Below are 119,696 nucleotides of genomic sequence, written 5' to 3'. Positions count from 1 at the left end.
GGAGAGGGGGATATTTCTAAGCCAATTTCATGTGTGAAACATTTAATAATCGAAAAGGTGGGGGGGTGGGGAAAAGGAAAGAAAAACAAAGATTATCTCATCTAGCTCAGTTCTCAACTCATTCTGAAACAAACAGACCTCCCTCGTGTTTCTCTTGAGTTTCTTATTTACCATTTGAGAGGCAGCTGTGGTGGATGGAAAGAACATCGGACCAAGAGAGTTCAGAACACCTAGCTAAGTCCTGGTTTTGATTCAGTAGGTATTATGGGGCCTGGCACACAGTAGGTGCACCTAATAAACATTTGCTGAAATGAACTGAGAATTGAATTTTCTCACTCTTCATGCTAGTTCAGAGATATATTTCCTGGCTCCCTTCCCTCCTCCAGGAGGAAGAGAGAAAGCCTTGATCAACTTTGAAGCTTTTCAGTCCCTTTATTATTTTTTCCTTCTTTTATTCATATTGAGAGGCCTTTGAACCAAAGGGAGATTTATAAGCAGGGACCTCGATGAGATCTTTCAGATCTAGGACTGAAAGTAAAACACACAACTGGAAACCATCCAAAACTCTCATGTCCAATTAAGGAAATATACACATTCTCTCTCTCTCTCTCTCTCTCTCTCTCTCTCTCTCTCTCTCTCTCTCTCTCTCTCTCTCTCTTTCTCTGTCTCTCTCTGTCTCTCTCTCTGTCTCTCTCTTTCTCTCTCTCTCTCTTTCTCTCTCTCTCTCTCTCTCTCTCTCCTTTTTCAACACACACACACACACACACACACACACACACACACACAAACTTTGACAGAAAGAGAATTGCATAGCCTCTAGATTCACATTATATAATAAGATGCTCTGGAGAGTGGGAGCCAGCAAGCTGTTCCCTTTTTTCTTGGATTAGTATGAGAGAGGCTTCAGAATACTGATCAATCCACATAAGATCCCTACATCCCCAAGCTTTCATTCCCTTTACTCACAGCCCTGACTAGCCAAACTCTGTGGTCCCAGCCAGTTATAAAAATGGGAAGATACTTACACAAGTTTCTCCTAGGCAGCCAAAGCACTTTTGGTTTTCCTTTCAAGGATGCAGGATGCTGGGTAGCTCTCTCTAAGGGCAGCTGTCTCCTTGATGGCTGATTTCACACCCACTGCTCCTCTAAGGCATTAAAAAGTAAGGTATGCATCGCGGACTGATTCCACCTGTACACTTCTGCCAGCTTGGTAACCCTAGCTAACAGAGGCTCACTTTCATCTCCAGTGTATTTTCACACCCACATCGGTGCCTGGTCTCAGGATCTGATAGCTGAGTCCATATTATACCACACTACATTTTGGGGCTCCTGAAGGCATTTATCTGCTTCTATTGCCTGTGTGCTAAAAGTAGAAATACATTAATAAATAGGAATAAATGCTCAAGCAAAACTACTGGATTCTGCATGCATTTATTGCAGAAGTAGATTCTTTATAGAATTTACAAGAAACTAATTAGTATTATTAAAAGTGCTAGAATAATTCAGGTGATGGTTGGACAGTTAATTTTCTTCTCTAAGTTATATGAGGTTATTATTGGTATTTCTCTTCCATTAAGGTAGTCCTAGCTATAGTGGTTAGGTAGGATCATAGAGTTAGATCTAGAAGGGACCCGGAAGGATGCCTAGTTCCTTATACAGAGGATGAAACTGAGGCCAGAAAGGTTAGATGACTGGGCCAACGTGATACAGGAAAGGAGAGGCAAGAGTAAAGCCCAGGTCCTCTGATTCCCAGTCTAACCTTCTTGCCCCTTAAACCATTCTTTATAGGTCAAGTTTATTCTAGATGAAGTGCTATTTGTGAGACCTCCCCTTATAGTAGGTTACAGAATAACAAACACCATACCAGGAGAGAGGAACCCTGGGTTCTAATTCTGACTCTGATAGTCACTAGATATGACCTGGAATAAATGCCTTCCCCTGCCTAAATCTTAGTTTCCTCACCTATCAAATAAAAGTCTAAATAATCACTAAGATCTCTTCTGGCTCTAAACTTCTAGTATTCTGTCCCGGGTCTGTCCCCGGGACCTTCGAGTGAGAATCTCCCTTCGGTGGGCACCGCTTCGGACGTCTCCGGACCTACCCCGGGGGACACGGCGGCAGGCAATAATCAGGCAATGCGCAGGAGGTTCATAGCTTTATTGCATGGAGGAGTCCCCCGAGCAGTTCAGGGCGTTGTCTTATATAGGGAGGTTCTTCCGGGCTGCCATCCTAACCCGCCCCGAGGGCGAGGCCTACCACCCGATTGGATCCAGCCCACCCGACCAATCCCGTGGGCTCACAACTCCTCTATGGGAGCCGTGTCTCCCTCGGATTGGTGGGCTGCCACTCCCGGGGAGGCCCCTATCCACCCAGGCGCCTAGGACCGACCCCCGTCAGTATTCTGTGGCCCCTTTTGTACATCTTGACATTATGCATATTTCTGGATAGTGACACACAATAGAGAGATGGTTTTCTTGAGTCAACAAGACTTAGATTCAAGTTCAGCTTCTGACACTTAATGGCTACGTGACCATGGAAAAGTCACTTAACATCTCTGAGATTCTCTTTCCTTATCTGAAAAATGGGGATAATGATGCAGTCAATACTTTTCTCACAGGGCTGATATAAAAAAGTCACATAAGATTACAGACAAAATGCTTTGTGAACCTTAACACACTCTACGATCAACAACTTTCATAAGGTGGCATCAATCTACAAGCATTACTGCATGTCAGGCTCTGTGCTAGGCACTGGGGAAATAAAGACAAAGCAAAAGCAGTTCCTTGCCTCAAAGAACTTATTACGCTGACCGTAAGTGTCCTCTTGATTCTCACTTACATCCGGGACCTAAATTTTTCCAAGGTCCTGGACTACTTCATTTTCTGCAACAAAATCCTTTGGACCAAGGCCGGATGACTGATATGCTTTATTCCTTCACCCCAATCTCCTGGCATCTTTTAAGACTCAGCTAAAATCCAATCTTATTCTACAAAAGGCCTTTCTGGGTCTCATCCCCCATCTTTACTCCCCTCCTCTCATTTATCCCATATGTATTTTGCATGTGCACAGTTGTTTGAATGTTGTCTCCCTGCTCCCTTTCCATGAGGATGGGAGCTTCCTGAGGGCAGGGACCATGTTTTTTGCCTTTCCCGGTATCCCCAATGTGTATTACAGTGTCTGGCTCATAGTAGGCACTTAATGAACTCTTGTTGAGAGACTATCTAGAAAGATAATCTTTCTGGAAATAATAATATGATATAATATCATAATATGATATAACAAAAGTATCATACTATATTGTATTGCATTATATTGTTTTATTGTGTTGTGTTATATTATGTTATATATAATAAAAATAACAATCTGATCAATTAATTCAAACTTAGATGTGAATAGCTCCTTCATTTAATATGTCCACTTGCATTTCCAATGTAGATATTTGCAGGTTCTTAAATCAAAGGAATCCATTACTAATGATGGAATTCCCCCAAGCTGCAGTTTGGTGGGGGTGGCTCTGGGGGGAAAAGGGACCATCAAATCATACCACATAGATGAAATGTCCAAGAGGTTACTCTATGTATATTCTACAAGACACAAGTGAAAATAATGTGAGGTGATTGAGACTTAGATTTGGAAGGAACCTCAGAGATGACCTACACATTTTTCGCATGAAGAAACCGACCCCTAGGGAAGTTAAGTGACTTGACCAAGGTCACAGAAAACGAAGGTACATTTTAAAGAAGATGTGTTCATAAGATTTAGAACTGGAAGAAACCTTACAAATGAGAAAGCTGTGGCCCAGAGAGGTTTAAGGGACTGATTTTCAAAGTCATTTATCTTGGGATAAGTTTGTCTTTAGAGACCTCTGAAGCTTTCCTGACTCTAAATCTTGCAAGCAAAGTGTTTTTCTTCATTTGTTCAATATGTTCTTCATTATCCTTTCAGAGGCAGTATCTGATTGACGTCTTATATCCTAGATCAGACTTACTGACAGCATTTTAGGGAACCAATCACAACAAATGGTCGTGGAAGGAAGGAAAAAGGTGAGCATTTTCATCCATTATTTCTCTTCTGGAAGAAAGAGATACATAAGTCCTAGAGCTATTTTCTATACCCCAACTCTGCAACCGGCCCCAGCTCAAGCGCTGGGGCAGAGCAGCTCAGGTGAGTATCAGTCACCTATACAAAGAATGTGTTGACATCATTGAGAAAGGAGAGCTATGAAACCCCAGAAGTCATTTGAGAGACTGGATGAAAACTGGTGAAAAGTGATAAAAGAGAAAAAGGTCAAGTGTCTTTTATGATTCTCAATGAGGCTAACCCTACAGGGAAGGAACAGGATAGTGTATAGATTTTAAAAACCTAATGAGTAGAGCCTAATTCTGGGATATGCACAGAGCCTTCTGAAGTCTTGCTGTCTGATGCTAGGGAAATGAGGATGAGACAGGCCCACTTTGTCAAGCCCCTCTTTCTGAGCTTTACTCCTCATTCTAGGAATGCTGGGGGTCAGGGGTCAAGAAGGTGAGGGCAGTGTCACTGAAAATTGAGCCCTGGACCTATCCTGGATATTTCTTCTGTCTTGCTAGGTTTGTGTCCTGATTTTCTTGTTCTTTTTCCCCAACACCTCTGCTCAGGTTCACAATATATCCTTCCAGAAAAATGAAAAAAACAAAAATGATAACTACAGTCTGCATTTCCTTTAGTCTAGCCCTGAATTTTGTCATTGACATTACAAGTAGAATATAAGTTCTTTGAGGGTGTGGATTGTTTGCCTTTGTCTTTGTATCCCCAGCTTTTGGCGCAAAGGAGGCACTTAGTATATGCTTATTTCAATTCAATATGAATTGAATTCAGTTAGCTATCCCTCAAAAAAAGTTAAAAATATGATCTTTATATGGGAGGGATGTCCCTTCACTTGCTTGCCTGTTGATTGGTAAGATTTGCCAAGGAATCCCAAGTTAGACCCTGGTTCACTTGTTTCTCATAGAGTCATAAAGAGGCAGGATAATGTATTGAACAGTGAACTGGACTCAAAACTGTGAAGATCTGGACTCAAATTCTGCTTAAAGAACACATCTGAGATTCTGATTCTTCTTCAGTAAAATGAGGGACTTGGGTTTCCTAGCTTTAAATCTACGATTCTATGACTTTAGAGCTAGAAGTTCATCAAGTCCCAAACTTTTCACTTTACAAGAGAGACAGTCCCATAGCTAACTAGTGACAGAGTCTGCATAGAGAACGCTGCTTTGTTTGACTCCCTAACAGGGAGAGAGCACTGGACCTGGAATCAGGAAGACCTGGATGTAAATGTGATCTGGGATACTTTTCAGTTAGGTGATCCTGAGCAAGTCACTTAACCTCGGACTGCCTCAGTTTCATCTACAAAATGGGGATAATAATAGCGCCTACCTCCCAGGGCTATTGTGAACTTAGAAGGAGATAATAGTTGCAAACCTTAAAGCAGTATACAAAGAGTAACTATTATTAGAGAATCTATTCTATATTTTTTTTAATCACAAACATGAACCTCCTTGAATTCCTTATTTCTTTTATCTCCAGAGCCAAAATCTCCTAGCTGTTTGCTTTTTTTCCTTAAGAACAGACAGAGACAGTGAAGTCAAATAGGAAATTCCCGACTTTTGCCTCTTAGTCACCACGTAAAACAGCAAACAACACTTCTGTCCTCAGTGTCGGAGCTTATTCACCTGTAAAATGTGGGTGTGGCTTGCTTTGTGAAAAGGACAGTGGGCTAGAGCTGGGGGAGCACACTGGATCTAGAATCCAAAAATGTGGGGTTGAAGCTCAGTTCTGTTTTTTATTACCTGGGTGGCCTTGGGTTAATTGTTTGATGTCTTTGGGCCCTACTTGCCTCACCTATAAAGTGAGGGAGTTGTACTGGATGATTTCTAAACTTCCTTCCAAATTTAAATCCAGTGATTGATAAGGTGTTATGATAAATGGTGACATCATGAGAGCCTGTATTGTGGATGAACTGGGAGAAGAAAAGAAGGTGAAACTCACATGATGAAACCACTTCTGTTCCTTATTAGTAGAAAAACATAGTAGAGGAAACAATCCTTCCTTTATCCAGAGAAAATCAAGTCAAGGCTGTCTATGAGAAAGGAAAAAGTATGGTTAAAATAAATTAACTTCTACTTTCAGCAATCCAGACTGGTTTAACCTTCTTTAGGATTGTTATCTGAACCTTTTTTACCCTTGGCTACATTTTTGTCAATGTAGTAGGACTAAATAGCGATGTAGCCCTGCTTAGGAATGAGTAATTGGACCACGTAGACAGGTATTGTAGTGGTAGCACCTTCTTGTTCCATCCTCTTACCCACTAGGGCCATAGTCATTTTCTTCAGTACATTAAAGCCATTGCTCTAGCAACTACATTGAGAACAATTTCTTTTTTTAAAAAAATTTATTTATTTAACTTTTAACATTCATTTTCACAAAATTTTGGGTTCCAAATTTTCTCCCCATTTGTCCCCTCCCCCCACCCCCAAACACCAAGCATTCTAATTGCACCTATCACGAATCTTCCCTCTCTTCTATCATCTCTCCCTTCCCTTGTCCCCATCTTCTCTTTTGTCCTGTAGGGCCAGATAACTTTCTATACCCCTTTACCTGTATTTCTTATTTCCTAGTAGCAAGAACAGTACTAGATAGTTGTTCCTAAAACTTTGAGTTCCAACTTCTCTTCATCCTTCCCTCCCCACCCTTCCCTTTGGAAGGCAAGCAATTCAATGTAGGCCATATCTGTATAGTTTTGCAAATGACTTCCATAATAGTCGTGTTCTGTAAGACTAACTATATTTCCCTCCATCCTAACCTGCCCCCCATTGCTTCTATTCTCTCTTTTGATCCTGTCCCTCCCCAAGAGTGTTGACTTCAAATTGCTCCCTCTTCCCACTGCCCTCCCTTCCATCATCCCCCTGCTTATCCCCTTCTCCTCCACTTTCCTGTATTGTAAGATAGGTTTTCATACCAAAATGAGTGTGCATTTTATTCCTTCCTTTAGTCGAATGTGATGAGTAAACTTCACGTTTTTCTCTCACCTTTCCTCTTTTTCCCTCCCCTAAAAAGTCTTTTGCTTACCTCTTTTATGAGAGATGATTTTCCCCATTCCATTTCTCCCTTCCTCCTCCCAATATATTTCTCTCTCTCTACTTAATTTCATATTTTTAAGGTATGATCCCATCCTATTCAATTCACTCTATGCTCTGTGTGTGTGTGTGTGTGTGTGTGTGTGTGTGTGTAATCCCACCCACTACCCAGATACTGAAAACTTTCAAGAGTTACAAATATTTTCTTTCCATGTAGGAATGTAAACAGTTCAACTTTAGTAAGTCTCTTATGACTTCTCTTTGCTGTTTACCTTTTCTTGCTTCTCTTCATTCTTGTGTTTGAAAGTCAAATTTTCTTTTCAGCTCTGGTCTTTTCATCAAGAATGCTTGGAAGTCCTCTATTTCATTGAAAGACCATTTTTTCCCCTGAAGTATTATACTCAGTTTTGCTGGGTAGGTGATTCTTGGTTTTAGTCCTAGTTCCTTTGACTTCTGGAATATCCTATTCCATTCCCTTTGATCCCTTAATGTAGAAGCTGCTAGATCTTGTGTTATCCTGATATCCTGTATTTCCACAATACTTGAATTGTTTCTTTCTAGCTGCTTGCAATATTTTCTCCTTGACCAGGGAACTCTGGAATTTGGGCACAACATTCCTAGGAGTTTCTCTTTTTGGATCTCTTTCAGGCAGTGTTCTGTGGATTCCTTGAATACTTATTTTGCCCTCTGGTTCTAGAATCTCAGGGCAGTTTTCCTTGATAATTTCATGAAAGATGATGTCTAGGCTCTTTTTTTGATCATGGCTTTCAGGTAGTCCCATAATTTTAAAATTATCTCTCCTGGATCTATTTTCCAGGTCAGTTGTTTTTCCAATGAGATATTTCACATTATGTTCCATTTTTTCATTCTTTTGGTTTTGTTTGTGATTTCTTGGTTTCTCATAAAGTCATTGGCCTCCATCTGTTCCATTCTAATTTTGAAAGAACTATTTTCTTCAGTGAGCTTTTGAACCTCCTTTTCCATTTGGCTAATTCTGTTTTTGAAAGCATTCTTCTCCTCATTGGTATTTTGAACCTCTTTTGCCAATTGAGTTAGCCTATTTTTCAGGGTGTTATTTTCTTCAGCATTTTTTGTGGTCTCCTTTAGCAAGGTGTTGACCTGCTTTTCATGCTTTTCTTGCACGTCTCTCATTTCTCTTCCCAGTTTTTCCTCCACCTCTCTAACTTGATTTTCAAAATTCTTTTTGAGCTCTTCCATGGCCTAAGCCCATTGGATGGGCTGGGATACAGAAGCCTTGATTTCTATGTCTTTCCCTGATGGTAAACATTGTTCTTCCTCATCAGAAAGGAAGGGAGGAAATATCTGTTCACCAAGAAAGTAACCTTCTATGGTCTTATTTTTTTTTCCCTTTTCTGGGCATTTTCCCAGCCAGTGACTTGACTTCTGAGTGTCCTCTCCACACCCACTTTGCCTCCAGATCCTCCCAGCCAGTGCTTGGGGCCTGAGATTCAAATGCTGCTTCCCAGCCTCAGGGCTTTCAGCGGGGGCAGGGCTGCTATTCAGTGTGAGATTAAGTTCAGGTGCTCAGGTGGGGGCAGGGTGGACACACAAGGCTCAGTTCCCTCAGGGGGTTTATGCAGAGACCTTCAACAATGGATCCAGGCTCCTTCCTGCTTTGGGAGCCTCTGTATGCTGCTGCTGCCTCCTGAGGGGGCCTGAGTTATGGAGACACCCCACTCCCCTCTTGGCGAGCCAAAAAGACTCTCTCACTGACCGTTGCCACCTGTGGGTGGAGGGACCTGTACGACCTGCTGGAGATTCTGTCCCTGAAGCCTGCTTAGATCTGCTCCTCTTGGTGCCGCATGGCCAAGGCAGGGCTGGGCTCTGCTCTGGGTCTGGTGCACGACGGATCTTTCGTGTCAATTTTTCAGGTCTCTCTGGAACAGAAATCTCCTCCACTCTGTTGTTCTGTGGCTTCTGCTGCTCCAGAATTTGTTGGGAGTTCTTATTTACAGGTAATTTATGAGCTATGAGTTCGGAGCTAGTGTATGTGTATCTTTCTACTCTGCCATCTTGAGAACAATTTCTTTCAAGTGCTTGTAAGTCACAAGACTCATCAATTGCCCTTTAGACAACACGTGTTGACACAGGCACATATTTTTACGCACCAGTGGAATCTCACAGGGAGGACCAAGTTGAGGAACCCCCCCCCCACACACACACCTCCTTCTCCCCACCTGGGTCTGGACTAGGGAAATAACACTGGCCTTAATCCAAGAAACTGAAGTGGCTCCTTTCCCTTGCAGTTCTCATTTTTTTTAGCACCCATGGTTGGTGTTATTTGTATGTTTCTCACATTTGCCAACTCCCTTTGACTTCAGGGGAACAGGTGTGAATGGTTGCCCTGGTGAACTGTATATCCCTACTTCTGCCACTGATAATGACAAGTCTTGTGTATCTGCAGGTGTGCCCAAGCTGGGGTGTGTGATGGAAAAATCCACCATTCAACCAAGAATTCTTATCATGCCACGCCCAGGTCAAGATTGTCCATCAGTTTTCAGAGACTGTGGTCAGTCTTGACTTTGACATCTTGGGCTTAAGGTAGCTCAAAGTTTTTTTGTTTTGACACACCAGGTCAGCAGACATGGTCATTGCCACCATGTCCCAGCTAAGGGCATCAAGATCCTATTCTCTATAGCCCTGTTTCCTCACCCTCTCCAAAGGTGTAGATAAATTGAAAAAAGATATATTTCAGTTTAAAGTAAGGGAATGGGGGTGGGGTTGGGAGGAAGCTTTCTATCATTTAGAACTCTCCAAAAATAAGATAGGTTACCTTGAATTACTGATGGCTTCCCTATAGCTAGGTATATTCTGGCAGAATCTAGATAGGAAAGTTTATTAACACATTCACTTATTGGGTACGTTAATAATAATAATAATTGTACTTTTCAAACATTATCTCATTTGATCCTCACAACTACCCTGAGAGGTAGGTGCTCTTATGATCCCCATTTTAGGAAACTGAAGCAGACAGGGGCTAGGTGACTTGCCCAGGGTCACACAGCTAGTTTCTGAAGCCAGATTTGAGTGAAGGTCATCCTGACTCGGGGACCACCTCTGTAGTCACTGTTCTACCTTACTGTTTTATGCTGTTGAGAGGATTCTTATTCCTTTACAATTTGGACTAGATGAGCTCTGAGATGTCTTCCAGTTCTAAGATGCTTGGATTGTCTGAGAAGTAGCCTGGTAAAAAGTATGCAGGACCAGACCTAGGATCAGGAAGATCTCTGGGTTCAGTTGCCAACTCTAACAACCTACCAGCTGTGTGACCATAGGCAAGCCTTTTAACCTTCTCTGAGCTTTAGATTCCTAATCTGTAAGACAGAAACGATGATACCTGCTGTACCTGCCTCAAAAAGCTGTCATGAGATTTAATTAAGACAAGATAGTCATAGCACTTTTTAATCTCTAAAATGTTATGTAAATGCAAGCTATTATTATCATGTGGCATGACTAAACTGGCTAAGTAGCCATCAGGGCCCACTTCTGCCAAGGGCATCCAAAACTCAAATCAGATGAGTTAATGGGATAGAGGTCCCACTGTTCCCTGAATTTTCCAGTATTTCTTTAGTAGCCAAGATCAGCCTCAACATAAAGCCAGGTGGGTAACTCCTTTACCCATGATGCTGACAGGCATATAATGTGCCTGGAAGTCGCCTCATATTACAAAGTTGGCTTTGCAAAGACACATTTCAAATTACTCCAGTATCATAGGATTGACTCATTCTGGTTCTAAGTGTCTCCAAACTGATTCTTCCCCCTAGACTGGGCTGGTTTTTCCCTGCAGCCCTGAGAAGTATTCCAGAGATACTTATTCTAACCTGCTATATTAAAGGGGGCCTTTGCAATGGATCTTGAAAGCAAGTGTGTCCCATTTTTTTTTCTGTAACCATCTCTACTTGGGTCAAAAATTTATTTAATAGATATCCAAAGTGCCTTATTTGGCACTACTATCTATCCAGAGAGACTTATTTTTTTCCGCAAGTGGTAATTGTAACAAAAATTGTCTTGGTCTATCAGAAGGGTTCTCAACCTGGGATTCATGAACTCCCTGCACTGAGTCCATGGATTTCAGGGACATCCATGAACTTAGATGGTTAAAAAAAAAAATTACATCTTTTTTTTCAATTACCTCTAACTATAATTTGGCATTTCCTTCAATTACTCAAAACATTATTTTGAGAAAGGGGTCACCAGATTGCTAAAAGAGTTCATGACATAGGAAAGGTCAAAGACCCTTGGCCTACCTATACTCTTCCCATTCATTTGTAGTCTCAAATCAATCCAGATTTTTAGAAGTAGTGGTAGTAGAGATAGTAATACAAATGACTTGTATTAATACCCAAATAATTTCCTAAATAAGTCTTTCTTCTTTCTTCTCTACTTTAATACTCCACCTCTTTCTCTCTGCTCTTTAGGTATGATATTTGGAGGTGTTTCCAGAATACTCTTGGAGGTCAGGTAGGAACCAAGAGATGTATGAAATTCAGTTCAATTCAGTAAGCATGCATTAGACACTTACTTTGTTCAAGGTGCTGGAAACTATGCTAAAATTGGGATTTTTCCCCCTCTGTCTGAACTTAACATTTCACTGGTGTAGGGAACTCCCAGTATTAAAAACTACTGACACTGCAGTTCAGCAACTACAGTGGGAAAAGTATTATTTCTGGAGTCAGGTGACCTGAGTTCAAATCCCTCCCCAAATGTTTACTCCCTATATAACTTTAGACAAGTCATGCAACTTCCCCGGGTGTGTCTTCATCTGTAAAAATGAGAGGGTTGGATTAGAAGGCCTCTAAGATCCCTTCTGTCTCTAGATCTAATTACCTTAGAATCATAGATTTAGAATTGGAGAAATCTTAAAAGTAATCTACTCCAGTTCCAAGCTGGAGAGGCCGTAAAAGTAATCTATTCCAGTTCCCAATTTTATGAAGGAAAGTGAGACTGAAAGAGGTTAAATAAGACTTGTCCAATATAGTGAATGTTAAGTAGCAGACCCAGATTTCGAACCCAGTTCTTCTGATTCCAAATCTCCTACTCTTTCTATTATTCTTCATTATATGTATAGTAAATCCCCTTTAAGTTGCATGGAACACTGGGAAAATACATGGCCTGCCCACAGACCCAGAGCCAGGGTATGCTATGTCAGACACAGGACTTGAACTCAAGCATTCCTAACTCCTACACTGGCTATCCCTGAATGTTGCCTCTTTATGTATTGGGGATATAAAGACAAAAACAAAACAGCCCCGGAAAAGCTTGCTCTCCACATGAAAGGAGCCAGAGAAAGGGGCCCAAAGCAAATGAGTGAATCTTATTTGGAGGTCTTTGAGAAAGGCATAGATAAGAGTTATGCTGGATGAGAAGGTATGGGCATAGAACAAGGCTTCTTAACTTGGGCTTCGTGAACTAGATAGCTAGATGGAAGGAAAGATAGACAGATAGACAGATAGATAGATAGACAGATAGATAGATAGATAGATAGATAGATAGATAGATAGATAGATAGATAGATAGATAGATAGATGGATAAATAGATTGATTGATGGAAGATAGACAAATAGTTGGATAGAGATGATTGAGATATAGATCTGATAGACAGCTAGAGAGATAATTTCAGTATAATTGATTTCCTTTGTAATCTTATATATTTTGTTTTTTTCTTTTAAAACATGATTCTGAAAAGGAAACATAAGCTTCACCAGACCAACAAGGGGCTCTATAACACAAGAAAGGGTAAGGACCTGTGGCTTAGTAGGAATATCTTCATCAGTCAGAACACAGTTCTCACCAAGAATTGAAATATCCATTGTCCTCCCATTCTAGACTCTAAGGGTTTGTTGGAGTTTTTTAACCTTTGATCTGTTAAAAACTTTGCCAGCCACAATCTTGGTCAGCCAGTCAGTCACATACAGGTGACATGCATCCATCTCCCAATGGGCATCAATCCAGATTGATTTTGCCTTCTGCCAATGCACAGCCCACTATTATCAACTGCCGTCCTGGTGTTAACCTGTTCAGTGATGGAGACAACTAGAAGAATGAGTGTTTCTTGTTTACTCAGCCAGGGCAGATAAGGTTTCTCATCACTCCACCTGGAGGCCTGTGCCAAGGTAAACTTTCTCCCTAGAATCACTCCCTGACTGGAAAATGTGTCAGTCTATTTATTTCTCACTCCCACTGGAAAAAAAAAGAGGAGGGGGGCACTCTAGGGACTGGCCATGATGTCATTCTTTCCACGGAATTTCTTAGAACGTGTTGCATTTCACAGTGACTTCCAGACCCTACTTGAGTTACATAGCTGTACCCGGAAAAGAACAAGTCCTTGGCTAGAGTGGGAAGGAGACAGCTTCTCTTCCTTCTTCCATCATCTCCACTCCCCATACTCAGTCCCTCCTCCCTTCCCTAGGAACTATAGCTCTTTCTTAGGTTCTGACACACTGAGGTCTTTGCAGGCTGCCCTTGGGAAGACCCTGGAAACCAAGAAGTGTGGGAAAGGCTTCTTTTCATGCCTAAAGGATGCAGACTACAGCTGGGAAAACAGGAGTTTATTGATGGGAATGGCTGCCAGGTGCTAGGTTTATCTCTGAATCTGTCTCAAGTATTGGAGAGTTCTTTACCACTGCTGAGTTCAGACTCCATAGCCTAGGAAAACTGCCTGGGATTTTTAGAGATTTTCCCCCCACCCCTGCTTGACATAGAGAACAAAAGCCCTACAAAAGGTCAGTCATGGAAGGGAGAGGGATTACTTTAACTCCCATTCATTTCCTATTTCTTCCTCTGATGTTAGTGCCTTCTTCCATCATTCCAAATTTCCTACTATCATTCTTTGAAGATTCTGTGGATTCTACCCTCTGATGCTAGAAGAGATTTACCCCAGGCATAAAGAGTAAGAGGGTAGTGAGTTGGGGAGAGATAAGCCTGAAACAGTGATTCTGGGAGATTCTAGGAGCTGGGAACATCCTGAAAACATAGCTACCATTTGTCTTCGCAAACTCTCTGGTTAAAATCTGTAATGGCTGCATAATCTTGTTAAATCTCTCAAGGAACAAATAAAAGTCTTGCTTATTAAAGTAGGCTGGGAGAAGCTGTCCATCAGAGTCCAGCCAAGTGTCAGGACTTGTTGGGGTGACCTCTTTAATTACCGGGAGGGGCAGGACCAGAAGTGTTGTGACTCAGCTGTGGTGGCAGCCTAGGCAGAGTTAGCCTTAATTGCTCCTTATGGTGCCTTATAGCCTTTGTTCTGACTTGCTCTGTAATTATTTACCCCTGACCTGCTAACCAAGACCTTCTCTTCTCTTGGTTACCAATTCAGATAGGCCCGCCCCTCCCAATTCCCCAACCTTACAAAGTTCCCCAACCCAGTTGCAAAAAACAATTCAACTCTTAACTCAAGTAATTCTCTGACCTGAGCAGGTGTCTAGTAATTAACCAGTTGCCCTGCAGAACACAATGTAGGTGAAACATGCGACCATCTTCTTGAAGGAAAAAAGCTCACCTTTTGTCAGGCTACTTAGCCCATTAACAGACTATCTTGTTCTCCCACTTAATTCCTTATTCCCTTGTCTCCTTAGAGGCATGACATGGCCACCCATACACTCAAAGGACTAATCATTCATGGGCTTGAGGAGAGCTCACCACTGCCAATTTCCATTTGATTTCATGGGAGCAGGCTTAACATGGAGTCTGAACTTTAACCTTAAGATGCCCCTCAAAGAAGCTAAAGGGGAATTACAGAACTCTGAGCCCTAGGAGATCTAGCTGTATGCACAGGTAGGCTTGCCAATTTCTTTTAGTGGAATTTGAAATGCATAAAAGAAGGCCTCTGGCTTCAAGGATCCTCCATCCTTCTTCCCCACCCACCCCCCTTCCAGTTTTCCAGGGATGCCAAAAAAAAAAAAAAGTCCGCAATTAGTCTCTGCTGCATGTTCAGGCATGAAGGACCCCTATTAAAATGCAAACGCTTTTTCTGGGACTGAGTCATTTAGGAAGTCATCAGCTTTCAGAGTCTACAGATAAATTCCTTTTATCAGATTAGTTTCAGACCCCTAGCAAAGGGTCGCTTTGAGGGAAGGGGACTTTGGACCTGGGAGTTCTGATCTGAAGAAGTGCAGTGGAGAGGAGCACAAGGTCCCATCAGGAAAAACACAGGGTGATAGTGTGAAAGCCAGATGAAAGGGAAAAGTCACATTTATACAATGTTTTAAACTATGAGAAGGAAAATGGTACAGGGATAGAACTCTAGACTCAGAGACAGAAAAATGTGTTCAGATTTCATCTCAGACACTTATTTGTTATGTAACTATGAGAAAGGCAGTCAGTAAATAAGCACTGATTAAGCACCTACTATGTGCCAGGTGCTGTGCTAGGTGCTAACGACACAGACCAAACTGAAACAAACAGTCCCTGCCCTAAAGGAACTTATCCTTCTTTTGGAGAAAAACAATATGAATGTATAAGCAAAATAAATACATAGTAAAAAGATGATTAAAGTCACTGAAGGTCTCAGAAGCTGTTTCCTCATCTATAAAAAGGGGATAAAATCTGTCATAACATCTATAACATCTAACTCATAAGATTGTTGGGAGGTTCAAGTGAGGTAATATTTACAGAGCTAAGATGACATATAGATGTCAGTTATTACTACCTATGTCACGATATTTGATCTTCATAATAGTCTTAAGAGATAGATTGTGTGATCATAAATATGAGGAAATGGAGGCTCAGAGAGGAAAATGACTACCCAAGAGCAAATAATATTTGCTGGAGCAAGGACTCGAACCCAGGCCTTCTGACTCCAAATCTCCTGTTCTTGCTCCTCTATAGATACCATCTAGTAAAATCCCCTCATTTTACAATGAAAGAAATTATGCCCCAGGAGGAATACACTTAGTGTCCAACACTCTGTACTAAGGGACCAGAATCCAGAGGCAGCTAGGTGGTACAGGAGCATAAAACCCTGGTCAGGGAGCCAAGAAGAGCAGAGTTCAGATCCTACCTCAGACACTAGCAATGTGATCTCAGGCAAGTCACTTGACATCTCTGTGCCTCAGTTTCCTCTTCTGTTAAATAGTGATAATAATCAAGTAGAGGGTTAAGATTAGAAGTCCAAAAGGGAAAGGGAGAAGATGTCAAATGTGGCACATAGGAGAGTGAGGAACAAACCTTATCTATTTGACAAATTCTCTAAATTCCCATTTCTTGACCTGGCTCCAGAATTCTTGATGACCCATCTTACCAACCCTTTGGTGCCCTAGATCCACATGGAGAAAAGTTTCCACCCAGGATCTGAGTATCAGAAATGAGATTCTTCTCTTTCATGTGAGGATGTCCCTTTAGCTTGTCTGAGTCTTTGGTAGAAAATGAGTTGTGTATCCAAGATGGCCCTTCTTCCTGCCCCAGTGCTGCAGCAGAAGAACAATTAACAGACTTAGAAGGAGAGGAGCAGCTAGCTTCAGAGGAGTTGGGGGAAGGTGGGGAGTGGTCATGTTCCCAGACAGAAAATAGCAAGGAATGGGGGGCATGGTCTTTTTGATAGTGAATAACCTTTCATCTCATGCAATATCTCTGTCTGAAACTGGTAAGATGTATGGACTATGTTACCTCCTTTTTCACTTGTGCCAGTGCTTCTGTAGATTCAGATTCCTACAGTTATTTGCAGATGGGGACAGTTGAGGAACTAATAAAAATGTATTAGTCCCATATCCTCAGGTCCTTACCTCAAGCCTGGGTGTGTGCCAATCCAGTCTCAGAACATGTAACATAGGCAGCTGCCCCATAGCAACACCTGGCATTATAACCCTTTCACACATGAGTCAAGTAAGATCTCTTTACAAGTATAGCAGTGTGGCACTATGGGTCTGGAGCTCCTGGGTGACTTTACCTGTATATCTGTGTTCCTCTGTGTTATGGTTTCCTAGGGATGTCTTGTTTGCTGAGCTGGAGCGTGCCTGAAGTCCTGAACACCAAAAACACTGAAGAGTATGAGAGATAAAGACTGTTAAACCAAGGCAGCTACAGATACAGAGTGGATGCCCACCACCTTCTGGGCCCTTCCAGAGACTCTCTGACTTCTTGAAAATTCTAAGTCCCAAGACTCCATCAGAGTCGGAGATTGAGGGGAACCAAACATTTTGTGTCTTGCCTTGACTAGAGGCTGTTAACCAATTGTGACCCAAAGCATGACAGAAGATCATTGACAATGCACTTTCAGAGAGTTTTCTACTTGGTTATGTCAGCTCAAATATCAATTAATTAACTCTCTGAAGCCCAAGGTGCTTTGATGCCATATTATATAATAATAATGATGATGATGATAATAATAATTATTATTCACTCATTTTCAGTCATGCTTGACTCTTCATGATCTTATTTGGGGTTTTCTTGACAAAGATACCGGAGTGGTTTGCATTTCCTTCTCTAGGTCTGATGAAGAAACTGAGGCAAACAGGGTTAAGTGACTTGGCCAGGGCCACACAGCTAGTGTCTGAAGCCAGATTTGAATTCACTCTATGCACTGTATCACCTCACTGCAAAATAACAGCTTATGTCCGTATTTTGCTTCACAGTTATGAAGAACTCAAGATTCATTTTAACAGTATAACATAGTAGAAGGAGCATTAATTGAACTGGAATTCAGGAGTACTGAGAACCCACCCTGGCTCCACTTAGCTATGCATCAATGGGCTAGGTACTTGACCTCTGTGACTTTCAGTTATTTCATCTGTAAAATGGGAATAATTGCCTAGTTCATAGGATTGCTGTGAGGAAAGAGCCTTGAGAGGCTGTGTGGTATCAGGCATAGAGAGCTAGACTTGGACCTGCCTTTGCATTTCATTTCAGAGACTTCCTGAAGTGTGTGACCCCAGGCAAGATAATTTAATTCTCTGAGACTCAGTCCCCTTATACGTGAAATGGGAATAATAATAGCCTCTACTTCACAGGTTAATGTGACCCTCAAACGTGGTAATACATATCAAGCTCTTTGTAAACCTTAGAACATTTTGTAAACATCAGCTGTTATTCTAGGCTGTTCTTAATTTATGCAAGTGGACCATAGACTTCTACGTAAAGCAGTTTTTACAAAATGTGAATGTCTGCAGGGAAGGGAGAAAAAGAGACAGAAAGCAGGCCAGGCACCTATGGAGGGAGGGGGCCAGCACATAGTTCAAGGACTTATGGGGGCTGGGGACAGGAGGAGGAACATGCTGGGGCCCAGGACAGACACTATTTCGGGCTGGGGGGGGTGAGAGGCCAAAAACCACCTAGCTGAGGCACAGAAGTGGAGTGGAAGGGAAGAGAGAGAGGAAGAGAGAGAGAGAGAGAGAGAGAGAGAGAGAGAGAGAGAGAGAGAGAGAGAGAGAGAGAGAGAGAGAGAGAGAGAGAGAGAGGAGAAGCAGTACCATTCAGTAAAGTTAACACATGTAGGGTTTATTATTTTTGTTTGTTTATTTGTTTTTGTTTTAAGAATGCAGATTTGTTTCAGAATTCTTTGGTAAAATTGAATGTATATGATGTGAATTTACATAAAGTGAGAACTGTCTGTATAGTTATTATATCTTAAAGTAATAGAAAATGAGAGCTATTTTTAAAAGTGTCATTGTCTTGAAGAACTTCCACTGAGGAAACACCTTCTACCAGTACAGACTGGAACCTGCTTTGCAACTTAGTTGTAGAGTTGTCTATGGACGCTAAGATGTTGGGTGACTTCACTAGGGTCACGTAGCCAGGCTGTAGCAAAGGTGGTACACTTGAACCCAGGTCTTCCTCATAATTTAATTGAATGGAAATAAGCAAATAGAAAAAACCCTTTATGTGACTACTACATCCGGCATCGTACTAATAAATAACAAACCTAGTAGGTAGATATGCCTATCCTCAGGTTACGATGGTAATAACTGATCTTTGTATATCACTTTGAGGTTTGCACAGAGATTTACATTTTCATTTGACCTATATAGCAGCCCATAGTCCTATAGGTGTTATTCCAGTTTTGCAGATGAGATAACAGAGAGGACAAGTGGTTTGCTCATGATCCCATAGCCAGTAAGTATTAGAGGCAGGATTTGAACCCATTCTTCCCCTGCCTTCAAGTCCAAGGTGCTTTCTACTATACTAAGGTTATGTAGAAGGAAATAAGATTGGAGAAGTTAAGGGACTTTCCTAAAGTCATACAACAAGTTAGTTGCAGAGTTGGGACTCTAATCGCAGTTTCTGGCTCCAAGTCTCTGGGTCTTATTTTATTCAACTGTAAAATGAGACTATGGCAGTGTGATATAGGGGGGAAAAACACTGAGTCAGAGTCCTTGGGTTCAAATCTTATTTCTCATGCTTACTGCCTTGTAAACCTAAGCAAGTCACTTAACTTCCCTAGGCCACAGTTTCTTCATCTGTAAAATGGGGCCCCCCTTCCACCTCTAGATCCATGATCCCATGACTAGAGGACAACTAAAGTCCTTGTCAACTTTAAAGATCTATGATTTTAGGTCTATGGCAGGTAAAGAATGGTCCAAGGGCCTTATTGCTATTTTGTCTCTCATCATTCTGCAAACATGCCTTCTACAGAAACTACATTTGACTGTTTCTAGCTCAGTTTCTAGCACCTAAGTATTGCTATCCAGCACTAGACAGCTCAGTTACAGTCTCTGGTCACTTATGCTTCACAGCTGTTGCTATGGGAAGTAGAGCATTCCCCTGGGAAACAAGACCCAGGGAGGTAAAACAGCTCATTCAAAGTCTTCTAGCCTGTCTTAAGGATAGAGCTGGCCCTTCGCAACAGTGTGAAGGGGGGGGAGGGGAGGTTGTTTGTTTGTTAACTTCCTTCACTTCCTTGTGGGACCTACGACACCTCACCACGCCAAATTCTAACCTCCCTACCTCATAGCCTAGTCAGTCATAAACTATTATTGCTAGAAGAGTTTGTCTAGCTCAACTGCTTCATTGACCTATGAAGAAATTCAAGCCCAGAGAGGTTATGTGACTTGTTAAAGCTACTTAATAGTACGGCTGAAATTAGAATCCAAATGCCTTGGCTTCTAGTTATGGCACTATGCTGGGCTGAATATTTGCTGATTTCTCATCCCTACCTTGCTCCTCCCTCCAGAGATCCCTGGATTGAAAATGACCTGTCATCCTCTCAAGGTAATTGCTGTATTGTTATCACTGATAAACTGATCCCTATTAAGCTACCAGTATGCTATTAAGAGAGGTCTAAAATAATGCTTCCTGGTAACAGTTGTGCCTTTTAATCAGGGTTTTATGGAGACAACCTTACTAGGAATGGTGAAAGTGTATATCTGATGTGCACCTAACAAGGGTTGATAATCATGTCAGAGTCTTACAAATCTAATCAGAAGCATTTTAAATTGAAAAGGGAAATGATGGCAAGAGGAGGGGTTGAGAGAGGGAGGAAAATGTCTCTCCATAGACCCATAAAGCTAGATACCACAGAGATAAACTACAGTGTAGTAAAGATAGTAGTAGAGATGTCAGGAGATTCACAGAAGACAAAGAAGCTAGCAGTGTCACCTATGGCTTCAGATATATACTCAGATATGCAAAGTTTGGATTAATTAGACAGCTAGGTGGGAACAGCAGACAGGATAGAAGACCTGGAGTCCAAAAGACCTGAAGTTAAATCTTACTTTAAATGCTTATTAATTATATAAAACTCGGCAAGTCACTAAACCTCTTTGAGCCTCAGTTTCTTACCTGGTAAAATGATGGGAGCCAAGAGGACAGTAGGCTCCGCTTCTCTTCTCTCTCCCCTCCCCCTCTCTCCCCGCTTGTACTTCTGCTTCCAATCCCTTAAGATCCTAGCCTCCTTAGGAAATCTCCCCCTCTTCCTCCTAAGGAAGACCCCCCTGCACTTGTAACCGAGACCCTGAAATAAAGCTCAACCCTTGTTCGACTCTGGAACGTCCTTTCTCTCATATGAGCATCCAGTTTTGGCCAACCGAAGACCTCGGAGGTGAAGTAAGAAGACTCGGGTAGCCCACACAGGCCTCTAGGCCTGGCAGATGGGGATGGACTTGACAGCCTCTGAAGTCTCCTCTAGTTTGACATCCATTATCCTAAAATAAGGAGACCCATTTGACATCCTAGTCTCATTACAAGGACTTCATTGGATAGCAAAAGTATAGGATAATCTTGTCAGAATAGTATCTGGTCCAAAGGGCTATAAAAATGTGCATACCCTTTGACCCAGCAATACCACTTCTAGGGCTATATCCCAAAGAGATCATGCAAATGGGAAATGGACCTACATGTACGAAAATATTTATAGCAGTTATTTTTGTGGTGGAAATTGAAGGGATGCCTATCAATTGAGGAATGGCTGAACAAGTTGTGGCATATGCATGTAATGGAATACTATTATGCTATAAGAAATGATGAACAGAAAAACTTGGAAAGACTTGTATGAACTAATGCTGAGTGAAGTTAGCAGAACCAGGAGAACAATGTACACAGTAACAGCCACAGTGTGTTAAAACAGTCACTGATTTTGATAGACTTAGCTCTTCTCAGCAATTCAAGGACCTAAAACAATTCCAAAAGACTCATGATAGAAAGTGTCATCCACATCTAGAAAAAGAAATATGTAATCCGAATGCAGATTGAAGCAGACTCTTTCCTTTTTTTGTTTCGTCTTATGTTTTTCTTTCTCATGGTTACTCCCATTCATTCTAATTCTTCTATACAACATGACTAATGTGAAAATATGTTTATTAGGAATGTACATGTAGAGCCTATATTGGAATGCATGCCGTCTTGGGGAGGGGAAGGAGAGGGAAAGGAGAAAATTTAAAATTTATGGAAGCAAGTGTTGAAAACTAAAAATAAGCAAATTAACTTATTTTTTTTAAAAAAAAGAATAGTGTTTAGGAGGGTAAAACTCAGAATTACTTAGACTGGGGAGGAAAACTATACACACAAAAAATGAATTTTTATGGCTATTCTGGAGACAAGTAAAGAATCTTGTCCCCTGCCAACTTTTTCTTTTCTGTTGGATCATACTCTTACAGATATCAATTCCTCAAGGAGAAAAAAAGGACAGAAATATTACTCCATGGTAGGAATTCTCCACAGTTCCTGATTATGCAGTTTGCTGCTACGCCCTAATCACCTCAGGATTATTTTCCCCCATTTACCATAAAATCCCCTTCCTGGGTCCATGCCCTCCCACTTTTCTGGGCATCAATTGCCCCCAAGAGCTCTGATTTCCTTTCTCCTGACAGGACACTATCCATCGAGGCACAATACTCTCACAGAGATAATGGTGTCTATAAAGCATAATATCCCTGCAAATTAAACTCATTATAAGGTCCCTATCTCCTACTATAGAATATCCTTTGGTTTTTATGGGAGCACTTTTCAGGGAAATCTCCCTCCTATCAGTGAATTGAGATTTCTTCTTTCTTTCTCCCTTGTTTCAGTATTTCTCTTTGCTACTTCATCCATTCTCTTGTAGGTCCTCTACTTCCAAGAGATGAATATGATATTTATAAAACATGTAGCACAATAACTGGCATTTAATAAATACTTGTTCTTTCCCTTCCCCTCCATTGACTTGGTTAGGGTATATCACACTTTCCTGTCTTCTCTTATTTGGGATGTTTGCAAAGGAAACAATCTGATTACTTCTGGTTTTCTCTGGAAAAATGCTTCAATGCCTCTCTTTTATTGAATATCCATCTTTTACTCATGGGTGATTATGCTCAGATCTATAGGGAATGTAACCTTGGATTTAAATTTGAGTTCCATTTCCTCCTGCAGTTTCTTATAGGTACAGAATAGTCTTATGTTATTCAAATGATTTTTCCTATAGATAAGCTTTTATGGGCTTTTGCCTAACTGCTTGTTGTGTTTTATTTAAATCATTGATTTTTTTGCTTCTTATCTTTTATATTGTCTTTTATTTCTGTGTATTTTCATTCCCAAACGATTATTCTCTCTCTAGTTTTTTGGGTGAGATTTGCCATCTTGAATTCAAGCTTTTCAATTCTGCTAATTATTTCTGCTGTGCAGGTCATAAATCCTGCTTTCACAATTCTTATTTCTCCCTTGAACCATTTGGGACTATTTTCCTACAGTTCGATCCTTTTTTGGGAATCCACAGGGAGGGACCTTTTCTTCACCAGTATTGATTTATTTTCCTTTGTCTTACAATATTTATTCATAGATATCTAGATGCATTTTGTGGATCTGGAGGCTATATTCTTTTCTGTTATTAGCATTTTGCCTGTTAATTTGTCTGTTTATGCTCAAGGTCTTTAAGTGATTTTTTTTTATGAGATCTTTGGTAATTTTAGTCTTTTTCTCCTTGTATTTCCTTTATTGCTCCCCTTCTGACTCTTTCCCCTTTAAGACAGTTTCCCAGGAGGGTAGGGGGTAATGAACTTCAAAGCTGTATCACCTGCCTCCCACACTGGGGAACTCATTTTTTACCAATCTCATTCTCTGCTCCAAATGTCTTCTAGGAGAAAAGAACTGGGCTCAGCTTGATGCTAGTCCCCTTTCCTTCAGGTCTGGTAGAGCTGCCTTGAATACTGGAGTCCTGCTCCAATTCTCTCTGTTCCTCAAGTCTCTGGTTGAGTACTGTTACAGTACAGTGTACTGTCATGCTATTGTTCCAGGAAGAATAAGATTTCCCAAATTTTCTACCTTAACATCTATAGTGCAGGGTGTGAGGAGCACAGTTAAGTTCTACTGCAAACCTGTGGGTCAGGTTGTGCCACACTGTCAGAGCCTGGTGACCAGCAGGTCAAGAGATACAAAGTGAGTTCTTATGGATGAGTGATCAGTTTTCTTTGCTGTTAACTAGTTGGATTGTTACTTTTTTTTTTTGTTCTAGACCATGAAGATTGTTGAAATTGCTTTATCTCTTGCTTTGAACATAATTTCTATTTTAAAGAAGTTTGAGAGGTCATGTTGATTGGAAAAAAAAGTCTAGTCCTCCACCTTATTAGCTATATGACCTAACTTTTTTCTTTGTTTTTATTTTTTTGCCAAGTAAAAATTTTAAGAAAGAAGTATATATAAATACTCAGAGGTATACTGGTAAATGTTTAATAGCTGCTTCTCTAGGGAAAAAATGTATACATTGTAAATTTTAAAGTTAAATCTGCATTATTAACATTTTCTCCATCACTTTCTTAAATTTAGATAATCAGCAAAATAATAAAGCCCTGATTTTTAGCATTTGACAATTTCTGAGATGTAAATGCTCTCAATGAAAATTTAACAATAAGCTTTCATAAGCCTGTATGATCAGCTCCATCACATCCCTGGGACCAGAACTGGGGTGGATTGGGTAATGATAACCATTGGAAATAGAGAATTGCTAACTACTACCTCTCTCTCTCTCTCTCTCTCTCTCTCTCTTTCTCTCTCTCTCTCTCTCTCTCTCTCTCTCTCTTTCTCTCTTCCTCTTTCCATTTTCTGACAAGTAAAATGGTCTTTTAGCTGGGAAGGATAATTAGTTGATTAATCATGATGATACCTAAGACAAAGTTTTTTATGAGTTTAAGTTCAAATAAACAATGTTCAATGGTCCTGGAAAGAAAAATACTGGTAGAGATTATAGCAATTTTTGAAAGATTGCAACAAGTAGGAGACATACCACAAGAATGGGGAAGAACAAGTATCCCAATTTTTACCACTGGGGAAAGACTAGAATCTGCAATCTAAAGCCTAGTGAACTTGGCTTAAATGCCTGGCAAAATTCTAGAGTTAATTAAATATATGGTTAAACTAAAATCATTTTGATAGGATTACTGAACTGGTAGATTAGGGGAATATCATAGATATAGTTGATCTGGATTTCAGCTAAACAATCGTCAGATTCTCTTGTGTTATTGTTGTGGATGAGATAAAGAGATGTGGGTTAGATGAAGATTAAGAACTGGTTAAATGGCCAGATATAGAGAACAGTCATTATTTGTTTTATGTCAGCTTGAGAAGATGTCTCTAGTTGAATGTACCAGGAATGTCTGCATGACTGATGCTGTTTAACATTTTTTTATCCATGAATAGACAGACCCAATCTAATAAAATTTAATTTAAAGAGATAATACACAGATTCAAATATGCATCTTTGCAAATACAAAATGGAAAGGCATGGCTAGACGGCAGTTTAAAATTGGATAATTTTTAGTGGACCCCATATGGGAATCATTCAAAATGAATCAACAGGGTGATATGGCAACCAGAAAGCTCATGTAATCTTAGGCTACACTTTGAGAGGCATAGCATCTAAGACAAGGAAGGTGACTGACAGTTCTGTTCCATTCTCTCCTGGTCAGAACTGGAGTAGTGCATTTAGTTCTGGGCAGCTAGGTTTGGAATCAAGAAAACTCATCTGCATGAGTTCAAATCTGGCCTCAGACATGTACTAGTTGTACGTTGTCTGGGCAAGTAATTTAATCCTGTTTGCCTTGGTTTCCTCATCTGCAAAATGAGCTAGAGAAGGAAATGGCAAGCCACTCCAGTATCTTTGCCAAGAAAAGCCCGGATGGGATCATGAAGAGTTGGACACAACTGAAAAACAACTCCACAACAACAATAACCACCACATTATAGGAAGAATATTGGTAAATTAGAAGCATCTAGAAAAGGGTGAGCAGATTTCTAAGGGGTCTGGAGTTCATATCATTTGAGAATCATTTGAAGAATCTGGGGATGTTTTGCCTACAGAAGAGAAAGCTTAGAAGGGTTGTTTTCAAATGTTTGAAGGGTTGTCAAATGGAAATGGGATTAAACTTGTTCCATTTGGCCCAAGAGGGCAGAGTTAAGAGCATTTGGGAAATTGTGTTGTTACAAAGGACTGGATTTAGGCTTTGTGCACATATAAACAATTAGAGATAGAGAAAAGTAGAACAGACTCTTTTACAAGGTAATAAGTTTTTATTTACTAGCAGCGTTCAGAGAAAGATCAGATGAGTCTTCACCATCTATATTGTTGAGAAGATACTTTTTTTTTCAGATGCTGGTTGGCATCTTGAGGTTCTTTTCAGTTCTGAGATCTCGTGATTCTTCCTGTAGTCTCATCTTATACTGGCTCTGATGATGGAAATGTCAAACTACCTAGAAAAAGAAAAAAAGACTTTAGTAGAGGGGAGGAAATATTTTTGGGCGGGTGACTTTGTGCTTATCCACTCAGAATTCACACATTACACCCCTGTTCATATGCCACAAAACACCCATAACACATGATGTGGTCTCTCAAACCACATATTGAAAATTAGAAATTTAGAAAATTAGAAAAATTAGAAAACCAATAGACAGAGACCTAGAGGACCTTAAGATCCTAATCTGAACCCTTCGTTTTATTTTTTTTGATTTAGTAGAATGACACAAATTACCGTTCAAATAAATGAAATTAAAATGATCATATTAATCGATGTCAGATTATAATGTATTAAATTTTGCTTACTCTAGCAGAATAATAACAATGTGTGTTAAGCCTGTGTGTTCCCATGTCCTCTCTTGATCTTTCTTCTGTTTTTTCCCACATTTTGTTGCTTTATTATAATTTTTACATAATACGTACTATGTAATTTTTACATACAAGATTTATATAATCATAATTTTTTTTGTCCAGTTTCTACTTTGTTCACTCTGAAACATATTTCCTTGGAGATATGTATATATATATATATATATATATATATATATATATATATATATATATATATATATATATATATATATATATACACCATTTCTAATAATGCTGCAACCATCCAATCAATTAATAAGCATTTATTAAGTAACTACTTTACACTAGACACTGTGCCAAGCACTAGGTGGGGTTGAGAAGGGGGAGAGAAGGTAGACTATTTCATATATTCATATTCTACAATCTGTTTAGTCAGCCTGAAATTGCTGGATCCAACACATCAAGATGTTTCCAGTTTTTGTGTTACTACGAATAAAGCTACTACAGATATTTTTGTGTGGATACATATTTTTTCCCTTTTTAACACTGTCTTTTAGAGTATAGCCTTATTAGCATAATCACTGAATTAAAACGGTCTGATTTCTTTTATAACTCAATATATATTGACATTTTTGTTTTTCAAAAAGAGAGCACCATTTCCTAGTTTCATCAGTAGTGAATATTTTCGTTTTCAAATATCTGAGCTAATTAGATGGATGCAAAATTGAAACTCAGAACTGTGAAACTTTACATTCTGATTATTATAGAATTTGACTTTCTATGTGTATATGGCAGGGTGGGAGGGGGCATAGATTAGGGATTAATGGTTTTTCCTCTGGTTTCAGTGGATACTGAGTCATACTTGGGTTCTTTTCCTTCTTCAGATATTTACTAGCTGTGTGACCCTGGTCACCATTTCTCAACCAAGGGAGGCAAATGAGCCTCTTATCTGTAAAATGGGTATAATAACAACATCTGTCTTAAAGTGTTATTAACATCTAATGAAATAACATAAGTACTTTGCAAAAGTTAATAAAAGCATTTACTTCTCTATATAAATGCTTATTCCTTCTCCTGAAGTAGAACCCAGATGCCTTTCAGAGTAGCCAAGTTGTTCATTCTTTCTTCTTGCGATGATGTCAAGCATACCGGTAGTTCCAGAGAAGTCACTGTCAGGCAGCATTTGTGGCAGATGATCATGGGTGACTTGGCCCAGGCCCCGCAGTACCCATAAACAGGAGATAACCAGAGGATTTCCATGGCAATGGAAAATAAGAGTTCTTTGGCTTTCCAATTACATTTTCTACTCCTCTGGTATTTTATAAGAACTATTTCTTTTGAGCATGGGCAGGATTAGATGGTTGCTGAGGTCCCTTTCATCTGTAATTCTAGTTCAATGTGTTATCATGAGTATTTTTTGTCTTTTTCTTTCTCAAATTATTTATGTGTCCCTTTTTTCATTAAACTTGGCATATGTTTGTCTTTACATTGGTCTTAATTTTCCTTTTTTCTTTCATTTATTGTGATTTTATTTTCTCTTTTGGTTTTAGTCAGTTGATTTTGTTTTGATTTTTTAAAATTCTATTTTTTAATTTTCAATCAGTTTGGTTGAAACAAAACAATTTCTTCATACTTGCTTCTGGTATATTACTTGTTTTCTAATTTCTTCAGCTGTAAGGTCACTCCTTAATGTCCCCTTCTTCCTCATTTGCTAAAATAAACATTCAGGGATGTAAAGTCTCCTCTGTCCTAGCCTTTCCTTGGCCACAGCATTTCAATACTACCCATGGTACACACTTCACAAGGTGGCTGTGTGAATCAAACACTGATTCATATATATATATATACATATACACACATTTCTAAAATCTCCTCCTTAGAATGTCAGCTCCCTAAGGACAGGAAATGGTTTTGTTTTCTTCCTTGTTTTCACCACACTTGGCACAGTGCCTGGCACACAGCAAATGTTTGCTAAGTGCTTGTTTTAAATGAAATGGTGTAAAGCACTTTGCACATCTTAAATAAAGCACTAAATCAAAGCCGGCTATAATCTCAAATCCTGAGGTAGAATCATAGGTCTAGAGTTGGAAAGGATCTCAGATGTTAGTTTACAGATGAGGAAACTGAGGCCCTGGGAGATCAAGTGAGTTATACAACATTATATAAGTGACTTACCCAACATTATACAAACATCAGAGCCAGGATTCTAACTTGGGTCCTATACCTCCAAGCTCGGTGTTCTTTCCCCTGTGCCATGCTGCCTCTATATAAATAGATATTCTATATTTATATTTGTAGTCGTGTATTTCTGAAGGCCGCTTAGCATCCAGGAAGTGCTGACAGGCAAGGAGACTAATGAAGCATAGGAGAGAGTCTAAGTTAGCAAGCTGAGTGTCTTCTAATGACCTGTGGAGATACTGCATCCTTTTGGATAAGGGAAGGGAGGGAAATAAACATTTATTAAGCACCTACTATGTTCCAGCAACTGTACTAAATCCTTTACAAATATGTCATTTGATTCTCACAGCATGCCCTGGGAGGTAGGTGTTATTATTGTTATCCCCAGTATTTTATAGTTGAGAAAACTGAGGCAGACAGAGGATAAGTGACTTGCTCTAGTAAGCATCTGAAACTGGATTTGAACTCAAGTCTTCTTAACCTAAGGTCCAGTGATCTACTCACTGAGCAACCTAGCTGCTTCATACTAAGTACATGTTCACTGAATACACTCTGGCTAAATCATTGAGCTGGTATATTTAGAGCAGTGCCACCTGTTGGCCAAACCATGCTCCATAGCTTTTTAGTGATTTAATCATATATCTTGTTTCTCTGTAGGTTGGGAAAAGTAGATGAATGAACCAAAGGTGGACTGTTAATGTTCCTGCAGCACCACCAAGTGTAGACCTAGTCTATACCACTTGTCACATAATGAAATTTCTTTAACATCATTGATTCTACAATTTTTCTCTTAATCATTATGCAACAAGCAACTTTTAAATGTCCATTTTGCCTGGTATCTATGAATCACATTTTCAGCATTGATTACTATTATTATTGCTTTATGATACATAAAGGTAACAATTGTAATATCTATCTTTCTAAATTTATCTCTAATTTCTTTGTGGTCCAGAATATGATCAATTTTGGTGAATATTCCATGTGTTCTTGGGGCAAAAATATTCGCTATTTTCTCCATTAATTTTGATCTATATACAATGAATCCCATGAAAAGGCTGCATGTACTCAAGTTTGCAATATTCAAAGTTATAATTATGTAAAATACGATCATTGGTCCCAGATCAATGGAAATATGCAATGCAAATTAGAATAATGTGATCATTTAACAGGATTCATTTTTTGCACTAATAGGGACTTAGCTATACCTATTGCACAAACTTCTCTTAGCACTTTAAATAAATCTTCTTTCTTGCTTATCTTTCTTATGCATCATATTCCATTAGAAGAGTATTAACACACCTACTGTAATGCAATTCAACAGACACTTTTTTGACCCTTTTCTACGTACAATGAACTTCCCTGGACATTGATGAAATAAAGGTTTACAAAATGACAGAATCCCTATTCTCAGGAACTTATATTCTACTAAGGAAACTATATAAAAAATAACTATTACAATACCTGGAGGAATCCACCCATCAATTTCCAAGTGGACCCGCCTGACAAGCAGTCCTAGGTCCAAGGTATTCTGGGTCTGAATCCATTCAAAAGCAACAGTTCGCTAGCCCCTACTGATAATATAGGGGTGTATTAGTGCAATAGGGTATTTTATGTATACAGTGGAAATGCTTCACTGCTACTTTCTTATACAAATCCAACGACTTTCATCCAGTGACTTTCCATTGAACTAACTGTATCCTGCATGGTTTGGGCCCAAGAGAAATTTGGAGATTGGGGGCACAGGAAGGGGTCTGGCATTGGTAAGGAAGAAGTGGAGACATCCAGATCTGAGCCAGAAGGAACAAGCAGACCAAGGACAGGCAGAGAAGGAGAAAAAATTAAGTAGAAAGAAGGACCATTGGCTCCACAGGCATCTCAAAGAAGACATAGACTGATATCACCACTTGTACACACCTGCTCAAGGACAGAAGGATGTTCTTCCAATTTTCTATTCTGTATTCTATTCCATCAACAGACAATATAATGGCATAGTGAGATCAGAAAACCTAAAGTTCACATTTGGCCTCGGACATTGACCAGTTGTGTGACCCTGGATAAAGCAGTGAAATCTCTGTTTGCCTGTTTCCTCATCTGTAGAATGGGGGTGATAACAGAACTTATCCCCCTGGGATTATTGTGAGGATTGAATGAGATAACATTTGTAAAGTGCTTAATACAGTACCTGGCACATAATAAGCACCATATAAATGTTAGCTGCTGTTGATGATGATGACAATATACTTCTTTACCCAAACATTGATGGTAACCCAAATTTGGCTTCAGCCACAGAGAAGTCAGAGGTTAACAAGAGATGGGCATAAATATAAATTAAATCAAGACACCGAATATCTGCCTAAACATTAGACATTTTCTTAACAGGAGTTCAGAGAAATTATGATTGTCCATCTAGATTTTCAAGTAATACAAATCCCTTACAGCAGAAACAGAGGGAACCTATGGGGCTACTCTATTGCCCCAAGGGTTACAATGAGCTAATTCTTGTTGGAGAGCTTAACACAGACAAAATAAGAATGAAGTCATTTGGCTGTGGGGGAAAGAAAGAATAGGAAAAGAAAGGAAAGGAAAAGGAAGGAAGGAAGGAAGGAAGGAAGGAAGGAAGGAAGGAAGGAAGGAAGGAAGGAAGGAAGGAAGGAAGGAAGGAAGGAAGGAAGGAAGAAAGGAAGGAAGGAAGGAAGGAAGAAAGGAAGGAAGGAAGGAAAAAAGGACGGAAGGAAGGAAGGGAGGGAGGGAGGGAGAAAGAATGGCACTTTAAGGTTTTTAAAGTGTTTTCCTCACAAACAAGGGGAAAAAAAAAACACTTGAAAGGTAGAGAGTGAAAGCATTATTACCCTAATTTTACTGAGACTTAGAGGTGATTTCCCCAGTGCCAACTATGTGTCAAGCCATGTGATAAGCACTGGGGACAAAAATACAAAAGTAAAGTTGTCTTTGCCTTCAAAGAGCACATACATGCACACAAACATAGACGTATCTGGGTATGCATGTATATGCATATACATTTCCTGTTATTGTTGTTCGAAACTGGATGTCTCAGTCTGGAAGAGCAGTGGTGGCCAAACCCAGTAATGATCCTACCTACTCTTTTCTAACCAGAGCTAGGTAGTTCCCCTGCTTTAGACAACCTGATAGACCCTAGGTGGGTGGGTAGTCATCATATTGGTGCCAGACTGGATCCATGAGGGGCTCACCATATTGGTACCAAATTTAATGCATGTACGCTGGATTGACTTAGCCAACTATAACTCAGAACTCCAGTGCTCAAGACATCCACCAATCTCAGCCTCCATCTTACTGTTAGCCAGGATTATAGAAATATGCTACATTAGAATGTAAGGAGCTCACATTCTATGGGGAAACAAGTTCATGGTATGGTACTGGTGGCATTATGGAAAGAGCATTGACTCTGAAGACTTCTGACACTTGCAACTTGTGTGACCTTGGACAAGTCTCTTGACATCCCTGGGCTTCAGTTTCCATAATGGGTTGGGGGAGGCTTGGATTAATTGGTTTTTGAGGTCCCTTCCTGCCATAAATTTATGATCCTATGATTCTAAGTAAAAATGGAATTCATACAAAATAAATATAAAGTGATGAGTGAGATGCTAGTAATTGGAGGAATTAGGACACAATTAGTATATACCAGAGTCAAGATTCAAATTGAGACGTCCAAAACTCTTTCCATTTTGATCTGCTGTGTCTAGAAACTAGAGTGACAGAGGAGAGAGAAGAGAATGGTGGCAGTCACTGCCTAAGAGGCCCACAGGGGCAATGGAGGAGATCAAAGGTCAACATCTGTGCTTCTGCAAATAGAAAAATGCAATCTTTCCCAAGCAGGAAGTTCTCAGCTTCTCTAGCTTGTCCTCTGCGGCTGCCATTTGAGGGGATTGTGGCCAGTCATAGAACCTTTAAAGGGAACATGGGTTACACTCAAAGCCAGAGAGGAGGAATGCCCAACAGAAATCTCAGGGGGAAACCTGCATTTAGTCTGGAAAAGTTGAAAGGCCAGCACTTTGGTTCCCTTGAGGTATCAAGGGCTAAAGAAACAAGATGAGCTCTTCCCCCTTGAGCTGGTACATGTACTACAGATTTCAAAATTCCTGAGTTACCTCCCTCTGGAGGGAATGGGCAAATCTTTGCCTTCTCCACCTCAGGAGATGGCTATGCGTGTCTTGTTTATTGGTCAGGAAGGCAAGTGAGTTGCAACATGGAAATAAATCAGGATCACGGAGCCCTTTTTTTGGTGCTATTGTCTGATCATCATTGATTAATGTTTAATTAATTAATCATTAATAATGAAGAGGGAAGAAAGAAAACCTACATGACTAGATTAGCTGCCCGCTGCAAGCAGCCCCAGCACCTTAAATTCCAAGGAGCAACTTCTAGCATGTTGTAAGCAAGAAACCCAATAAGTATGTTAGAACTATGGCTAAATTAAGAGTAAAGAGTTGTTAAATAAATCTTTGCTGCATGGATTTGTGAAATATCTTGACAGGATTCTCTTTCTTTCACTATATTCCAGTAGATTACTTGGTGGTGGATCTTAGAAGTGTAAAGGCTAGTTTAATCTATAGAATATTAGAGTTCAAAGGTACCTCAGAAATCATCTGGTCTAGTGTTTCTCAAACTAATTTGACCACAGGACGCTTTTAGACTTGAATGTTATTGAGGGAATCCATAAACCCTCATTTCAGAGTTCTGTAGACCACAGTTTGGAAATCACTGATGTAACCCAAACCTCTCCTTTAATAGATGAGGAAACAGGTCCAGACATGAGAACGGACTAGTCCAAGAATTGCATAGCAAATTTTGGGGAATAAAAATGACTGCAGAGCCCTGTAGTTTCCAAATCTGTCTGATCCTCTCCTCTCATATTCCTAATACGTAGGAACTGTGACAATTTAGGTCCTACTACTTCTAACCCAGCAGTGTGTGTGTGTGTGTGTGTGTGTGTGTGTGTGTGTGTGTGTGTGTATGTGTGTGTAGTTATTTTCAGGTATGTCCAACTCTTCATGACCCCATCTGGGATTTTCTTGGCAGAGATATTGAAGTGGTTTGCCATATCTTTCTCCAACTCATTTTACAGATGAGGAAACTGAGGCAAATAGGGTCAAGTGACTTGCACAGGGTCACACAACCAGTGTCTGAGGCCATATTTGAACTCAGGAAGATGAGCCTTCCTGACTCTAGGTCCAGTACTCTATCCATTGGGTTCCATTGTGCCACCCAGCTGTTCAACCCAGATACAGCTGAGAGAATGAGAAAAGACTCAGAGGATTTGTGTAAGGACGGAGCTGTTGTAGACTTTGTGACCCAAAGACATCTCTATCCCTCAGTTCTTTGATGTATTTCATGTCTAAGATCTTAGGTACCTTACAGCACAATGCAACACACAAGTTCTTTTCATAGGACACACACACACATACATGCACATACACACATACCATATCACAGACAAAAAGAAAACTCAGGTAACTAGACTCCCTACAGCTATACTATTCTACGTGACTTTTCTTGACTCACCTGGCTCCCTTGCTCTTTTCCCTTCCAAAATACACAGTTTCACTACCACAGCATAATTATCTGGTCTAACAGCAATTCAGAAGGCCAGGCTTTCCCTGACTTTATAGGCTACTTACAGGCAACCACAGAGCTGGAAATAAAAGATATTGCTTCTCTCCCCTCCAGAACACATTCCCCCACCCCTCCCTCCAGGGCTATCAGCCACAGCTGCTGCCTAGAGATGGGCTGCTCTGCTTCCCTGATTTAGGTAACCAGGTGGTACAGTGGATGGAGTGCCAGGCCTGGAGCCAGGAAGACTCATCTTCCTGAGTTCATATCTGGCCTTGCTTTGTGACCCTGGACAAGTCACTTAACCCAGTTTGCCTCAGTTTTCTCATCTGTAAAATGAGTTGGAGAAGAAAATGGCAAACTACTCCAGTATCTCTGCCAAGAAAACCCCAAATGGGGTCACAAAGAGCCAGACATGAGTAAAACAACTGCTGTTTTTATTAAACACTGCTGCATATGCTCTTGTGTTATTCTGGGTTTCCTTTTGACCACTGCATGCTCGTTTGTAATTGGAAAGAACTTCAGGAGTGTCAGCTCAGCTTTATTAGAGAATTTATTCTGAGAAGAAACCACATGATCCCAAAGGCCCAGAAAAAAAAAAGACTCAAAGTAAGCCTTTTTTGTCCTGCTCCCAAGACCAAACTCAGAACATATCAAATTCTTGTCTTGGCTCTGAAAATTACTAGCTATGTAAGCTGGTCATGGGCAAATACATTCTCTGAGCTTCGCTTTCTCCACCTCAAGGTTGACAGGGTTCTCAGGGTGGCAATGGAAAGAATATTGGTCTTGAAATCAGAAGCTCCAGATTCAAATCCTGGCTCTGATAGTGTTTATTATGAAGTCACAACCTCTGAGCTTTAGTTTCCTCACTATCATGGGAGTAATAATGATTGCACAACCTACTTAAATGTTACATACAATAACATACTTCCTTGATGTCATTTGCCCAACCCTGACTCATACCAACAAGTCCAGTCCTCAGACTGGGTTACTCCCTTCAGGGACTCTTAGGGTTAATCATGTAGGTGAATATCTTATAAACCCTAGATCACCTGTCCTAACCATAGTGCTCTCTCATAACAATTAGTGAGTAAACTCAATCCTTTAGCAAAAGTATTTACTCAAATGGCATAGCAAGTACAGTGATTACAAAGTATGTCCCCCACTACCAGAGGTACACTCTCCTACAAATGCATACACGTTCCATGGGAGGAAGAGTGAGCATGATCTTGAAGTACAATGGTAAGGAACATATATAGCCAAGACAACCTACAACTTTCAAACTGCCAGACCTCAATGTCCTTTTTCTCTCTATGAAGGGTCTTCACCAAGTTCAGCTGCAGAGTGTGTTGTGTTTGTCCTTCATTTCCGAAGAGGACCATGACATCAGGAAAATGATGATGACATGACTTGCAGTTCACTTTGATTTGAGTTAGGGAGGGCTGTCCAAGGTCACCAGCCTCACTTTCTCCTCCGGAGCCATCTGAATTCAGAGATGGTTGCAGTGTGGCATAGGTGATGAATGCAATATTCCGATGCTCAGCCAGTTTGGCTCCTCCCAGGGACAAGTGACTTACCTGGGATTGCTCCTTATAGGAATACAAGGGTCTTTCTACCTGTATCTATTGTCTTAGCTGGGTAGTACTGTAGCACTTTTTTCAGCTGGTTTTCAGATACGGGGTGGGGAGAGGAGGGGAGGGAGATACAGAGAGACACAGAAGGGAGGAGGGAGAGAAACAGAAAGAGGGAGGGGAGAGGGAGGAGTGAGGGAGGACTTACTAAATGTTGTATTTTGTGTCCATCATTATGCTCAGACCTAGAGATGCAAACACTAGTAAATAAAAGTCCCTGTCCAAAATGACCTTACATTCTAATGGGGAAAAAATACCTAAAGAGGGGCTAGGAGGGGGAGAAGGGGTTTGATAAGAGACCCAACAAGGAAAATGCAAAAAGTGGCTCAGAGAGTTGGTTCCTGACGAGATTAGGTAAAAGACTCTCCTATCCAGAGGGAGGGAGATGGCTGGAGAGTAGGACTGTGTGTGGTGAATTGTAGGAAGTCTTCTTAACTGAGAAACTGCTTCCTTTTGTCTCCCTCATGAGAGGGAAGATTGCATTTCATCTCCAGGCAAAAAGTGGGAGAGGGTCCGTTCTCTCTTTTTGAACAATATTTCAAGGTCCAAAATCCTATTCCTTGTGTAAAGCACTACACTTAGCCTTAAGGTGTTCAGTTCTGGTTCAGTCACTGCCACCCCCTTACACCTCAGGGAATGTTACGTAGATGAGCACCTGAGGACAAAGTTCTGAATGCAGTCTATGTCCAGGAGGCAAGCTTATTATTTCACTGGTCTCTTCCAAGCTATTCAAGCCTCAGCCTTTTGCTAGCTTGAGGAAGGTTAATTTTTCATCTGAAAGTCTTCCGCTTTACATTTTAATTCCTGTCTTTTTACACCTCCAGACTTTTAGTTTTTGTAGAATTCTCGCAGACGACTAATCCCCCACTTCCTTCATATAAATTTAAGTCCTTGGAGAATAGGTGGACTTTCATCAATGCATAGCAGTTAAATAACACTTAATTCTACCTTAGAACACTCAAGACAGAAAGGCGCTAGACTCTATTCTAAAGATAATCCTACTTAAATTTAATGGTCCCAACCATGCTGGGTTTAAGAGGAAGTGGCTAGTTGAGAAATGGATAGAGTGTCCAGAAGACATGAATTCAAATCCTTCCTCAGACATTTACTTAACTGTATGACCCTGGAGCAGTCACTCAATCTCTCTCAAATTCAGTTTCTTCATATGGAAATTAGGAACAATAATAGAACTTGGGACTCCAAAATTCTACATACCGGATCCTGCTCAAATAAATTCGACTGGAGCCTTCTTTCAGCCACAGAAAAACAAGTTTAATATCTGCCATACTGGCCAGACTCTTAAGGAATCTGAGCATTTGTGATGCTTGTATTAACAAACGGGACAGACTGAATCTGAGCTAGAATGAATTGGAGTGCTTTCATGGAGGAAAGCTGGTCTTAGATTTAGCAAGACCCGGATTCAAGTTCTGCCTTTGATGTATATTGGCTTTGTAATACTGTAAAATGTCTTTATCTCTCAGTGGCCCCAGGCAACTCTCTCTAACCAAGTTAGAGAGAAGGAACTGAGAAGTTTCTAACTAGGAGATCCCTGTAGGAAGGAAAACACAGGTCCAGAAAACACAAACAAAAAGTCCCCTTCCCCTTCAAAAGATTCAAGTCTTCACAATTACTTGCCTTCCAGACAAACTCTTTGTACCAAGTATTCCAAACAATTTGGTCATCGTCCCCAGCCTCTCTCCAGCATTTGCTCAGATACTTGGCACTTGGGTGTGTGGATAAAAGATCATCACTCTTAGGACTTCATAACTAGAAGAGGACTTCTAGTTTTAACGCTAGACCTGTGATTTCATGGATATAGGGAAATCTGAGTAAAGAAATTCCTTCTATTGGATGCAAAACCAGCAACTGGCCTGTCTTAGGAGAATTGTCACCTACAGTTTTAGAAAGTGACCTCGGGCCCTGAGGCATTGAGTGATTTGACCAGGTTCACATAACCAGGAAGTATAAGAGGTAAGAATTGAACCCATATCTTCCTAATTCCAAGACCAGTTCTCTATCCACTGTACCTGTTTGCCTTAGACATCATTTCTCTAATCAAACTCATCCCTTCCCCTACCCATTTTACAGATGAGAAAAACAAGACCCAGAGAGATTAAGAGACTTTGCCCAGGTTCACAAGGCCATTTCATGGTAGCACTGGTACACATTTCTTTCTACTGCCTCATACTGATTCCCACATTTGAATTTGTCTTGTCTTGCTCATTAAATAATAAGCTATTTTGAGGATTAAATGAGCTTATATAGCTTATATATGGAGAGCTATATATAAACATACATATGTGGATAGATATATAGATGTATATATATATATATATATATATATATATATATATATATATATATATCTGTGTGTGTGGACAGAGGTTAATGTTTATATAATATTTTCTGTGTTACAGACTCTGTAGTAAGTACTTTATAAATATCTCATTTGATGCTCACAATAACCCTGGGAGGAAGGTTCCATTACTATCCCCATTTTACAGATGAGGAAACTGAGACAAACAGATTAAGTGACTTGCCCAGGGTCACAGATCTAGTAAGTGTCTGAGGCCAGATGTAAAGTGATTTGAAACCTTTAAAACACTATCTATTTATCTATCTGTCTGTCTGTCTGTCTATCATCTGTCTGTGTCTATGTATCTATGTATTTATCTATCTGTCTGTTTGTCTATTTTAGTGTTTTAAGGGTTTCAATTATATACCTTTATACACATATACAAATACATACATCTGTATATATGCTAGCTATTATTATTTTCATTGGTAGTTCAAAGAGCGCATCACCCCACAGTGCCTGATACAGTATCCTGAACTTGCCATATAGTGGACACTGGGCTGTGGTGTTGACTGTCTGACTGCTTCACTCTCTGACTGCCTTCAAGGATGACAATCTGGTTATATGGTTGTCTGACTACTGGAGTGACTGATAAAGGGAGAAGGAGACCCTGACTCCTGCCTTAAGGAGAAAGAGTCAGTAGCAGGTCCTGCCAAACTGCTGCTGACATCAGCTTAGCTGGGTAGACACTCAAAGTTCATCATAATCCGCTCAGGAACATGTGAGTCTGGATCATGTTGACTTCTGTTTTTGATGTTATCAAAAGGTCCCCATCTGGCTAAGCGTCTTAAGGAAATTTCCAGAGATATCTAGGTTGATCCGGGCTGAGGAAACCACGTCTTTCTTTGGGCTTATGACTGCACCTGTCCACTGTGCTCACATAAGCAACTTGTCATGCAAGATGGGCTTAGGCCCAGTTAGAACAATCAAAGTGGCTCTGATGGACAAGATAAGAGTCACATGAGGCAAGGCACCTGGGGAACAGCATTTGTGGGAGGTTCAGTCTGAAAGGGCAGCAATTCCCCTTTCTGAAAACTTCCATGTGATTTATAATCCCCTGAAATAAACCCACAGTGATAGTGTATGCTGCAGTAGGAAGACTCCTGGATATACATCACTTACTTGTTAATGAACTTTTGTGGGTCTCAGCTTCCTCATCTGCAAAATGAAGGGAGTTAGAGTAGATGACCTCCAAGTCCCTTGTCAGCTAACAATCGAAATCTATGATTCCAGGGAGCTAGGATTCAATGAAAATAATCCCAGTCTTGGAATTGGCAGGGTTATCACAGGCCTTATAATGGAGTAATAGCTAACATTTACATAGCATTTTAAGATTTCCAAAGCACCTTACATATATTATTCTCATTTAATCCTCACAAGGGTCCTGTAATAAGAGCTGAACAAGAATCCCTTGCTAACTGAGTATCTAATCCTTACACAAAAATCTCAAGAGAAGGGGGTGCCATTGCCATTCATTTCTGGATGACTATAATGGTTGTATGGCATGACACAGCAGCTGCAGAGACAATCTTAGAGTTAGGAAAACCTGAGTTCAGTTGTTGACTTTGTCAGGTACTATATGCAATGACTATAGGCAATTCATATAAGTTTTCAGTACACTAGGAAATGTTCTAAGGCTGTAACCTACAGGTGAGTTGCTGATCTATATCAGTGAAAAGAGCTTCCATACTAGGAATTACTCAAACCAGTGAATTCATAATTTGGGTAGAGTGGAAACAATGCTGGACTTAGTCATAAGCCCCAAACTGAAATCTTCTTTCTGCCACTTTCTACCTGTGTGACAAATCACTTCACTTTTTTTGGGCCTCAGTTCCCTCACCTGTAAAAGGAGGATGTTGGATTCATTAGCTCCTAAGGGTTCCTTACAGCTCTAAGTTATGATCCTGTGATACCCACCACAACCACCCCCACCAAAAAAATAACAAGTTTTACTTTACATTAAGCCTAAATCTGCCTCTTTGTGACTCGAGTTATCGTTCCTATTTCTACCCTCTGGGGTTAAAGCAGACTCAGTCAAGCTAGCAAGCATCAAGTATTTATTAAACAATACTAGGTGCAGCAGTGGATAGAGCACTGGGCCTGGAGTCAGGAAGATTCATCTTCCTGAGTTCAACTCTAGTTTCAGACACTTACTAGCTGTGTGACTCTGGGCAGGACACTTAACTCTGTTTGCCTCAGTTTCCTCATCTGTATAATGAGCTGGAGAAGGAAATAGCAAATTACTACAGTATCTTTGTCAAGAAAACCCCAAATAGGGTCATGAAGAGTTATACATGACTGAACAAAAATTCTCATATGTTAACATCAATGGGATTATATTCTTTCTCTCAAACTATATCTTTACATGCACTTATCATTATATATAACTATATATAGTTACATAGAGATTACTATATCTATCTATAGAGATATATACATGTACAATGTGTATGTATGTGTGTGAATCTATATCTATATACACATATACATATATGCACATATACACATATATGCACACATACTCATATATACACATATACATACATATACATACACATGTATATACACATAACCAGAATGCAAAGTGGTTAACTACAAGGCAGTTTGAGAGGAAGGATACTATCCTTTGAGGGGACCAGAAAAGGTGCCATGTAGAAGATTGCATTGGAGCTGTAACTTAAGGAGAAGAGGGATTCTCTGAGGCAGCAGGGAGGAGGACATACTTCCCAGACCCACCGTTGCAAAGGTTGTTGCATCCCCCAATCTGACCTGCTGCTGGCACTGTTGCTCCTCTTTCCCTTAAGGGGCTGGAGGGGGGCCGGGCCAGAGAATAGGTGGTGCTGGTGAAGTCAGGGTCCCCACTCCTCATCCCCTTCCTCCCCTCCCCTGCAGAAGGGGCAATGCTTTGCCTTGCCTGGTGGTGTTGTTGCTCTGGCCTGCTGTGTGCCAGATGGTCTCCTGGTTGGCTGGGGGAACCAAGTCTCATCCCTCTTCCAAATACTTGTAGACGGATATCAGGCTCTACTTATCTTCTTTCCCCTAGGACAAACACTCCAGGATCCCTCAACTAATCCTCAAATGGCATGATTTCAAGACCCCTCCCCATCTTTGTTGCCATCCTTGGAGTTCTTTCCATCTTATCACTTTCTTTACAATGTGGTATTTGAACACAATGATAATAACTAGCATTTACCTACCACTTTACACACTATTCTCATTTGATCCTAAAAACAACCCTGTGAGGTAAATGCTATTATTATTCCCATTTCACAGATGAAAAAAAATGAGGCTGAGAGAAATTGGTGACTTGCCTGGGGTCACACGGCTAGGTAAATGTCTAAAGCAGGATTTGAACTCGTCTTTCCAATTCCAACACTTAGCTCCAGATGTGTTGTGGACAGGGCATGGTAGAGCAATAAATCACTACCGCAGTCCTGCAGACTAAGATTTCATTAACCTTTTTAGCTACCACACTATTGATTCTTATGGAACTTGAAAACCATGAACTAACCCCATCTCAACCTCTTTCAAGTGAACTACTTTTTAGTCATGCCCCTTTCCATTTTGTACTTGTGTAGTTATTTTTTTAAACCAAGCATAACAACTTTATGCTTATTCTTATTATATTTCAACTTATTTAATTTAACCCCATAGTCTAACTACTAAGAAGTTTTGGATGCTGAAATCTATCATTTGATATATGAGCTGTCTATAAATTTAATAAGCACATCATCTAGACAATGTCAGCAAACAATTATTGTTTGGTGTGCCGAGATACAAAGAAAGCCAACAATCTCCTCCCACAGACTAATGGGAAAGACAACATGCAGGCAACTATGTACAAATAAGATATTATAAAGGATAAATTAGAGGTAATTAACAGAGGTAATGAATTAGCATTAAGGAGGATATGGAAAGGCTTCTTGCACAAGGTGGGATTCTAGCTGGGATTTAAAAGAAGCCAGGAAAATAGCGAAGTAGAGAAGGGGACGGAGGGAATTCCTGGCCTAGAAAACAGCCAGCTTGCCTTGAATGTCTTGTCTTTGAATCAGGAAATGAAGTGTCTTATTGGGGAAACAGCAAGTGTCACTGGATCCATGTATTCCGGTACATGGAAAAGAGTAAGATATAAAAAAGACTGGAGATGGGAAGAGCAGTTTATGAAGAGTTTTCAAAGCCAAACAGGTTTGATCTGATTTTATCCTCTAGGATTAATAAGGAGTCACTGAAGTTGATTGAATGGGGAAGGGGAACTTGAGCTTTAGGAAAATCAATTTGACAGCTGCATGGAGGAGGACTGGAGAGGGGAGATACTTTAGGTAGGGAGATCAATAGTCCAGGCATTCGAGCCTGTGTCAGGATGGTTTCAGTGTCAGAGGAGAGAAGGAGCCATATGCAAGACATATTCTGAAGGTGAGATGGACAGGAGTTGGCAACTGATTGGATATGAGGGGTGAGAAAGAGTTGAAGATGGGAGCCTAGGAGACTTGTAGGATGGTATATTCTTCCATGGTAATAGGAAAATTAGGAAGAGGGGAGGGTTTGGGGGAAAAGATAATGAGTTCAGTTTTGGGAATGTTGAGTTTAAGATACCTAGCAGACATCCAATTTGAAATTTCCAGGAGGCAGTTGCATATGTGTGACTAGAGGTTCAATGAGAGGGTAGTGTTAAATAAGTAGGTTTGAGAATTATCAGCATATTGAAAATAAATGAATCCATAGGAATTGATGAAAATAGTATAAAAGAAGAAAAGAAGAGTCCTGGCAGACAACTACTGTTAGCAGGCATGACCTGGATGAAGATACTGCAAAGGAAAATTAGCAGGATCAATTGACAGGAGATCCAAGATAGAGTAGTGACCCAGAAATCTAGAGAGAATCTATCAAGGAGAAGAGGGTTGATTGACAGTGTCAAAGGATTCAGAGAAGTCAGAAAAGATGAGGATGAAGAGCAGACCATTAGACTTAGCAATCAAAAGATTGTTGGTATCTTTGGAGAGAGCAGTTTTAGTTGAATGATGAGTTTGGAAGTAAGGTTGGCAGAAAATTAAGAGAGTGTAGATGGACTTCTCAAGGAGTTTAAGCCTATGTTTTTATCCAAGGAAGAAATAAAAACGTTAAAAACACATGACCTACTAGATTCCTGGGTACTTCTCCCTAGTTGACACCAAGCTATTAATGACTACTCTTTGGGTCCAATCATATAACCAATTCCAAATCCACCTAACTGCACTATTGGCTAACTTCCATCTCTCCATCTTTTCACCTAAAGAACATGTTAGACTTTGTTAAATTCTTTGCTAAGACCTAGGCAAATTATATTAGCTGCAGTGGAAAAAAAAGAAAAGAAAAAAGAATGTGAGTAGTATGCTATAATATGTTTTATATATGGCTTTGTGACTCTTATTGATCACTGCTTCTTTTCTAGGTGTTCTTTAACCTTTCCTTTAATAATAGAATGCCACCAGGAATCAGAGTCAAGCTAACTAGCCTACAGTTTATAAAGTTCATTCTCTTTTTTGAAAATCAGAAAAACAACTGATTTTTTAAAAATACTGCAGTACCTTTCTCTTTCATCATAGTCTTTCAGAGATCATTGAACAATTTAATAATCTCATCTATCAATATTGCAGTATTCTTAGATGTAGCTTTTTTTCTGCTTTCTATTTACTATTCCATTTATACTTTTTCTGGGATGGAACTGGGATGTTAGAGGCTGTGGTGGTGAAAAGAGTTTGTTATAAAAATCTTGTCAGATCTTTTCCATCTTTTATATGTTTGTTGCCTTCCAGTTTCATCCTTAAATAAGATAACTTTATTAAATTCCATTTCTGAAGTTGATTTCCCCTTCCTTCTATTCATTGTTTTGTGAGTTAATAATGTTCATACTCTTCCACTATCCTTTCCCACAAGATTGTAGAACTAAACTTATACTCTAGACCAGCGTGGCCCTTGGTTGTCCTTGCTCTACTTGGCACATAAGCTAAGTGTTCACCAAATAAGGAGTTTAAGCTGTAACAACTGATCCATATTGGTCAAATTTCTACATGAAATTGTCATAATCGATGTCACCTCCACTTTCCATTTTCCTTAGTGTCATAACTTGTTTAAAAGCTTAGTTTGGAGTTTGTTTTTAATTATATGCCATATCCTTTCTTCCTTTTAATTCTTTTTAAAACTTTATATTAGTTTTGATCTTTTCTCTAACAAGTCAGTAGTTCCATTGCACACAGACAATTGATTTAAGAATGATTATCCTGTCAGTAAAAAATCCTCTTCTAATCATTAAAGTAAAATCAATCTTGTTTTTGGTGATGTTATTCAGAGCTCAACATATGCTCTCTGATTTTTTTCTTGAATGAAATATGCTTCATGTATAAGAGTGAAGTTTCTGTGTGTAGTCTTCATTTCTTTGGTCTATCTTATTCCTGAGCCATATTTTCCCAATGTACTTTTGGTTGTCCTTGTCTCCCTCTGCTTTGAAATCACCCAGGATAAAAGATTATGTTGATTGAATTTGGAGGGTCTTCTCTAGCACTTTATAGAATTTTTCTCCTTAATCATCCTTTATAATGCATGGTATATAAGCTACAATTACTTTTGTGATGTACTTTTGATAAACACTTATTATTATGAGCGCTGCAATATGAAATAAGAAATATCCCATGAAATAATGTGCTGTTGCCTTTGGATGCAAAATAAAACCATTTCTGCCAATCCTTTTATTTACCTCTTCAAGGAGAACCTGTGAGTCATGCTTCCATTTAATTGCAACTTCCTTCCCTCTTCTGGTTCCATTTTTATCAAGAATGTCAAGATTATTATGATTAATGTTAATTGATTGTAGCAGGTAATAATAGTATATTCTTTCATTGGTTATTGGAGAAAGATCTCCTATTTATAGTACTAATAGCTAAGCTAATGTTTGTAAATGCTCTAAAAACTGCCAGGATTCCAGTAGGGTCCCTGCTGTTTACTAGTTGGGAAATCTTAGACAAATTCTTTGAGTCTGTTCTTTCATTTGTAAAGTGGATGTAACATTTGTACTACCTCTCATACAAAGTTCTTGTGAGGAAAGTAACTATAAAGTTCCATATGAAGCATAAGCTATTGTTGTTTGGACACATAAAAAGTACCTTAAGTCCTAGTGTTATACATTGAGTTTGGTCTTGAGGGGCTACTTCAAATTATGTCTCTTTAGCTCATTTTGCCCCTCAGTTTTCTCTGGGAACTTAAAAATAAAGTTCATATCTAAATGTCCACAGATAATGGAAAAGGTCTCTAGTTGCTGTGCAAAATCTCAAGGTACAATAGCCACATGGCCAATAGAGCTCCATCTTTGGAGCATACCCAGTATGTCCTGCTGCTAACCCACAGGGAAGAGACTTGGGAACCTGATTCCCGAAGGTGTAATGGAGGGAAGGCTTCTGTTCTGATTGCAATCTCAGCATGCATGGACATTCTGTAAATGGTTCTTATTGGCAAAGAGATATAGCAAAGAGATATTCTTGCTATTGAGCTAGAACTGGGCTGCAACCACAAGCCCCCAACTGGTCAAAATGAGAATCATGCTTCTTTTACTTTCTATCTTACTTGTGCCATAGTTTAGGTTAGAGGGAAATGCTGGAAGCCTCCAGATAGGAAGAGGCCTCCCGCCCTCCCCATCTAGTGCTGATATATAGTCACTATTATTTTCCTCTTTATGTTTATTCTTTCCTCCTCATAGGGGAAGGAGTATTGGAGATAGCTATAACCTAGTGAGCCTCAAAAGTTTGGAAAAGCAAACCACTAAAGGTCTGGGAGCTAGATGAAGTCCATGCAAACTTTTATCGCTGGCCTAGGCAGTAAAAAGAATGAAGTACAACCCTCTGCAACCCAGCATAGGTCGGAAGCAAGTAAAAGAAAGCAACAGCAATTTATCCATTTGCTATATTTCAATTGAAATGAACTCAGTGAGGCAAATGCTTTGTAATAAAGATTTTAAGCATGACCCCACTCCTCCCAGGGACTGAGGTAACTAATGAGATGAGTTTGATCCCCCTCTCCAACTCATTTGTAAAAGACAGTTGATGTTAAATTTTAAATGAAACTTGCTAACACTGGAAACTTATATAACTCTCTAGCCTTAAAATACTATCATAAGATCTTAGCTTCTCCCAAAAGGGAAATGAACTTGGGGTTGTTAGAGAGGCAATCTTCTTCCAATGGAACTTCAATTCAAATAACTCATAGTACTAGCAAAATGCAACATTCGAGTTTTTCCTCCTTTCTCCTAGGCTTCTCCAACTCCAGATCTAAGTGTTAAGTCCTCAGACCAGGAATTCTTGTCATTGCTCAAAGGGTTGAGATTTCAGGAATTCTAGCTACTCTTTTCAGAAGGCTAGGATTCAGGGATTTCCAATATTTATTCTTTGGGTTCCCCTCTCCTGAGGAATCATATCATATCATATCATATCATATCATATCATATCATATCATAATCTCTCAATGGCTAAGTCCAGGAACCATATGTCTAGGAACTCAATGTTGAAGAATTCTTAATGCTCTACACCACTCCACTCTCCCCTACCCACTACCCATTAATCACTTTATTGCATATACTACATTCTCCAACTAAATTACAGGCTTCCTGTAGGGAGGAGTCATATCGTAAATTCTTTATAGCCCCTCAGCACCTAGCACAATGAAAGACCCAAAGTGTTATACAATAATTATGTTTACAAATTTCAAATCAAAGGCCCCCTCCTGAGGACATCTCATTTCTCTGGATCATTTGACCTCACTAGGTGGCAACTGGGAATATTTAATGCATAGCACTCCTCACAAGGGTAGACAAAAGGTCCCCTTATAAGAATTCAGGTTCACAATGCATCACACATAGAACAAATTTTATTTACATACCAAAGAAAGCAGAAACTACTCAAGGCCTTAGGGAGCTTTTAGAAACCCCTTTTTCCCTTCTGGTTTATCTCACTTTCCACCCATTCTAAAGGAGAATTGAACCATCTCGGTGATTCACAGTAATGTCTTGGTTAGGGCTTTAGTATGGGGCATAATAAGGGGTTCCCTAGGGAAGCTCAGTTTTTCATTATCACTACTATAGCTGTCTCTAAATTGCTCTGCTGTTCTTCTCTCTTTTAGCAGACACAAATGTTCATTTTCCAGGAAATAATGCCAGCTCCGAAAAAGACAGTATTATGATTTGTTCACCCATTGGGCCAGGATGAATTTAGGGTTTTTTTTTTCTCCCTGCTACAGATGCTTCCTGGCAGTTACTCCTTTTCCCCAGGGGTTGGCACTGGCTTTCCAGCAGCTGAACCAGAGGAGGGGATAATAGTGTTTTAGCACTTCATGAACAGGGAGAGGCTATTTACTCTTTTTGTTTTTTAACTGGGGCCCCGCAGTCCCACACTATATTCAAACAGGGACCTCTTCAAGTCCTGTGGACATCTCTCTACTGGCCCTGCCAATGCAAAAGTGTCTATTTTGTAATTCTAGCCAAGTCAAGGTGAATTGATAGCATCACTTCTCCTCTCTCTCCATACCTGAGGAACATTTCTCCCGCTGGCTCAGCACCTTCTCAGTAAGTCTTTCTGGGATTCATAATGAGGCTCCCTTGGCCTTTGCATTTTCATTTCTCCCTTTCCTCTGTGACAGCTGTGCCAGTCCATAAAAATTGTCCTGGGGCTTCTCTGAGTCTCAAGAAAGTACTGGAAATAAAGAGGGAAGGGGACAGTTGTTCCAAACACAGGATTCTTGTGATGTACAAGGAGGGGGTGGGGCATGGGAAATATCCCCCCTCTAATGGCCTCAGTACAGCCCCTACAGCATGCAATCTAGTGTGACTAGAGCAGCCTCATGGGCTGAGGAAAGTTTTCTGATTTTATTAACGAGTCATTCTTGCCTCAATGTTGCTGGACCTCCTGCCTCTCTCCCCTCTCCCTTTCCTCTCAAACAAGCTGGGGTTCTCCTGAAGCCCTAGTACTTGATGTTCTGATTCTTGATTCTTGAAACCCAATCCATGTGGCACTCAGTGTTTCATCTCAATGGAATCTGAGGCTTTAAAAAAATGGAATCCAGACTATTTAGGCTGTTTCCAAAGGAGTTAACTTTTCACTTAATGGTATCAGTCCTACCAATCCTGTTTGAAATCTAATCAGCAAAGCAGGCAAGGAAGAAAAATATGTCCAGAGCATGGGTAGAAGGCCCTCTCAGCAAGGAGATATTTCTGGTCTTGCTTTTGGGGCTACTGAGAAGGGCAACATTAAAAATAATAGTAATAATAACTGGTGTTTACGTAGTCCTTAGGTTTGCAAAGGACTTCATATATATTATCTCATTTGATCCTCATACCTTGTGAGGAAGGGTACTTCTGTTATTCCAATTTACAGATGGGAAAACTGAGGGTTAGAGGGGATAAGCGATGTGCTCAGGGTTGTATAACTAGGAAGGGTCTGAATTAAGGCTTTCTTGACTATGTCAGATACTCTATCCACTGCAACACTTGGCTACCCACTAACCTGCCCATATATAACAATAAAGGGAGTGGACTGTCACAAAGAAGGCTTGGTTCATCTAGAGAAGAGTAGAATAGTCCAAAGATAAATACATTAAAGATCATAGATTTGCAGCTGGAAGAGACCTTAGAAGGCATCTAGACCAACTTCTTCATTTTACAGATGAGGAAACTGAGACCAAGTTCTCTCTCTGCATCCTAAGAGTAATGTATTCTAAGTAGTTTATATAGTATCTTTTAGTTCATAAAGTCATTAGATCATAGATCTAGGGCTAGAAGGGACCTTAGAGGCCATCTAGTCCAATTCCTCATTTTACAGATGAGGAAACTGAGGCCCAGAGATGCTAGGTAACTTAACCAAGCAGACAGGAGAAGTCAAGTGACAGAGCTGGGATTCAGACTCAGATCCAATTCTCCAACAATCAGCCCAGACCAGGCTCTTCCCTGAACTGCCCCATTCACTCGCTCACTTGTGGTGTGACTGCAGGCAATGGTCTCGTCATCTGGTGATTCACTTTCAAGGGAAAGTAATGTCTCCTCCTTGACTCTTAGGGCACCTTTAAGTTGCTTTTAAAATGTTATACAGCATTTTCTCACTTCTGGCCCTCTGTGACCCACTCCCTTACTTAGAGATTAGCTGTTTAAAACAGGATACTCCTAAATTATCTCCCTCTGAGTACCATGGGAAAGGATCTAAATCAAAATAAATGATTGTCAGTTGGATTTGAAACAGTAGCTTTCAAATAGCTTCTTACACAAGCATTCTATTGGTATGTGAATTGCCTTCCAAACTCCAATTCATAACAGACACTGAATTTCAGCCTCAGAATCAGAATCTTACAGTTAGAAGGATTTGAAGAGCTCATCTGAACTCAGAATCTTACAGTTAGAAGGATTTGAAGAGCTCATCTGAACACAGAATCATGGAATTCAAGTGCTAGAAAGGATCTGGCAGACCATCTAGTTCAATCCCACCATTTTGTGCATGAAGAAACTGAGGATCAGAGTAGGTATCATCCAGTAACAGGGTTGGAATTCTAACTCAGACATTCAGATTCTCAGTCTAATGTTCTTTGATGAGGATATTAAAATCTGTGGTACCTTACCTTACTGGGTTGTTGTGAGGTTCAAATGAGATAATGTCTGTAAAGTCCTTTGAAAACCTTAAAACACTACTTAGGTGTTAGTTACAATTATTTTTAGGATAATAGGATCATAGATTTAGGAAGAAACCTCCTTCATTTATTGATATGGAAATTGAGTCCCAGAGAAGTTCATTGCCAAGGGTCACATAATAAGTAACAGAGGCAAATTTTGAACTTCCAGTCCTCTGACTCCAAAATCTAGTGTTTTTGCTATAGTGCCATGCTGTGTCTATTGTTGTGGGTGCAATTACTACTATTGCTACACAGAGACTCTCTTAATGGCGAAAGGATGGCAAGTACAATGCATGTACAATGCACATACAAGTACCTAATCCCTCAGGACAAAGGAATGGGGAGAAAAGAACATGAGTTGGCAGGGATGTGGCCTGGGAACTTTGAAGTCACAAGATAGGCTAGCTAAATATTTCCATAGAACATCAGCATTGCAACAGACTAAGTGCCACAAAACCTCAAGAACATGGCAGAGGCCCAACCATGAAATCTCCCCTAATTTTTTAGAAGAAAACCAGAGTACTGCTTAGCTAAGGAGAGATGGGCTTCTACTTGTGTACCTAGTGAAAGGCAAACACTAAGATAATCCTTAGGGAAGAAGAAAAACATTACTTTTTTGTTACCTTTTCCTCTATTTGTAACTCTGAGGACAGTCTCCTTGCTCTGCATCCTCCATTGTACTTTGATCAAGATGTTCCCTCTTTGAATCTTTTCTTAGCTCTGAAGCTCTGAAACCCTGCTTTGTGTCTTTGGAGAGAGAGAGAGACAGACAGACAGAGAGAGAGAGAGAGACAGAGAGACAGAGAGAGACAGAGACAGACAGAGACAGAGAGAGAGAGACAGAGACAGAGACAGAGAGAGACAGAGAGACAGAGACAGAGAGAGACAAAGAGACAGAGACAGAGACAGACAGACAGAGTCAGAGAAAGAGAAAGAAAGATAAAGACAGAGATAGAGACATGGAGAAAGGCAGAGACAAAGAGAGAAGGAGACAGAGAAAAAGAGTAGCCCAGACAGAGAGAGACAGAAAGAGACAGAGCGATAGAAAGATGGACAGAGACAAAGAGAAAGAGATAGACACAGAGGGAAAGATAGAGACAAAGACAAAAAGACCAAAAGACAAAGAGAGAGACAGAGAGAAAGAGACAAAAGACAGACAGACAGACTGATAGAACTTCAATAAAGGTACGCAATTAAGTCTAGGATCATAGGTCCATGAGTTCCCATTTGTTCTTCCACAGTTATTTGGCCAAAACTTTAAACACATGTTCTTGAACCAGACTAGGTAGGCTCAAACTGCTCATTATTATATTCAATTGAGGAGGTGGAGGAAGGGGACATCTTCCAAGGCTTCCCCCAACCCTCTAGGTTCATTGTGGTCCCTTCTTTCATCTGAAAAAACAAAGACTATATTCTTACACTCAGTCTCCCACCATCACCGCTCTTGCCTATAGGAGCAATGGATAGATAAAAATGACTATGCTTAAATTGTTTAAGAGTAATATTGAACACCAATAAAATGAAATTTAACTAATAATTATTTATAATTAAATTATATATGTATCTATATATACACGTACACAAACACACACATACATGTGAGTATATGTACACATGTGTGTATTGTATGTATGCATATATCTTATGTCCTTTAGGGATACTTATCACAATCTCACTCTCACTGAGGACTAAAGCCCTCCAGAGGAAGGCTCTAGGGGTACTCCTGAGGGGATGTAAGGCTATCTTTCTTTATTATTCCTCCCTCAGAGCACATCCCTCAGAGAACAGGTTGGAAAGTTTGCCTCCAGAAAAGCATTATATGACATGTAATGAATTACCCACAGTGCAGTTACTAGGTCAAAGGATATGATTTTGATTTTTTTCAAACTTTTACTTCATATTGGCAGATTATTCTGCAAAAAGATTCCAAAAGTTTGCATTTCCACCAATAATGTGTGTATCTGTTTTTCTATATACCTGCTAGCACTGAACTTTCTTGAATTTAGTTATTCTTGGCAATTTGATAGGTATGAAGTGTTAACTTAAAGTTGTTTTCATTTCTTCTGAGTGAGGTTGAGCCTTTCTGTTTCTTCCTTTGAAAATTATCCCCATAGGATGCCCATCAAATGGGGAATAACTAAACAAGTTGTGGTACATGAATGTACTGGAATACTACTGTGCTATAAGAAATGATGAACAGGAAGACTTCAGAGAGGCCTGGAAAGACTTAATGAACTGATGCTGAGCGAAAGGAGCAGAACCAGGAGAACTTTGAACACAGCAACAACTACAGTGTGGGAGGAATTTTTCTGGTAGACTTAGTCCTTCATAGCAAAGCAAGGACCTAAAAAATTCCCAATGAACTTTTGAGGCAAAATGCCTTCCACATCCAGAGAAAAAACTATGGAACTTGATCGCAGAATGAGGCAAACCATTTTCTATTGTGCTATGTTTTGTTTTGTTTTATGGTTTCTCCCATTCATTTTAATTCTTTTATTCAACATGACTATGGTGAAATTGTATTTATGTGTAGAACCTATATAAGACTGCAATATATCTCAGGGAGGGAGGGGAGAAGGAGGAGGAGGAAGGGGAAAAATCTAAGATACATGGAAGTGATCGTAGAACACTGAAACCAAATAAGATAATTATAAAGAAAAAGAAAATTATCCCCATATCATTTCACCATTTATCCTTTGTGGACTGAGAATATCCATTGCAAAATATCTATCATGTCCTTGTATATTTTTATCTTATACTTTGCAGTAAATATTTTTCTGAGTCTTTTTTTTCTTTGTAATAATCAATAAGCATTACCTACTATGTGCACATGCTGTGGATTTTTTTTCCACTTTTTTGGTGTACAGAAAAAAATTTATATGTAGTCAAGCATTTCTATCTTATCTCTAAAAATCCATTCTATTTTTTTTGGTTTTTTTTAACAGGAAAAAACCTTCCATTTTCCTATCCTTTTGTATATAATGATTGATGGGAATTTTGACTGGAGATTCTTTTGATGCCTCATTGTAGTGAAGTGAAGACTGGATTCCAGGTCCTTCAAGACTGTTCCTTGAAGAGTGCAGGCTCTGACAGGTCCTACCAGGTTGGAAGAGTTTCAAGTCCAAGACTAGAGACTATCTGAGGACCAGACTAAATGAGTTCAGAGAGGTTCACCCTTTGGTGGTCTATAGAGTATCTATTTAAAGGGCTCAAAGGATCATTGGGAAGATGCTTGATGGAAGATTGCTGGGAGGACATGAACAAGGATCTCAAAGCATAAGAAAGCATGGATAGGTTGTGTTTTTCACTGCTGGAGAGTGCCCACGTTGACAAGACCTCTGATCCATTAAAGAATGGAAGTATATATTTCAATAAATCTTTACATTGGTGCTAAAGTAACTCTTATTACTGTGGATGCTCCTAATAACAACAAATAATGATAGTCAAGAACTGTGTGAGGAATGAATTCAGCCACCTAGAGGTCTTCTCAATTATAGTGAATATAGAACTGGATTAATCTTTTTAAAACCACTTTATGTATCAGACCCAACTCAGCTTCCATGAGTCAGGGGTAGGCACCATGCGTTTGTCTTGGGGACCTGTTATAAGTGGTTTTGCACAATCCTTTACAATAGTACTTAGCAAATGTCAAACTGAAAAAAAATAACAATCACACATTTGTATAAAACTTTACAAGTTACAAAAGTCTCTCCATAATTATCCCATGATATCAATAGTGCAAGAATTGTTATTCCCATGTAATAGATGAAAAGATGAGTTTTATAGAGTTTAAGTGACTTGTCCCAGGCCATAGGACTAGTAAGTGACAGACCTGGGACTTGAACCCAAGATTCCTGATTCCAAATCTAGTGCTTTTTCATCACATTGTGAAAGGACTATATTTTCAAAGTCATTGGGCTAAAGAACAGAAGGTCACAAGTTAGTCATAAAACAATGGCATAGTCCAGTGGTATCAAACTCAAGAGAAATGGGTATCATTAATTGTTCATAACTGGCAGCTAGGTGGTAGAGTGGATAGAGTGCCAGGCTTGGAGTCAGTATGACTCATCTTCCTGAATTCAAATGTGACCTCAGACACAAGTGGAAAGACCCTGTACAAGTCATTTAACCCTGTTTGCCTCAGTTTCCTCACTTGTAAAATGAACTGGAGAAGGAAATGGAAAACCACTCCAATATCTCTGCTAAGAAAACCTGCAATAGTGTCCCAAAGGGTTGGGTGTGACTAAATAACAAAACTGTTCAGAAAGACCCTGCTAGCCACATATTGTTTTAGAAAACCACATATTAGCATTAACTGTGTTCTATTATATTTTTATTTATTTTGTTAACTTTTTCCCAATTACCTTTTAATCTGGTTTGAGGTCATTGTTGAACTTATCCACTGGCCCTGTGTTTGAGACCTAGCCCTAAGGCTGGACTTCTTTCTACTGTATCTAAACAGAAATATCAATGAAGGTCTAGGCCAGGGATGGGGAAATCCTCAAGGCCACATGAGACCTTCTAGGCCCTTGGGTACAGCCTTTTGAGTGAGTCCAAGTTTTACAGAACAAACCCTTTTATTAAGGGGATTTGTTCTGTGAAGTTTGTATTTAGTTGAGCTGTACTTGGACTTGGAGCCTAGAGATTTCCATAATCAATTAATCAACCATCCTGTATTAAATACCTACTATGTGCCCGGTGCTGAGGATACAAAGACATAAATGAAACTTCTTTCCTTCAAGGAGTTTATATTTTGTTGTCAAATACAACATGTACACACATAATTATTTACAAAGTAAATACATGAAAAATAAATACAAGGTAATTTCATGGGGAGAAACATTAGAAGCTATGGGGAGGGAGGAGCTTCTGGAAAAATGTCATATAGGGGGTGGTATCTGAAATGAAGAGTTGAGGAAAACTAGGGATCCTAAAAGGCAAAGATGAAGCAAAAATACATCCCAGGCATGGGAAACAGCCTGGGCAAGGACATGGGGTTGAAAAATGGAATACCATTTGTGAGAAACAGCAAAATGGCAATTTTTTTTTTCATTATATGAAAAGGTGTAATGTACGACAAGGAAGAGAAGTAAGTTGGTGACAAGTTGTAAGGAGCTTTGAATGCTAGTAGAGTTTGTATGTGAATGCATGGGTAACTGGAAACCACTAGAGTTTGTTGAGTGGAGGCAGCTAGGTGGCTCAGCGGATAGAGCACTGGGCCTGGAGGTAGGAAGACCCGAGTTCAAATTTGGCCTCAGACACTTACTAGCTGTGTGACTTTGGGCAAGTCACTTAACCTCTGTTTGCTTTAATCCACCATAGAAGGAAATGGCAAACCACTCCAGTATCTTTGCCAAGAAAACTGCCGGAAGAGTATAGGTGTGCTATGGTCCATGAGGTCAAAAAGAATCAGATGCCACCAAATGATTGAATAATAAGAGTTTATTGAGTAGGAAGTGACATAGTTAAACCTGTATTTGAGGAATATCACTTTGGCAGTTGTATGGAGGATAGATTAGAATAAGTAGAGATTTGGGGCAGGGAGACCAATTAGGAGGCTGTTCCAACAGATGAGGTGAGAAGTGATGAGGGTCTGACCCAGGGTGATGGCTATTTGAGTGGAGAGGAGACCAAAGTGAGAGATGCTAGGGAGGTAGAATCAACAAGTCTTGGCAATTGATTGTCAATTAGGCAAGAGAGAGTTAGACACTGAAGATGATTCTGAGGTTGAGAACCTAGGTGGTAGGAAGAATTATGGTGTCTTCAATAGAAAAAGGGAAATTTAAAAGAGGAGTATGTTTTGGGGGGAAACATAAGGCATTATATTTCTGACATGTTGAGTTTGAGATGCCTATAGGCCATCTGATTCAAAATGTCCAATACATGTTTGGTAAACATGACTCAAGATTAGGGGTGAGACTAGGGTTCAATACACAAATCTGATAATAGGTAACAGTTATTATAACACTTTTAGGCTAGCAAAGTACTCTACATATATTGTCTCATTTGATCTATACAACATCTTGTGACAAAAGGTTTTTCTCATTTTGCAAATGAGGAAACTGAAGCTAGGAGAAATTAAGTGACTTATCCAAGGATACACAATTAGCAAGCATCTGACACAGAGTTTGAACTTGGGACTTCCTGATTCTAAACCCAGCACTCAATCTACTATATATCACATTGCCTAGAGATCCAAGAGTCACCTACAGAATGATGATAATTGAACCTCTATTAGCTGTTGTAATCACTAAGAGAGAGAATAAGTAGAAGAAAACAGGGCTTGGGACAGTCATTTGGGGTATAACCACAGTTAGGAGGCAGGATATGGGTGGTGTTTTGTTTGTTTTTTTTCAGTAAAAGAAACTGAGGAGTGATCACAGATAGGAGGAGAACCAAGAGAAAGGAGTGTGACAAAAACCCAGAGAGGAAAGAGAATCTAAGGTGGTCAGTAGTGTCAAATCCTGCAGAGAAGCCAAGAAGGATGAAGACTGAGAAAGGGCCACTGGATTTGGTTCTTGGATCACTGGTAACTTAGAAGAGAACAGTTTCAGTTAAGTGATGATGTTGAAAACCTGGCCTAACTATTCTTGCATAGTTGAGAACTAGTGTGTGTCCTACCCTCCTGAAATTCAGTTTCTTGTTACCCTCCATGTTACCCTCCTAGGCTTATAAACATATAATGGAATATAACTAAAATCAATCAAGGCCCTGTATGTCTAATTCACAATGAATATTTTAAGGACCATCTTGAGTCTCAATAAAAACTACATAACCTCATGGGCCATTTTAGGGGTTTATAATCACTGCCTGTGGTAAATGTTAGAATTAATATTCAGCGAACTCATTATTTCAATGTTTAGAGATATTTTACATAAAAATTGGCTTTGAAAAGCCACAATATAATTTAATTTACAAATATCATATATTTATATCTCATAGATATTGTTTTAATTATTAAATCACTACATCTTGGACAGAAGCATAATTCTGTTAAGAGCACAGATGTCTTCCATTCCCAAGTCTCTCATGCCTTTAACAAAAGGCAAGAAACGGAAAAGACACCTTGGATTCAGAGGGCCTTGGTTCTGTCTCCTAGTTCTGCCCCTCATTGGCTGTGAAAACATGGCAGATCATCTAATTTCTCTGAACTTCACTTTTTTCACTTGTAAAATGAGAATGATCTTTATGGATAGATTGATGTCACATTCTTTTGCTTCACATGCACTCAGTTCTAGTCAAGCTGCTTTACTTTTCTTTCTAGTCTCTGGATAGGCAGCCCTCCCACAGTTGGAATATCATCTCTCCAATCCCTACCCCCGCTTCTTGGACTCCACTTCCCTAGTCATTAGTGATTCCCTCTTGAAGAAGTAGTTCCCTAAAGGGAAGTTACTACTCTTACAGCTCCTAAGGTAGTCTATGGTTCTTCATTCCCACTGCTATAGCTTATGAGTCCCCATTTGTGTGCTTCCCCTTAACAGTCAGCCACTAGGCACAATTAGCTCTTAACAAAGACATTTACTAAAACAGAAAACTGAAAGTAGTATCTATAAGAAATCCTTCCCTCATCCCCTCCAAATTTAAATTCCTACTCATAAATCTTAGTGGGGATATACTGTCCTACTCATATACAGAGCATCTATGAGAAGGGTAGGCTCAAACTTTGGGTATAATGATAATGAATCATATTTGTAGAAAACACATATAGCTAAAGCAATGTGCAACTCATGTAATACAAGTCCTCCATGTCTGCTCTCTCTTTCTGGAGCCCTCTCTGTAGCTCAACCTTTGATGGGCAGAGTTAGATCTTTCTCAAATCCATAGATCCATAGTTTACTCTCTTCTCTGCTTTCAGGTATCACCCTCCCTGAAGCTGCCTCTGTCTTCAAGTGACAATCTCTCTGATTCCATGTCATCTGTCTGGAAAAGTGTGTATTTCTGCTCCCTCAACTATGGTTTAGACTATCTTGAACTGATTTTCCAGCTGCTGGACAGAATGTCTCCTATTAAGTGAGTAGTTCTATCGCAGGGGTGGGGAACCTGCAGCCTTGAGACCACATGTGGCCTGCTAAGTCCTCAAGTGCAGAATGATTCAGTCAAAGGACCACACTTGAGGACCTGGAGGGCCACAGAAGGCCTCAAGGCCGCAGGTTCCCCACCACTGATCTGGTTCAACCCTTTCATTTTACATGTAGTTGAAAAAATTAAGGCTGAGAAAGGTAAAATTATTTGTTTCATAGCTGGTCCTTGAGCGATAAATATGGGATTCTGGAAAGTAGCACAGTGGAAAGAGTGCTGGAATTCAAAGTCACAGTACTTTCTGGGCTTCAGTCTCTTTTGTAAAATGGGTGTAGGGTTGGATTAAATGCTCCCAAAGTCCCCCTCCAGCACTAAATTTATGATCCTATCCCCTTACTCTGCTAGAAGGATCTGGGATGTCCTTCTGGATGATCACATGTCTTAGTGACAGTAGATAACTTCAAGGGATTTGCCTTAGGCACAGAAAGGTTCTGTAGCCCTGTAGAGTCATGTAGCTAGTCAAGAACAGGATCACTGGATTTGACATGGGACTAGAACCTTGATGGTCTGACTTTTGGTTCAGAGTTTTGTTGCTTTTTCCCTACTACAATATGACCCCCTTTCTCCACTGGATACATGTCAGTTTTTAGAGAAAGAAAGAAAACAATGGATTCCATTTGATATCCATGGCCTGGGAACACTGAAGACTAATCACATCGTGCTTTGCACTATTGTTGAGTCATTTTTCAGTGGTGTCCAATTCTTTATCACTCCATTTGCGGTTTTCTTGGCAAAGATACTAGAGTGATTTGTCATTTCCTTCTCCAGCTCATTTTACAGATGAGGAAACTGAGGCAACAAGATTAAGGAACTTGTCTGGAGTCACATAGCTAGTAAGTGTTAGAGTCCAAAATTGAACTCATGAAGATGAGTCTCCAGGCACAGCACTCTACGAGCTGAGCCTCGCTGCCCCATTTTACTTTACAATACATTTTACTGATGGCTTTTGTCTCTTTATGGTATGTCTATATGTCTCTATATGGCTTTTCTACTACCTCCTCTGGACAAAACACTCCCTTGTGACAAAGAAAAACATGCAAAACCATCCAATATGAACAACCCAAGGCCATTTCTTTTCTATGGCTCTAACTCACATTGATTCCTTCCTTCTTTGAACTGTTACATTTATGACTCAATTTAGCACTTCACCTGGATTTGGAGATGGAGAACCAGCATTCAAATCTTACCTCTGTCAGTTACTACCTTGGGCAAGTCATTTCCCTTTTCTGGACCTCAGTTTTTTCATTTGTAAAATGAAAGGGTTGGACTAGGTGGTCTGTAAGTCTCCTTTCAGTTCTTAAAATACTAAATTTTTTTTTTTACGTATGTTAATTTTCTTGCTGGATAATGTAGATAAAGAGGAGGCCAAAGAGTCTGGAAAATTGGGATTCAATTCTTGCCTCTGACATATTCTGGCTGCGTGACTCTGGGCAAGATGTTTACACTTTCTGAGCTTCAGATGATTCTTTAAGTCTCTAAGTTGCAGATCTGAATTTATAAAGGTCATTTTCTCACCGGAAGTTCCTTAAGCTGATAAAATCACAGATCCAGTAAAAGAGTGAAAAAAACAAAAAACTAGATCTTAATCATCTTTCAGGTGGGGCCTGTGCCTTTCACTTCTGTCTGTTTCACTGTACCTATCCAGGACTAAATTGATTTATCATGCTAAGTAAGATGAAAGGCAGCTAAGTGGAACAGTAGGTAGAGCTCCAGGCCTGGAGTCAGGAAGATCTGAGTTCAAATTTCAGCCTTAGTCATTTACTATCTGTGTGACCCTAGGCAAGTCACTTAACCCTGTTTGCCTAAGTTCCTCATCTATAAAATGAGCTATAGAAGGAAAGGGGAAATCACTCCAGTATCTTTGACAAGAAAACCCCAGATGGGGTCATGAAGAGTCAGACACGACAAAAAAAAAAAAAAAGCAACTGAACAACAAAAAAAAAGATGAAAGGAAGTTGGACCTTATAAAAAAGATGTTGAAAGAAGAAGTATTCTGGGACAGGAGTCCATGGGGGAGTCGGAGTGGTAAGGAGGATGAACTGGTCAAGGAAATTCACAACATGGACCTTCTAGACAGTGAGGCAAGCATACCAGTTGACTGCAGTTTGGGGTAGACAGAGCAAAGCAGGAAATGTGGGTTTATTGAACCCTCTCTCTAAGCCCCAAAGGAGACGTGACAACACCTTGTATCTGTTACCCTATATATCTATTACGGTACATGTCTTACTTGGCATTAGGAAGGTGTACTTCCTTCCTCTAAGCAGAGAGGAGGGAGACTAGGAAGGCAGAATGTTGCATGCACTAGTAGAACACTGTTATCAGTTGTTTTTTGCTTAATCATTTTACTTTGTTACAAGACAGGGTTCAGTTCCATGGTGTAGAAATGTTGAGAAGGAACAGCAACCACAAAAACAGAAACATAAAGCAATGCAAAATCATGAAAAATCTTAAAAGAAGAAAGGAAAAGAAGGAAACGAAGAGAAAGGAAAGAGAAGTGAGGCAAAGGGAGGAGAGAAGGAGGAAAGAAGGGAGGGAGGCACAGAGGAAGGAAGGAAGGAAGGAAGGAAGGAAGGAAGGAAGGAAGGAAGGAAGGAAGGAAGGAAGGAAGGAAGGAAGGAAGGGAGGAAGGGAGGAAGGGAGGAAGGAAGGAAGGAAGGAAGGAAGGAAGGAAGGAAGGAAGGAAGGAAGGAAGGAGAAAGGGAGGAAGAGAGGAAATGGCAACTGATTTAGAGCCAGAAGACCTGAGTTTGAATCCTGAATCTGCCCATCTAGTAACCAGGTGACTGTGAGTGAGTTGTTTAATCTCTCTCAGCCTCAGTTTTTCTCACCAGTAAAATAGTTAATTGTCCGGCCTAGAGGCCGAAGAGCTACCCGAGTCTTTCCTTACCTGTCATCCAGGTCTTTGGCTGGCCAAAATGGATAAACGTATGAGAGAAGAGACTTTCCAGAGTCGAACATGGGTTAGGCTTTATTCAGAGTCTTGGTTACATGTGCAGGGTGAATTCTTCCTCAGGAGAGAGGAATCCTCCTCCTCCCAAGGAGGCAAAGATCTTACAGCAAGAGAATGGAAGTGGGAGAGGGAAGGGACCCTCTGCCCTCTAAAGGCCCTTCAGCGCAAAGAGCGCCTTCAGGCTTTCCTGACCCTACTTAAGCTCTCCCGCCGCATAGTTTGCACGTGAATACTGGGCGTGCTCTGAGCCTTTAGTTAGTCAACAACAGGTGTGCTCAGACCCTGGGCCAGTCTCAAGGGTGGGATGCTCTCCCCAGCACGTATCCCACGGAGAAGAGGCAGAGATGCACGAGATAGCCCGTATCTCTCACCTCAATTCCCAGCTGTTCCCTGGGGGGGCCTCATGAGAACTCTGAGGTTAGAAGTCCTCACTTTTACCTGCCCGAGACTGTCCATGTGAAATTGAGCTTATACCCCCAACAGTTAATGTGCCAGGTACTGTTCTAAGCACTTTACAATTATTATCTCATTTGATTCTCACAACAATGCTGGGAGGTTGGTGTTATTATTATCCTCATTTTACAAAGGAAGAAACTGAGGCAAACAGAGGTTAAGCAACTTGCCCAAAGTCACACAACTAGTGTCCGAGGCTGAATTTGAACTCAAGTCTTCCTTGACTCCATGCCTGACCCACCATCCACTTTACTATCTAGCTTCCTAATGATAAATAATGATTCACCGACCTTGTAGAGCTGTTAGAAAAGTTTTTAAAACTATAAAGTGCCATATAAATCTTTGTAACTATAAGCTATGAATATAATGGTTTGGGGTTGGGGAGGGAGCCTAGAGCCATAAGATGATAGAACCAGAAGGTACTTTAGAGTCCAATCCCCCCATTTTACAGATAAGAAGTCCCAACAAATGGAAGGGACCTCCCCAAGGTCACATAGCTAATAGGTGACTCAGCTGGTATTCCAGCCCAGATTCTCTGACCACAGAAGTAGTGAGTGGCCTTTTCTCTATGATGAGCTGCCTCTGTTTTTCCCTCTGACTCTCTGTGCATCTGGCTCTGCTATGGATGCCCCTCTTCAAGATAAAATTTCTCATACTGGGGTTAAAGGAGCTCCCAAAGGGGAAGTGACAGTAAATGCTATGACAGGTCAGCACAGGCCCCCCTCTCTCCTTTCCCCTTCACCCATGAGTCTCATTGCAGTTCTCTTCTGTCCCCTCACACATTGTATTTACAGGCATGGTCTATTCTCATGTGAGAGGTCATGAGGTTGTAGCTTTAGAACAAGAAGAAACTTCAGAGATTATCTCATTCAACTATCTACTTTTCTAGAGGAGATAAGGATGACCCAGAGGAAGAAGTCACTTCCCCAAGGTTACACAAATAACAAATGACCAGGCAGATGTCTTTGACCTTTCACCTCCATTATCTAAAGATGGCAGAAATTCAGGCAGTGTCAAAGAACAATGAGAGTTAATCCTCTATTTTATAGTTAGGCAACATTAGGGTCAGGGAGGTAAAGTGATTTCCCTAAATTAGGCTAGTACCTGAATTTGAACTTGAACCTCATGTCCTGATTTCTTTTCCAGGTCTTCCTTGGTTGACTTTTTCCATAGTTCATATCTAGACCTGAAGAGGTTTGGGACTGATCCGCTCAAGCACTTAGCTCATCTCCAGCAAGCAGCCTCTTTCTCTGACTTTCCTTGGCCAGCTCCTTGTAAACCAAGGCTTTCAAGACCTTGGGAGGAGACAAGGGTTTCTGGTTCCCAGTTTGAGTTTACTGTTTAAAAAACATCTGTGGATCAAGAATGCAAATCAGCCTAACATCCCCCTCTGCTGTTTGCATATCAAAATGGTTTTGCTGGAGGAAAGCAGTCATCTGGATAACAAATAAATGAACAAGCATTTATTAAGCTCCTACTATGTGCTAGAATATACTGTGCTAGGGATATACTCAAAATACTCCACTGGGTCTGGGACCTCCTCAGTTTAGTTATTCTCTTCATTGAGGTAGATTATAAATTATCCATGCCTGCCCATCCTGTGTGATACTTATTTATGATCTCATAAAAGTTAGGATAGGATCCATAGGATCCACCTGAAGTGCTGGTGGTCTTTCTCTTCCTTTCTTCCAACATTACAAGGGTACCAGTGGGACCCCAATCTGTCCACCAGTCATCCCTCTATCTTACCTTGTGACCAGTCTCCCCTTGTGGCATAGGATTCCTTGACAATGTCCTTTAATCTCCTTCTTCTCATTGGTTATGTTTTGTAACCAGCTTAACCCCTACCCTGCCCCTCTCTTACTCTTCATATGATTCATTTTATTTTCTTGGTGGCAGAGGTATTTGACATCTCACTACTATGTAACTACCACAACAAAAGGTTGTAACATTGGCCTTCTTGATCTTCTTCATATACTTTACATATTCCATCTTCCAACTCGATGCCTTTTTACTGGTTGTCCTTTCTTCCTGGAGTGCTCTCCCTCTTCCCCTCTGCTTCCTAGCTCTCCTGGCTTCCTTTAAAGCTCAGCTCAAATTCCATCTTCTGTGGAAAGGAAGACTTTCCCTATGCCTCTTAATTCCAGTGCCATTATTCTGTGGATTCCACCCCCAACCCCCATTTATCCTGGATATATTGCTCTCTTGTTTGTATGCTGTATTTACTTATCTATGAATATATTGTATTTTACTGGTAAAAGTAAGCTCCTTGAGGGCAGGACTATCTTATTTTTGTATTTGTATGCCTAGCACATTGAAATACGAATAGCAGACATTCTCCATCTGTTTGGTATTTCCAGTGTGGATGGGCACATCATCCACATGTGGATGGATTGTATGTTGTTTTCCTCCATGCCTCATCTTGATTCAGCTGTGAATTCGTTGGGGGCAAGGACTATCTTTTGCCATTCATTGTATTTCCAACACTTAGTACAGTGCCTGACACATAGTAGGTAATTAATAAATGTTTATTGACTTACTGACTGGTCAGCGTTCTACTCTAACCCCATCCCTCACCACTGTCTTCCCTCTGAGGTTACCTTCCACTTTTAAAGTAGATAGATAGATCTTATGTATGCATAGTAGTTTGCTTTCTATTTCTCTCATTAGAATGTGAGCTCCTTGAGGTCAGGGACTGAATTTTTGCCTTTCTTTGTATCCCCTGAGCTTGGCATGGTGCCTAGTAAATAAGTAAGTGCTTAATAAATGCTTATTGGTTGATTGTCACTTGATTGACTAAAAAGATGGGGTCTTTGCTTTCATGGAAAGCTTAGGGTCAGTGAAAGAGCTTTAAAATGTTCTGAAAGCAATGTAGCCTGCTCTCCTCCATTGAGTTCTAACTCATTGACCATCTGTCCCATCTGTCCCAGATACACATATTGGACAAAATCATTTTGAGAATCATCTCTACATAAATTAAAGACATCTTCAATAAGAGTATTGGTAGGGAACAAGCAGGTTTTTGTAATTGCTACTCAACAATGAATCCCCTTTTTACTATCTCACAATTAACTGAAAGATGTAGAGAACATAACATCCCATTGTGCTTATTCTTTCTTGATTACAAAATATCATTTCATTCAGTAGACTAAATGGTGCCTTACAGGCTTCTTTTACAACAAGGTGGTTCCCATCTATACGTTAACATTATTCAAGATTCTCTGGAAGATCTGACAACAGAAAGAACTTTTTCCAGTGTTCTTGTAATAATAAACACTAAGTGAGGCATAAAACAGAGATATACTAGCAAAAGACTTAGACTCAGTAGTGGAGGAGATGCATCCAAGAATTCAAGTTGAAAAGGAATTTCTAGTGGGTAGTGAGATCCTTCAGATGTTTCTCTTTGTGTTGACTGCATCAAACCCCAGAACATTGTAGGGTATCCTAGAGAAGATCTGTAATCACTAAAGGGAGTTTGACATGTCCATCTAAACAGGAAAGACCAAGCACACAGAGAATGCTTACTGTCTGCATTTCAGTATGCTAGAACTACAAATACAAAAATGAGACAGTCTTTACCCTCAAAGATCTTACATTCGAATAATAAAGAATATATTTATAGATAAGTAAATACAGGATACATATAAAAATAAATACACAGTCTAACCCCTTCATTTTTAGAGATAACTGGATTAAAGCCTAGGTGAGGGTAAGTAACTTCTCAAGGTCACACAGCTTTCATATACCACCTTGTGTTTGACTTTTCATCATGGGCTATGTCTTACCTCCAATTAGACTATAAGTTCCTCAAAGACAAGGAGGTTTTAGTCCTATACTTTTTATTCTTGAGACCCCTATCCAGGGGTAAGTACTCATTAAATCAGATATAGAATATCAGAGATAGAAGGAACATAAAGGACAGTTTCCCTTATTTTACAGATGAGGTACTGAGACTAATGAGATGAAAAGTTTGGTTTAAGGTCACCAACATACTATTCTAGGATAAAGGAAGGACCTGAGTGTCACCATAAGGGTAGAAGCCTTAACAGCCAACCAGTGAATTTGCTGTAAGGAAATCACCTAAGACAGGGAAGCTTTAGGATTGAGGAGGCAAGAATGCCCCTGTAATCTACTTTAATCAGAGCATATGTACAGTATGGTGCTTAGTTCTGAGCGCCATATTTTAAGAAGGCCTAATTAATAAGTTGAAAAACATCCAGTACAGGGTAACCATTACAGTGAAGGGTCTTGAGGTCATATCATAAGAGGATAAGTTGAAGGAACTATGGATGATCAGCCCAGAGAAGACTCTTGGGGGACATGATAGTTGACTTCAAACATATAAGGACTGGATTGGGGAGAAGGGAATAGATTTATTCCATTTGGTACCAGAGAGCAGACCCAGAAACAATGGGAAGAAGATACAAAGAAGAATATATAGGCTTCCTAACAGAAAAAATTATCTAATAATTAGTTGTCCAAAAATGGAAGTTACTTTCTTGTAAGGCAATAGAAGATCACAAATAAATGTTGGTAATGAGTGGGGATTCCTTTTGTGTATGGGCTGCTAAGGTCCCATCCAACTCTCAAATTCTGTAGTTGTATGAATGGTTTAAGAGCAAGATAGGACTTCCAGGGCATTGATATCATCAAAACCTCCAAAAGAATGAAGGAGGTGACCACAAGGTCATTGCTGGGTAACCCAATGGCCAGGGCAGAAATCTTCAGAGACTCATACAAAACAGCCTTTCTCAAATTGGGGCACCAGCACCCACAGGTTTTAAACAGATGAGAAACCCGACAGTCATGCCAACTTTAATCTGTCCTGAGCTGGGAGTCTGGGAGTTTGGTGTGGTATCTAACCTGGATTAGATAGCAACTAGGCTGACCTAGGCCAAGAGCTAAAAGAATGAGTCAGTGAAAAGGCACAAATAAGAAAGGTTGAGACCTAGATTTAAATTTTCTTTTAAACAATGATTTTTATCTGTGCTTTTTTTTGTTACTTCACATTCCTTTTCTAATATAGCCCTTTTATCCTTACCAGCAAATCATGTTTTAACAAAGATTTTTAAAAGAGGAAAAGAAAGTTCAGCAAACTAACCAACACATTAGCCATGCGTGACAACACATGCAATATGGCATATCTAGAATCTCCTGCCTCTGCAAAGGAGGCAAAGATACATTTTGTCAACTTTCCTGAAGGCCAAGACTAGTTATCATTATTCTATCTAGCTTTATAATTCCAACGAAGACCAGGGCTAGCTACTCTTAGACATTTTTAAGACTTGTGGATTTCCCCTTTGTTAGTTTAATTCCCTGTGTAGTTATCCTGTAGTTATTAGCAGTCAAAATTTTTCAAAAGTGAGATTGTAAACCTGGGTCTACTTTAAAGGGAGAGCTGGCCAAAATAGGGAATCAGGGATAGTGACAGTGTTACCAAGGAGAGTAAGCTATCCTAGCTTTGTAGAAAAAGGAAAGTTGGGTTTGGGGAGCCAACTCATGCCCAAGAAGTGGTTAGTTTGGACAAAAGCCCTTCAGTGGCGTACTTGCAATTTTCTTATCTGCAAAATATACTTAATAATGTCTGTCACCTCCCATCCTGAGATAATGTGAAGGGGAGGTGGAATGGAATGGAATGAACATTTACTAAGTAAATACTCTGTGCCCAGCACTGTGCTAAGCTCTTTACAAACATTACCTCATTGGATCCATAAAACAACCCTGTGAGGTAAATGCTATTATTATCCTCACTTTACAGCTGAGGCAGACAGGAAGCTTTTCTTAACCCCTCTTAATTCTCATGCTTTCTTCCTTTTACTTGTTTCCTTTTATCCTGTATATAGTTTATTTGTGAACATTTGTTTGCTTGTCGTTTGCCCCATTAGATTAGATTGTGAGCTCCTCGAAGTCAGGAACTGTCCTACCACTTTCTGATTTCCCAGCTTCTAGCATAATGCCTCATATGTAGTAGGTCCTTAATAATGTTTACTGACTGATTGATTTGCCCGAGGTGTCACAGATGCTAAGTGTCTGAGGTCATACTTGAACTCAAATTTTCCTGACTACAATGAAAAGTTTCAGTGCCACTATACTGACACTAAATACATTCCAAGATAGTCAAAGTGAGGAAAATGCCTAAACTTGTCAAATATTGAACTAGAGCCCCTCCCTCTCTAGCTGCTAATGGATCCAAAAATCCAAAGAGAGGAAACCAGGAAGGTGAAATGAAAAGGGGGAAAAACTGATTAATAATAGAAATTATCTTTCCATTTGTGGCATATTTAGAAATGGTATTGTTTATGCTCTGAGGATGGTTCCATCTGTCTTGCTTATGTAACTAGAGTTAAAATGGAATTCTCATTCTAACATGTGTAGACAAGCATGCTTATCCTGGCTCAAACAACCTTGTCAAGTGGAAGGTTTCCAGTCATATAATGGGAGACTGGGCAAACCCTCACCTATATAGAACCACCCTACATTGTTCAGTCTTTACTTGACAAGTGCCCACCTCCACCCTCCCAAGCAAACTCTTTGTGTTAGATTCTTTGAAGGTTGAAACCTAAAGAATTATACTTAATCCTTGCATTGGAAGCTCTTTCTCCTGATACAAAAGACCCAAATATACTATTATGACTTCTCATTTCTGTGGCTCATTGATCCAACCCAGATGATCCAGAAATTTAAGAATCTAACAAGTCCTCCAAGGTGATAACCACTAGATCCCCTTATAAGTGCCCGGATTCCAACTGCTAGAAACATAAACATTTTTGTTTACAATCTAGTGGAGACAGGACTCAAATCTCTATTAAAAGGTAATGGTGGTGGCATGGTACTGTCCCTTTTAGCTTGGTTTCCTAAAGCTCTCCTTTATACCTATTCTTCTCAGTTCCTAGCAGGTGACTGGCATGTCCCTGCTAGCCCTACTCTCTGTCTTCTATTGTCCCCCAGCTTCTATCAGATGACTCTCATACCTTTCCAGGGCATGAGCCAACAATGACCCCAAATGAGTAAATCCTCTGCATATTTACTTTCTCCCTAAGCCTTCTTTTGAAACTCTCTCTCCCCTCAATACACACACACACACACACACACACACACACACACACACACACATACACACACAGAAAGAGAGAGAAATGTGTATGTGTACTCCAAACACATGGAAACTCAGGAGCTAGCAGAATCTTCTCTAGTTGTATCTCAAGGACTAGTCTCTGTCTCTAACCATATATAGGGTCAGGGCAACTCATTACCACACCCATCACCCATAGGCATGCTTTTAACTTCATTCATTTCATCATTGGTGATACATGGCCTGTTCTGGTCAGTATTTCTTGACAGGTCCAGGGATTCAGGAAGATCACCCCATTCTTTCCCTGACTTCATCCATCACACAACCTCCCCTTGTGCAGCTAGATCCAATTATTCAAATTTCCTGGGGCTGCTTCATGAAACATATAGAAAAGAGAGGGGTGAGAGAATCATAGGATATTTGAGTTGAAAGAATATCCTTTTTTCCCTTGATTTGACTTGACATCCCCTCAGAATCCTGTAAGTGCTTATCTGAATCCTTGCTAACCTTACAGTTACCTTACAGAACCTTATAGTTCTCCTTTAGAGAACTGACTTTTCACATAATTTGATTTGTAAATTATATGACAGTGATGCCCCAAATCAGTATCACCTATTCTTTCTGCTCACCCAAGCCCCAGTCCTGTATTTCGGACCGTCTACAGCATACATTCATTTGAATGTCTCATCAATTATTTGAACTTAGCATCTTCCCCGCCAAAGCAGCTCCTTGTCCCCATGCTTCTGTTCATATCACCACTACAGTTCTAATTGCCCATACTCATACCTTTGATTACCTTTGACTCTTTTATCTATTTACAATTTTTTTCCTTTAAAATGTTTGAAATTTCTGTCTTTGCCTTAAATGTTTCCCACTTCTAGTTCATACATTATTCATTGTCAAATTAATTTTCCTAATACACAGATCAGACCACGTCAACTCCCTATTAATAAACTCCAGTGGCTGCTGGGCCATCACCAGCCATCTTGACTTATGTCTTTCCACTAGACTCAGATGACTCTTGAGGACAGAGTGAGATAAGAGATTTAGTGCATCTCAGCCTCACTTAAATCCAATCCACTGGCAAGTCAAGATATCATCCTCGTGATGTCATTGGTCCTCTTGGAGAATGAAGCATGAACAACAAACTCTAGTGGCTCCCTGTTACCTCCAGGATCAAATACAAAAGCCTCTGTGGCTTTCAAAGTCTTTCATCACCTCTTTGTCCTCACCATATCTTTCTGGACTTCTTCTGCCCCACTTTATCTACAATTGACATTGGTCTCTTTGCTGCTCTTTCCAAAAGACACTCGATTTTCTGACTCCAGGCATTTTCACTGGCTGTCCTCCATATCTAGAATTCTCTCTTTCTGTGTGTCTCTGTCTCTCTCATCATCTCTGGCTTCTGGATTCCCTGGCTTTCTTCAGGCCCCAGCGTAAATTGTAGCTTCTGCAAAAAGCCTTAAAGCCCCTTCCAGCCCCTTCTGTGGTAATCTAGTAATCCCAGTGGAGAAACCTCAGCAGCACCCAATCCCAAATACCCTCTTGACTTCTCCCTCAGCTTCAGGGCCAAGTGGGAACTACATGGTGTAATGGAACAAAGACACTTCCCGCCAGTGAGATCTTAAGCAAATTCCCTTCACCTCTCTGTGCTTCAGCTTTCTCGTGTATAAAATGAAGAGTGGTTACTAGATACTTCCTGAGAGACTCTCTGTGGAGAGATTCTACTTTTTAACTCCGTTCTTTCCTTATTAGATTTGCTGAGCTTTTCCCCATCTCTACTGCATGCCATCTGTGCCATCTGCTGGTATGAATCAGCCACTACAGAACCACAAAGTATCTTAGGGGACTGGATCCCTAGAAACTCCAGTTGGGTTCAAATTTCTTTTTTTGATATAACCAATAATGGGAAATTATATTCCTTATTTTAAATTTTTGCTTGGTGGGTGGTGGTGATGAGGGCTAGATATGTGAATCTATTGGCAAAAAGAACTCTCATTGAGGAAGTTCTAGCCACCACTGCAACTCAGTTCCCACTCAGATTAGGTGATTTACCCAAAGTCCCACAGACAGTATGGTCAGAGACAGGATTTGAAATCAGAGGCCAGCTCAATCCATCACGACGCAGTGACTCTCCTGGTTTCCTGCTGGGGACTGGGGAGGATGGTGCTGGGAAGGTGGCAGTTTTTAGGGTCAAAGAGATGATCAGTTTAAACTTTCCAGGACTCGAACAGTAAAAATTTTGGGTGAATTTTCTTCTTCTTTTGCTCTTACCTGTTTTCCAAGCCCAGATATTGTGCAGCAGAGCCATAGGGCCCTTAACAGTTTGGGATGAGGAAGGGTTAGGAGGCAAGTGAAAAGCGGGAACCTCTAATTGCCTGATGTCTGAACTTGAAACCATTTATTGCTAAACCATAACTTCTGGCCCATGGAAATTTCCTCCTGAGGGTTGGGGAGGGGAAGGGTGTGAAGGTGATTACCCCCACCCCACCCCAGAAATACTGGAAGCTGAAGACATGCCCACTCCACTCAGGCAGATTTCTTAGACAGTATATTTCCTCTGCTGTCCAAGCTCCCCTGGTTCATAATAGAGAAGGCCCTTATTCCACAATGGTAGCAGGATTTCTTTATTAATAGAGTTCAATCTCTCAAAGAGTTTCCACTGAACTTGTAAACCTGAAGATGTATCTAATAACTTCAGTGAAGCCAGTGGCGTGTGATGAGAAAAGATTTGGACCTTGAAGGGAGGGCTCTTAGTCCTAACTCCCCTCCACTCACTGGTTGTATGACCTTGAACAAATATTTTTTTTTCCTTGGGCTGCCACGTCTGTAATGTGAATGGAGGTGATAACCCATCGAAAGAAGAGCTGATGTGTCTTTTTCAGCTCTGGGGGCAAATAACTATAAAAGAAAGAGTTGAACTTTCTTTATAGCAAAGAACTGAAAACAAAGTAGTTGCCTCTTAATTGGGCAGTGGCTAATTAAATTCTGGTAAATGGAATAGTGTTGCAAAGAAATGAGGAATCCTGAGATTTTAAAACTTGGGAGGAGTTATATGAATAGTTGCAGAGGAGTGGGATGGAAGGAGGGCTGAATTTGAAGGTAGAAGACTTAGGTTTGAATCCTAGATCCCTCTATTATCTATATAGCCTTGGGAAAGTCACTTAAATTCTCTCAGCCTCAGTTTCCCCATCTGTGAAATGAAGGGGTTGGACTAGATCAAAAGTATCAAACATGCAGTGGGAATGATAATAGCTAATATACAGCACCATAAGGCCAGGTGTTTTACAATTATTGCCTTACTGGATTCTCACAACAACTCTACAAGGTAGGTGCTATTATTATTCCCATTTTACAGATGAGGAAACTGAGGCAAACATTAAATGACTTGCCCAGGGTCACACAGCTAGTAAGTGTCTGAAGTCAGATTTGAACTCAGGTCTTCTTGACTAAGCACTGGGCCACCTAGCTACCTAGTAGCAACAGAACAAGATTAAAATGTAATTGGGCAATATTTAACAGAATAAATAAAAATATAATAAAATATAGATAATATTACCTTTTAAAACTACGTCAATATGTGGCCCCATTTCAATTTGAGTTTGATACTACTGGATTAGATGATTTTCTAAGGTTTATTTCAGATTAATATCTACGATCAGATGATACCAAGCAAGCAAAACCAGGAACTCTTATGAACATATGTTTCTATTATATAAGTATACATGTATATATAATAGAATTAATAGAATTAATATAATGTAATTATACAATATAATTAATATTAATTAATAATAATATAATTAATAATATAATAATATTCTATTATATATTATATACATGCACATATACATATATATGTATGTATGTATAATGGTGATGTCAAGCAAGCAAAACCAAGAACTCTTATGAATATATGTATCTATTATATATATTTACATACATAGATATATATATATGCACACATATACATATATATGTATGTATAATAGTAATGATAGTGATGTTAAAAGCTATTCAGTTACAATAACTAATTTGAGTCCTGGAGAAGAAATGAGAAAATGAATCTCCCTCTTTTCTTTGGAAAAGAGGGGACCAATGTCTAAAGAATTTTGTATGAGATGTCAGATGAGCCCATGTATCTCTTGTTTTTGCTTTATTTTTTCCCCCTTTGCTAGAAGAGAAGGCTCACTGGAAATGACTTCTGTTATTGTTCAGTTGTATACAACTCTTCATGACCTGGTATGGGGTTTTCTTGGCAAAGATACTAGAAATACTGCTATTTCCTTCTCATGCTCATTTTAGAGATGAGGAAACTAAGGCAAACAGGGTTAATTGACTTGCCCAGGGTCACATAGCTAATAAGTTCCTTAGGCCACATTTGAACTCAGATCTTCTTAGATCCAGGCCTGGTATCCTATCCACTAATCACCTAGCTGCCTGCAAGGGGAGATGACTATATTGGAAAAATAAAAGGTATTAAACTTTCAAAAAAAGGAGAGTCGTAGGAGGTGACTCAACATTTTCCTACTTTTTCCTCCCTTCCTTTCCTTATTTTCCCCCCTAGAGCTCTAGTTCCCAACAGGATCCAACTGCATCTACCAGGAAACAGTAAATGTGAACCAAGAGAAGCTGAAGGAATGCAGCAGCTAAAAAAGCCTCTCAAACAAGGTGGGAAATACTTTCTTCCAATGCTTTCTTCACCAACACTCTTCTCAATTTGTATTTCTGTTCATAGAATTGTTATTTTCTCTATACCCCAGGTTCATATAATATTGGAAAACTCCATTGGCTCCTTTTTGTCCCTCTTCCATTACAAATTCAGTAAACTGCAAACTTCTGTTAATTCTACCATCATTCAGATCTGGCTCTTCCTTTTACTCCTATTACAAACCTTCCTTTATGCTTTTATTTCATATGTAGATTGCTGTAATAGTCTCCTAATGGTCTTTCTGCCTCCTGTCTCTCTGATCTTTACAGCACTGTCTTAATTATTTCCCTAATGGATCACTATGATCAATTAATTCTGAGAAACATTCAATAGCTCCCTATTGACTATTGAATATTGAAGTTGACTTTGGGATTTAAGATCCTTACAATTTTGCCCGAACTTACCTGTCTAGCCTTCTATTATATATTCTGCAATCCAGCCAAATTGGACTTCTTTTCATACTCTATCCTTATCATAACTTCTTCCAGGCATTTTATAGAAGAAATTGTGGTCTAGAGAGGTGAATTGACTTTCTCTAGGTCTCACGAGAAGTAGCAGAGTCACATTTGAACCTGGCTCCTCTGACTACAAATACATTGTTTCTGCCAATTCATTATGCTTCCAAATATTTACTTTCTGCTCCATCCCCATCCTCTGTCCTCCAACACATACATATTCCCATTTGACTGTAAGATCCTTGAGGAAAAGGATTATGCCATTAAAAAAATTTTTATTTTTTGTCCAACACCTACAGAGTGACTGCACATAAATGTTTCTAATTGATGATTCCTTATTTGGCAATTAAATGTGCTTTTAAGAAACACAGTAGATTTATCTTTTTAATTGTCTTGCTTAAGGTATTATTACAGAAAATTTGTATTTTCCAGATATTGGCTGGTACCAATAGGAGAACATAATAATAACAAAAGAAATAATAATAACCTCAATTTATATATTGCTGTCAGGTTTACAAAGTGCTTCCCTAGGTTCTTTGAAGGAAAAGACTTTCATTTTTGTATTTGAAAGGAAGGAAAGCCACTGGACCACTTCAGTACATAAGTGCCACTGTTACATTAAATCTGTATATTAAGTTCTATAAGGCTAACTGTAAAACTTGGAGTACTTTCTGCAGATGATTGTGATTGCTGAGTATTTATATGGACCATGGTGATAGCTAAAAGAAAATAATGCTTTTATATTTATAGATTCTTTCACTGAGCTATATCAAATGGGAATCAACAAATGTCTTTACTAAAAAAAAAAAGCAAGGAAAGAAGGAAGAAAGAAGAAAGAAAAGAAGGAAGAAGGAACAATATATTCTCTGTCTTCCACACTCCTCTGGTTCATAATAACATACAGTAGACCCTTAATAAAGCCTATTGGCTGATTGATAAAATAAGTGGCCTAAGCATTATTATCCTTATTAAAAGGTGAGAACAATGACTTAGTGCCCTTAACTGACTTGTCCAGAGTCACACAGCTCCTAAATGTCAGTGTTAACATTTGAAAACAGATATTTTGACTTCAGTTCTAGCTCTTATGTCCAATAGTAGGAAGTCAGATAATGTAACTACTAAAATTCATGATTCTTTTTATTTTTCTAGCATTATAAGGGAATAGATCATTAGACTGGACGATCTAGTCCTATCAGAACCTAAGAATCCCCTGTACAGTATCTCTAACAGGTAAGTGTAGCTCTTTACCTCTGGTGGCAGCCTATTTGTTAGTTTTAATTACTATCAAGCTTTCTCTTCCACTGAGCCTAAATCTGTCTCGGAGCAACTCTCTTCCCTTCCAGTTCCAAGTATAACAGATCTAATCCTTTTCCCACAGGACAAACCTTCAAATACTATTATGTCCTTCCTCCCCTTCCTCCTAATCTTCTCTAGATCCCACAATCCCAGTCACTTCAACCTATAGTCTTAAAGCTTATCCATATTAAGAATTTTGCTAGGAATCTAAGATCACTGACCTAAGTTTGCCTCTCCATCTAAGATTCTGAATCAATTAACCAATTAATGAATTAATTGGCATTTATTAAGTGCCTATTAGGAGCCCATGCATTTTGCTAAGGATCCTCAAGAAGCTGGGCATCACTCACCCATCAGTTTTGCCTCGTGTGGTAAGTTAATGTAGGTCTATCTAGAACTAGGTTTTTAAAGCTTTTTTGCATCATGGCAATATGGTGAAGCTACATACTCCTCAGAATTATGTTTTTAAATGCATAAAACAAGACACATAAAATTACAAAGGGACTAATTACGTTGTAATATAATTATCAACATACTTCTTTAAAAAAATGTTTATGGGAGGAGGAGCCAAGATGGCAGAGTAAAAAGATACACATATGCTAGCTCCTAACCCACAGCCCATAAAATACCTCTAAAGAAGAACTCCCAACAAATTCTGGAGCAGCAGAAGCCACAGAACAACAGAGTGGAGGAGACTTCTGTTCCAGAGAGACCTGAAAAATTGACACGAAAGGTCTGTCGCGCACCAGACCCAGAGCAGAGCCCAGCTCTGACTTGGTTGCGTGGCACCCAGAGGAGCAGATTTGAGCAGGCTTCAGGGACAGAATCTCCAGTGGCAGCGCAGGTCCCTCCACCCACAGGTGCCAAAGGTCAGTGAGAGAGTGTTTTTGGATGGCCGAGAGGGGAGTGGGGTGCTCCATAATTCAGGCCCCCTCAGGAGGCAGCAGAAGAGGCAGCAGCAGACAGGGGCTCCCAAAGCAGGCAGGAGCCTGGATCCATTGTTGAAGGTCTCTGCATAAACCCCCTGAAGGAACTGAGCCCCATGTGGTGGCCCTGCCCCGACCTGAGCACCTGAACTTAATCTCACACTGAATAGCAGCCCCACCCCTGCTGAAAGCCCTGAGGCTAGGGAGCAGCATTTGAATCTCAGACCCCAAGCACTGGGCAGATCTGGAGGCATGGTGGGTGTGGAAAGGAAACTCAGAAGTCAAGTAACTGGCTGGGAAAATGCCCAGAAAAGGGGAAAAAAAATAAGACCATAGAAGGTTACTTTCTTGGTGAACAGATATCTCCTCCCTTCCTTTCAGATGAGGAAGAACAATGCTTACCATCAGGGAAAGACACAGAAGTGAAGGCTTCTGTATCCCAAACATCCAAAATAAATATTCAATGGGCTCAGGCCATGGAAGAGCTCAAAAAGGATTTTGAAAATCAAGTTAGAGAGGTGGAGAAAAAACTGGGAAGAGAAATGAGAGAGATGAAAGAAAAGCATGAAAAGCAGGTAAACATCTTGCTAAAGGGAGACCCAAAAAATGCTGAAGAAAATAACACCCTGAAAAATAGGCTAACTCAATTGGCAAAAGAGGTTCAAAAAACCAATGAGGAGAAGAATGCTTTCAAAAGCAGAATTAGCCAAATGGAAAAGGAGGTTCAAAAGCTCACTGAAGAAAATAGTTCTTTAAAAATCAGAATGGAACAAATGGAGGCTAATGACTTTATGAGAAACCAAGAAATCACAAAACAAAACCAAAAGAAAGAAAAAATGGAAGATAATGTGAAATATCTCATTGAAAAAACAACTGACGTGGAAAACAGATTCAGGAGAGATAATTTAAAAATTATGGGACTACCTGAAAGCCAGGATCAAAAAAAGAGCCTAGACATCATCTTTCATGAAATTATCAAGGAAAACTGCCCTGAGATTCTAGAACCAGAGGGCAAAATAAGTATTCAAGGAATCCACAGAACACTGCCTGAAAGAGATCCAAAAAGAGAAACTCCTAGGAACATTGTGCCCAAATTCCAGAGTTCCCTGGTCAAGGAGAAAATATTGCAAGCAGCTAGAAAGAAACAATTCAAGTACTGTAGAAATACAATCAGGATAACACAAGATCTAGCAGGTTCTACATTAAGGGATCGAAGGGCCTGGAATATGATATTCCAGAAGTCAAAGGAACTAGGAATAAAACCAAGAAGCACCTACCCAGAAAAACTGAGTATAAACTTCAGGGGAAAAAATGGTCTTTCAATGAAATAGAGGACTTTCAAGCATTCTTGATGAAAAGACCTGAGCTGAAAAGAAAATTTGACTTTCAAACACAAGAATGAAGAGAAGCAAGAAAAGGTAAACAGCAAAGAGAAGTCATAAGGGACTTACTAAAGTTGAACTGTTTACATTCCTACATGGAAAGACAATATTTGTAACTCTTGAAACTTTTTTGAGTATCTGGGTAGTTGGTGGGATTACACACACACACACACACAAACACGCACATACACACACACACAGACAGAGAGCACAGAGTGAATTGAATAGGATGGGATCATACCTTAAAAATATGAAATTAAGTGGAGAGAGAGAAATATATTGGGAGGAGAAAGGGAGAAATGGAATGGGGCAAATTATCTCTCATAAAAGAGGCAAGCAAAAGACTTTTTAGTGGAGGGAAAAAGAGGGGAGGTGAGAGAAAGACATGAAGTTTCATCACATTAGACTAAAGGAATAAAATGCACACTCATTTTGGTATGAAAACCTATCTTACAATATAGGAAAGTGGGGGTGAAGGGGGATAAGCAGGGTGGGGGGGATGATGGAAGGGAGGGCAATGGGAGGAGGGAGCAATTTGAAGTCAACACCCTTGGGAAGGGACAGGATCAAAAGAGAGAATAGAAGAAATGGGGGACAGGATAGAATGGAGGGAAATATAGTTAGTCTTACACAACACGACTATTATGGAAGTCATTTGCAAAACTATACAGATATGGCCTACATTGAATTGCTTGCCTTCCCAAAGGGAATGGGTGGGGAGGGAAAGATGAAGAGAAGCTGGAACTCAAAGTTTTAGGAACAACTGTCAAGTACTGTTCTTGCTACTAGGAAATAAGAAATACAGGTAATGGGGTATAGAAAGTTATCTGGCCCTACAGGACAAAAGAGAAGATGGGGACAAGGGAAGGGAGAGATGATAGAAGAGAGGGCAGATTGGTGATAGGGTTAAGGAGAATGCTTGGTGTTTTGAGGTGGGGGAGGGGACAAATGGGGAGAAAATTTGGAACCCAAAATTTTGTGAAAATGAATGTTAAAAGTTAAATAAATAAATTTAAATTCTCAAAAAAAAAAAAGTTTATGGGCTCCAGGATAAGAACCCCCAAGCAGAGATATTGATATTTATCAATCAAAATCACTTTGTTCATCATTTCTCTACCTGGGCACTTCTGCCCTTAACACTGTCAATTATTATTATCATTGTAGACTCTAGCCCAAATGACCAACGTGCTGTCCCTTCATACATGTCATTCAGACTTGAATGTCTTTGCACAGACTGGTCCCCATGCCTGGAATATGCCACCTCTTTACCTCCACCTCAGAATCCTTAACATCCTTCAATACTCAGCTTCTGTCCCCTCCTGAGATAGCAACCCCTCTCTGCTAGCATCCACCTTCCAGAAATCACTGCATATATTTGGTATCACATGTGTACATGTTACTTCCTCTGAAAAGTTTCATGAGAGCAGGGGTTCTCTGGCTTGTCTTGGAATCCCCAGAACCTTCCACAGTACCTGGCACTTAGGTGCATAGTAAATACTTATCGTATTATCAAACAACTTATTTAGAATAGACCAAAGATAGCAATCTAGACAATGCTTCCTACTCCAGCCCTGGAACCAGCCATTCCCTAAGGAAAAAATCTTCTCAGCTGGCATCTGTCTCTCTCCTTTATTTAGCAAAGGGAATAGAGTTATCCTGGAAGTTCAGTGTTATATTTGGTTGGCTTTCTCTCTCCCCATTAAAGGGAAGATATATCTAGTTGGCTCATGACTAATTTAGGAAGCACTTGAGACATTTCTATTGATTCTCATGGGTTGCAGCTACATGGACAAACAGAACAGCAGGATTTCGTTTCTAGACACTCTTTCTCCTCAGGATCTGGAGCTACATTGTGTTACTGTAGTCTAGCCCTGTCACCCCTGCTAGCCAGCACTGAGACAAGGCACTGATAAAACGTTTTGTTCACACTGCCTGCATTTTTCTTCATCCCCAACTCACTTCTCAACCTTTTACCATTTGACTTGCATCTGTACCACTCTAGTGAAATTGTTTTTTCCAAGATTACTAAACATCTCCACTGTTAAATACTTTTTTCAACCCTTATTTTTCTTCAACCGTTATTTCTTACATGGTCCAACAACTTTTGCTTCTGTGAAATGGCCCTCTTGGCTCTTCCACCCATCTGAATATTCTAATTTCTTTCCTGGATCATGCCTATGACTGTTCTGGGGTCTTTACTCCCCCTACAGCCAATCTCAGTGATCCTATCATCTCCTACAGGCTTAATTACCACATCTATAGGACTGACTCCCAGCTGTATATATCCAGCCCATCACTAATTGTTTAATGGCATCTCCACTTGGATGTTCCATTGGCATCTTAAATTCAAGATCTTCCAAAATGGAATGGATTATTTTCCTACCCTGAACTTCCTCCAAATTTCCCTATTTTTGTTGAGGCCTTCATTGTCTTTAGAATTAATCAGATTTGTAAGCTCAAAGTCACCTTTGACTTTTCCCTCTCCAGCTCTCATACACAATCAGTTATCAACCTTTGAAAATTTTATCTCCATAGGTCTTTCCTGCCTGGCTAGAGTGTGTAAGGAAGACATACGGTAAAATTCTGGCCTTGGGCCTTCCCTCTCTTTCCTCAGACATAAATATGACCCTCTGTTCCTTGCATTTGTTCTTTCTTAATCTTAGATGAAGTAGTATCAGACTACATGGCAACCTTGTGAACTTCAAAGAAAGGAGTCTATCAAAGGTCCAGGAGTTGGAGGCCATACCAGATTATTTGGATAGTTGAGTCTGGTGAGTAGCAAAGTTCCTAGCTGGCTGCTTGACTCAGTATGGCCATGGATCAAAGGCCACTAAGTGGGAGCAACAGCACATCACCCATCAGCTATGTTGGATTAGGAAGTGAATTCGGTGGAGCAAATGTTTTGGAGGAACTGTGTGAGTCCAATCTTTCCAGGGTTCAAAGTGTTATAGGAGAGAGTGTACCCCTGTGGTACTGGGAGTGTGGAAATGCTTCATAACGTTTGTTCTTGTTATATCTTCTCAATATCACTTTATAAAAGCTTTAAAAGATTAAAGAAAAAAGGAAGAGAAAATTCTATTTCCATAACATCTTGTGCATCAGTCCCATTCTCTCTACCCACACAGACACCACTGTAGTTCAGTTCCCTCCCCTCTTCCTCTTACTTGTCATCCAAACTATTTCAATAACCTTCTAATTTGTCTCCCAACCTCCTCTCTCCTCTCTCTAAAACATTCTCCACACAGATAGCAAATTGATGTTCCTAAAATGCAGATTTTGACGATCACCACTCAAAATTCTTTGCTGGTGTTCTACTGCCTCTTGAATTACATATAAAATTATCAGTCTGTCATTTAAATCCCTTTATAATTTGACTCCCACCTACCTTTTCATTCTTGGTCTATATGATTCCTCTTCATATAATCTTTGCTCCAGTAAAACTTCACTGCTAGATATTTCTTGTATGTAATAATCCGTCTTCCACCTTTTTACCTTTTCACAGGTGGTTCTTCTATGTCACCAGAACCCCCAGCTTTCCTCAAAGCAAAGTTTGGTGTTCACCTTCTACATGAGGTCCTTCCTGATCTGCCCACCCTGCCCCCTCCTGCTAGTGCTTTCTCCCTCTTGAAATCACTATGTAAACTTTATATGTACTTTAATGCATACTGTATTATCTTACCAACCCAGTAGAATGTAAGCTTCTTGGGGGCAGGGGATAATTTTTTTTTTTTTACTATAAAAACTGAAAAGTTCTATTGTGAGCTTTCTCAACAATTCCACTAAAATATCTCAACATCTTCACCCATTCTTTACCCCCTTTTGCCAGTTTTCTCCTTGCCAAAATTAATTTCTCTTTTGTTGTTAGGCCATTTTCGTTGTGTCTGACTCTGTGACCCCATTTGGGGTTTTCTTGGCAGCAATACTGGAGTGGTTTGCCATTTCCTTTTCCAGCTCACTTTACAGATGAGGAAACTGAGGCAAACAAGTGACTTTCTCAGGGTCAGACAGGTAGTAAGTGTGTGAGGTCAGATTTAAACTCGGGAAGATGAGTTGTCCTGATGCCAGACCTGGCACTCTGTCTACTGTACCACTGTAGGGCAGCTAGGTGGTGCAGTGGATGGAGTACCAGTGCAGGAGTCAGGAGGACCTGAGTTCAAAATCTCACCTCAGACACTTGACACTCACTAATGTGACCTTGGGCAAGTCACTTAACTCCAATTGCTTCATCCTGGGTCATCTCCAGTCATCCTGATGAATATCTGGTCACTGGATTCAGATGGTTCTGGAGAAGTGAGGCTGGTGATCTGCACAGCCCTCCCTCACTTAAAACAAAGTTAAGTGCAAATCATGTCATTATTTCTCTGATGGCATGGTCTTCTTCGGCAATGAAGGACAAACACACAATACCTAGCTGCCTCCAATTTCTCTACTTGGTCACCTCTAGGAGTTTGTCCCATTGATCAGTTCCTCTCTCATATCCACTAACATATTTCCTACTGCCTACTCAGGTCTGACCGGTTCTTCAAACAAAAAAACAATCTTTACTTGAACTTGCCATCACCTCAAACTATCAATCTATTATCTCCTCCAAATACTGGGTAATTTAGTCTAGTAATGTCAAACTCTAATAGAAACAAGGGTCCCTAACTCATTTGTAAGGATCTCTCTAGGTCACATATTGACTTGGTTTTAAAATGAATATCCTATATGTTTTACTGTATTTTTATTGTGTTAAATATTTTCCAATTACATCTTTATCTGGTAACAGATATATGTCTGACCCCTCTGGCTTAGTCTATATTGGATGCTTTCACTCTCTCATGACCTGTATGGGGAAACAAGGAGTGTCTGCGAATTATAGTTCAAATGAATGAATGTTAAATCAGTCTGAGGGTCTGATCACATATATGATATGTACTGCAAATAAGTAACTATAAGAGTCTACCTGTGGATTTGAGCTTTCAAGTAAAGATAGAGATGTCTGTATTAGCTATCATATACATGAAAGTTAACACTTTGGCTAGGTTAACTGCTTATTAGTAGTATTCATTTACATGTAAATATATTTAAAATGTGTTAAGATATTTATAGAAACACTTTTTTCATGGGTTATCATGACTAAAAACTGTCACCACCAGATGGCAAAACTATTGGCGATGAGCCTCTGTGATTCACTACATTGGTCCTTAGAAAACACACTTAGTGTGGTAAAACCTGCCAGAGATTGCACTTTGCTGGTAGAGCCTTCAAGATTCCAGGGTCACCTCCACACCTCCACACAATGGAGCACAGGGAGTGAAGAAGTGTTTTTTTATGGACTTCAAGCTTCCTACAGCAAAAGCTCATCTTTTTAATACTAAGGTTTTACAATGTTGCTAATATAATAGCAAGAAAAGGAACATCATGGTCTTTGAAGAGTTAAAAATGAAGAGTACACAGAAGGCAATTGAGAAGTGCATGGTAGGCATGAGCAGGCTGCAGAGAACTCTAAAGAACAGGAGTAAAGGGCATCAAGGAATTGTAGGACAGGGAGAGTCATGGGACCATGGGCTGGTCATGTGATGAGAACAAAGGATTACCTTTCCAATGAGTGGGGGAGAGAGAGAGTGAGCGAGCTTCTGGCCTACTGGACGGACTTCTTGTGGTGAACTTTGTGAGAACATGGATAAAAGTCTCACAGGATGGGCAGGCATGGATGGACTGCAATCTGCATCCCTGGAGAGAACTCTCCAAATGATAAAATCACAGATCCACTTGCACATTTGAGTAAAACTTTTTCATTTGAGTATTATATTTCCTGAGCTTTCCAAGGAACCTTACATTGTAGACCTCCTACACTAAGATGAAGGCCAAATAAACTAGGAGTGTGTGGGGGAGGGGTTACCACATAAGTGATCTGTATAATAAATTTGCAAGGTCAGCCATGGCTAATCTAGCTTCACCTTGACCAATCATAATGCTCAAAAGAAACAGAAGCACAGATCTGGATAGGGAGACAAAAGATAGAATTTGTCTGCTACCCTCCAATTAAAATACTGTAAAGCTCATAGTAGATGTGGAAGCAGTAAACTAGAGAGAACATCCCCAAAGACAAGTAACCTGATGTTTGAAGGCAAAAAGACCAGGCCATGATATGCTGCTTGCTATCCCACAAACATTAGTGCAAGTTGGTGACATAGGATACCTGATAAGACTCAGGAGGAATGTATTTTTGTGGAAAATGGAACACACCAGGAGTTAGTTGTATCTTATTCTTAAAGCTTGTTGAGATATGTGAGTGGGTCAGAGGATAGTTCTATCTACATAATATCTATTAACAATAATCAGAATGATCTGGAATGGGCATAAGAGCTTGAACCCAATTTACTAAACTCAAATCCATGTTACCACTCATTGACTCAATAGTCTTTATAGACTGGCTTCTGAACCCACTATATCTGTTCTCAAAAAGTCAATAATCTTAACTGTTAAATCAAACACCTTTCCCTCAGTCCTCATCTTACTTGAGCTCTCTGACAATGCGTCTGAATGCTATCTTCTAGCTCTGGCTTCTGCCATCCTGTTCTCCCAGTAACTGAACATGAATTTTGGCTTTTTTGATGATTACCAGCTCCCTGCTCTAAGCATAGAGTCATCACCGTTGTGGTCACCACAACCACCACCACCACCACCGGTAATGTTAATGAGATTTATGTTAATGAAAGATCTTCCCTGCCCATTAATGGGCCTCAGTTTAGCCAAGGCTTGTTTTGCAGGAAAGTCCACACCTTTTGTTAATTGCACTGGCTCATGAGGATTGTGCCCTCTGGCTCTGAAAAGTGTCTATATACTCTGAGGTGAGGGTTTGTTTTGGGGTCATATTTGGAAGAAGGTTCATGTGCCAGGTGAGACTTTGGGTAGTTGTTAAGGAGTCCCCCGGCTTTGAAAACCCAAATGTTGGTACTTCTCTCTCTGGTAACTATGTATGTATGTAATGGTTAGACAGCTGCATCTCTGTTGATCTGTGATGTATGTATTGCTTATGGTCAGAAAATTAGAAGCACTGTCTGGTGGACTTCATTTCTCTGCTTGTATTTTCTCTGTTGGTGAACATATTGTTTTGACTCCTCAAAAGTTGTTTTCCTTTTAGAAAAGCAAATCTAAGAAACTGTGCTAGCAGGTCATTCTGGATGTGTCCAGTGCTTGCTGTTAGACCAGCATACCAAGGCTAGGCTCTCATTTCTCAACACTTTCTGCCTTCATTATCTCATCAGCTCTCATGTATTTAATTATCTTTACACAATTGACTCCCAGAATGATAAATTGGAAACACTGGTTCTAGAAAGAGGGAACCTAGGTTCAAAAGCTGCCTCTATATATTATCTTTTTAACTCCCGAGAAGTCATTTAATCTCCTTGGGCCTTAGTTTCATCATCTGTGAAATGACAGCATTGAACCAGATAGCCCAAGGTCCCTTCTAGCTCTGTGATCCTGCTTATCCAGACTTAATCTCTCTCCTGAATTCATTACAAACCATTACAATTCATTACAAACATTATAAAATTCATTACAAACAACTCAACAGTTACTAAGTACTTGCTATATGCTTAATACTAGGGATACACATATAAAGCTTCACTTTGCAAAAAGCTTACATTAACAGAGGAAGACATGTATATAGATATGTACAAAGAAAATAAAGTAATAAAATGCAAGGTAATTTAGGAGGAAAGGCATTCGAAGTTGTGGGGGCTGCTGCAGAAAATAAGAAAAGACTTTCTGTAAAAGGTGGTGCTTGAATTTTCTTAAAGAAAGAGAGGTAGTCTAGGAAGTGGAGAAGAGGAGGGAGTAAGAGTATTCCAGACATGAGGGTTGATCAAGGCAAAAGGCAGAGACAGGAAATGGAATATTGTGTGAAACAAGATGAAGACCAGTTTGTCTAGATGGCAAAAGAAGGGAGGGAAGGGCAAGGCACTGGAAGGAATGCTCAGAGGCTGTCTAATCCAACTCCCTTCAAAGCAGTGAAAGGTTTTGAAAGCTAAATTTATTTGATCCTAGAAACAATCAGAAACTCTTGATTATGCATAAGCAAAATCACTTTGGCAGTAGCGTAGGAGGGACTGGAGTGGGCAGGAGACAATCAATAGCATAGTTGATAAGGGGCTGAACACTGAAGTGGCTGCTAAGAAAAGAAGATTCTAATTCTAGAGATGTAGGAGTTAGAAACCTAAATCTTGGCAACTAATTGGGTATTTAGGGTGAAAGGTGAGGATACCTTCAAATTCCCACTGTATATTAACATTCCTTCCAAAACTTGCCCTCCTCCAAACCTATTTCTATTAAGGGCATCATTCTTCAAATCAACTAGGTTCATAGGGTCATCTTCAATTCTTCCCACAACTAATCAGCTGTCAAGTCCTATTAATTCTACCTCCACAATATCTCACAGCTATCCCATTCCCTATACTCAAATGGCTACAACCTACCTCAGGCTGTCATCATTTCTTACTTGGATAACTGCTCTAGCCTTCTAATTGCTCTCCTTGCCTTGTCTCCTCTTGACAATCTGTTATGTCACACAGTTGCAAAAATAATGTTCCCATGTTATTCTCCTGCTCCTGAAGTGGCTGGACCTTCTACTTCTAGTTCTAACCTATCTTTTCAGTTTTATTATCTATCATTCTCCTTCATGTATTTTATGCCCCAATCTGGAATATTAGCTATTCTCTCAAGTAAACATATCTTCGTTCAATGACAACATAAATTACCTCATGAATTTGAAGGAGCTATCTTCCCTGGCTGAAATGCATTCTCTATCTCTACATCCTCTGCAACACCTTACTTAACCTCTGCTCTTCACTTCCAGGCACAACTGTTTATTTTCTTAAATTTTCCTAGGGCACTCTGATCCCTCCACAGCCCCCAACACTACCTAAACCCTATTTTAAAATTGTACATTCTCCTTCCTCCTAATTTAAGCTCCTTGGGCAGGTCTCATTTGTGTAATTCCAAGATTAAGCACAACACTTTACATCCATATAGTAGGGCTATATTAAATATTAAATTCAATTGGCTTGACATGTTGAAATGTTACTAGGCCACTAATTTATTCACACATTTCCAGGAATTTTCACTGGCTGTTCCCCATGCCTCTCTCCCTTTTAATCTCTGCCTCAGCTTCCCTAGTCTTTCAAAGCTCAGCTAAAGTCCCATCACTTTATCCAAGAAGCCTTTTCTCTCTGTTGATTATCTCCAACGCATCCTGTATAAATTGTGTTTGTACATAGTTATTAGGTTGATATTTCCCCCATTAAACTGTAAGCTCATTGAAATCAGGGGCTACCTTTTGCCTTTCTTTGTATCCTCAGCACTTAAGCCTCTAAAATAGAAGACACTTAATAAATACTACTTGACTGATACTCAAAGAATAAGTTAACATGTAAAGCAATAAAAGTCATCTTTGAATATTTCCTCATCTGTAAAGCAATGGGGGGTAATAGTCATACTATCTAGTCTGTGGGTTTATTGTGAAGAAAAAAATATATATTGCATTGTACTAACATAATTTATTATGATGGGGGCACGCAAAAGTTGAGTTATCTCCCTCTATTTACCCCAGGGCCAGGAACAGTGCTTAAGGAGTAGCAGTAGAAAGAATCACAGGGATTATAGAACTAGGGCTGGAAGAGACCTCAGAGACCATCTTCCCACATTTTATAGGGGAGGCTGCAAGATAGGGAGGTTGCGTGACTTGTCAAAGATCAGTGGAGTAAAAATTTAAGGTAGGAACTTAACTCAGGTACTCTGACTCAGAGTTTTTCCCCATTATATCATACTGCTTCCCCTCAATGCTACCCCATACAACTCTACATACAATGCTGGCACCTCCCCTTCCTCAAATCTAATGAAGAAATCCAAGACACACTGGAAAGTAGTAAACAGTGCTGAGACAATACAGGACAAAACATACTTTATTGTAACAGCAAACATACAGAGTGCTGCAGGCAAAACATGCCACTATGAATCTGTCAAAAGATCAATATGCAAATAAGCCAAGGGTTTCCTTGGTGAAGGTATCTTTCTGTGCATCTTAATTCAATTACAACATTGTCTCTGGTTAACAGGAGACATTTATCTAACTAAGAAGCTGGAGAGCAGACAAGAAAGAACATGGTCCTAACCAAGCCTAGCAGATGTTTTCAATGTCTAGCACGCAGAGATGGCTGCTGAAGATTGAAGGTTTGACCAGGTCAGAGTCTTCTTTCTAATCAGACAGATCTAGAAAACCATGACATGTGTGGATAGTGCATTCAAATAAGTTTTTTTAGTGGCCTCTATTTGACCAGCAGAAAAACTGGAGCGTGTGGAAGGAATGAGGGCCAATAATTCAAGTATAACTGCAAATTTCATGGGAACTTTCCAATGTCAGGAAATGTGGACAAACACCCTGAGTTAAACTTCTAGTCCCTCTTTATAGAGGGACTAATTGTAGTTTTTGATTTGAATTGCTGAATTCCTGGTAGGGATTAATCACAAAGAATGAATCTGTTTGGCTGGCCCGAGTACCAGGATGTAAAAGCCTGTCAGAAAGATCATACACACATGAGGCATGCACCAAACCCCTGTGTGACGCAGTATTGGAAGACAAGCTGTTCTGTTGTCTCCCTTTCTTTTAAACAGATGCAAATTATATGCTTTCTGCATGGATGCACACTGACATTTTGCTCAACTGTTTTTTTCCCTCCTAACTACAACACTGTGGGTTTAAAAATAGAATAGTTTAAACAGATTGCAGTAACCTCTTACATTTAGTGAATCTGGAATAGAGATGAAAAGAAAAACATTCACTATTGCAATCATTACTTATCAAATTCTTATCATTTATAATTTTGATGGTTAAAGCAACACAGGACCAGAAACATCCAACTATTTCTTTATTTATATTATTATGCTTAAGTTACATGGAAAAAAGGACAACCAAGCAGTTCTGCCCCATTTCTGAAAAGTTTCCAATCAACACCAAGTATGTGGTGACAAGTAACTAGCAATGGTAACGCCTTTGGGCCAAGACTGACAAGGAAGAATGGGCTCTGTGCTACTGTTCAACCCCCACAAGAATATGGCACAATGGCCAGCACGAGCCACACTAACACTGAACCTTTAGCGCTGGTCACAAATTCGGATCTCTTATCTGAAGCTAGCAAATCAGGTGAAATAACTGGGTTTTTTTTTTTTAAATTAAAATTAAGTCCCCCAAAGAAGCTTAAAAACCATACTTGACTTCTATTTTACCTCCAAAGTTCACACTAAAAAACACTGATTTCACTCTATTAGCCCAGATTTGTTTTCCCTTTCAACCCACCATATAGCTGCAGATACACTATTTAGCTTAAAGATGTAAAACATAAGAGAAAAGGAAAAAAAAAAGATAATGGCATCTGCATAATACTCCCTCTACACACAGCTGTTGGATGGAAAATATAAAGTTAAAAAAAAAGAAAGGTTCCACCTCCAATTCTCTCCACCTCTTGTTCCACAGTTCATGAATCCGACTCTGATGCTAAGGTGACAGTGTATGTAAGTAGATTTTTTTTTTTGTTTCAGTGAAGGAGACCTGGGAAAAGACGGCAAGCTTTTTCTCTTCAAGAGTTATCAGAGGGTACATGCTCTTCAAAGCCCTCGCTTTCTCGGACAAGAGCCCGCTCCAGAATCACTCGGCCTTCCTTATAACGCTGGCTGTCTTCCGTGGCAAACTCATAGATCCAGCCAAGTTTGCTGTTGCAGTTTTTGCAGCTTACATCTCGAACCATGTGGCGTCCAGTGAGCATAACCCGATCCTGAACTTCACTGTACTGAAGGTTAACTACCTAAGAAAGAAAACGTTTTCAAAGAAATAAATGAATATCATTTGTTGCCAAGCCCAGGACTGTTACATGGTCAGCACTTGCATGCCAACACACCAAATTTTCATGTAGGGTAGCACAAAATACTGGGTATGAAGAGATATAAATGACAAGACTTAAGAGAAATAAGAGCTTCTTATTTTTAAATTTAACAATAAGAAAAATCTATAACTAATCTGGTTAAAGCTCTTGGGCAAGGGGGGCAGTAGGGCTGTCCATAATCTGACTGAAAACATTGCATGGGAACAGATGAAATGGCACTAATACAACCACTTAGTAATTGGAAACATTTTTTTTCCTGGTTTTGTTTTGGTCCAGACCTGTAATTTCATCAGGATAGGGCACTTTCAAGTGTAGGAAACTTGCTCCATTGCTATAGATTCTCAAGGTTACAACTAGTATGGCTTAGGAGCAGAATGTAAATTCAGATTTTCCTGACTTCTAAGCTGTTTCTTCCTCTATCAACTGTGACACATGACTTCTCATTATCTTAACTGAGCAACCAAAAAGCATTTGTTAAGTACCTATATACCAAAAACTAAAAGAATTTCTGTCCTTAAGAAGCTTACATTTTGTTAGGAGAAAACAGGTAGATAAAATATATATTAAAATATTAAAGATAAATACAAGGTAATGGGGGAGGAAGGAAATTAAGAAAGTCTCATGTAGGAAGGAGGGGCTGCCTGAATTATATTTTGATAGAAGACTCGGTCCTTTTTGAGTTGTATCCCATTCTCTGTGATCTCCTTTGGAATTTTCTTGGCAAAGATACTGCAATGGTGTGCCATTTCCTTCTTCAGCTTATTTTACAAATGAGGAAACTAAAGCAAACAGGGTTAAGTGATCTGCCCAAGGTCACACAGCTTGTACATGACTAAGGCTGGATTTGAATTCAGGTCTTCTTGACTTCAGGCCCTGGGCTCTATGCACTGCAACACCTTGCTACTCTATTTTGATGGAAGTTACAGATTCTAAGAAGCAGAGGATAAGCAAGAAAGAGAGAGATGGAGCAGAAGAGGGAGAGAGAGTAAACATTCTAGACATGAGAGAAAGTCTGCAATGGCAGGGATACAGAAAATAGAATACTATGTGTGAGGGACAGCAAGTAGGTTAATGTGATTGGACTGTAGAGTGTATAAACCTGAAAAGGAAGGATGGAATGAGATTGTGAAACTCTTTAAATGCTAAAAGGAGAAGTTTGCATGTGATCCAAGAAAGAACCTGAAACTTATTGGGAGAGAATATCAATTTAAGCAACTAAGTTGTGGGGTGAGTTTGAAAGGGGACATCAAGGCAGGGATATCAGTTAGGAACCTATTGCAATAGCCCAGGTGAGAGGTGATGGTAAGCTGTGAAAAGAGAAAAGGGGATGAATTCTAAGTTACAGCAATCGTGATAAAGGCAATTATTAGCGAACAGATATGCTCTGAAAAATGCCAGCTTTTGGATGCTGAGGCAGATGAACATGTAGGATTAACTAGATCTATGATTTCATTGGTATAGGAAACTCCAATCAAGGCAGGTTTGGCACCTCAGAAATCTAAAAGTCTGAGGAAATTGTCTACAGCACCAAAAGGTTAAATTATTTGTATAGGATCATAAAGTCAGTAAGTCACAGGTGGAACTTGAACCGAGGTCTTCCTAATTTCAAGGCCAGCTCTCTATCCCTTATACCGTTACCCCTCAAATGTGTAGAACTCATTTTAAATTAAGTTAAAGACAGATAATTTCCACAATAAGGAGAACAAGTCAATGAGTATTTCAAGTGTCTACTACATAGCACTGCTGCTAGATATTCATCTTCAAACTTTTTTTTTTTCAGCTAAGCTGTAATTTTTTCATCCTGGCCTTAGGTAAAGTCATCATTCCAAATTTAGACAGTTGAATGCTAGCGTGGATATTCTTTGTTTACTTACTATCTTTAATACTGAACTCACCTTCCAATGAAAAAGAAATCATATTTCAGTGCCAAATAATAATTCAGGTCAAAATGTGGCTCAAAGTCAGGGCCATCCAACTTTTTTTTGTGTGTGCGCATAGTAAGAAGGTGCTACAGACCTAACCTGAAATCTACTGATGAAAGTGTAGAAGATACTAATGGGTCACTAGAGTGAGAGAGTGGTTGTCTATAGCTCACTGTTTGAAATTCAAAACAATTACCAGGAGAAGGATATATCAGTGTTGATGATGGACTTAGGTTAATCAATTTGGCTGGAGACTCTTGATATAAAAGGAAGAAAGGAAGTCTCTTGGAGAGTTTGGAAAAGCACCATGACTATGATATAGCAAGTATTTAATAAATGCTTAATGACTGACTGGGACCAATTACTGAAAAAACCTTAAAAATGCATTTTTTGGTAATGCTAAAGAATGAAGAGAAGAAATCATATTGCATATCCATGGCCACTGTAGAAGTGATTATATAAATAAAATTATAACAAGAAAAACCTTTTATGCTCAGTACTCATCCTGAAGATATTATAAAACTGATTAGAGTTGTCCTAACAGTCTAAGAAAAGAAAGCCTTCAACAGATATTTAAGTCAGATACAGATAAACTGACAAAAATGCTGGGAAATAAAACCCTGAAAAGGATTTTTAGGTACTTAGGTAAAGGTAAAACAGTAGCATCTTCATAAATTAAATTTTAACTTGCAATATGTTAATATTATTGTTCAACAATTCTGTTGCTGCAGGTGAATGGTAAAAGTACCGTATATGAGAATACAGTAAACTTGCTACTCTACACTAAAATATTTCAGTTTACATAAGTCTTTTTCCTGTGCTTTTTCTAGGCTAAAAAGGTTATACCATAAAATATAATCAGTATGTTATCAGAATATTATGTAATATAATCAGTAATCTATTATTGGGGTCGCCACCAGTTGAACTTGCAGCTAACTGGAAAGCTGAATTAAAAAGAGCTAGAGATATTTAGGCTGGGGAAGAGAAGGGTGGGGGACAAGGGATATATGACTGTTGTCTTCAAATCTTAGAAGGGCTGTCATGTGGTTGAGGGATTAGATAGATAACTCCATCCCAAAACCAGAGTACTGGGGAAAAAGGGTGAAAGGTACATAAAATTAGATTTAGGCCCAACAGTCAGAAACTACTCTGGCAATAATGAGAGCTATCCAAAAGTGGAATGAAGTGCCTCAGGGGATAGTCAGTAGAGGCACACAAGAAGAGGGTAGGTATGTATTTGTGAATATTTACTTCAAGTATAGATTTGACTAGATGACTTTTGAAGTCCTTTCAACTCTAAATGTATATCATTTTAAGTACAAATTTTTACCACAGATAAGAATTTTCTAACAAGAAACTCGAAGTACTAATGAAACAGAATGGAAACTGTTACTTGCTCCCACTGATCTAAAATAGGATAGATCGATGACAAAGATTAAATCATAGGCCCAAAATGGGCTTCTTTACCCTTAGCTACAAAATAAAGGAAATTAAAAGATCATCTCTTTCTTACTTTTGTTGGCCCACTTATAATCACTCATTGGATGATAATTAGAGCCTAATCACAATTGTTTGTTTTGGTTTCTAAAACAGCTTTCCCAAGGTTTGTGTTTAGTTCACATTTTTAAAGCGGAGATTCCTTAATGCTCATTATAGACATGGAATAAGATAGCTGCTAATAACTATAGACTGACAGGGCAGGAGAGACAAATCACTTATACATTTCCTTGGTTCAAAGTCTGATCCTTGGTACTATATTACAGTGGAAGGAGCACTAGACTTATAGTCAAAGGACTGGGCTGAAATCCTGTCATTGCTAGTTAATACCTATGGACAAATCTTTAGCCTCAGTTTCTTCATCTGTAAAATGAGGGGGCTAGATTACATGAGATTTAAATTCATTTCCCAACTCTAAATCCCATGATAAAAGTTATAACTATCTCTCTGTGGGGAACTGTTCACTGTCTATGTGAGACTAGCATTCTATAGGTGACTTTTTTTGCGGTTCTGATAATGAGGTTAGCTCCCAACCAAGTATCAATCATTTCATTTTTTATTTTTAGTGTTCCACAATCACTACCACACATCCTAGATTTTTCCTTTTCCTCCCTTCCTCTTCCTCCTCCCTACCTTCCCCCTCCTTCCCTGAGATGGCATACAATTTTATATAGGTTCTACACATACGTTTTCACCATAGTTATGTTATATAGAAGAATTAAAATGATTGAGAGAAATCATATAACAAACCAAAACGTAATACAAAAGAAAACGATCTGCTACAATGTGCGATTGAATTCCATAGTTCTTTCTCTGGATGTGGAAGGCATTTTGCCTTAAAAGACCAATGGGAATTTTTTAAGTCCTTGAATTGCAAAGAAGTTCCAAGTCTACCAGAAAAAACTCTCCCACACTGTGGTTGTTGCTGCGTACAAAGTTCTTCCTGGTTCTGCTCCTTTTGCTCAGCATCAAATCATAGAAGTCTTTCCAGGCCTCTCTGAAGTCTTCATGTTCATCATTTCTTATAGTGTAATAGTATTCCATTACATTCATATACCACAACTTCCTCAGTCATTCCCCAGTTGATGGGCATCCCTTTGATTTCCAGTTTTTGGCCACCACAAAGAGTGCTGCTATAAATACTTTTGTATATGTGGAATCCTTTCCTATTTTTATGATATCCTGGGGATACAGTCCTAGAAGCTATATTGCTGGGTTAAAGGGTATGCACATTTTTGTAGCCCTTTGGGCATAGTTCCAAATTGCTCTCCAGAACGGTTGGATCCACTCACAGCTCCACTAACGATGAATTAGTGTTCCAACTCTCCCACATCCTCTCCAACATTTATCATCTTCCTGTTCTGTCACGTTAGCCAATTTGATAGGTGTGATGTGGTGTCTCAGAGTTGTTTTGATTTACATCTCTCTAATCAAGAGTGATTTAGAGAATTTTTTCATATGACTATAGATATCTTTAATTTCTTCCTCTGAAAACTGCCTGTTCATATCCTTTGACCATTTATCAATTAGGGAATGACTTGTATTCTTATACATCTGACTCAGTTCTCTATATATTTTAGAAATGAGACCTTTATCACAGACACTAGTTGCAAAAATTCTTTCCCAGTTTTCTGCTTCCCTCCTAATCTTGGTTGCACTGGATTTGACTGTGCAAAAACTTTTCAGTTTAATGTAACCAAAATTATCCATTTTGCACTTCAAAATGCTTTCTATCTCTTCTTTAGTCAAAAATTCTTCCCTTCTCCATAAATCTGATAAATATACTATTCCTTGCTCCACTAATTTATTTATAGTATCACTCTTTATTCCTAGATCACGAACCCATTTGGACTTTATTCTTGGGTACAGTGTCAGGCATTGGTCTATGCCTAGTTTCCACCATTTTTATCCAGCTTTCCCAGCAATTTTTGTCAAACAGTGAGTTCTTATCCCAGAAGCTGGGGTCCTTGGGTTTATCAAACAGTGGATTGTTATATTCATTGTCTACTGTGTCTTGAGTACCTAGTCTACTCCACTTGTCTATCCTTCTGTTTCTTAGCCAGTACTAAGTGCTTTTGATAATTGCTGCTTTATAATACAATTTGAGATCTGGTAAAGGTAGGCCACCTTCCCTAGTATTTCTTTTCATTAGTTCCCTTGATATTCTGGACCTTTTGTTCTTCCACATGAATTGTGATATTATTTTTTCCAGCTCTAGAAAATAATTATCTGATAGTTTGATTGGTATGGTGCTAAATAAATAAATAAATAAATTAAGGAAGAATTGTCATTTTTATTATATTGGCTCAGCCTACCCTCAAGCAACTGGTGTTTTTCCACTTACTTAGATCTGACTTTATTTGTGTGAAAAGTGTCTTGTAATTGTGTTCATATAGTCCCTGGATCTGTTTTGGCAGGTAGGCTCCCAAATATTTTATAGTGTCTACCCTAGCTTTAAATGGGATTTCTCTTTCTATCTCTTGCTGTTGGGCTTATATCAATCATTTCGAATGGCTCTAACAGAGTTGGCATTACTTCAAATTGTTTTCTGTAAATTATAGGTTTTAAAATCCTAACTACTTAAGGCAATCAAACATAAATGTGTAGTGTTGCATAATGCAGAGAGTACTGGACTTGAAGTCAGAAAGATCTGTTCACATCCTTCCCTCAGACACTCACTGTAAGTCACTTAATTTCTCTGGGCTGTCACTTAACTGCTCTGTGCCTCAGTTTCCTCATTGAGAAAACTGAGAGGACTGGTCACAATGACATATGACCTGTAAAGTTCCTTTCTGCTTTAAAGTTATAACCCAAAGAATAAGGAAAGAAGGGGTTACCAAAGAAAAACCTTTCCTATGATCTTCAACACAGGAATACAGAGGCAGGACAGGTACTGTTACAGAACATAAACATACATTTGTTTTTTTACCCACCTTGTTGAAAAGAAAAGCTCTTCCAGTAGCTCCTGTGAAGCGAGTAGAGATGAGTTCTGAGCGGTTGGTCAAGATTGTATCACAGTTTGCACAGGAGAACAGCCGAGTCCCACCAATATGGTCAAGAAAAATTCTGCCCATTTTTATCTGTTGTTTATTTCAAGCTCTAAAAACCTGAGAGTAAAAAGAAGAGATGTACTACAACCATCAACCACATTTATCAGAAATCTACTCTGCTAGAAGCAATATAGTTACTTCTAACATAGATTCTACTATCTAAAGACATAGAATAGCCATCGAATACAAGAAAAGTGAACACCAAATATATAATTAAACATAGCATTTTAGTGGCAAAAAATGATGGAAACAGATATGGTTTGATGCTCAGGCAATGTAGGTGGTGGGAAGAAGGAGAGGATTGTTATTTATCGCCTTTAATCTGGAAAAGATAGGATACAGAAGTGGAATTTCCTTGTTCTAATAAAAAGATCACACTAAACAGTAACGCAGAGGATCCGAATCAAATATTAACTTTACTACTTAAATAGCTGTATGATCTTCTAGCAAGGTATTTAGCTTTCATCGCATTTTCTACATTTTTAAAATACGGATGCCACTTGTACTACCAACCTCCTATGGGAGTTGCGAGGTTCAAATAAGATAATGGATTAAAAAGTGCTTTCATAATTATAAAGCATTACAGATGTAAGTTTTTACTATTTGCAAAGCAGATAACATTAGTAGAAAAGATGAGGGAAAGAGTATAGAAAAGGTGGTTCAGATCTGTGGTCCAGATCAAGAAAAGGCACAGAGGCAAAAGTGGAAAAGGTCAAACAAAGGGGCTTGGAAAAGATGCATAGCCTAAGATTCTACAATGTCTACTGTGTTTCAGGTACTGAGGTAAATGCTTTACAAGTATCTTATTTGATCCTAACAACAGCCACATAAGTAGTTACAGGTAAGGCAAAATGAGGCAATGACCCAAGGTTACCTAGCTATTAAGTGTCTTAGGTCTCAATTGAACTCAGGCCTCCCAATTTCAGGACAGTAGTCTTTCCACTGTGCCATTTAGCTGCCTACAAGAAAAGGCTGGAATATTAAAAGTGACAAGAGAAATAATGAAACCTGGATTATAAATCTGAACTATACAATAACACAAATTCACTACACAATAATACAAATTCTTCGTAGTGCCTGAAGTAAAAACATTGCCCATGAGTGACACCGACAAGGAGTTTGCATTTAATAGTAAAGATAAAGCTGAGAAGGGGTCACATATACTCCCTAACAATAATAATTCATTCTTATTTGATAATTCTATTCATATGTAAGGTCTTGGAAAAGCCTAAGAGTCTCAAAAGTAAATGCACAAAACTAGGGCATTCATTACACTTAATATTGTAGGTGAGAAGAAAATATGCAAATCATTAAGTCATGAAAGTTAAGTTCTTTTATTACTTTTGAATGTTTAAGTACACGTAAGGAAAAACTCCAGCTTTCATTTAGAAAATATGTGACGTCAAACTCTAAACATAAACCCTTTATTTAAAAAATAAATAAATGTTATTTTAAATGTTGAAGATACTATGATAATGTCTAGAATTCACAGGTTGACAATAATTTGTTGTAAAATTAAAATCTGGGGAAAAATACATTAGAAAAAAAAGCTCCATTCTATTCTGGAACCAATAATTCTTTTTAAACATTATGCAGGCATGGTGCAAACCAGATGTTAACTCCTTTAAAACCAATACTGTGTAATCTATTACAATGTTTGAGCAATCATGATAGTTAAGTACCAGTATCAAGCATACCTATAACTGTAGCATTTAAGTGCTCTAAGGAGAAAACTGCACTAATAACAATTTTAACTCCATAATTCTGTCCTTCATACTAAAAATATACACAGAATTTATGGATAAGAGAGTTAGTGAGTGAAAGAATAGTTCCCTTTCTTTCTGAATTTAACTTTTTCAAATAAAGGATGAAGGAATACTTTGATGTTGATGGATATGTCATCTTAGAAATGTGGGCACTTCCTCTAATGGTACAGATTACAAGCCACCCATACCTTTTCATCTTTTGTTACTCTTATCTTTGTCATCCCCAAAAACCTTCCATAGGGAGTTCTTTCAAAGTGCTAAGGACTTTCCTTTGGATCTGCTGATACTGAGTAAATATCAGTGGAATACAGAAGCTATCAGTTATTAATCCTGCTATATGACCCACCTCATCTTCTTCCCACATCTAATAAGCTTTACAGCACCTCTCTTGCATAATTCATTGGTGATATGTTATAACCTCTTCATGCTCAACAATTCACATTACCAGGAAGCTTTACTTCTTTCAAAGTCAAGGTACTCAGTGCCTCATAATCATACAAAGACAGGCCTCTCTTGCAAAGCAAGGTCTGAGTTCATTAAAGAGACCATACAACTTCCCAAAGACAGCTCGCTTCCTATTCAGTTCAATTCTGGGAATCTTGTCTGATTTTAACGTAAGCACAAAAGACACCTTTGCTGGAGGAGAGTGTGTTATGAAAACAATGCTTTTTTAATTTTATAAAATAATCATCAAATAATAGTGGGATCTTTGTTCAATGAATCCTTTAATTAACTATATAATAGTAAGATTTCTATTGTACAGTATAATGTATGAAAGACTGCCTATTCCCATTTGATATCTTTATCAAAGATGTTAATATATGTGAAAATTAATCTCAGATTTTATATAAACAGAAAGTAGACATATGTATCAATCCTTCGCTGGCCTCAAATCTGTATCACCTCCAACACAAGCATCCTCTCTATATATTTTGTTTCATTCACCTACTCTTTCTTCCCATGTCTGTTTCTTTAATGCCATTACTTTTTCATAGAGGACATCAGAGATTATTATACTAGAGTCCACATATGGGGGGCTTTGCTAGAGTTGGAGAAGACAGCTTGTTATATCATTCCCAACCAGAGATTAAAGATATATCATTTATTCCTCTTATTACTTCACCTGGATCTCTAAGACTTTCTATAAGAAACCATTTCATGAGTCTATGGTTTTTTCCTGTCTATTTTTTTGGCCTTCTTGTTATAATGTTTTGGCCTTCATTCCTTATTTTGAAACAAATACATGAACTATTTGAACACAACAAATTTAATGCTCAAAAGATTATACTTTCCTGTAGCATGTTAGAAATATACAATTCCATGAATTCACATATACAACATGGATGTCTTAAAACAGAACACATAGTCTTTTTACATAATTAGAATCTCATTAACACTGCTGTATGGAAGAGAAAGAGCAATGTTATATGCCATTACAGTAATTATATTACACACTGGGAATAGCATTTAACCCTTAAGATAAATCAGTATTATAACAAAGCACTCTGAAATAGTTAATTATTTGTAGAAGGCATTATCAAGGTTTTGAGAATATTAAAGAAAAATTTATACAAGGGTTAGTATGAAATTAGTATGTGCCTTTCCAATTTGGAATTACGCAAATAAAGTGACTAAAATTATTATATTCTTTGATGCAGATTTTACTTCACTTCAAGGAGGTTCTACACGCACACATACACACATGCTCCAAACCCACCAACACATTTATAGTTTGTGGTGGTAAGGAACTGGAAACAAAAGGAGATGCCCATCAACCGAGGGATGGTTAAACAAACTGTGGGTACGTAAATTTAACAGAATACACACATGCTTTAAACAACCACAAGCATGATGGATACAGAGAAGCATGGAAAGACTTAAATGAACTAACACAAACTGAAATAAGCAGGGCCAGGAACACAATACACACAATGATCAAAACAGGATAAATGGAAAGAAATAACAATGCAAGTGTTAGCTCAGTGTAGAGAACAGAGCACCAGCCCTGGAATTAGGAGGGCCTGAGGTCAAATACAGGCTCAAACATTTGACACTTACTAGCTGGGGGGCCTTGGGCAAATCATTTAACCCAGAATGCCTCATCTCCCCTTTCCCCCTAAGCCGCGCCCTCCCCCACAAAAAGAAAAGAAGTAACAATGCATATTGCAAAATTGTAAAGAACAGACTTAGCTCCAAAGAAGTGAAGATACTTCCCCCGCCCTGATATTTTGTGCCTTTTCAGACGCTTAACTCCTCAGGTACATAACATTAGATTTTCTCAATGTGTTGACCAATTTTAAGGAATTTTTAAAAATTTGCTTTTAAACATTTTTGCTATAAGAAATGGTTCTCTAGGAGGAGGGATAAAAAAAAGGAAATCCAGGTAATACAAACAACAAAGGATATCAGTAAAAATTTATTTTTAAAAAACCTATCTTTTCTTTCTCTTGATATCCTATAATTCTTCCTATATCACATTCACACTCTCATGTAATATTTACAAAATCAGAAATCAAATTTCCTAGGGAGAAATTTTGCCTTTGACATGACATTAAACTATGGATGGTGATTCCATTATAGATTGGAGCAAATGACAGACATTGTTAATAAAGTTTTAAAAATATCTGATCTGGAATAACAAATAGTAGCAATGATAAATCATCTTGACATAGGTAACACATATTAAGGTTTATGAGCTATAGAGATATCACACGTATAGTGACTACAATTTGTGCAAAACACAAATTCTGAGGACAATGGATAGAAGGGTGTAAGGATCACTCCTCTCAAGTAATTTACAATGTTACTGGAGAGCTGTATCTACATAAAAATCTACATAAAAATAATAAACAAAGGGATGCTTGCTAAGTGCCAAATAAGCAATATTGGCTACTGGTTCCCAGCTACCCAGGGTGCTGTGTTACTTATCAAAGGGTTCCAAAAACCTGGACTTGTACCTAAAACTGTCATTTTGATCCTTGTAAGCCCCCAAATTGATGTTTCAATGGGTTTCTAAAAATATTTTTTTGATTGATGCTGTTGTGAATAAATACAAATTCTTTCAAGAGTTACTTGAACTCTAGCTTTTTGTCATTTATTTTCCTAATCAACAGAAAATAACACTTCAACTGTTACTGTGTTTGTCTGGGGTGGGGGGGAGGTGACCAAAGAATTTTGATATTAAAAGGGGTTCCTTCAAACCAAAGACTGGGAACCAATGACATAGGTATTTAATACTATATAAAAGGAAAGATTATTATGAATTGTGGTGGTTTTTCACAGTTAGGTACAGTAAGGCAGGCTAAGTCTTTGGCTTAGCCTAAATGGCTAATGGTAGAGTATGAAGAAAGGCATTCCAGATAGGGTTAAGAACGTGAGCAATGGCTGGGGAATGAGCAGAAAGATGAAATCATGTTAAGAGAAACACATATGAATGTTGAGGGAAATAAGGCTGGATGTAAAAATAAGACTTAGATTGTAGAAGGCCTTAAAAACAAGTTAAAGCGTTTAAGCTTTTTTGTCTAGGCAAGGTAAAAAGAGAAGAAACATAGAAAATGATGTTTTAGAAAGATGAATCTGGCATCATGTTCAGGATGAAGTAAAAGTTAAAGAAACAGGCAGCAGTGAACCAGTTAAAAAACTATTGCAATAGTCAAGGAGTGATGAGTTGGGTGATGTTAGTTGGGATGAATGAGGGGAAAAAAAGATCAGCAGGCCTTGGTAACTGATGTGAAACAAGACTCAAAGAGGACCCCAAGGTTTCAAATGAAAGTTTGAAAGAATGATGGCACTACTGACAAGAATAGGCAAATCCACTGGGGGAGCTAAGAAATGGTTAAGTTTGATTTTGGCCATGAGTTTGAAGTGATAGTTAAATGGGAACGTTCAATACAGGTGGCTAGAAATGTCACACTAAAGGTAAAGACAACGAAGTCAATTAAGGGAGCAGAGTGCTCAAATTTATTAAAGGTCTGTAGCTTATAAATCTCTAAATATCTATTTGACTAATAATGATCTCGAAAGTCTCTTCCAGAAAAATGAATTACAGTTATTAAGTCAGTCATTTTCAAAGCATGGACTATGAAGATTCTGAAACTGATCTTAAATGTGCTGATACTCAGGAACATTCTCAGAAGAAGGGTAGACAAATTGCTCTGAGTGTTGCGGAAATTTCAGAACTGACCTTTTTGTTTTTTCACACATGGTATTCACCTCTGGAATCACTTCTACCTCTCATATTCCCTAGTTTCCTTCAGAGCTAAGCTCAAACACACCATTTCCTAAGCAAGGCCTTCCCCATGGTCCAAGCTACCACAGCTTCTCTAGTGCCTTCCTTTGTACAGTTCATCAGAATTATCTTGCATTTATTTTCTATATAAGTACATATTTTCCTCAGATAATAGTTAAGCTCCTTGAGATTAAGGACTATTTCATTTTTGTTAATTCCTGGCACAATACCTAACAGATAGAAGAAACTTACTATGGGCTTGATCATTGATTACAATACGACTTGATGAATCCAGAGAACATTGGACAAGAGTTACATGGCTGCCAGCTTTGATGAGAGACATGCCTAGAACTCACCAGCTAAACTGTAGATAGAAGCAGCTATAGTGACAACCCTCACAAACTGAAAAGTAAATGGTATTTAGAAAGGTAGGAGCAGAGCAGGATGACCTGAGGAGGAAAAGTGACAATCATTATCAAGAATTTATTAACTACCTACTATGTGTTAGAGACAAAGTCACATAGCAGACCCAGGTTCAAGTCCTGACTCCCACATATACTAGCTATGTGACTGGGCAAGTCAGTTAACCTCTAAGTGCTCTAGGAAACTCTTTTAAGAGTTTAGTTGTAGAAAGATGCTGACTTCCACTAGTAGAAAGTTTCCTCAATAATTCCCTATGCCAATAAAGTCACATGTATAGCTTCTATCCCTTAACCTATGTGCCAGGCACTGGGGATACAGATATAAAAACAAAGAAACAAACATCCCTTGCTCCCAAGAAGTTTACAATTCTATCGAGAAGACGCTAGGGGTGTATGTATATAATAAATGAAAAATAAATTCAAGATATTTAGGAAGGGAGAGCACTAGCACTTTGACAAGAGGGAAAATCAGAAAAGACTTTATATAGAAGGTAGCACTTGAACTAAGACTTAAAGAGATTCTGTGAGGTGAAGGGAAGGAAGGAATATATTCCAAGCATGGAGGGGACATCCAATGTAAGAACACGGAGAAAAGATGGAGTACCATGTGAAGAAAAGAGAGAAGGCAAGTTTGACTGGACAATAAAGTATAAGTGGAGAATAATGTAGAAAGAGGTTGGAAAGATAGGTAGAAGGGTTAATGGGGATGTAAATAACAAGGATAGAAGACCTTGCTAAAAGGTGATCTCACCCTCTGGTAAGATTTTGCAAACCTGATCCTATCTTTTCTCTCCCTTTAAAATAAGGGACAAGTAATCATACCATAGAATAAATCAAAGCATCCTGCTTCCTGAATTGTGTTCTTGTTGCAAACAGTAATATGTAGAATAAATGTCTGCTGTGCCTTCTATTCCCCCACTAAAATGAATGATTGACTAAAAAGCTTGGTGACTAGGGTTAAGTGGATCACAAAATATTTTATAGGAATATAGAGCAGGTATGTCAGATTAGGGGGATGGGGTTGGAAAGTTTCAAGTCTTGTCCAAGGTTACATAGTTGGTGGGTGTTAAGAGCCAGGATGTATAAAGTAGGTCTCTCCTATTTCTAGGCCCTTTAAATAACTGATCATCTACAAAACATAGAACGAAACAGTGAAAGGTATACTGCAGGAGATATAAATGGAGGGTGGGGAAGGAAATTAGTCTTCTTTCTGGGTTTTTTTTCCCTCCATAGTCTCTAGATTAGACAACCCTAAAGTTGCAGATACTGCCCAGAACACACATGTCCTTCCCTCCTCCCAACACTGCAAAAGGCAGCAGACATTGTTAAGCTCAGTCAAGGATGAGAGGGACAGGAACTAGAGATGGAACTGGGGCAGGAAAATGGGAAAATGGGTCTCAAATCCAGCTAAGGCCAGTCCTGTCTGCTTCATCCCCTTCACTCCTCCCTGAGCTTAAAGCAGGGCCTGAAGCAGAGGAAAAGAAAACTCCTCAGTATCTGAAATCAATCACCAAAGAAGGAGGGCTCAAAAGCAAATGGCAAGGTAATATAAGGAAAAAGCTAAAACCACCAAGTACTGTAATTGAAAACAAAAAACAGAAGAAGATAAATAGAAAAGATATTAAAATTAGGATGACTAATAAAAATAATTACGTCTCCAAATAAATATTATAAGACAAAGCAAACTGAACCAATGCCTGAGGAAACACAGAACTCTGTGGACTCCCAAGACAGCACAGAAGCAGAACAGGATATTCTAGAATGGTGTAAAAAAAGAATATAGTTAGAAGGGAATAAATGTTAGAAGTAATGAGCAGAGTAGGAAACCTCAAAGTCTCTCCCAAAGAAGCATCAAGAGAGAAAAGGAGACTTGGTGTAAAAATATACTGAAGTGAAGGACAATCTGGAAAAAGAGAAGCAAAGGCAATAAAATTAAAAAGAACACATGGGTTTGTATATGAGCAAAAGAACAGAACTTTTTGATAAGAACTACTGGGAAAAGGGCAAAGCAGGCTGGCAAAAATTAGTTAATTTGCTCTATTATTTGGAATCATGCAATTGGAATCATGCAAACTAACTAAAATGTCCATATTCTTTGATTCAAAGATTCTATTGTTGGTCATATTCCATGAAGGTCAATGACAAAAGGAAAGGCTCCATACCCACTAAAACATTTAGGACAACATTTTTGCGGTAGCAAAGAACTGGGAAAAAAGTAGATGACTATCAATTGAAGAATGGCTACACAATTTGTAGTACATTAATGCAACAGATTACTGTGCTGTAAGAAGCAACTAACATAATTCAGGAGAAGCATAGACAGACTTACAGGAAAAAGCCAAGAAAATGATATGGAGAAAGGCAACAATGCAAATGAAAAAGGACTAAAAATTTGAAACTGAATGTTATGAAATTAATGACTAAGCTTGACTCCAATGCAGAGATATGATAAAACACTTTCGCCTGATCCTTTGCAGAAGTGAGAGATCACAGGTATGGAACACAACATATAAAGTTAGATTTGTCATGTACATTAAAATAGTTTTTTTTTTAAATCTTGTTATTTAAAAAACTGTTACAAGAAATGATGGACTCTGGCGGAGGGAGAGACATACAGAAAGAAGTCACTGAAAATCCTATTTTAAATGTATGACAATTACTTCTCATTATGGCAAAAGAAAGTTACCAAGAGCCTAAAGAAATGGCCACCTGAGAGCCTTTTGTTTTGAAGTTCATTTCATCACACTTATTTGAACAGGCCACTATCTGCTGTGATTGCTACGTATATATTGGGGTTTGGGAAAGAGAAGAGGTATTTATAGTTAAAGAAAAAAGCTTTAATCACCTCCAGACTCAGTTCTTTAACAATCACAAGACCATAGTCATTACCTGCATCCCTTTAGTTGATTTAGCAAGTCCTGGAACAACTACTAGCCCCATTTCAATTTTTTAATTACTCACAGAAAAGATCACTAATCATATTGTAATAACTTGGTCCAAGTAGTCCAAGCAGCAGTAGTACCCAAAAAGAGAAGGTCTTATTCACTGGAGAATTATGCATTCTACAGTAAAGGCTCAAGGCGGTTTGTTCTGAAATTTTTTTTATTTGGTGATCCAGGCTTTTAAATATATATGTTAAAAGCAGTTCAGTTTTAAACCTCTCATCAATGTGCTAAGGTATACTTTAAAAATTTTAAGTTTCTGGTTTTAATGTTTTAAATTACAGTCATAAAATTGCTTTTTGATCTTTTATTCAGTAAATCTGGAAAGAATTCAGCAAATTCAGATTTATGTTTGCTCCTGATCTGGTCCAAGCAGATGTGAGGAAAAGTCAGATATAAGGCATTGTCCCTAAGAAGGCCTTTGAAATGCAATCAAAGCACTAGATTTCCTTTTACAAGGTTTTCTTAACCAAAATTCATGAATGTTTTCTTTAAAGTATGATTAAAACAGATTTGATATTATTTAAAAAACAATTTAAGGATGCCACCAGGCAGACAATACTATGTTTGGCATTGGGAAAACCTGAATTCAAAACTGGCTTTAGACACTTATTAGCTATGTAACCCTGGGAAAAATCACTTAATCTCTATTTCCCTCATTTTCTTACCTGTAAGATGGGAATAATAATAGCACCTACCTCAAAGGTAGTGAAGTGTAGATCAACCAAGATAATATTTATAAACTGCCTAGCACAGTTCCTGACTCATAGTTGATGTTATGTAAATGTTAGCTACTATTATTAGATCTCATTTTGTCAATTTGTATATATAAGTTTATGGAAGATTATACTTGGACAACACATATACGAATAACCAAAATAACATTAATCCAAAAAGTCATTTTCCAGAACAATGGAATAGTTTGTTTTCTTTGGTAAGAAATATTCATCCAACCTACATTTCAAAGACTCAAGGAAAAAGAACTTTCTTTGTACTATTTCTTTTGTAATACTATGCCACTGTTATTTTGCTTTTGGTAAAAGCTGAAAAACTGGAGAAAACAGCTTTATTTTTAAATAGTTCTAATAATTTTTATTCCTTCCTGTGAAGGATTTTTTTTCCCTTAAAAATCTCCAAACTAGTATCAATGTAGTTTCAACAATGTTGATGACATTTACAAAATACATTTATCTTAGTCAACACTAGAAAAGGAACTAATGATGTAATTCAGTGAGTCAGCAAAATAATCAATTGGAGTTTGTAATCTCCAAGAAACACCTTCTGTAAAGTTATTTCATAATCATTCACATGTCATGATGCATACTGCAACCACACTCTGATGAGTTTATCAGGAACAAAAATAAATAAATAAAAGTCTTTTGAGGTAAACTGGCCAATAATTCAGTTTGTCTGGAAGAAAAAGTGTTAAAATAACAAGTTCATGATACAGTTAAGGTACAGACTAAGCTCTGGAGGGACCTCCAGGTGTTTACAAATTTTATCTGCTAATATAGCCACCTTCTCACTCCACAAACATGCTTTAAATATTAAGTGTTATGCAAATGAAAATAAAAACAAAAAACTTTTTGATAGAGGATATTCAAGATAACTTTATGCACCTTTCCAATCCTGGATAGTAATGCTATTTACCTTTCATCACATAATTAGACACTGAAACAAACAGGAAACAATCATACAGGCAAACATCTTGTCATTATTATCAAACTAGATTGGGAACCACCACTTAGATTCAGTTTTACTATTAATCATCCTGTTTTTCTGCTCCTCTTAACAAAACCTTTGTTTTCTCATCTACCAACTTTATTCTTTGTCCCTTCTCACATAATAAATTTAAGGGCAAAGTACTAAGAAATCCAACAGATTATTTTGTCAGTGACATGTCATTTCACTGTATGAATATTCACTTCACAGATTTAATTCAAACACTTATTATTCTTGCGTGTCAAGCAAGATCACATGACCTTCAAAATAGGTAATTTTTGAAAATCCCTGTGGGGCCCCCCCCCCAAAAAAAACCCCATCACACTGCTGCAAAACTGGTAACAAGCCTGTGGTGATAAATCTAAACAGGATCAAAATATTTTCAGTGGAACCACATTGATTTTACCATTTCTGTTTTAAACATATCACAGTGTACTAAGTTTAAAGTTTAGCGTAAGTGTCTGAGAACTGCATAAGAAAAGAAGATATGGAATTGTGTCTGACATTGGTACAGGGACTACCCACACTAAGGAGATCCCAGATCCATATTTTAAAAATTCCATTCCATTGATCCTCTGCTGAATAACTCTGATCACCAAACAGAAGCTACATGTAACTCAATCAGTGGAAAGAATAGTTCCTATTTCAAAAATAATGTAGGCTTTTTGAGGACAGTGACTATTTCTTTTATTTTATATCCCCAGCATCTAACTGAGTGCCTATACATATTATTTAATAAATGTTTGAAAAAAAAATTAACATACATTGGATTTTGTCTCAAAAGATGGGTTCAGGTTCTGGTTCCAAAATTTAGGTTGTATGATTACTCTATGCTTACTACTGTGAGCAAGTCATTTAATTTCACTTTAATCTAAGCCTCAGTCTTTTAATCTATAAAGTAGCAAAATTCACTGCTTAACTCACCACCTAAGTGCTACCTGCAGAGAATAGTCCTTGCATCAGAGTCTACATTCCAGTTGGGAAAGAAATCCAATGCAGTAAAACAAAAATCCTTACAGTGAGAGGTGTTAACAATAAATGCTGTTAAGAGTTTAGAAAAGGCAGAGATTGCCATGGACTAGGTCTTAAGGAAGACTTCCAATGATTTCTCACTGCCTATAGGATACACTTCTGACAAGGTATAACTGCCTCACTCAACCTATTCAATCTTTGACTTAAAAAGCATCATTCCTAGTTCAGTCTTCTTATTAAGCACTTTAGGCCTTTGCTTTTGCCACATCTTCTTCTGAAATTCCTTTTCTCTTTGAGCTGTATTTATGTTGATATATATGTATATATAATCATTATATATCTCTATAGATAGAATACATTATGTGCACACACGCTCAGTGGTTATATCTACTTGTTATGCATATATACTATGTAACGTATACAGATATATGTATTCTATATAGAGACAGCTATAGCCACATAGATATGCAGAAGTTTATAGATAGACACATAGCTCTACAATATACTGCCCAACTCAAAATGTCACAGGATTTAGTTTGGAAAATGATCATTCCTGGTCTGTTTTGCTCAAATGTTACTCAACACTGATAATTACGCAAAGTTACCAAATAACCTATTACTCAACAACGAGGTTGTTTCAACAGCAAGTCATCTCATTAGACACGAAATAAAAAAAATTCTTAAGTGACCTGCTGTGCAAGAAGGTTTCATATTTAAAAGTTTGTAAGGGAAAAGAATGAAAACTCTCCCCACCCAAGTGATTAAAATCTTCCCGTCGAGGGAAATTAATGCAAATTCCAGAAGGGAGGAATTAAATTTACTAATTTGCGTATAAAGCAAACGCGCTCCTATTATTCTCATTACTTGGTTCTTTCTACAATTGTCCAGAATTATAGTGAAAAGAGACTGCAACATAAGCAAGAAATAGATTAGTATACCACAGGTACGCCCCCTACCAATCTCTCCCCAAAGAGATTTGTCACTCGGGCTGCCCATATTGGCCAGCCAGCTTGGCACCGAAGCAAGCGAACAGCAGGAACTGCGGATAAGCAAAAAGGATTGCTAGCGCCCTCCGCCGACTACAGAAGAAAGCGGAGCCAGGGCGCTGCGGGACCAGACGCCATACAAAGAGACCTGGGAAACAGCTGATTGCAAGGCACGTGACTACACGGGAACCAATCAAAAGACGCCTGAGTAAGGTTTTGAGAACGAGGCTCCGGGACCTCCTACAGCACAACAAATACAGGCAGGAAACAGCTGAGCTAGGATACAGCCACACAGCTCAGGCCGAAGGGGGAGGGGAGGAGGGCAGAGCCGCAGGAAAGGCTGGGCTAGGTAGGCAGCCAGGAACAATCAGAAAAGCACACAGATGGGTCTCAGCTAGCCCTGGAGCAACACCAACCGCCCCCAAACCTTCCTCGGTTAAGAGACCACATTTCCCTTCTGCCTTTTTATAGGAACAGCCAGTGTTCTTCGTCCCCTAGGATAAAGCCCCGGCTACTAAGGAGAAATGACTCTTGGGGTCAGCCCTCGCCGTCACTCAGCATTTTCTCCAAACGAGGCAGTTTGTTTTTGTCTTTAAAGGAAAGTGGTGGATACAGCCCTGGGGACGCATTTCGAAAATATAATGTTACAGTTCACAGGAAGGGCAAGGATCTTCAACTTAATTCTTCCCCAAACTCTGAACCCGAGGTCCTTTGGCTAGAGATGGCCAGCATCTCAAAGTGTGTCAGTCTTGAAATAACAGAAATATATATAAATATGGACATTAATAAGGCAGTAAAAAAAAGTTGTTGCTGTGTCACGTTGCAGTTTATACTGTCGTTTTAAGGGAGAAATGCCTTCTTCTGGGTGGGAGCTTTAAGGGACCTATTCCACTGAAATAAAAACAGACATGTAAGACTGGGGGGGTCTGAGAGCTGTGAGCTCAGTGTCAGGCTCATTCTTTAAATGGAAGGAGGGGAGGGGAGGTTGGAGAGCGGCTGAGGGTGGTAGGCGGTGGAGAAAGAGGTGCTATGGCTGTCACGGCTGGGGGGGCGTGTTGAAGGGCAGCTATTGCACCTCAAGGAAATGGGGGTGGGTGGAGTGCAGAGGCTGCGGGGCAATGGGAGGCTGGGTTGCTGTCGAGCTGAGGGAAGGGTGGAAGCAGGATTGAGTTCTGTGAAGGAGTTAAAGCTGGAGCTGTACGTGAACTGGGGAAGTCGGGGCTGAGTTGTAGATGGGGGAGGGGATGGGGAGTCCGAGTAGTGGTGGGCTGGGACGGAAGGGGGGCCTGAGCAGGAAGAAGGGGGTCAGGGCAGTCCAGGCTAAGTTGTGGTTGGGCCGGAGAGGGTCTGGTTTGAGTTGTGGCTGGGGGAGGGGCGTCCAAGCCGAGTTGTGGCTGGGCTGGAGGGAGGGGGTCCGGCTGAACTACGTCTGGGAGGGGGAGGGGCCCCGGTGGTTGTGCGGGCCTTGCCCGGGCCCGTCTCTTCTACGTCCCCGCGGTGCTCAGCCTACCGCCGCCGCCGCCTCCTTGGCGGGCCTAAAGCGCTTTCTTCCTCCGCTGCCGATGCGGCAGCGGCCCCGGAGCCCGTAGGGAGGGGGGAAGGGAGGGCGGACGACGGCGGCCGCGCAGACCCCGGGAGGCAGTTCCTCCAGTTCGATCCCTGGCCCGGAGCCCTTCCACACCGCCAGGCCCTGCGAGTTCCCCCAGCCCTCGGCTCCGCCCCGGCCTGAGACCCGGACTTACCTCGAGCGGCCTGGCCGTAGAGTCGGTCCGCGGCAGCGGCGGAGGCGGCTGTTGCTTCCTCAGCTGAGGTAAAGCTCCTTGGCCGCTCCCGTCTCTCAGTCTCAGTCGGGCCCTAGCCTTGGCCCCGCCTCCCAGTGGCCCGGCCTTGGGCGTCAATCACGCAGCTTGGCCCCGCCCCTCACCCGTCTGGTTCACGGGTTGGCCCAGATCACCTACCCCCGTGGGCCCCGCCCCTCCTTAGGGGACCCGCCCCTTCCTTAACTACCCTCCCCCCCGCTCCCCCCACCCCCATCCCCTGCAGTGAGGCCCACCCCTCCTCTAGCTGTCCCTGGGCGAGCCAGTTCCTCGAGATTTGCCCCGCCCCTGACCCCTTCTCCCCTTACCATCCTAACCAATCCCGACGGCTGGCTCCTCCCCTTCCTCCCAGACAGCCTATGTGGCGCTCTTCAGGAAACACCCACCTCCCAGCTGAGCGCACACAACACAGCAGCCACGTGAATCAGTTTCTTAAAGAGGAAGGCTCGTTTCCGTCTTGGACAAGTAGGGCTTTAGCGGCTGGTGGGAATTGCTGCAGCTTCGTACTTGGAGGCCAAGGCCTAGATATTAGGACGGATGAACACGGAGGAGCTTCGGAGAAGGAAAAATCTTTTATTGGTGTTAGACATAAAAAAATACAAGTTACTGTGATGACTAAAAAGCATAACAAGCGGCTGATGCCATTTCACCCTTTTGACCCAAGGTGAGAAAACTTCCCGTCTGCTGTTTAGCCTTTGTCTGGGGCTTAATTTATTTGAGACTCCGAACCCGGATAATTGCAGGTCCGGGTCGTCCCCCACACTTGCCGTGTGTCCTAAGGAGGAGGGAGTGACCCTGGGCTCCGAGCCGTGGGTGCTGTCAGGTGTAAACTGGATGACAGCGTGCGCACGGGCGTCCCCAGCGAGGCCCCTCATCGCTGGAGGCCTCCCTTGTTCATTTGTTTATATATTTTTTTTTTTATCATCGTCATTATTGTTAACATCCAACCTTTCTGCTCCCTTAATTAGTACTAGATGGTTTCCAAGCTGTTGTGTAGCTCTAAACCTTATGAATTTATCCCCAGCTTCAATAACCAGCACTCCCCAAAGGTTCTCGGTGCCCACGCGGCATGTAGAAGTAGAAGCTATCCCATATTCCACTTAGGGAAGTGAAAACAAAGACGTTAATAAATTTGGGGAAAAAAGAAAAAATTCTCAACTAATTGATTTGTGTGGATTTAAATACATTTAGTGATCAAAAGAAGAGTTGGAAGGGACCCCAGGGACTGGTTAACGAAGTCCTTTCATTTCAAAGTTGAGGGAGTTGAAGCCCCAGGATATAAAGATATAGATAGATAATATATGATATGTAACTTGCTGAAGTACACAGAGCTTGGACGAAGGACACGAACCTGGGTATCCTATCTCCTTTTTGCTACCCCACAACTGCCTCTCATTACTGTTAAAAAAAAAGAAAAAGAAAGAAAGAGAAAGAGAAAGTTGGTCCTTGTAGAAAGTATCATACAATAATAGAATGTTACAAAGAACATCTCTTTCCTTAAGAAACTGGTACAATGTCTAGGTGAATAACTATATGACACATAGTCTCCCTCTGTAGAAAATGGAAAAATAATTAGAGAAAAATTCCCAAGCATACTGATTCCCAGTACATATTAACCTTAACCCTACATAGAACCTTAGATGTTTTATTACTCTTCAACTTTATTCAAAATCAAACTCATCTTTCCCACTACTGTTTCTGTCACTGCCATACAATTCATCTTTGAAATCTTTAGTTATTCCCTCTTTGTCATTTAATTCTTATTGATTCTGTTATTAAATTTAAATGTAATTAAATATTAAATTATTAAATTCTACAACTTCCAACTCTCTAAACCTATACTTTCTATTCTGTGCAACTTTGGCTGAGAGGTGAGTAATGGCAGTCGAAATATAGAGAATGTGCTACTCTACGAGGATTTGACAGCCATTTACACACACACACACACACACACACACACACACACACACACACACACACACACACACACACACACACACACCAATCCATCAGAAATCTATAACTTCACTGGTGTAGGCAGTACAGATCACAGCTTACTTGGGAGATGATCTTCCAGATTTGTTTTGGCTGAAAAATTCACTCCCATATAGCCAGTGAGTAATGAGCTTTGTAATGCACATCCTCAGATGATGGAGGCACAACCCATCGCTGGTCCCATATTCAAAGTCTTTCAATGTTAATAACATCTGCCAGAGAGTCTGCTCCCTTGGCTCAAAAGCCCGAGATCCTCTTCACTGAAAAAAGTTATTTGTAGGTCTTTTCTCACTCCCCAAGGCATTTACGTTGCTTACTTCTTCCCAGTGCCTATGAGTGGTAGTCTGCCAAGTTCTTGGTAGACAGAGAATTTACCTTACATCTGTTTTAGATGATTACTGAGAAAAGGGCTAACAAAACGGGTTTCAGCTGAACTGTACTATCTTTGTTCTACTTTTATCCTCAAATGTCAAGTGAAGACTCTATGACTGTCTTCCACAGATGTTGCATTTTAGTCTGTATGTGACTCTGGGTGTTTCACATGTCATTTCAGCCAAGATCTCTGAGTGAGAACAGCTGCTGCTTTTTTGCAAGATATAGAATAAAAGGGGGCGGGGCTTGCTTTAATCAATCATAGCTATCCAAATATTAGCACATCAGTGTCTTAGGGGCAGCTAGATGGTGCAGTGGATAGAGCACCAGTGCAGGAGTCAGGAGGACCTGAGTTCAAATCTCATCTCAGACACTTGACACACTAGCTATATGACCTTGGGCAAGTCACTTAACCCTAATTGCCTCATCCTGGATCATTTTCAGTCATCCCGATAAATATCTGGTCACTGGATTCAGATGGCTCTGGAGGAGAAGTGAGGCTGGTGACCTGCACAGCCCTCCCTCACTCAAAACAAAGTCAGTTGCAAGTCATGTCATCATTTCTCTGATGGCATGGTCTACTTCAGCAACGAAGGATGAACACACACACATCAGTGTCCTAAATAGCTCATAGTCAAAGCCTACTGATGTCTCAGTCCTCTTGATGTCTAAATTTCCCAAGTCTACCAGTCACATTGATGGGTCTCTGGCCAAAAGCATCATGCTAGACATCCTGTCAGTGTTGCCCCCTTATATAAAAAACTCCAGCTTAAAAAGAAGTACACAGCTTAGCTATTATGTGTTTTCCAATGCTAACTCAAAGGGCTAGGCTAAGGATGTAGCTAAAGGACACTGTGCTGGAGGGATTCTCTGTACTTTTGTATTTCTGGAATCCCTATCTCCCCCCTGCTCTGTGACTCTCTCAGCCTTCATCAAAACACAGATGATATATGTTCTAAATATATGTTCTAGTGCTATCTCAGAATGTATAGAGCGCAATTTGTCTTAGCAACTTAAGTAACCCAAGGAATTGTTCCTTCCTGAAATCAAGTCATATACTTTGCTTTGGAGGCTGAGAAGAAAACCTTTAAATAGTATTCCAAATGGTATAGGCAATCTGACAAAGAAGAAGGAAAGAAGGAAGGGAAAGTTCCATACTCAAAGAACATGTACCTTTAACATGCCAACATCACTCCAATAACATACAAACAGACCAACAACCAACAGCACTGGGTCACTCCAAAAAATGTCAGTGACATGCTAATGACACACCAACATACTGTCACCAAAGCGGTGCTCCAGCATGTCAAAACATGCCAACAACACTCCAACATGCCAACACCCTGCTATCACTCCAACAACACACCAATGGCATGCTAACAACATGCTGCCATTCTACCAAAATGCTGACAAGACAATAACACACTAACATGCCACCATTCCAACACTCATCAGCAACACAACAGTAACACTCAGATAACATGGCAACAAGAAACTATCACTCCATACACATACCAGCAAACCAAGTACATGCTAGCAACATAGCAACAATGTGCCAATATCATGATGGCACTCCACCAACATGCCAACAACACAGCAGCATACCATCATTATGTCACACCAACCACACTAACAACATGCCATCATCATGTTGTTACTCTATCACACCAACAACACAATGTCACTCCACCAATAAGCGAACTCATTAACATCATGTTGTCACTCAACACATCAACGTGCTACCAACACAGTAACATCATATAACTCCACCAAAATGCCACCAACATGTCAACATCACTCCACCAACACAGTAATAACAGGTCAACATCACAGTGTCACAGCAACAATGCTACTATCAAACATTCAGCTGAAACCCATTTTGTTAGATCCTTTCCTTGTAATCATCTAAAATAAATGTAAAATCTGGGCAGCTGTGAGTGACTAATGCCTGGGGTGGGGGGAAGGCAGTATTCTGTATCTTGCAAGAAAGTGGTAATTGTTACCACTCAGAGACCTTGGAGACAGAGGAGTCCTTTAATATGGGCAGGCTCAACAGCTTAGGACCTGAAACTTAAGGGTCTAGAGTCATGGGGACCTGACATTTTTCTGTGGGGAGTCAGTTCACTCACAGGTAAGTACATATAGGGTGTATAGAAAATAAACAGAATTTGGGGTGTGTAAGGAATACTGTAATCTCACTGACTTGCTAGAAGGCTAAAGGAAGGCTCAGTAAAGCTGGCTTGTTTTATTAACTTGTTGTGAGCCCGATGTTTTCTTGTACTGAACTACTGCTATCTGAAAACTTTCTTGAGTCTGTATTGACAGGGAGACAGGGCCATTGACAACTAGGGAGAATCAAGAAAGATTTTGATATAGGGGGCACTTGAGCTGATCCTTTAAGGAAGTTAGAGATTTCCATGAAGAATTAATTCAAAAATCTGATTTGAAAAGGACTTCTTGAAACAAAACTTTCTTTCTCCTAAACTGTGAACATTTGAGCAATAGAAAGTCTTGGGTGGGCAAAGTGTGAATAATAATGCTTAATTATTCCATTTTCCAGGTTCTGCTTCTATTGATACAGACCAAAGGTTTGAATCAAGTGGTTTCGAGTAGTATGCAGTTTGGTGATGAAAAGGGCAGAAAACATTTTGGTGTAAAGGAAAAGATTTCTATCAATTAGTAAATGGTGCAAGATGTGACTGTCAAAGATGATTGATAGTTAAAGAGTAGCAAAGAATCTTATTTTAAGATATGCTACTGATATATATGTACGAAGAGACAGCTTTCAGGTAAGATTTGGATAAAAGAATCTGTTGTATAGGATAAAAGATTCAAATCTCTTTGTGAATGATGTAAGATAATGCCTCACTTGTGTGAGAACAATTTAATGTTTTAAGTACGCAGGAAAGACTTTTAATTTATTAAAGACTAGAAAAATGAATCTGTACAGTCACAGTTTCAAGGTACCAAACACAGTTTGGAGGTACCAAAGTGACAGATGCTCATGGTGAAGCCTTCAGAAGTATAAGTATAATGGATATTTCAGTTCATCTGTAAGTAACTTGTTTTTTGACTGAGGGTAAAACTTAAAAAAGGAAATCATATAAACATTTGGAGACTGAGGTATGATTTTTTTTAAAGGATTTGATATTGATAGGAGATTTTATCAGAGAAGGGTGGGGAGTTGTAAGTGAAACATGAACCTCAGAGAGTCAGGAGGCTCCCATTTGATATATAAAAACTAAGAAGAAGAACTGATAGGCAGAAAAACCTAGCATAGCATCTTAAGGGGAAAAATTCAAGGTACTGCAGGAGGGCTTTAAAGTTGCTCAGGTTCCAGTGGTTAGAAGCAGTCAATTCACAGTAGGCTTTAGCTTAGTGATTCTCAATTGCTGGGAGACAGAACTGATTTCTTTGACCAAGAGCTTCAGTGACACCTATTACCATATGATGCCACCTCCTCCCTTCTCATTCTAAAGATGAAGAAACTAATGTCCACAAAGGTTAGGTGACTCACTCAAGGCCACACAGAATTAATGGCTAGTTTGGAAAAAATCTTTCTAACAATTAGAGATAGATTGAAGTGAAATCTGGGAAAGTAGTGGGTTCCCCCTTCCTAGAGATCTTTTAAGAAGAGCAGAGATGACCATTTGTCAAGTATATGATGCTGATGGAATTATTATTCAGTCACAGGTGGGACTAAATGGACATTGAGGTCATCTTACACTGTGTGATTCTGAGATTTTGTGATGAAAGACTTCTTACAGAAGATAGACATTAGCTGTTTGCCCCAGTTTCCTCATCTGTAAAATGAACTGGAGAAGGAAATGGCAAACCACTCCAGTATCTTTGTGAACCCTTGTGGGGTTAATAATTGGAAGAAATTTTTTAAGTTATCTAGTCCAATCTACTCCTTTTCTGGATGAGAAAATTGAAGTATAGAGAAGCAAAATAATTTACACAAGGTAGTAGTGAAAGGGGCAGCATTTGAATCCAGGACATCTGATTCTATATCCACTGCTCTTTCTACTTTGCCACAAAGCCTTGATATCTGTATCATTATTAAATGTGTTGAATAACAATTGTTGTTTCGTTATCCTTTAAATAATACTAATCTCCCTAATTGACAAAATACATGATTCCTGTCTGTGTGACTTTGACTATCATACAATTTCTCCACGAATTTAATTTTGTTTTTTGATGTCATGGTGTAAGACAGACACTAGCACACAGGAGAGCTGTTAGCATAGGTTCACTCCTGATCTGACCAGACAGAAAGACAACTTCGGGCGGGAAGGGGCTAATAATCTTATTTTATTCTACTCTAGTCTTCTCAAAAGGGTTGCTGATAATGGGAGCATCCACTCTTACAGCATTCCCTAATCACCTTTCCCAAAGGATCTGGTGACAGGAGGAGGGCAACTATCTCTATGTCTGGTTGGGGTCAATCAAGACAGGCACTGCTTATATACTACTACCATATACCCCATTAAACCTCATTGGGGGCCAGTTGAGGCAAACACAGATTCCATCCAAGCCGTGATGGGGGCCAATCAAAACACACACAGCATTCCAGCCTGTGAATTCAGCCCTAAGGGTTTCTCACCAGTGCCTACCTGCTTTACAGGGCAACAAATAGAGAAGGCACTTTGCCAGCAATAGCCTTACAAGTTTAAATTATCTCACTGTTATATCTCACCGCACAGTCATAGTGGATATTTCCAATTTAAGCACAAATGTTTATATTATTTACCATTGTATAATGCTTTGCAAGCAAGGTAGAGATCTTTTCAAGTCATGAGCCTGGGAAATAGAGATTGTTATGGCCATGAATCCTGGGAATCTAAACTCTAAGAAAGAATAGCAGAAATCCACCTAACACACACGAAAGTCTACTTTACACATGGGTAAAAGGAACACCTTCCATTTGACAGTCTTTATGGTGGGGCCAGAGTCAGGACCATCAAAGTCTTTCATGTTAGAGGTGTCCAAGGTTCTAACTGAACCTCTCTGGTCTGGGGAGCAGGATAGGAATGGGACTGTGGTTGAGAAGTCATGGCTCAGCTGGGGGTCAGATTTTCAATGTGAACAAGCTAAGTCCAAGAGTTAGATGCTTATGGAGTTGAAAGGATAGGATGTGGTGGTGGTTGTGGGCTTGGGGGGAGGTCTGAAGAAGTTGTCTTACATCCAAAAATCAAAACAAAACTCAGGGGACAGTGGTAGCAAAAGATTGTCTCGGAGCTTTGGACTTCAGTAGTTCAGTATTTGTGACTCCAGAAAAAGCTCTAGCATGTTCAGTGGCCACACTCCAATAAAACCATCTTGGCAGGTTGAGGGTAATCAGCAGATCCATAGGTGAGTTAGAGGGGTGTCTACTCCAAGTATATGAAGATTTCTCCCTGGGGAATGGGCATATGAGAATGATCCCAATGGCTACAAAGGAGGCTGAAGCAGGGGCCTTGGAGGGCTTAGAGCTTGGTCATTCACTACATCTTGAGGCCATTGTTGGTCGTCCTGACTTTTGTCTTGCTACTGAATTTTTTTTTTTTATTCTCAGTAATTAATTTAGTCAATTGTTGTAATACTAATTGCTTTTATCTCACTTTGTAACATGTCCAATTTTTCTCCCCACCACTCCCCTCCCCATGCTTCCTAATAACTTGCATTCTGATTACTCCATCCCTCAATGTACCCTCCCTTCTATCACACCCCACCCTTCCCTTATCCCCATCTTCCCTCTTTTCTTTTAGGACAAGATAAATTTCTATACCACATTCCCTATATTTCTTATTTCCTGATTAAATGCAATAAAAATTCTCAACATTCGTTCCTAATACTTTGAATTCCAACTTCTCTCCCTTCCCCCCTCCCTCCCCAACCACACTAAGAAGGCAAGCAATTCAATACAGACTAAATATGTGTCATTTTGCAAAAGACTTCCATAATAATCATGTTGTATAATACTAATTATATTGCCCTCTGTTCTACTGTATCACCCCTTTATTTTTCTCCCCTACAATTGACCTTGTCCCTTCTTGAAAGTATTTATTTCTAGTAACTCCCTTCTCCCATTTGCCCTCCCTTCTATCATTCCCCTCACCCCACTTGTCACCTCCTCCCTTACTTTCCTGTGGTGTGATATAAATTTTCATATCAAATTTAGTGAGCATGTTATTCCTTCCTTCAGCCACATGTGGAGAGAGTAGCTTCATTTTCCCCCTCTCCCCTTCTCCCTTTTCTCCTCCATTGAGCAAGATTTTTCTTATCTCTTTTATGAGTTATAGCCTGCCCAATTCCATTTCTCCCTTTCTCTTCCCAATATTTTCCTCCCTCACCCCTTAGTTTTTATTTTATTTTATTTAATTTTTTTTGTGTGGATATCATCTCTTCTGATTCAACACACCCTGTACTCTGTCTATATGTGTGTGTGTGTGTGTGTGTGTGTGTGTGTATGTACAATCTTTCCATCTACCCAAATACTGAGAAGAGATTCAAGAGTTATAAGTATTTTCTTTCTATGTAGTAATGTAAACAGTTCAGCTTTAGAGAGTCTTTTATGATTTTTCTTTCCTGTTTACCTGTTCATGATTCTCTTGATTCTTGTATTGTAAAGTCAAGTTTTCTATACAGATCTGGTCTTTTCCTCAATATGAATGATTGAAAGTCTTCTATGTCATTGAATGACCATTTATTCCCTTGAAGTATTATACTCAGATTTGCTGGGTAGGTGATTCTTGGTTTCAATCCCAGTTCCTTTGACCT

General features: G+C 39.5%; 1 protein-coding gene and 2 long non-coding RNA genes across 4 annotated transcripts; 1 reads left to right on the top strand and 2 right to left on the bottom strand.

Moving 5' to 3' along the window:
* Window positions 1–19,913: 19,913 nt before the first annotated feature.
* LOC140520254 (uncharacterized) lies at window positions 19,914–80,229 on the top strand. Of its 2 annotated transcripts, XR_011972441.1 has the most exons (6): window positions 19,914–20,270; window positions 52,941–56,548; window positions 57,851–58,005; window positions 73,117–73,220; window positions 74,865–74,945; window positions 79,983–80,229. It is a non-coding gene; the product is annotated as an uncharacterized lncRNA (long non-coding RNA). The 2 variants fall into 2 exon arrangements; XR_011972440.1 differs by having other exon boundaries at window positions 52,941–58,005.
* Window positions 26,014–48,444, bottom strand: LOC140520255 (uncharacterized). Its single transcript, XR_011972442.1, has 2 exons — window positions 47,868–48,444; window positions 26,014–26,213 (listed from the first exon to the last, which is right to left on the bottom strand). It is a non-coding gene; the product is annotated as an uncharacterized lncRNA (long non-coding RNA).
* A 7,022-nt stretch (window positions 80,230–87,251) lies between the features above and the next one.
* YPEL5 (yippee like 5) lies at window positions 87,252–110,701 on the bottom strand. The gene is made up of 3 exons (XM_072634101.1): window positions 110,493–110,701; window positions 95,596–95,769; window positions 87,252–89,165 (listed from the first exon to the last, which is right to left on the bottom strand). The coding sequence occupies exons 2-3, from the start codon at window positions 95,734–95,736 to the stop codon at window positions 88,941–88,943; spliced, it is 366 nt and encodes a 121-aa protein (XP_072490202.1). The 5' UTR covers window positions 95,737–95,769; window positions 110,493–110,701; the 3' UTR covers window positions 87,252–88,940.
* Between the last annotated feature and the right edge of the window lie 8,995 nt (window positions 110,702–119,696).

The sequence above is a fragment of the Notamacropus eugenii genome, chromosome 1, assembly GCF_028372415.1.
Source record: "Notamacropus eugenii isolate mMacEug1 chromosome 1, mMacEug1.pri_v2, whole genome shotgun sequence".
In the NCBI taxonomy this organism is placed as follows: Eukaryota; Metazoa; Chordata; class Mammalia; order Diprotodontia; family Macropodidae; genus Notamacropus; species Notamacropus eugenii.
Note: the sequence above shows the minus strand (reverse complement) of the source record. Positions and strands in the feature narration are given on the sequence as shown.

Bases quoted from the DNA above. Each gene is read 5' to 3' on its own strand.
- YPEL5 (XM_072634101.1), bottom strand. From the start codon at position 95,736: ATGGGCAGAATTTTTCTTGACCATATTGGTGGGACTCGGCTGTTCTCC. The intron at 89,166-95,595 runs GTGGGTAAAAAA...TTTCTTTCTTAG, and splicing joins GAGCTTTTCTTTTCAACAAG to GTAGTTAACCTTCAGTACAG.